This window comes from Cibotium barometz, chromosome 40 (genome assembly GCF_041138505.1).
Source record: "Cibotium barometz isolate CiBa-2024 chromosome 40, ASM4113850v1, whole genome shotgun sequence".
NCBI classification, from domain to species: domain Eukaryota; kingdom Viridiplantae; phylum Streptophyta; class Polypodiopsida; order Cyatheales; family Cibotiaceae; genus Cibotium; species Cibotium barometz.
Window position 1 is genome coordinate 24,756,935 of NC_141085.1, and position 121,896 is coordinate 24,878,830.

Here is a 121,896-nt window from a genome sequence, read left to right on the forward strand (position 1 = left end):
CACCACATTAGGGGACTTAAGTGTTTGATGGCATCCAAACACCATTCATCACCAAAATGTGCTACACACTTCTTTGAAGCTAGCCCATGACCTCACTGTTGCTAGACTGCTCATGCATTTGAAAGGCTGGATCTAACGCAAAGGCCGCACCATGAAGTGGAGTATGCATCATAGTCCATCTCTCTGTAGCACAAAAATAAATCTCCTTTCGCTCTCTTGTTATAAGTTTTTCATGAGATTCAATAGTTTTGATAGCTTAAGACATCAGCCAGTACACCTTGCCCATGACAAATTTATCGGTGTCAACAATGCGTAGCAACTCCATAAATGGTTTAGCCACACTTTGAATTTTTTGTACCTTACTCCAAAAAGAAGTCGAGGTCACTAAGTTGACACATCTTGTGGGGCAGCCACAGTATGGGTGGCATGCTTGCTTGTCCACGCCTCAAAACGTCGATCTACCAGTTTCATGCAGAGCAGCTCGAACCAACAGAAGCCTTTATAACACATAATAGCTTGTCGTGGCACAGAATATTTGCAAGCATTTATCACTCTTAGTATGAAAGAGTGCATAAGTAAACTGATGTTCGCGAATGAATTTCACAACATGGATGGCACCCATGTAATCTTAGGATATTTCTCCTGAATCAAATGGCCGGCATTTTTGAAGTTTGACGCATTATCTGTGCATATTGCAATTACATATTTTGGACCACCAACATGGGCAATATCCCTTTCATACAGTTTAGCAAGATAAGAACTTGCCTTCTCTTTAAGTGAAGTATCAATTACGTCTAGGAAAACTATGCCCCTTGGACATATACACATAATGTTAATTAATGGTTTTATTTTACAACTTGTCCATCCATCTAGCGCAATAGTACATCCAAAGCCTGGCACAAAATCAAGCACTGTATGTGTGCACGGCTTTGCTCCATTGTATGCTTTACTTTATCCAAGTACTATGTGCGCATTTTATTGTAAGGTGGACCTCAGGATCCACCCATCATAATCTTGAGCTGTTTAAAGCACAAAATGACTCATGAGCAACTTTACATCAATAAATGATCATTGATGCCATAAAATAACCTACACATCTACCATTATGCATTCTACACTTTAAAATTTCTATTTCTAATTCTGAATTCATATTGAAAAATAATTGTATACACAAACAAAGAAGCAAATACAAATAAAAACAAATATCCACGCTTATTGAATCCTACTACCCCAATGCCATTTATGAAGCTAGCTTCTAACACGGTCTATCAACAATGTCCCACCCCTTAGACCGAGTGTGAACTATGTTTGAACACAAGGGATTCTAGCTTTTGCAATTTAATAACCTATACCCCAGTGTGAACTATGTTCCAACACAGGGGATTCTAGCTCCTTTAAGTAACCTAAACCCTAGTGTAAAAACGATGTTCCAACACAGGGGATTCTAGCTCCTTTAATTAACCTAAACCCTAGTGTGAACCATGTTCCAACACAAGGGATTCTAGCTACTTTAATTGACCTAAGCCCTAGTGTGAACAATGTTCCAACACAAGGGATTCTAACTACTTTAATTGACCTAAGCCCTAGTGTGAACAATGTTCCAACACAAGGGATTCTAGCTACTTTAATTGATCTAAACCCGAGTGCCAACAATGTTCAAACACAAGGGATTCTAACTACTTGACTCACTAACCCTAGTGTGAACTATGTTGAAACACAAGGGTCTCAACCTACCTAAATTGCCTAATTTAATAGTTCTAACTAAATTAGATTTTTTTTTCTTACCACGTGGTAAGAGGCAGATTCCTTTTGTAGGAACCCGGGGAATTGTACAATGACAATGCGGTCCATAAGCAAGCTTATATAGCTAATATTCATTGTTCGAATGAAAGACATACGATAGAATACCTTTCGATCATATGATATTCGATCGTATGACATTCGATCAAATACCATATGATCGATTTGCTGGGACTAAAACATTAAGTCGACTAATGTCCGACGTGGCCTGGAATAATACGACTCTATTTTAAGTGTATTTAACTAAATACGCCCTTATTCATGTATAATGTATAACTCGTATAACGTATAATGCAACTTAGATTAGTATTGGTTAATTGCATTAGACTATTACACATTGTCTTTTATACTTGGACCCTTGTTCACACTCATTAACTAATGGCCTTCACACTTGACCATGCCCATGGGCCCCGATTCAACTATTTTCACTTGTTTGGCCTTTCATTTAGCCCCATAGGCTCATGGCCGTCTTCCTCATGCCCGTGGCCCATTCTTTACACCTTTGTTACATACCACTATAATGGCTAGTCATTGCCTAACACCTTGACGGCTTTTGACTGCCCCTCCTCTCCTCTTGTCGCTCGCTATTTACTACTTTGTCCTCCTTACCACTAGCCAACACACATACTGCATGGTGCACTCTCACATCTTGAGGCGCCCTTTATGGTGATGCAAGAGGGCACAATATGGTGCGCAACAAGATCTCTTAGACCTTAGTGATTCCAAATTTTGGATTTGAGGGCATTTCGGGGTCTATTTTGGCTTTGCAAGTTTTCCACAACAGACACTCTGTGAAAGTGTTGATTTTAACTGTCTATGCCTAATTTTTGGTCCATTGCAAAGTCTCATGAGAATAAATTTGGTTGCAAGACCATCTGTGAAGAGAATCTAAGATTTGGAGGTTAGTGTGGTGGATGCATGTTTGCATGACTATATAGTTGCAATATAATAGGTTTACAGTACCGCATGAGATGACTGTGTTGGAGATTTTAAGTTTAGTGTAAGTCCTGAAGTTTTTGCAAGCACTATTTGCTAAGTTGCCACAGATAATCATGTCTACTAACAATCTATCCCAAATTGTGAGCGGGCAAGAAGTTGGACAAGAACAACTTCCAAGCATGAAAGTTCAGGATGAGAAACTTTCTCGTGGGGGAAAAGATACTAGGAGTTTATTTCAAGTGACGAGAAAGATTCGAAGCTTTTCCAACAGAAGAAAATGTCACTCCTCAACAACAGGCATAATCTTTTAAGTCATGGCATGAGAGAGTAATATATTAGTTGTCTATTAGTGTGTCAAATATTATGATTGGGTATATACAAGATGTAGCGACACCCAAGAATGTGCGGGATACCTTGGTAAAGCTGTATAGCACAAGTACCAAGGCAAGGAAGATGTAGTTAAGGCAAGAGTTGCATAATGTACAAAGAAATAAGATAAGTATTAGTAATGAAAGTTACAGGGCTTGTAGATGCCCTCGACTTATTGGAGCTCCTATGGATGATGATGACTTAGTGTCAGTCACATTGAATGGCTTAGCAAAAAGAGTTTGATCAATTTTGGATATCTATCTTAACTTTGGAAAAACTTCCCAAACTTTGAGGATCTTATAGCCCTTCTTATCACCAAGGAGGTGAATGTCATAAGTAAATCATCTTTCGGAAATATGCAAGAGCATGCCTTTTATGCAGACACAGGTAGAGGTACAAAGACAGATCATCATCTAGAGGCCAAGGCACACAGGTACAAAGACAGATCATCATCTAGAGGCCAAGGCACAAGCCAGTTTGGAAACTAAAATCATGCGCATCAAATGTACTTCATGTTCTAAATATTACAAAGAACCTAGTTTTGGTTAGATAAATGGTTGATTAGGATCTACAGTGAGGTTTAACCCTTATGAGTATTATGTAGAAGACTTCAATAAACCAGTGCCGCATCGTTGCAAAGGGCAACAAATTGGTAGAATGTTTATATTGGATGTGAACATGCTTGAAGTGAAGGCTGCAACGTTTGCACATGACGTTTGCACATGGTATAAGTGTGATTGCGGACATTGACATTTAGCATGAACGTATTAGCCATGTCAAAATTCAAGCGGCTAAAAAATATGCAGGCCCAAAGCATTGTTATAGGTTTGCCAAAGTTTAAAGTTGATAGATTGCACGAGGTATAGTGTATTATGATGTTTGGGGTTCAACGAAAATGGCATTATTCAAAGGATGCCACTATTACTCATCATTTATTAATGTCCACATTACGAAGGTGGGTTTACCTCATGAAAGAGAAAAGCGAAATGTTTACACACTTTCAGAGCTTCAAGGCTATTGTTGAGAAATACAAAGGCACATAAAATACCTAGCATTAGATGATGGGGGAGAATATTTATCCAATGAGTTCAGTGATTCTCTAAGAGAGCATAATATAAAGAGGCATATGCATGAGAGGCACACCCCCCGACAAATTGGGGTTACATATTGGAAGAAGAGAGGTGCGTTGTTGAATGAATAAGGAATACCCCATTACTTTTGGGTTGAAGCAGTCGCAATTGCAATTTACTTTATGTTCAAGATCCCCAATTCAAAGGATGCCACTATTACGTATCATTTATTGATGCCCACATTACGAAGGTGGGTTTACCTCATGAAAGAGAAAAGCGAAATGTTTACACACTTTCAAAGCTTCAAGGCTATTGTTGAGAAAGACAAAGGCATGCACATAAAATACCTAACATCAGATGATGGGGGAGAATATTTATCCAATGAGTTCAGTGATTATCTAAGAGAGCATAGGATAAAGAGGCATATGCATGATAGGTACACCCCCTGACAAATTGGGGTTACATACTGGAAGAAGAGGTGTGCGTTGTTGAATGAGAAAGGAATACCCCATTACTTTTGGACTGAAGCAGTAGCAATTGTAGTTTACTTTATGATCAAGACCCCCAATGCAGCAGTTTATGGCATGACACAAAGAGAAGTTTATTTGAAGAAAACCAGATTTGGCATACTTCAAAGTGTTTGGCTGCATTGCTTATATACGTGTCAAATAAAGTGAGAAGCAAATTAGATCCCAAGGCATAAAAATGTATCTTTATTGGATACTCCCTCGAGCATAAAGATTATAGATGCTATAACCCCACTACCCGTGTGAGATACTTGAGCATGGATGTTTTTTTTTAATAAGATGAGTAGATGGTATACTCCAATGAACAAGAGTATATAAGAATCCTTTAATTACATATAGAGCATGAGAACCGATGTCAACATACAATTACACATCGTTGCTTACATTATTAGTGTGAATACTATCAGGTGATTAAACTAACTATGCCACATTAGGACAATCTTGGGAGAGCTCATCTTCATTTTTGGTATGAGAGTTTTGGTAGGGTGAGTGGTTTTTCACAAGGTGGGAAGAAGACAGCAAAATGAAGCTTAGTCAATGCTTATACTTTTCTCTAGGTAATGTAGAGCAAGAGGAGAGTAGCATAACTCTCTAGCTAATGCGCTCTAGTGTCGAGAGCCTTTGCCGTAGCCCTCAAAAGCTTCAAGTGCCTCACACACAATTGCTTGTTTGCAGTCGTTGTTTTGAAAAGAGCATTGACATTCAGATATTCAAGAGCCTAGCCTAAAAAAAATATTGAAACCAGAAGCTGCACTCCAAGATCTTAAACCACCCAAAATCACCCTAGAAACCTTAGGTACCCATAGTGCATATGTGGTGGATTAGTGGCTCTCCAAATGGTAGAAATGCTTACTCTATGTGGTATCATGGATGAGCACATTAGGATCCAACATGCCGCATATAACTTTAATCTATAACATCATTGCCATGAAATGCTTATCTTGCTCACTTACCAAGGTGGCTTGGCTTGCATGACATACATCCAATGCCCCAATCACTTTGAATTTAGGCAACCATTTAACCAACCCTTGTTTTCACATGTCTTGAAACCTTTGCATGGCATGACTAGTCCTTATGTGACACATTTCAAGATACAAATATTTTCCATATACTTGGACACACATCACCGCATTCACCTTAGGCATGCTTAAATCTAGTTGAAATGTTCTATCATCCCTAGTTCTCTTGGCAATGACCTGGGCCTGTATAAAACAATTATCTTGTGAGAGTTCACTTGTAATCCTTGTCCATCTATCCAACTTAGAATAAATTCTTAATGATGCCATGCACATACAGCACATCCCCAAGGGTTTTGGCCATGTAATTTAATGGGGACCTTCCCATAGTGAGTAATCTGAATATAACCATAGATGGGTTTTGGAGTCTCTTGCAATGTAGAAAACCATTCAACATGTCCATTCATATCATTGAATGCACCAGAGTATGAATAACAAGGCCTTCTATCATAGAAAACAAACGCATCCCTATGTAATGTAGATACATAACTTCATTAAGGAGTTTTGACAATTCTAATGCCATGTTTCCTGCACTCCTTTGCCCGTTGTCCAGGGATACCACAATAATTGCAAGTTACACAAGCTTTTGTTACTACCTCTGAAACCTACCACTAGCACCTCTACCTGTTAAGCTTTGCTTGCCATATTACTACCTTCGTTAGTTTAGCCAGCCTTGGTTTTGTTGACCAAATCCACCACCACCTCCACCCTTGAACTTTTGCAACCTCTTGAATTTCCTCTCCTTGCTGTGTCATCGCCAACCAGTGTGTTCGCAAGTCAGCAGCACTTTGGAATCAGCGCAAGGCATAGAACTGTCGCCACAAAGGTCATCACCAGCTGTGCATGGAGTGGAAAATTTGCTTCCATGTTAATAACATCAAACGTGCATAGAAACACTTCATTGAAGTAATCTTGCAATTAGTAACAGCCATGATCTGATTTTATATTCTCGGCATACTGTATAGTTATACAAATAATGGCACCACCACGAACCACAAGTTTAGACATTTCCAAGAAGTAGCAATGTTTTCAATCGAAGCACATGCAACAGCTTGACAAACGACTGCAACAGGTCTTATAACCAACATAAAATAGAATTATGAACATAATTTAGAGATTAGCTCCAGACAATATCACAAGATATCATCATAAGTGATTCGAAAAGCAGAAGTGTCATGTCACAGTAGTAAAGAGCACGCCAATGAAGGGCCCTCAAATTTCTGACGTCACTGCCTCACTATAGTGAAATAAGATGGCCTTCTGCTACATCGAATTGGGAATGAACAAAAATGCACATGTTTTGAAGAAGAATTAACCATCGGCGATAGAGCACATTTTTTTTAGTATTAAGTGAGTTTTTGAGGCTCGAAATTTCCAAGCTATGATGCTGAAAAGAGGGTCTCTTGCATGGCAATGCAGGCACCACTCTCCTTTAGAAGACCTCACCATTTCGTACGACCCTCCTTAACCCCCAAAATTTAGCAGTATGAAGGAATAAGTGGTGCCATGAGCAATTGCCTCTTTCACATCAGTCCCTTCAAGCACGCATCGTCCACAGCACTTCTACTAGCTGTCCTCCATGATAGTAGAGAGCACCAACTGTTGAACAAAGCTGGCGCGCAATGTTGCTTGCTTTAACTTCTGCTCCCGCTCTTCTGCTGATAGTGATACTTCCAACCTGGAACTGCCAAAGAAAATAAATAAAATAAGTCCAAGTTGCAGGAAACTCTGCCCCAAACCCCGGAAACCTCGTTTCTATGTTTCCCAAAAATCCCACCCAAATGGGAAAAGAGCAAGCGTATATTCATTCACCCTTGAGGCTTGTAAAGATGGGAAACCCAAACAACAGATCCGGCCCATCACATAAAGTATTCAAGAGAGGGATGATGATAGACTGGAGTCTTTTATAATTTTGCACCTTGGGCCATTTGAAACAGGATGGAGTAGGCAAGCTCTTGTAAGGATAGTCTGTAAGTGATTAAAAAATTCCACGCTTGATCTGGAAGATGCAATATATTCAATGCCTAAAAGTCCTTTAAAATTATACTCATTTTGGTTGTTCTCTTGCTAGCTAGACCAACTCAATCTACTCCTACCGTTTGCTAGTACACGAGTTGGCATTTCTGAAACATTTCCCCTTTACAGCGTGCTGGGAAACATTTCCTGCAATCTCTCTCTCTCTCTCTCTCTCTCTCTCTCTCTCTCTCACACACACACACACACACACACACACAAATTACACATTTGGAAAATTTTGACCTATCTATCTATCTCAACCCATATTGCAGCTCTCATCCACCCCCCACCCCTGACCCCACACAAAAAAAAAGGGATAGCTCGAAGCATCATGCATGCCCATGCCCCAACGAAGGGATAAGCAGTTAGACATTAAATGCCCGAAGAGCATAGTTGCAGGAAGCCATCACTGCAGACTCTAGCAATGGTAAAATGGCATTCCACCAATAATTTGGTCAAAATGGCACAGAAACGGCGGTGAACCAGCTAACATCGCGAGCAGTACTGCACAGTGGAAAGGGTATAACTAAGAAACAGCCGTTACAGTGGCACATTTATGTCATTTGAAACAAGATCCACCCATGGCACTAGTGGGAAATGGGTCACCCACCCTTTGCCCACCATAAATGCTAAGGATCAAAGCCATTGCTAGAGAGAGAGAGAGAGAGAGAGAGAGAGAGAGAGAGAGAATATAGCACACTCAACACACAATCTCTATTGCATATGTTGTACCCAGTTAGTCAATTGACTTCTAAGGCTAAAGGATTAAAACACCAACTTTATTTAAAGCCTATTTAAAATGCCCAGTCCTCGTATATTCTTTTTTCCTCCCCAAGTATTGATTTTCTCCCTTGGATTTCCTCCCCCAATTTCCTCTCCCAGACACTACTCCCAAAACCAGCTGCCCAGCACTCGTTTAGACAGACAGTTCCCTAAGAACAGCTCACAGACCTCACTCCAGTGGTATCAGTCTGTGCTAGCCACATCCACCTGTTTATACAGCAGGTAGAACACACAGCAAATAATTTGTCAAGGAAAATAACTCCTAAGAACCGTGTTCTGTTCTTCAACATATAATCCACATCCATGGGTTGATGACCCTCTGTCACCACATGCAGCATGGGACCTGCATGTCCTCAGAGCAGTGAATCATCAAAATTTATGTGAATCCTTGATGTAAGCTGTGTCAAACAATCTTGTATCTTTACTTGATAAACTGTATGGCAAGAATCACCTCCACTAATATTATGGCACTACTCACTACCCAACATGATTATATTCATCTCAAAAGGTATGAACATAGCAGCATACCATTAAAACTTAACTATATGTAAATGCAAAATCCTCACCAATGAAATGTCCAGCACGATCAAAGCATTGCTTCTGACAGCAGAATGAAAGGACTGGTATTTAAACATCCAGACAAGCATCACCACTACACACTTGTCATGCCTAGAAGGCCTTTCGGACTGCATTGAAATGCTATTTCACTTCCCATCTAAACCTAATTTATGTTGAAAACTCAATGTTCTTTAATGTAACAAGGTCACGAACAAAACACTACCTTGGCTTGTTAAGTTTTGTTGATGACAATGGAGACTTAGGCAGGTTCTCATCAGCGTACTGGTTTTGCTTCGGCACATCTTCCAATTCTATCATAGGAAAGCTATATGCAAGAGCCGACAGAAGGGAGTCGGTTGTGTTGTTTACCGAGCTGCCGCTGCCTCGAAAAGCACCACTGCCAAAGATGGCCTGCAAATGCGCTTCCCTGTATTCCTTGCCTAACAGAGAAAGGGTAGCACCAGGGGGCACTCCACCCCTCCTAAACCTGCGCCTACGCTGTATGTGAGGCCCTTGTCAAGGAGCCATGCTCATGTAAAGATACGTGCAAACGCGTAGATAAACATGATGGTCATGCATATATAGATGTGTGTGTTTGTGTGACTTCAAACCTTGTGCATGCAAAAAGTGAAGAATATGTTGCCAAACACAGAAAGAGCCAGAATCAAGGTAGGATATCTTAAACAAATGGCCATGCTCGAGTGTCATGTGTCCTACCATGTCCTTTGGTATTTTTGCTGCACAAACAGGGCATACCTGCAAAATCAGGAAGGTCAGAAATGCTGTATACTAGAAAATTGGAAAGATAAAAAGTAAAAATGAAGACAATGTGATCATCACAAACACCATGGATCAAACGTAAAAAGAAAGGGAAAATAACTTTTGATAAAGAAGCAGTGCTACTGTTTGTATTGAATACCAAGCACGGACTCTTACGTGGAGCATTGCCCAAGCATGCAAGCACTCTATGATTTCATCAATGTCCAAGAATTCACCTTTTGCAAGGATAGGTTAAAGTTTAATAATATACATAAGGTGAAGATAAAGGAATTATGTTTACCATGGTATCTAAGCTTTAAACCATCCATAAGCATGAATGTTCTATGCTCTCAATAAAGCCCTTTGAAAAGGGATTCTTATGTTTGCCAAAATGTAACGATGTGGAATATATATATATGTATCAAAGCCCAAGCATGGTATCTATACTTTAAACCATGCACATGCATAGCATAAATGTGAGCCATTATGAGGGAGAGAGCTGGGATAGAGGGTGTGTGTGTGTGTGTGTGTGTGTGTGTGTGTGTGTAGAGGCACTCATCAATGCCTGAAAATCTGGTAGTAACAGAATGAACGTATTACTTCTCAATTAAGGTATTAGCCTAAGCTAAAAGGCATCACTTATAAACAAAATGTTACTTTTCAATTCAAATTAGAATCAGTTGCAAGACTCAAAAACAAAGGTATTAAATATAAGATGGAGTCTATTTGGGGGCATATGAAAGGGACATGCTTTGGCATGTGAAAATGGGCTGTTGTAACTCACCACCCCTTTGGACTCAAACAAGTGTTCATCCTCCAAGTGGGTGCAGAGGGATGAGATGTCAAAATCCTCATAGCAGTAAGGGCAAGAAAATTCTGGTCGGACCTCCTCATCCACTTCAAAATCATCTACGCTGAGGCGATCTGCAGCCCCAAAAACAATTTTACAAACAAGCTCACAAATTCTGTAAAAAAACAGAGCATAATTTTCCCCAAAAGAGGAAGTCGGCTTCACTAAGCTATCTTACCCCATTGATGCTGCAGGGCGTGATGACGCTTGGCTGCCGAGAGGCGGGCGGCCCATAGATCTGCATCCATTTCGAGTCTTGTACACTGATTTACAGAGAAATGGGCTCTTAGAAGAAGCTCAAAACAGGCCGAAAGTGGGCAAAAGAGAGGAAAAAGGGCTTCAATTTGCAGTTGGGCGGCTGCAGATATGGAGCTTTCTAAAGTGGGCGGCTACGGAGACGATGGTTTCTGAGGTGGGAGGCTGGTTTTCAGAGGTCGGCGGCTATGGTGGTCCTCAGCTCATATCCCTTAGAATAGCCCCCGACTCGGATTTATTGCCTTGTTCTCTGCTCCATAAGTAAAGAGGGAAGGGCAAAGGAAGGTGACCTCCACGAGCCACCTAGCTTTGGATACCGAGCCTGGCACCCTCACCTCCCTCAAAGGTTGCAAGAATATCAACGACAATTAATGATTCATACCTTACAGCTTTAGTCTTCTATGAGGAGCCCTTTTCTCCTTTAAAGCCACGAAGTCTAACATTGCTATTTACCATTAAATAAAGACCATTGTATGGCTCTAGAGCTCTTTTCTCTTTTAAGGTCACTTTGGAAAGAGAGTGTGTAGGACTTTGCACACCATAAATCTCATCATAGTACAACACATGTCCTCGTGGCTGTAGTCCGGTTGGTGAAAGTGTTTGACACTGTCGAGATGCTTGTTGCTGCTCTCAATGGACACTATAATATATAATAATTAGTCTCTTTTTAAAAAAGCTCAACATAATATTGAGGCCTTTCTATAAGAGAAACCATCATGACCATGTGTAGCATTATAACATGCAGATATGTTGACAAATTACCTAGTCTAAACTTTGAAGAATGTAGATATGTCATTATGTTAGGAGCAAGAATCATCATAGACATAGTGTGGAAGCTTGATCTCTCCAAAGATTACAAGATCAGCATGGACACAGCATGGAAGCTTGATCTATGTAAAGATTGTTGTTAATGATGCAAAATGCATGAAAACTGCAAAAGAGGTGTATAATGATCATGAAGTCAATGTTAAATGTGAATGATGCATGGGTAAAAGAGATTGGCTATTAGTACAAGGAGTTTTGAAGTGAATGTGTAGAAGCTTGCGTAAAATGTGAACATTATTTTCAATGATTTCTTTACATGAAGTGGTATCATTATTCTAAAAATACTTAAAGTAATTTTAATGAAAATTCACACCATGTTCAAGTAGTGATTATGATTGAGACAAAAGGTGTGTCATGTATGGAAGCTTATTGAAAAACACAATTATGTAATTTTAATAAGAGGAGTTTAGTTATTACCTAGCTTAAGCAAAGTAGTACTTCACAACATAAAATAATTACAAATGGATGTTCTTCGTTGACTGAGTGCAAAAACATGTGTGTGACAAATGTCTGATCGTGCAAGAGATAGGCCTACAAAAAGTAATGGTAGAGCTTACAAAGGATACAAGCAAAGGTGTGTTTCATGTAGAGCTCTCATAGGGCATTGTAATATCCTTAAAAGAGAACGCATATTACTACTTATATGTGCTCCTCAACTTTATAATATGCTATAAAAGTGTAATCTTATTTGTAAAAGGACATTAAGGGGGAAATTGGACGTGCCCCATTATTGATTTGTGTGCCCTTTTGTGGTGAGATAAAAAACCATTTACATTTCAAAAGGCATGAGAGTAGGGACATAAAATAGAAAAGGGGCACAAGTTTTATATCACAAGATTCACCACCATAAACATGCGGTGCCTCCAATGTATATACCTTTTTGAAACATTAAATGCCCCTTCTTCACTTTAAAAATAAGTTATTTAATTAGGACACATAGAAAAAAAAAAGAAATAGAAAAACTAGGACGAGAGGAAAATATGTATGTCTAGATAATACAAAATGTGTCCACCTTTATGCTTAACATAATACTTTCCTCTATCGTGAAAAGCAAGTTCCATGCATATTCATTCTCATTCTCATTCTCAAAAACCACTCATGTGTCATAACATCCAGCCCAGTTTGAGTTTATAAATGCATGTAGCTGTGATTTACCCCCTAGGGATAAATAACCCTAAGTGCTTAGTTCCCTTTAGGTAACAGAACACCCATTTGATAGACTACCTTGTGCCTAGGCTATGTATAAATCTGCTCAATATTGAGACCACATACTGAATGTCAAGCCTGGTATTACACAAAAAGATCCAATAGCTTCTTGATATAAACCAGCATCAAAAGGGTCACCTATATCTTCAAGACTTAGTCGTAAACCTGGCTCCATAGGTGTAGTCGCACAGGTTTACAGTCTTATGCATCTATGTATTTCCACTGCAGCAAAATAATGCCATCATTACGTTGCTAAAACTCAATGCCCAAATAGTAGTGCAATGGTCCAAGATCCGACATCTCAAAAGACTTCTCTAAATTAACCATAAAAGCTGAAATATGATCATCATTAGGGCCTTTGAGCAGCATGTCATCAACGTATAACACGATGACTAATAAAACATCCTTACTCCTCTTAATGTAGAGGGTACTGTCATGAAGTATGCAAGTATCTTTTCGTACCGTGCTCTAGGAGCCTTCTTAAGACCATATAAAGGTTTCTTTAATCTGCATACTTTTGATTTATGTCTTTTTTGAATAAAACCACGAGTCTAAGATACGCATACCTCCTCATGAAAATCTCCGTTCAAGAAGGCAATTTTGAGTCCCTAAACATTAGACTACACTACATGCATATCATGTGGAAATGTATGTTAGCATGCTTATCCAATTGGTACACTTTACATACTCTGTGCATTTCATCCACTTTGAACTTTGGCAAACTTGTAACAATACTTTGGGCCTGCATGTCCGATGCGTTTATACCAAGTATCAATGTTTGTAATCACACATGTACCATGTGTAAACATTACAGCCTTCACTTCAAGCCGCATACTTACATCTAATGTTAACATTCTACCAACTCGATTACCCTTTGCAAGCGAGCGGCATTGGTTATTGAAATCTTCCACATTTAACTTTGAGAACTAAGAAAGTCTCCTTAGTGGGCTTGCCATTTTTACTAACCCACCATGGTTAACCCATGTTTACCATCATATATTGCCTTTATACCTTAGTTACAGTATAAATTAATATAATAGAAGAATACAATTATGTATTGTTTCTTTATCTCTATATTTGTATTTATAATATATGTCATCTATTAATTCTATTTGTGTATTAAGTACCATTTGATTAATATGTTACTCACTCCATGTTTATCAACACTTTTAGCAATCCTATTTGATTGATTTTCCATCATTATTTGATCTTTGTTTTTTTAAATAATGTTAAGTCTTTGCAATGGATTTGTCATTAGTTGAGGATTTTCCTCTTCTAGACAAACTTGCAATTATCCAAGGACTTGTCGCATTGGACGATGTCACATTATACCCACGCATATCAACCCACCCAATGTGGCCCCTGTGTACATCTGGATTCTGTTTATATTTTTTATTATCATCTCCATCTTTCTGTGATATAACTAGCTAGTAATAAGGGTATTATAGATCGTATTGAATTTAAAACCATTTAGTTTTCCAATGGTTCAGGTTATCAACAGTTCCATCTTGGAGAGATTTCCAGTCCTATATGGTTTGATGATTTATGTATTGTCTTTGAGTGGGATTCATATGTGTGAGCATAATTGGAAGATTTTAAATCCCTTTGGAATGAGTGTAGATATGACCAATAAATGACCTCTGCTGGTCCACATCGCTCTTTTTTATGATATTTTCTTTATTGAGTGGGATGCCTATGTCTAACAATTGGAAGATTTTGAAACCCTCTAGAATGAGTGTAGATATGACCAATACATGACCTCTGCTTGTCCACATCGCTGCTTTTTATGATGGTAGATCAAGGTGATTGGATATCGGATGCTGGTGGGGAATGGGCTACTCACCTAGAAGGGCCTATTCAACGTTAGGAGATAGTTTCCCAAGACAATTTACTTACCTTTCATATGGGTGCTATGTTTGGGGGACTTCTCGAAGGTAAATAAAAAATTGGCCGAATGGAAGGAGCAGAGTAGGCCCAAGAGCATATGAACAATTTGCTTACCTTTCATATGGGCACTATGTTTAGGGGACTTCCCAAAGGTAAATGAAAAATTGGGCGAATGGAAGGAGAAGAGTAGGTCCAAGAGCATACAAACAATTTGCTTATCTTTCATACGGGCACTATGTTTGGGGGACTTCCCAAAGGTAAATGAAAAATTGGCTGGATGGACGGAACAGAGTAGGTCTGGATGGAAGGAACAGAGTAGGTCTGGATGGAAGGAACAGAGTAGGTCTGGGAGCACCACTATTCAGAAAACCCAGGGTAAATGAAAAAGTTTAATAGACCTAAACACACTCAAGTTGAGAAGCTACCCAAACAAGCTGACAAGCTTGCTACTGACTCGGTCCATGCACAAGAAATGGGCTTGGGCTTGGTGAAGCCAAATTGTCTTGACTCTTTATCTTTGGGTTGTCCCTCAAACAAATCCCCTAACTTAGGTAATCAATAAGTTGCCACTAGTTTGCTGGTTAGCAATGATGCTAATCTCGATACTATCCTAAACCAAGAATTCGTGCTAGATGGCAAAACCAAGGAAATAGTAGATAAATTTTCAAGAGCTAGATGCAAGCTTTCTGATGAGCACTAGAATGCATTCATTCGACTCACAGTGTTTGGGATCCTGTGGAGGTCCATGATGGATAGGTGGCTCCATCTTTTTTAGATAAGAAAATTGAAAAAATCAAAATAGAACCCTCACCAAGAAAAAAGATGACTCCAGATCTAGTGGAGCCCATGAGTAGGCAAGAAATTCCAAAGCAAGTGTGGTAGCAGAGAGACCAAAGGATCTAGTAAAGGAGGTGGCTTAGGGACATGCATTAGTGCTAGAAGGAGAATAACTAGCTAAGAAGATAAAGTACAAAGTAACCATGACATCAAAGCAAAGGAAAGCTATCAATAGGAAGATGTCAAAAAATGAAGCTGAACATAACATTGGATCATACCACTTTCAAGGTACAGTTGGGATGCATGCGGTTCCTCCAGAAGTCATCATATAGCTATAAGGAAAGACTAGGGAGTGGTCTTGGATGGTGGATCTAGAGTGAACGTTCTTTTTTATGCCACCTTCAACTAGGTATCATGGATATAGAGTAGGTCCCATTTTCAATTAGAATGGTGAACTAGTGAATCCCCTCAGAGGTATGGACATCTAGATAGCGGGGTGTGATGGTTTAGGGAACCTATAAAGTGGCCTCTATATCTTCCAGATCCATTGGCTGAAATGTCCCTCACCATTAGGGACAACTCTTGCTCAACCTTGAAATGCTCCACAATGTCCAAGGCTACCTACTCCATGTCAAAACCCCCCTCAAAAATATCCTTAGGGTCGCCTACCCACCATCAATAGAATGTCATGCCACATTTGATTTACCTAAAGAGACCCTTACCTTGATAAGGTCGGCCTCACCCCCTTCCTCAGCCAATCCCCATGGGACAACCTAGATCTCCCTCTTACCCTATAGTACATTGAGTCCTACCATAATACAAATAATTCAAGGGAGGTTGAGATTCCAAATGGGTCACTATTAGATACCACTCATCGAGGATCTTGTGTGCCTACATATTTCGGCCCATAAATATAAATTCCACGGTGGGAAGGGAGCCATGATCAAGGTTCATCACCTAATCACCAATGACAGCCTCAATTCTAATGATGTTAAGTTTGATGACATAGTCATCCCAGACTGGGTGCCATTGATTTGTGTGCTTACCTTCCTCACTCACCAAAAGGCTTGAGGCTGCGAAAACATGATGTCCCTCACCATCCTCACCAAGCATCTTTTTGACCAACTAACAAATTGGGCTAAATCCTTCATTGCCCACACCCCTGAGCTACAAAGCTTGCAAAACTTGGCAGGCAAGGTAAATTATGTACATATATTCAACCAAGATCATATTCCATGCGGGTTGACAAAGAGCTTCCACATATTGTGGCTCACCTAGCCCATTTCCAATCCTTGATGGGCCCACATTTGATACAAAACCCTTGTCCAAGTGTACTACTACCTATAAGACACATGAAAAAAGAGACGAAGAAAGTAGAATGAAAAGTGTTGAAGGCATTGTATTGGAGATTTTGTTGTGGAAGAAGCTTCTACATGGGTCCACCTTTCGCTTAATACCCATGTACAACACTTGTAATATATATATAGACTTTGTATATAATAGATGCATAGGCACTGTTCTTTTATAAACCTATATTGACACATACACACTATTCTTTCACAAACCTACATGTAATAAACATATATGCATTGTTCTTTCACAAACCTACATGTAATAAACATATATGCACTGTTCTTTTATAAACCTACATGTAATAGACATATATGCACTGTTCTTTCACAAATCTGCACATGTAGTAGACACATAGGCACTATTCTTTCATAAACCCACATTCAGTCTCATCATCAGAAACTCTCTAGGTACATCTCTAGATGGGAGGACCATGGTAGGTGCAAGCTTGGCCCACGAAATGACGACCCATTGCTTGGACCTTCCTCAAATCAACCGAAACCTTCCGTGGCCTCATCTTTGACCACACTACCTAGTGATCCACACTAACTCATCCCAAATACTTGCCAATGATAAATCCATCAAGCCCACAGAGGCCACCTATCTACATTGCACTTGTGGGCATAGTCATGCACAAAGTTTGCTGCCATGCCTTAAACAATGTAATAAACTTGAGTCCCCAAGAAAATGGATGTCAATGTCAAAGAAAAAAGTATAAAGAGAGTCAAAGAAAAGTAGTTGAGTTCGAGAAGTCTTCGTGTTAGAGAAGTGCACATACATGGACACACCTTCTGCCTATTTCCCATGCACATCACTTACATACTTCACTCTACAGGTATCAATGTTTTTTTTCACTTCTCACATCTCATGGCATACATAAACGCATGCACTACAACTACCCTTATCAATATAAACCCTCTAGGTACATTTCTAGATAGGGGGACCATGGTAGGCGCAAGCCTAGCTATGAATCATCACCTAGAGGACCCTCAACCTTGTAGGTACCTCCAAAGAACTTCAATGCATGTAACCTCTTCTTTTACCCCACTTCTACACCAACACAACCTTGCCTAGGCTAACGTATTTACCATGAAGATGCCTCATCTCTTAGCATCATGGTGTGAGATCGAGATCTACTGTTCTCTTGTACCATAAAGATCTAGACTATTATCTCCCCATGATGATGCCAATCATTCCATGGTTGTCCTGGCACTTATTCTCATAGGGTGTAGGCTGTTTCTACTAACTACCTAATGTTGAAGGGTTCACTGCACTTGTATGAAGAACCTATACCCCTCACCTATCACTTCCCATGCTATCTCAACGAGATTCCTACTACCATCAAGACTACCTAAACCTTCTCACCACTTTGCCCTATATCGAGTACTACTTCATCTTGACTGCAACCTTTATGGTGTATCCTGAACCATCCACACATTTCCACCCCAATATCAACTTCACCAGCAACTTGGGTAACACGAGGATGCAGCCATTAGGAAGGGGATATGGTAACCACTCTATAGATTAACATGGTTTCATCCACTTTGCCCTATATCCAGTACCACTTCATCTTGACTGCCAACTTTATGGTGTATCCTGAACCATCCACACATTTCCACCCCAATATCAACTGGGTAACACGAGGATGCAGTCGCCATTAGGAAGGGGATATGGTAACCACTCTATAGATTAACATGGTTTCACCCACTAACCTACCATAAGGCACTTTGCCATCTTGCCCTCTTTAGCAAGACATTGCTACAATATATAAAACAACCTTATCTTGTGCTTAATGTCCAATAGGGAAAGTCTACAGACTTCATACATACTTAATGTCAAATAGAGAAATTCTATGGACTCCATGTACATATCTTTAGTTAGATTGTGTGAAAGATGGGAGGAAGGAGATGACTCTTTAATGTGTGGAGTTGGGAACATGGGACATTGTTTACATGGAGGGTGAAGGTCACCATGGAAGCTTGCATGAGTAAGACTTGAATTGATATTGAGTTAAGATGATAAAAGTGATTATTTACAACTTGGCCTTATAATTGTCTTATATACCCTTGGCTCCTTTTCATACGTAGTAATACCTTGGCCCCCACATTGGGCCATGCCCTTGGCTTATATACCCTTGGCTCCTTTTCATACGTAGTAATACCTTGGCCCCCACATTGGGCCATGCCCAAAATCGCAGTCCTTTAGCACTTTATTACAAACTATCCCCACCCATAGGTTTTGTCCTTGAAACCTTATAACATTTAGGCTTCCAAATGGTTTGGGCATCCACATGAAAGTGCTCAAGTCCATGTCCACCAAGTATATAGAAAAGAATGACTTATGTCAGAACATTCCTGAATGATCCATGGCTGTAAATTGCTTCCAATGGCCAAAAAATGCATCTTAGACATGCAAAACAACCCCAAAATTGCTCTCTATGATGTACCTCCTTTGCCAACATTTCCAAATACAAGTTCCATGGTCTCCAAGTAGTGTGAACCTCTCTAACAATGATTTGCAGGAAATTCCAGCAAGAAAAACCAGTGTTATGCCTCTTCATTTGATTCACCAAATGCACCCATAATGCCTTTATAACCTTCCAAGCTTGAGGCCGGTTTACCCCATGAAGCTTCATCATTGGGTAAACCTCTCCATTTGACAAGGTACTCTCTCTCATGCCCAATACCTTTTTCGGTATATATTCAATCATACCTCCATGAAGCTTCTGTTGCCATATACATAGGCAGTGATGTGTGTGAACACACTTAGGACCGCCGGGGCACTTTTTCCCTCTTTAGGAGGTTTTTTCCCCCGGCTTGTATATACGCCCATCCTTCTAGGGCTAACGTATCTTTTGTACATTGACACAATCTAATACATTGTGTGTTGTGTGCATTCTTGCTTCTTCTTCTCCAAGCTTTGTGTGCTTTCCTGCAACCCTAATTCCAACAATTGGTATCAGAGCAGGCATCGGCTCCCAGGGCTACGCCGCCAGCACCCTCCGACTTACGTTCTCCGATTGAGGTGAGTTTTCACGAGCGCTTGCAGGTCCCTATACTCTGCAAATATGCCCGTAAGGCTTCGCGTTCTCAGAATTTGCATCTGAGGTCGTTTCGGGCTCCGTTTTTGCATTTCAAGTTCTGCACAGGTGTTTTCGTCATTTTCTGCAGAAATTTCGACAGTGCAGTTTTCTGCAAAATAGGCATACTTGTTCTATTGTGGACCGTGCTACATAGCACAAGTTGTCTTCTGTTTAGTCTTTGCTTCATTACAGGTAGCTTTTGCATCAGTTTCAGTCAGTGGCCATGGCTGATAACAGTAATGATGTATTTCGCATGTTGTCTGCTGAAGACAAACTGGATGGAGACAGCAACTACCCACTTTGGGCATACATGATGCAGCATGTTTTGGTTGCAAAAGGAGTGTGGAACATTGTGCAGGGTACGGATGTACGTCCAGGTTCTGTGGATGTAGGATCTGTTGAGGATGTTGCAGGTTCTAGCAGCTCTACTGTTGCTGCTGTTTTACCCATCGCTGAACAAGCTCGTTGGGATGGTAAAGATGCGCAGGCTCATGCCTTGATTGCACTTTCTGTCAAACGTAACATCACCCCACATATTCGTTCAGCTAAAACAGCAAAACAGGCTTGGGATATTCTAGCTGGTTTGTATGCAGGTCATAACGAGGCAAAAATCGCTTACCTGCGTAAAAAGCTAGAATTGAAGATTATGCAAGAAGATGATGACATGAATGTTTTTCTTGCTGAGATTAAAGATCTCAAAGAACAGTTGATTTCTGCAGGTGAGATTATTCCTGATCATTCTCTTGTGCAGACTGTTCTTGATGCTTTACCTGAGACATATCAGACTTTTGCTTCCACGTGGAGACTTCTTAATGAGGACAGACCTGATGCTGTCAAGTATGATACTTTAGTCAACAAGCTCTTGCAAGAAGCGCAGTCCAGGCAAAACAGGGCCAGGAAGCGTGCAATTGATCAAGCATTTATTGCTGCCCAACAGCAGAGAAGAAGTGATAAGGCAGCCCCTTCCACTGTTTCTTCTCCTATTAGTAGGACTGCAACTTCTTCTCCTTCCATAGGTAGCAACAATAAGTCTGAGAAGGCTCTTGATAAAGGCAAGAAAAAGACCAGGTGCAACTATTGTAAGGCAAATGATTATGTCATTAAGAATTGCCCTAAGCTAAAGGCTAAAGAGGCAAAGAAGAAAGAGTCAAATGCAGCTACAATAGCGGATGCTTCTACAAATGCAGATTCTGCAAATGTTGTGCAGGATACAGAATGGGCGTTTAGCGTGTATTGCCAGTATGACCCATCTGTACATGATGCATGTTTGGCAGTTTTTGTTGACTCTCATGTATGGTATTTTGACAGTGGTGCTACAAAGCACATTACCTCGCATCGTGATATGTTCACTTCTCTTGAGGCTATCCCTAATGGGAATACTGTCACATGTGCCAATAATGCTTCTTACCCAGTGAAGGGCATTGGTAAAATTATGCTTACTGCTGCAAATGGCAGCGCTTTCACACTTTCAGATGCTTTATATGTGCCAGGAATAAAGAAGAATCTATTGTCTGTCTCTGCGCTTGCTAGACTTGGACTTGTAGTCAAATTTGTGGATGACAGATGTACTGTTCATGATTTGACTTCTGGTGATACGATTATTGTATCTGGCACCTTGTTTCGTGGGCTATATAGGCTCAATTCTTATGACAAGTGTGTGGAAGATTCAGCAAATGCAGTTTCTGATGAAAAGGCAGTTTTAGATGCAAAACTATGGCATGCTCGTTTTGGTCATCTGAACTTTGCTAGTTTGCTGCGTTTGCAGAAATTTGATATGGTTGCTTCATTGCCCCCTCTTGAGGCACCATTGAAACATGTTTGTGAAGGCTGTATTTTGGGCAAAATGCAGCGTTCTGCGTTTCCAAAGGATGGTTCTGTGCGGGCCACTCGCAAATTACAGCTTGTACATAGTGATGTATGTGGGCCTATGCAAACTCCGTCATTTGGTAAACACTTGTACTTCGTGACTTTCATTGATGATTACTCAAGGCATGCATGGGTATATCCACTGAAGGCAAAGTCCGAAGTGTTTTTGTGCTTCAAACAGTTTTTTCTTATGGTTGAAAATATATCCAATTGTACTATGGGCACCCTCCGTACTGATCGAGGGGGGAGTACATGTCTAAAGAGTTTGATGCATTTCTGGCTAGTCGTGGGATAAAACACCAATGTACAGTGCCGTATACCCCTCAGCAAAATGGTGTTGCTGAGAGGAAGAATAGGTCACTTATAGAGATGGCACGATGTATGGTCAAGAGCCAAGCTTTGCCACATGCGTTTTGGCTTGAGGCTGTCATGTGTGCTGCATATGTACTCAACAGGTGTCCCACTAAGGCCTTGCAGTCTATTACTCCATACGAAGCTTGGCATGGCAGGAAGCCTTCTATTGGTCACTTGGGTGTCTTTGGTTGCTTGGCCTATGCTTTAGTGCCTATGCAACAACGCAGAAAATTGGATAATAAGGCTGTCAAGTGCATTTTTGTTGGTTACAGTGCTGAGAGCAAGGGTTACAGATTGTATCATCCACAGTCAAAGCGTATCTTGATTAGTCGAGATGTTGTTTTTGTGGAAGATGCTGTGCAGCTTTGTTATCATGTACCAAAGAGACAGGTGTGAGCTCACGGGATGTATTTGATACGCTCTTACCTCTCTTTACAGGTGGGAATTCAAATGTAAGTCCTAATGAGGCAAATATTTAGCCTATGCAGATTTCAAACGATATCATAGATCAGCCTATTTCTGATGCAGATTTACAGGATGTAATTCATGAGGATAGGGCTGAAAATGAGCAGGCTAGAGGTATGCCTAAATGGCTGGTGCAAACCTTGCGTGATAGTAAAATTGATGCACCTATGTCTAGTCGTACTCGTTCAGGTTTTCAGCATGCCTCTTATGCATCCGATTGTTATGCTTTGGTTGTGTCTAGTATGTGTGAAAAGGAAGAACCTCTTTCATTTCATGAGGCACAAAATTCAGAAAATTGGTTGGCTGCAATGCAAAGTGAATATGATGCTATAATGAAGAATGGTACATGGTCTTTGTGTGATTTGCCTATTGGTAAAAAGGCCATCGGATGTAAGTGGATTTTCAAATTGAAACGAAAGCCAGATGGCAGTGTTGATCGCTATAAGGCTAGACTTGTTGCAAAGGGTTATGCTCAAGAAAAGGGCATTGATTTTGATGAGACCTTTGCTCCCACTTGTCGTATGACTACCATTCGTAGCATTTGTGCATTGGCAGCTCATAATGGTTGGAATGTACATCAGCTGGACATCAAGACTGCGTTCTTGAATGGAGATTTGCATGAGGAGGTGTATGTATCGCAGCCTCGTGGTTTTGTTCAAAGAGGGCAGGAAAACAAAGTGTGCAGGTTGAAAAAGGCTTTATATGGTTTAAAGCAAGCTCCACGAGCTTGGTATGAAAAGATACATGCATATTTGACTGCACATGGGTTTCAGAATAGTCCAACAGAAAGCACTTTGTACGTTAAACGTGTGGATGGTGTACATCTAATCATTGCTCTCTATGTCGATGACATGCTGCTCACAGGACCAAATGAGAGTCATATTGCTGATTTTAAGGCTGATTTGAATGCCTCTTTTGAGATGTCAGATTTGGGGCATTTGCATCATTATTTGGGGATACAATTTAAGCAGTGTGATGGAGGTATTGCTTTGTGTCAGACAAAGTATATTGAGACATTGTTGCGGAGATTTGGCCTTGAAGACTGCAAGCCTATTGCTACTCCAATGGAGACAGGTTTGAAGTTGAGTCTTCATGATGCTGGAGATCACTTTGATGTCACACTCTATCAGACAGCTGTTGGTTGCCTCATTTATGTATGCATTACGAGGCCGGACATTCAGTTTGCAGTCTCACAGGTGAGCAGGTTTATGCATAGCCCAGGGTCTCAGCATTGGAAGGCAGTTAAACGCATCTTTCGCTACTTGAGTGGCACCATACATCTTGGGTTGTTTTATCCCAAGGGGGGATCGTTGCCGCCAGATTTACATGCTTTTTCGGACTCAGATTGGGCTGGTTGCTATGACACAAGAGTGTCCACAAGTGGTTTTTGTTTCATGCTTGGTAGCTCATGCATATCTTGTTTGAGCAAGAAGCAACCTACTGTGGCCACTTCTAGTTGTGAAGCTGAGTACAGGGCAACTTTCACAGCTACGGTTGAGTGTGTGTGGCTCAGACGGCTTATGGCTGATTTGGGTTGGAGTCTGCCACCTCTATCTACACTGATAGTCAGAGCGCATTGGCAGTTGCGAGAAACCCAGTTTTTCATGCTCGCACAAAGCACATTGAAGTGCATTATCACTATGTCAAGGAGAGACTCTCAGCAGGAGAGATCAGCTTGGCCTATGTGCCAACACAGGACAACCTCGCCGATCTTTTCACAAAGGTGCTTCCTCGTGAGAAGTTCGAAGCTTTCCGCAAAGCTTTGGGCTTGCTCCCCTTTGTGGATTGATCTACTTCGGGCATGGCACTCCCCTATACATGAGTGCCAGCTCTCGTTCACACCATCACTCCCAGGGGGGATTTGTTGCCATATACATAGGCAGTGATGTGTGTGAACACACTTAGGACCGCTGGGGCACTTTTTCCCTCTTTAGGAGGTTTTTTCCCCCGGCTTATATATACGCCCATCCTTCTAGGGCTAACGTATCTTTTGTACATTGACAGAATCTAATACATTGTGTGTTGTGTGTATTCTTGCTTCTTCTTCTCCAAGCTTTGTGTGCTTTCCTGCAACCCTAATTCCAACAGCTTCATCGTTGGGTAAACCTCTCCATTTGATAAGGTACTCTCTCTAGTGCCCAATACCTTTTCCGGTATATACGTCCTCATTCATAGGAGGTAGCTCATCTTGTACTTCTACTATTGGCCGCACATAAGCCTTCGATTGAGAGACATAAAACACATCATGTATACATGTGGTTGCCAATAGCAATAGCTTATAAGCTACTTGCCCAACTCTTCTCTCAATCTTGTATGGACCATAGTATCTATGAGCCAATTTGGTGTTTGTATTACCCTTGAGAGATGCATATCTAGATTTTGGTATGGGTAAAATCACCCACTCTCCTACATTGAATTTCACAAATATCCTATGAGCCAATTTGGTGTTTGTATTACCCTTGAGAGATGCATATCTAGATTTTGGTATGGGTAAAATCACCCACTCTCCTACATTGAATTTCACAAATATCCTATGGGCATTGGCATATTGCTTCATACTCCTTTGAGCATTCTTTAAATTATCCTTGCATTGTTGTATAAGGGTTTACATTCTTTCCACCTCATCCTTTACATTTTGATTTGCAATATCCTCCTTTTTGATCACCATTGGCACATTCACTTTGTACCCACATAAGTAGCCTCAAAAGGTAACATGCTAATGCTTACATCACTTGTGCAATTGTAAGCAAATTTTGCCAAAGGAAACCACTCATCCCAAGCATGTTGAGTATCATGGCAAAAGTGTCTCAAATACATCTCCACCCACTTATTGACCCTCTCTGTTTTCCCATTTGTTTCACATTCACTTTGTACCCACATAAGTAGCCTCAAAAGGTAACATGCTAATGCTTACATCACTTGTGCAATTGTAAGCAAATTCTGCCAAAGGAAACCACTCATCCCAAGCATGTTGAGTATCATGGCAAAAGTGTCTCAAATACATCTCCACCCACTTATTGACCCTCTCTGTTTTCCCATTTGTCTCTAGGTGATAGGCGGTGCTAGGAGTCAACTTAGTACCCATGAGCTCAAATAGCATTCTCCAAAATGAACCCATAAACTTGGCATCTCTATCACTCACAATTTGTTAAGGCATTCCATGCAACTTGAACACAAACTCCACAAATTTCCTTGCAACCATAGATGCCGAATGGGTGACCTTGGTAGGAAAAACAAACAAGTTAATCGATGCACCACTACAAACAAGTTGTCCCAACCCTTCCTTGTGCGAGGAAGTCCCGTGATGAAATCCATGGATATATGCGTCCACTTTCCCTCGGGAATAGGTAAGGGCTGAATCAAACCTCTCGGCTTATGTATTGGATCCTTGTTTAATTGGCATGGCAAACACCTTATGACATATGCATGCACATCTCTCCACATCCCTTTCTAAAAGAAACTCTTCTTTATCTTGTTGAAGATTTTGTAGAGACCCAAATGACCCACCATAGGGGTTGCATGCATTTCCTCCATCACATTGCTCTTATATGATGAACTAAGCACAAGATAAATCTTGTCCTTATAGTACAAGAGACCATTCTTGAGCTCATAATAGAGCAAATCTTTATGGGTGCCTTGTTCTAAATTCTGCAACACCTGTGACACTTCTTCATCCCAAGAGATATTCCTCTTGAGTATCCACGATCCAATCTTTATGTAGCTCCGAGATTACATTCAATGAACAAGCCCATATCCGTGGCATCAGCCACTACATTATCTTTTTCTTTTGTATAAGTGATCTTAAAATCATAGTTTTGCAAAACAACCAACCATCTTCTTTGCTTTGGAGATAGAGTCGGTTGTGATAGAAAGTATTTGAGCACCCTATGATCATTTCTCACATAGAAACGAATTCCATATAGATAGTGGTGACATCTCTTGATTGCATGTAAGATGGAATCATCTCTTGATTCATAAACATGTAATTCCATCTCCTTATCATCCAATTTGCAGCTCTCATGTGCAATTACCCCATTATCTTTATACAATGTTGCCCCAATGCCTCTTCCACATGCATCCGCCCTTATTATGAATGACTTTGAAAAGTTGGGACACACCAAAATAGGGGTTGATGTAAGCATTATTTTGAGCTCTTCAAAACCCTTATTTGCAAACAACATCCCAAAAGAATGTCTCCTTCTTGAGCTTGCCCGTCAATGGTGCGGCTATGTGTGCATATTTCTCAATGAATCTCCTATAAAATGAAGAGTGTCACAAGAAACCGCTCAATTGTTTTATTGGTTGGAATAGGCCACTTTTGCACACACTCCACCTTCTTGGGATCTACTCTTATGCCATCTTTACCAACAGTATGACCAAGGTACTCCACTTGCTTTCCTTGGTATATAATTGATTGTCACACGCAAAGCATTAAAAACCATGCACACATGCTTCAAATTCTCTTCTTCACCCCCTTGATACACACCAAAATGTCGTCAAAAAAGACCAATAAAAACTTGTATAGAAAGAGTTGAAGAATTTGATTCATCAATGCTTGAAAAGTGGTAGGGGCATAACCCAAACGGCACAACCAAGTAATGATAGAGACCCCTCTCGGTCCTAAATACCGTATGTTCACTCTTCATCCTTACTTGGTGGTAGCCGGACCTCAAGTCAATCTTTGTGACGAAATCGGTACCCCTCAACTCATGCAAAAAGATCATCAATATGGGGTATAGGGTACCTATTCTTAATGGAAGCCTTGTTCACATCACGGTAGTCTACACACATTCTAAAGGTTTCATCCTTCTTCTTCACAAGAAGCACCGAAAGATGCAAAAGGAGATTCCAGCCATCCCATGTCCATCAATTCTTGCACTTGTTTGACAACCTCATCTCTCTCCACTTTGGATAATTTATATGGCGGCTTGTTGGTGGACCTAGCAATAGGCTCAAGCTCTATCCCATGATTAATGTCCCCTTCAGTGGGATCAAATATTTAGGCATGTTGAATACATCCTTGTATTCATCCAACAACTTTTGCATGTCCTTTTGCACTTTCTTCTTGATGGCATCATTACTCTCATCTTTGCAAAGCTATAATATATACACATAACCCATCTTCTTGAGCTCTCTCTTAAGTTGAGTGTCATTCATCAAAGTAAGCTTTGATACATTCACTCCCATTAATGTAATTCTCCTTTCACCATGCAAAAACTACATGAAACCTTGCTTCAAGTTCATAGTGAAAGAACCAAGTCTTGAGAGCCAATCACACCCAAGAACCATATCGATGGGACCCATATCAAGAACAGTAATTCAGCTATGCATGTATACTCCTTTAAGAGCTCCAAGATTACATCTTGACACATCATTGTGCAGTCCATTTTAGCCCCATGGAAAGTTGCCAAAGGTACGGGCTGTAATTTGAGACCACACAATGATTTCTTATTTACAAAGCTATGTGTACTTTCCACCATCCACCACCAAAACATAAGCCGCTCTTCCATTGACTTTGGCCTTAAACCTCAAAGTTCTTACACCCTTGCATCCTGCATAAAGTGTCATGCAACAAGGTACACAAAGTTGGCTTCATGCTTGTATCCCCAAAAGTACACATAGGCATTCCATCATCATAATCTTGCCAAGCCTCTTCCAAAGTGCCATCAGGATCAAAAGGAAATTCCCCCTCAAGCACATGATCATCATCCCTTTCCAAGCATTCATTGCAATCACCAAAAGCTTCATTGTCATCTTCTTCATGATCATCTTTAACAGCCTTAGCCAAGACCATGTTGATGGTGACATTTTTGGCTTTGCAAGTTTTGAAATGCTCCCTATTCCCCTTTTCACCACATTTGTAGCAAAGACCTTTATTCCTCAACTCATTAATATGGTCCTCCTTCATAAACTTGCTTTTATTGGCACCACCATTGGGTGGCTTTTCATCCCTGCTTGAAGCTTTAGAAGGATTTGACCCAAATCTGAAATTCAGCTTTGGCAACACCACCATAGACGGTTGGGTATCTAGGAATGGTGGGAGTTGAAGATGCATCTCTTGCAAACTTCCCAAGAGTTGGAGCATTCAAATCATCCCTACCTTTACTTCTGCCGGCCCTTCATATGCATATTTATCTTCATAGATCTTGGCATACATGATAGCTTCTTGGAGATTATTAGGCCTTTGTGCTCTTACATCTGCCCCAATAGTCGGTTTGAGACCCTTGATGTATTTGATAATCTTGAACTTCTCACTAAAGCCATCCACATGAAGAATAAGCTTTAAGAACTTTTGTGTGTAGTCGTCGACTTTGCAAAACCCTTGCTCCAAGTCATCCCATTCACCAATCAACTTGTCATTCCTCAACTTGGAAGAAGTAAAGGCATTTTGCATGGCATCCTTAAAAGCACCCCATGAGGTAATCTTATAACCATTGTCAAGTGTCGCCACCAAGTATGTGTACCCTTCCATGTGGAGTCAAGAAAAGTACACCTTAGCGCAATCACTTCTTGGGTTCATTTCACAATACATATCCAAATTATTAACCCATTCATCATATTCTTCATTGATTTATCCTTCTTCTTTGAATTTTGCAAAGACCACCTTATCCTTGATGCCTTTGAATCCTCTCGAGAATTACGCATGTGTGACCATGGGTGAATCACCATGATCCCAAGACTCATCCACATGTGTAAAGTCAAAAGCCACATGCTTCCCTTTTGCATCACCGTGTGAGGTGGATGGAATGTGTGAAGGCAAACTCCCAAAAGATAATGATTTTGGTGGCAAATTCTCTTTAATGCCCAATTGCACACTCATTGCCACCCAAGTTCTTGCATTGATTGAAGAAGTCTACTAATTGTTATGAAGGACTCAAGCCTTTTTCTTGATCCATCACATTTGCATTGCCTTGTGTAGGTAGTTCTTCTACCGGAGCTCTTTGCTTGTGGGTGGAATTCCCTAGAAAGCTTCAAGCAATGACATGTGATTCCGATTCATACTTTCAATCAAAATGGCTTGGTTCTTGTTCATATTGTCAACCAAACTCCCAAATACATTGGCTTGTTGGGCGTGATTTTGGTTCATTAATTGAAGCATCATACGCATCACTTCTAAAATTTGTTGGCCAGTGTCACTTGCACACTTCGGCTAGCATGTTGACTTGCATTCACATGAGCATTGGTGACCGGCTCATCATAGCCATGATCCAATCCTTCATCAATGTCCATGCCTTCCTCATGTGCAAGTACATTCCCCATATTTTCTATCTCTTCAAGTGACACCTCTTTTGCCTTTTGAGGTCTACCCCTTTGGTGCCATGGCTGAAAATGTAAAAATGGGTGTAGGAGGCTCAAAACTTATCAAAAATTGGAGATATTTAGCTCTATGGATAGCCCTAGATGCGTACTACCCTACTATGCCAAAACAGTAGAATTCCTATATGCCCTAATATTCTGTGTTTTAGGGTTTCTAATACACTGCTCAAAATGAAGAATTGACCCTAAAACCTTAAATAGGTCAGAATCTTGATTGGATTGGCTTGATGCATTGCTAATGGCTAGTACTACCCACTTCCCACAAAGCATTTTACTTTAGTCAAAGGCTAGGTATTCTCTGTTTTGACTTTTAGGTCAAACTCAATGCCGGTTGACCTAGTAAATGACTTCAGAATCAAATGGTTTTTGGTTTGTCGAGAAGCTTATGACATATACTAACCACTCACATGCTCAAATCTCAAATTTAATTTGTTGTTTTTAATTGGGCCCAACTTTTGCTTTGCGCGGTGAGACTTGTCGGTTGGAGATGCAAACGGTGTTGGAACGGAGCCCTTTCCAATTGTAGCCCTTGGGAAGTAGAATAAGGCTATGTAAACCACTTGAAAACAGCCCTAACCTTTTCAAACTGAATTAGGGTTTTATGCTGCAGTAGAAAATTGAAAAATTTATCTTCACTTGCTATCAACTCCTTCTCTTTGCATTGGTGCCTCAAAACCATTCAAAAGCATGCACCACATCAATTTGCATCCTTGAGCATCCAAAACTAACCCCAAGTGATATGCATATGTTCTTTTTGCAAAAATTTTGGTAGCATTTTCTTTGTATTTGCAATGAAATCTCAATTGAATTTCAATTGCAATGCTATGCCCATTCTTTGCCAAAAATTTTGGTAGCATTTTCTTTGTATTTGCAATGAAATCTCAATTGAATTTCAATTGCAATGCTATGCCCATTCTTTGCCAAAACTTTATTGCATCAAAATACATCAATTGTCACACTTGGAAGTCGGTGAAGCAAGCACGTCGAAGCTTGCGGATCTCCGGGTTAAGCTCTTCCAACCCCCTTACTCAAATTTGAAATCCAAGAGCAAGGGTTTGGGTCATGGCTTTCCCACCAAGTACCTAATCCCTCACCATACTGCTTTACCACGGCACTCATGGCATGGTGAGTTCAAGCCATGCTCCCCCCCGGTCTCTTCCCCACATACCGGGGTACCCTCACACATCACTAGTGACTAGAAATGAAAAGTGTAGTGCAATGTGATGTGGAGAGTGATTGAATCTCAAATAGATGGTTAAGATCACTTACAAATTGATTTTAACCACCATGACTCATAATCTTACAAATGTTCATACATTCAAGCATGTACTCATGCTCATTTATGAATCTCCCAGTGATCTCAACATATCTAAAATAACATCTAAAAGAAATTAGAGTCAATTGTTCAACACCTTTGCCTTGTTTAGCACCAATAATGCCCTTCAATGCTTTTCATAGTGTGTGGCTTTGCAAATATTTAGCACATATGACATGCTAATTGTATGAAATTAAGCATATGAAGCATCCATTGACAAGTGACAAGGCAAATAGAGTTTCCAAATGCATGAAGTCAATCACAATATTCTTCAAGAAAGTAGAAATGATTGATTCTTGGTAAAATTTTCCACATCTTGAGAGCTAAGATTGATTCAATGGCCAATGTGATGAAATGGTTTGCATAATGACATCATTAATTGATGCTTATGCAAGGACAATAGCATGTATTAGTGACCAATGGTAAGAAATTAGGGTTTCTTGTTGAAAACCCCTAATTCATGAACCATGGAATCAAGAAACAGCTAAATTCTTGCAACATTGTGATGCTAATCAATGTGTGAAACTTGACCTTCCAACACCATGAAGAATGGCGAAAAGGGTGGCATCCACACGACGGGTAAAAAACACATAGAAAATAGTCAATAAGAGAGATTATTGTGAAGCTTACATGTGAGGAAATCACTTGCTAATTGTTGGAGTAAGACTTGAGCTCATAGAGTGGCCAATGTTGTAAATCTTGAGCTCCAAAATGTCATGAAACATGTGCAGTAGTCCGACGGCCTCACAATAAATTCATGCAGAGCAAATAGGTCAATTTTGGATCTTAAAATGAGGCTTAAGCTTTCCTCTCTCATAGCCCTAGGTTATGGCAACCTTTTAGTTCAAGATTGGGCCACCATAGCTCTCACAAGATCAAGAAAAGAGAGGAGAAAGGGGGAAAAATGTGAGCACAAAGAATTTTCCAAAATTTTTTTCCCTAATTTTGGTCTTGAGTATCCTAGATTTGTTTGAATTTGGTCCCAAATTGATGTAGAATGCAATTTTTGGCTAAGATATACCAAAATTTGATTAAATCTACCAAGATAGACTCAATCCAAGGCCTCCATCATTCTCCCATGCCAAGAAATTTTTTCTAGCCACCATGAAATACTAAAAAATAAAAGAAATTCAAGAAAATGCTACAAATGGATCAAAGGCATGGGCTCTGATACCAATGAAAGAAGCGAGGAAGGAGATGACTCATTAATGTGGAGTCAAGAACACGTGCCATCGTTTACATGGAGTCCAATACATGGGTGAAGGTCACCATGGAGGCTTGCATGAGAAAGACTTGAATTGATATTGAGTTAAGATGATAAAAGTGATTATTTACAACTTGGCCTTATGATTTCTTATATACCCTTGGCCCCTTTTCACACTTAGTAATACCTTGGCTCTCCCACATTGGGCCATGCCCAAGACCATAGTCCTTTATTACTTTATTACATGGTGCTTAATGCCGAATAGGGTAAGTCTACGGACTCCATGTGCATACTTACTTAATACTAGTAATAGAGGCTAGACCATTTTTAAGTTTAGGTGGCCTAGTGTGAAAACTAGTCACTTTTGTATGTAAGTCATTTTTGACAATAAGCAAGACATAATCATTCCCTTGCAATAATTTACAATAGTTTTCTTGTGAGCTCTCCTCTTCCCTTTGCTAACATGCTATTAAATCTTACTTCTTGATGGATACATGCTAGATAGATGGTTGTCTCCTTGCATTAGCTTCCTTGTCATTCCCTACCTTTTATGAGAGAGAAAGACCTTGCACTTCGATTTCCTATATCCTCTATAGCCATAACTGATTCTATTTGACAATTGACATGAGAAGAAGAAGATAACTTTGTTTTTTTTAGGCCTACTTTCATGCTCTTTAATAAATTTTAAAAAATAATATGTTAACATTATGTGGTGGATTCTAACATTTATCCATATTTACCCCAATACCATATAGATGCTCTTTTATATGAGCTACACCACTAGTAAGCTTATGACTACAAGATTTACAATATAACTTAGAAGTAGTAGCATTCTTTTGTAATTTAATTTGATAACGTATTTTCATTCAACTCCATGACCTATGGTTACTACATAAAACACACATTTATTATTGATAAATAATGAGCATACTAAACATCAACAAAATTATTTGTGTTTAATATTACCCATGGTTAATACATAAAACACACATTTATTCTATTGATAATGAGCATACTAAACACAAGTTTATTTTTGTTTAATATTTTTTGATCTTATAAAATATATATATATATATATATAACATATCTTAAATTTTAAAATTATAATATCTTAATAAAATATATTAAAATCTTTATTATATTTCATATCTTTTTTCTTATTAAATTTTCTTTGAACTAGTCAAGTAAATAAATATTTTAATTTAAAAATATGATAAATATATATTTATAAATCATCACATTTTTTTAATTTAATAATACTAAGTAGTATTTAAAAAATTACTTCTTAAAGAATGTAAAAAACATTCAATATTTGATAAATATTATTTTTCTAGTATTAATGAGTTAAGAAAATATTTATTTGATTTCTTTGATCATTTTTAAAAAGTATTTTTTTAAATATCACATAATAAATTTCTTCAATATGTGCGATATCCACAAGTCACTTATACATGTAAAATTTATTCAACACATGTAAGCAAATTGGCATCCATTTTAAACTTATCTTTTGAATCACAAACAAATAAAAGGATTTCACAGGGATAAAAAGATATAGTTCTTATATATATCTTGTATCTTATGATAAAAAGAATCTATCGCACAATATGCTAAGCTTGAAGTGAAATTTAGCTAGAATTTTATGTTGTGTGGTGGCTGGAAGATGGCCTCTACTACACCACCAGCAGGCACACAAGAAGAAAATGTATAAGGATTATAACTTGGGGACATTAGGATCCCGGCTCTCAAAAGACACCAATAAACTATGAACCAATCCTCTGACCCCTAGGTGACCCAAATGGACACCTCTACACCCTTCAATCCAGCTTGTTTGATACTTCTAACTACTCTCCCAGGCCAGATCTAACTCCCGAGACCTCTGATCTTCAGCCTAAATGCCTCAGCTGACCTTCTCTGACAAGCAGCGGACCTAAACTCCTACCACACACAGCTGATCAAATTCTAACTGTAGTCTAAAACGGATGCCTACAATATGGATCCCAATCAAAAGCATGTGCGCCTAACTCCCAAAATGTCTTCCAACATCAACAAACCTCAAATACTTGCCTTTGATCTTCTCTGAACATGTTAGCACTCCTTAGATGATTCCTTGTTGCTCTGCTGACACTAGTCTAACCTAGCACTAGAAACTGATTCAGAAGACTGACACAGAATCTGATCCGAAATGGGTCCTCCTAGCTCTCTTATATCATCCTCCAGGTTCTAGTCTAATCTAGCACTAGAAATTGATTCAGAAGACTGACACAGAATCTGATCCGAAATGGGTCCTCCTAGCTCTCTTATATCATCCTCCAGGTTCAGCTAACCTTAATCCTTTAACCCCATAACCACGTTGAACACCTTCCTTATGCTCCGCGAACCTTCTACTAATATTCTGCTAATAGCAATATGACTAGAACTAAGGGATATTGATTCAGCTAACTGAGACAGACCTAGCCGACTCTGCTACCTTAACCGAAACAAGAATTTTCTCTTACTTTTTTGCCGACTATCCCTAACCCTTAGGCTGCTCTAATTTCATAGAGATATGACATCAAAGACTCTTTGTTGTCCTCAGCTAACATACAGCTAACTAGTTTGACTGAACTGATTGTTACTGACGACCGGACCTGACTAGTAGCTCAGCTAGATCAGTCTTCCTTTGCTCTGAGTCATCTAACACCTCTAAACCCTCTGAACACTCAAACCTCACAAGAATTCATCCCTAAAGACATTCAGTTGATTGCATTGAACTCACAACAGACTGACTCAGAATGACCAATCAAACCACAGACCTGTCTATCTAACTGCTAACTTTTGTCAGTCTCCTGACTATCAGACCCAACTCAAAACTACTTCTCTTGAATCCAAAAGGATTATAACAACCTTTCTACCTCACCAATTGATCCTCTAGATGCATAGCTGATTGTATAGCTGACACTCTTCTAACCATATCTGACTATATTCTCTCAACAGAAGTGGATTGTTTCAGCTATGAGTCAGCTCTGACTCTCAGAACATCATACATAACTCATACATACACTCATAATCGTTCTATCTCAACAAAGTTAATCAAAATAACTCAAACCAAGCTCCATATCACAAATTCTCATCAGACTTAACATAGATTCAAGTGTTGAACTCCTAGCCTTCTTCACGAAAACAAAGCCAGAACTTGTCTTAACACCATTGAGACATGGGTTCAAACATATCAGAAGAACGCACTAAAAACTTGGGGATCTTCCACTGATAGACCCTAGCAGCTATTCAAACTACAATAAATCTACAACCACAAACTATAGGCCTTCTTTAAATAGACACAATTCAGCACTCAGTTGACTATGACAGCACTAGCAATTGAGCAAGAATTGGACTAAATCATATACCAGCCCAATCAGCATATGTGTACCCATGTAGCTATATCTCTATACAAGCCTCATAGAAAAGTCCATAATCAACTGTGGACTTTATGTACTTGAGAATCCGTCTAGCCGCATCCAAGTGTGGCTTCCTAGGGGTCTGCATAAATTGACTCACAAGTCTAATAGCATAGCTCAAGTCTGGCCTAGTAATGGTCATGTAGATCAACCTACCCACTATGCGCACGTATGTAGTGGGGTCCTCCAAAAGCTCACCTATATTTGCGGAAAGCTTTGCGGGAAAGCTTTGCGCTCTTCTCCAATGGCACTAAAATAGGCTTACAACCTATCATACTATACTTGGACAACATGTCCAAGCCATATTGCCTCTGCAATAACAAAATGCCAAGAGGTGATCTCACCACCTCTATGTCCAAAAAAATATCACAGCTCACCCAAATCCTTCATCTCAAACTTTTCCTTCAAAAGCTTCCTGACATCATGTATGTCAACATCACTATCACTAGTGATAATCAAGTCAACCACATAGATGACTAATAGCATGATCCCTCTATCTGTCTTTTTCACATAAAGTGAAAATTTTACATTGGATATCTGAATCCAATGGTAACAAGATACTCCCCAACTGGTTTGACCATGCTCTAGGTGACTGCTTCAAACCATACAAGTCTTTGCATAACCTGCACACATAATCTGGGTGCATCACTCTCATACCCTGGTGGCTAAACTTCTTCTTGCAAATCACTATGCAAGAAGGCATTCTTTACATCCATCTGATGTAAAGACCAACCCTTTGCTACAGCCATAGCAATGACAGCTCTCACGGTTGCCATTCTTGCAACTAGACTGAATGTCTCTTCATAGTCAATGCCATAAGTCTGCGCATAGCCTTTGGCCACCAATCTTTCCTTATACCTGCTCACTGAACCATTAGTGTTATGCTTGACTTTATACACCCACTTATATCCAATTGTCTTCTTTTCCTTAGGCAAAGGCACTAACTCCCATGTTGCATTTGAATCCAATGTTGCCATCTCCTCATTCATGGCATCTTTCCATTTCTTATTTCCAAGTGCCTACTCAAAACAAGTGGGCTCCAATTCTTGTATTACTTTAACCATGTAAGCATAATGATGGGCTATATATCCGTCATATCTCAACTTGTAGACGTGCGTACACCTGGATCACTGCTAGGTGTCTTCAAAATAGCCCTCGTTCTCATTACACCAAGAGTAACCATAGATGGAATCCCAAGCTCCTCATCAAGGCTCTCCTCAGAGCCACTAGAGTCACCATCCACATATAAATGACCCGCTAACAGATCAGGCACAAAAGGTTGATCTACCTTTTCCTTCCCTCTGCGTGATACATGTGTACCTGCATCTGTCTCCTCAACCTATGTGACCATGGGCTAACATTGGATCCACTATTGAGGACTCTTCAGGTCCACTAAGCACCCTTGATTGCTGCTCTACATGTGGTGCAGCATTAGCACTTCTTACATCTGAATCTTCTGTTGCCTTCACTATTGGTGCATACCAGCTACTCATCTCATCAAAGACAACATCTCTATTTACTCGCATCTCATGAGTGGAAGGGTTATAACATCTATAACCTTTCTGCTTCATAGCTTAACCAATAAAGATGCATTTCTCTACCTTTGGATCCAACTTCATTCTCACTTCATCAGAAGCATGCACAGAAGCATGCACATATGCAATACACCCCAACACTTTCAAGTGAGACACATTCGGTCTTATGCTTGTAAACTTCTATTCAGGTGTCATACCATGAACAGTTGCAATAGGTGTCCTATTCATAATGTACATAGTAGTTGCTAGTGCTTCAGCCCAAAAATAATGTGGCATACCATGAACAGTTGCAATAGGTGTCCTGTTCATAATGTACATAGTAGTTGCTAGTGCTTCATAATGTACATAGTAGTTGCTAGTGCTTCAGCCCAAAAATAATGTGGCATATTCTTTTAGCCATCAAGGCAGCATTTGCCACTTTTGCAATATGCCTGTTTTTTCTTTCTACAACACCATTCTATTACGGAGTGTACCTGCATGTAAACTGTGTCTCTTGATCCCTTGATTCCTCAAGAAATCACTGAACTCATTGGAGAATATTCTCCCCCCCATCTAATCTCAAGCATTTTATTTTCATGCCTTTTTCCTTCTTGACCAAGGCTTTAAATCTCTGAAAGTGAGCGAACACCTCACTTTTCTCCTTCATGAAGTAAACCCACACTTTTCTAGTGTGGTCATCAATGAATGTAACATAATACCTACAACCTGCAATTTTTTAATGCAATAATGTGGACACCAAATTCGAGGCCTTCTCTCAAAATGTACACGATGTCGACCACGTTGATGCTTCTTTTAGAATGCCAGTTTGATGTGTTGGCTTATTGGGTTTGCAAGTGAAACCTTGTGCACCCATCTCTATTGGTGATACGAGATTTAGTTGTGCTTCCCCATGCCCAAGTCGAGTGTTGGTTACATTTGCTTGGAGACACCAATGATGCAAGTCGAGTGGTGTGGGTTACATTTGCTTGGATTTGCCACACATTCCCTCGAGTTGGCATATTGATTTGGCTTGGAGACACCAATGATGCAAGAGTATCTTTAGACAGCTTCAATTGATGCAAGACAAATTCCATTTCTTTGGCACCTCTCTTAGGTATTCCTTGCTGGATTAATGAACAGGGAGTCTTTAATTTCTTGTATACATTGAAATATCTCCTCTTCGGGACTTGTCTTATCATAGATGTCATTCATTGGAGGAGACACCATCTCATGTGCATTGTCCATTATTGGAAGAATAGCATGCAAATGAGAAAAATGCCACATAACTATTAATCGGATGCCATAAAGGTGCTTGCATTCACTAATCCAGTCTGGACAATCACAATAGTTACTTTGCATATTGACATGGTACCATTGACTTGGTGTTGAGCTACTTTGTACCTTGAATAATAATGTCATTTCATTCACAATCTCCAAAGAAGATGGGTCAACTTCATATCGGCGTAGAATCTTCTCTCCTTCAAGCAATTTTAAAGTGTGCTTTTTTTATGATCCTTTGATGCTGAATCGGCCAGAATCAGCTAATCACACGAGAATAAAAGAGCAAGATTATAAATTTAAACAATTAGCAAGCTACACAAAAAAACAAGTCAAAAACATATACCTATTTCTTGCTTCTACTTAAAGAAACCAAGTAAGGTTCCACCCATGTGATTGCCAGTCTTTGAATCGCCCACAAGTGCATGAATTAAATCCAAAATGGATCGATTTATACGAGCTTCCAAGAGTGTGTATTTGATATATTGCCAGAGCCGATGCTCCACCAAATTTGTTGTGTCAACATTTCCATAGTTGAAAAGGCATCCAAAACTTTGGCCATCGTTTTCTCCACATACAATTATGTCCACACCAACTGTTTGTAACATAACGGATGACATTGTTTTGGATTGAATACTTCTGTAGAAGTAGTTGATACCTTCCCTCAAAATCATCCTCCGTTAACTAAATGCATAAGGTTTGACATTGAAGTATATATGTCATCTCTCATCTCGTTTGGAACCTGAATTTACAAACAACGTTTGCATATACCACAAATATATAAATATAAATAAGCTTGACTATAAAATGGATTAGTTCTACCTATGGAAGAAGATTCTCAACCCAAGCCTTCTTGGTATGGAACCAACATAGCAAGAAGTGACATGCAATCTAAATCATTGTTCCATTCTCTTGAAATTCCCAACAATATGGATCTTCATTCACCACCTTGAGTATAGCCTCTAATTCTTGTTGTGACTTGTCAATAACAAGTGCGGTAGGACGAACATGACCCATTCTATAGAAAACACCTTCATTCACCACCTTGAGTATAGCCCCTAATTCTTGTTGTGACTTGTCAATAACAAGTGCGGTAGGACGAACATGACCCATTCTATAGAAAACAATCGGAAGTGTCAACTCCAAGGCAATGACTTCATGGTGGGCTCCCACATCACATGTGCACAACATGAACCAAATTGGTATGCCAATACCAAGTTGATTTGGTAGCACTGCAGCATATAAGGGTAACCCAAATACGTTTGTCTCTTGAAAGTGCTATCTATGGCCCATGAGTTGTTTTTAGAGAAACGTAAAGCCATTTCCAACATCCAGTCATCTTGCAAAACCAAGATGAATGGCCTATCTTTGGCATCCTTTGCACTTGGATTATAAGGTTGGCAATATAACACCTACATAACAACAATGTGTGATATACCAAGATGTAACACATATGGTAGAGATCTCCAAAAAGTACTATGAAGTTTAGAATACACTACCTTTTGTTGTTGTTTCACAATGCTAAAGCCTCCATGTACATTGACTCCCAATCATCTTTTGAAACCTTACCTGCATCATGTTGGTGCACTCAAATAATTACTCTTTGTGATCTAACAATATTTACTCATAAATAAAGGATCATTCTTAATTATCTTATCATATTTAATCATGAACAAAGATCAAGAAAAGTACCTTCAGTGCGAATTCGATATGACAATGAAGAAACCTCTTTGGGAATCATGAAGAACCTATAGATAGCACAGTCAAGAGTAGATGCTCTCTCCATATGATATCGTTCTTTAGATAAGGACATTTTTACAACATGGTGAGAGCTTCCCACATCAAACAAATCTTCCATGTAGCATTCAATAACAGATGGGTGAACTGGCAAGTAATACAAGTCACTTCTTGTGCTTGGTTCATGTCCTGTATGGATTGGATTAATGAAAATACACACTTCATCCTTGCCGTCAATGTATTCCACTTGCACTTTGAAAGTGCATCCACATTTCTTGGATGTACGTAACCTCTTAATTTTTCCACTTCGTTTAGGTCCACCTCCTCTATGACACATGTAGTCCACCATAGCCTTGGAAGGGTGGTGTCTCTTTGATGACCGCACCATGACTAGTCTCACCATATGCTCTATCATTATATTCTTTAATTGCATGTCCACATTAGCCCTATTTGTATGTATAGCATATGATGGCTCCTTGTTTAGATCCCATTTGTGATGCCTAATTAAAGGGAGTTGTTGACTCTTGCTATGATTACATGTACATGTATTAATAAACTCCTTGATGTAAGATGAGGGTATTCCATGCCTTCTGATGTCAGTGCACCATGTTGACTTGATCGTTCAAGCATGGCATTTGCACTTTTATGTTCTCTTGAGCCTTTGACACAGTGTGCACCTTTCATAATGCTTTCCCACTCCTCAATACATGTAATCTTTAACTTAAATGGCCCCTTCAAACAAATACAAAGAGAACCATCCTCTCTCTCTCTCCCAAGCAAAGCTCATCTTTCATTTTTTGCCACTTTTTCAAATCAAGCATGCCTCTATCATCATGACTTTTTAGCATTTCCAAGCTTATGGACACATCATCTTGTAGTACTCTTATCATTAAGTTATATAGCTCCTCACTAAAAGAGAAATATATATGGGATAAATGCTCATTTGGATTTCATACAACCTTGCAATTTTCTGAGACTTCCGTTGTAGTATCATGGTTGTTACCACTTTGACATTGGTCTTCAATGTTTAGATCATCAGTACTTGCATCATCACTATCCTCATCTCCAACTAGCGAATCTATCGTTGTGGACATTTAAGACTACATTATCAATACATACACAATCAAATTGATTAATATGCTAAGCTATAAATTGTTTAAAGATAATGCACATCACATTGGAGATAAAATCATGTCAAAACAAAGAATTTCATTATCAAATTGATCAATATGCTAAACTATAAATTGTTTAAAGATAATGCACATCACATTGGAGATCAAATCATGCCAAAACAAGGTGTTTTTTGGCAATGCTTATAACCAAAAGTATAGCTCAATGTATTAGAAAGATTAAGCTAAGAGAAATACCTTCTTGACACATTAATGCAAGTGGTAGTTTGATCTTTAGATCCAATAAGATAATAGAATGTTCTTCTCCTCCCCACTTTCTGCAATGTGTTGGCTATAGAGCGAGAGAGAGAGAGAGAGAGAGAGAGAGAGAGAGAGAGAGAGAGAGAGAGACTATAATGTCAATGAAGTCCTCCCAAAATTACGATGGGCCGAGATTATTATTATCCTGAGATTACTATTGTCCCAAGATTACTTAGTGGCGGCTAGCATTATGTCCATGTAATGATGTTTAATAAATATCATTTAAAGAAATACAGACTCTTTTCAAAATTTTCAAAATTATACCATGCATTCAATTCTCTTTATTTTTCGAAAAGATTTGCCACCCCTCGCCTGTCCCAGCCCGAGATTACTTTGGGCCCGAGATTACTCAACTGGCGCCCGCCGCCAAGATCAACGCCCCTTGCATCAAGATGCGACCCCCAAACCTTCTCCATCGTTGATCCCCCTTGGCCATGCCCGTGCCAAATAGAGCTGAGGGTGTGCGAGTGAGAAAGAGGGGGCAGTGTGTGGTCGGTGTGGGAAGAGATGAGAGAGGGGTGGGGTGTGTGGTTGGTGGGAAGAGATGAGAGAGGGGTGTGTGGTCGGTGTGGGGAGAAGAGAGGGGTGGGATGTGTGGTTGGTGGGAAGAGATGAGAGAGGGGTGTGTGGTCGGGGTGGGGTGTGTGGTCGGTGTGGGGAGAAGAGAGGGGTGGGATGGCGAGAGGGAGAGAGGGGGTGGTGGGGCACGTAGGTGAGAGGTGGTTGTGGAAGAGAGTGGGGGGTGGTTGGTGGAAGGGAAGAGGGAGAGAGGGGTTGGTCAGCGAGGGGGCTGGAGAGGAAGCGAAAGAGACGTTCTTTTGTTTTTTTTTTGTTTCTTGTTTTTTTTGGGGGTTTTTTGTGGAAAAAATACTATGAGGGGTTTTTTTGTAATTAAAAAAAGACAAAAAGGGGAATATTTGTATTTGGAAAAAATAAAAATAAAATAAATATTAAAGGAGGGATTTTAAAAAAAAATTCTCTTGTTTTTGGAAAAAATATGGGGGGAGGGTTGTTTTTTTTTGGTTGATCAGTGAGAATGGGGGTTGTCGATGACAGGAGGATCAGTGGAGTGAGAGTGAGAGAGAGAGAGAGAGAGAGAGGGACTAGGGGGTGGGGTTTGCGAGTGAGAGAGGGGGGCGTAGGTGAGTGCGCAAGAGAGCGAGAGGGGGAGGTCTGTGTGTGTGTGTGTGTGTGTGTGTGTGTGTGTGAGAGAGAGAGAGAGAGAGAGAGAGAGAGAGAGAGAGAGAGAAGGGGGGTGTTGGTGAGGTGTGAGAGAAACATTTTTTTAATAAAGAGATGAAGACCTGATACTTGGCACTTCACAAACACTAGAGGGAGTTGAGGCAGGTGTTCCTCTCTTGGCATGCCCTTTTTCCCACCACAACTGAAGTTAGAGAAGTCATCCAAAAGATGCGTAAAAAATCATTTAAATACTCCTAGAAAATCTTGGTGGTGGTCCTCTGGAAGGAGGCTAGGGCATTGCAAACACTAAAGGGAATCATCCTGTAGGCATATGTTCCCCACTGTGTGACAAATGTTGTCTTGAGTTGATCCTTCTCACCTATGACTACCAGGTTGTAGCCGCTCAACCCATCCATGAAGGAATAGAGCATATGGCTGGCCACATCTTTCAAAACCTGCTCTATGAAGGACAAGGAAAACCCATCTTTGATTGTGCACTGATTGGGGGGTCGGAAGCCTACACATATCTTGATCTTGTTGGTCTTCTTTTTGGGGTTGTAGAGTTGCTGAACCCATCCATGAAGGAATAGAGCACAGGGCTGGCCACATCTTCCAAAACCCGCTCTATGAAGGGCAAGGGAAACCCATCTTTGATTGAGGGGTCGGAATTCTACACATATCCTGATCTTGTTGGTCTTCTTTTTGGGGATCACCACTATAGGTGACAACCACTTGAAGTGCTCAATGGGAACAATCATACCGGCCTCTTCCATCTTGTCCAGCTCTTTCTTCACCACTTTTGAATATTTTGGATTCATGCATGGTAAATGCCCTTCTTGACTAGCCGACTGCCTTCTTTTAGTGGAATTCCATGAGTGCAAATGATTGGGTCTATCCTTGGGAGATCCTTGTAGGTCCATGCAAACACATCTTGGTGTTCTTTGAAAAATTTGGTGATTCTCTAAAGAGTGAAAGGGCTCTCCTAGACCCAAGCTGCCACTAAGATGGGGTGTGGCTCCTGTGCCCAGGTTCAGCTCTCTCACCTCCTTGTGGTAAGTGGTGGGTGGAAGAGGAGCGGTGCCTAGTGCTGTGCTTGATGGAGAGATAAGGGGTCATGGGCTGGGGTGATATCCAGAGGGAAGTCACCAATACATTCCTCCGTCCAGCTAGCGAGTATCTCTTCTACTGGCAAGGCTTCCTCCCTAGTCTTAAGGTGCTCTGCCCGCCTCTTCTTGCAAGTGCGTCTAGGCAAGGTTATAGGTACCTCTGATGCGGGTATCTCTTCTACTGGCAAGGCTTCCTCTCTAGTCTTAAGGTGCTCTTCCCGCCTGTCCTTACGAGTGTGTCCAAGCGCAGAGTTATAGGTACCTCTGATGACTCCTCTTCTAGAGAGACCTTCTTTCTAGGTTGTCTAGAAAACTCTAGTTACCCTAGACCTATGATCTCTATCGCTTCTTGTTGAGACACTTGTGTAGAGGAGGAGGCTAGAGTGAGCAAGAATTCTGTCCAATCCGTACTACTATGTCTTTTGAGAGCTCTTCTTCTTGGAACACCTCTTGAATGAGGTCTAGCTCCAACTCCACTATGTCCACCATATTGCACTAGAATCCCTCATAGGAATTTAACCAATTCCATAGAGGTTCTATTGCCTCTCCTTCTGAGCCGAATGGATCCCAGACCTCATTCAATGGTAATCCTTGCCATTCCTACTGCTCTTCCTCATCATTGGTTCTTCTATCCCAAATGGGAATCATGTCATGTAGGGCAGTGCCCCTTGCACTCTCATCAAGGCCTTTTTCCAAGGGCAAGGTCACCGTCCCCTCCAGGTTAGGGATATGCAAGTTGTCCAGGCCCCAATCATGGATCACCCAAGCTGCCCTCAACCAAGGCCTTCCAATGAGGTGAGCAAGCTGTAAGCCCCTCTAGCTTGTAGGAGATCTAACACCACAAAATTCATTTCAAATACTAATCCCTCAAAAGTGATCGGAACTTGCCTGACTAGTCCCAAGGGCATCACTTCCCTCTGGTCTGCCATTCTGGTGAAGGGAGCTGGCTCGATGATTCGAAGACCCAAGGCTTTCCTGGTAGCTTCCAGTACGATGTTAACACCAGAACCACCATCCACAATGGCCCCCGTAATTTGAGTTCCTCCCACAGATACTGTCACCCTTGGGCTTCGGCGATCAGCCACTCTTGGGGTGGTGAGGCATACCCTTGCTTGCTGCATGGGCTGTTGTCCACTACTACTAGATATGGCTTCACCCCCCATTGCCTTCGAATCCACCCAATGCTGGACAAAGCTTAGTAGTGTCTCTCCTATTTCCTGGCTCAAACCACATAATTGAGGAAGGGTGATTTCCACCTTTGCCCCTCTGCCAACACTACCTCCCAACGTAAATTACTAACCTTGGGTTGGGTGGACTCCTCATCTGCCTTTCAAGGTGTGATGGTTGGGGGAATGACCAAGGTAGGCGCTGCTTCCTTCTCCTTGGGTGGTGTTTGAGTGAATTCCTCCATGGCCTCCTTATAAGCTTGTTCCACAATGGATGGGTAGATTGCACCATCAAGAGGAGGAGTTGGTGTTTTTGGGGCTCCTTGGGACCGGGTGATGGCTGCCACTATTGGAGTATTAGCCTTGGGAGATGGCACCACTACTTCCACTTTGTTAACCAGTGGGATTCTAGGAAAATCCCAGGTGTAGTGGTCTCAGCTCTCCGGACAGTGTAGGCATTGGGTTGGGGGCGAGCCCTTTGGTACCATGCATTGAGCTTGCATGTGGCCGCCCCCCCCACAACGATAGCATATAAGGGGTCGAGTGGGGTTGTTGGGAGGACAAAAATTGGGGAACCTTTGGTTAGGCCGGGCCCCATATGTGTTGTTAGTGGTGGCCGGAGGTACTAGAGGAGCTGCCACATAGACCACTGGGGGTGGGTTTTAATAGGCTTGGGGTGTTTGTGGGATTGGCACAGGTGGGAGGTTTGGTTGATAGGTTAGGAGAGTGCCTACTTGATATGGGATTTGCATAGGCAGGGGATTGTATGTTAGGGTTACTTCAAGATAAAGGATATCGGTGTATGCTACCGTGGCTACTTGAGCTCCATGTTGAGGTGATGTGGCATGGGGCAGTTGAGGGGTTGGTACATAAGTAGCCATGGGGGAGGGAATGGTATGTGGGGAAGCTAAGTAGGAGAGGCCAGTGGTGACAAGGTTAATATAAGCTTGGGATTGGAGGGTAGCTATTCATGTTGATTGATGGTTCAAGAAGGGTGTTGGGTTTGGTTTGTGGTTAGGGACATGGGCGGAAAATGAAGAATGCTAGTTGGGGTCACCATGTAGTCTTCGGCAAAGGGATTAAGTGGGGTGGCACCTTGCTTAAGTTGTTGTTACATAAGTCAAAGTCCCTTGAGGTAGTAACACTCCTTGTCCTCATGGCCCGCCTTTGAGAAAAATGAGCAATATTTCTTAGTGGGACAATCACTTGGAAGATGACCTTGGGTACTGCATACCGGGCACCATGGACTCATCTTGGGATCTTTGGCCTTGAGCTGTTCGATCTCCTTCCTCAGCGCTACTACGGTCGCATCTTCCTATTGTGACCTTTTGAAATCTGCAAGCTCCTTCTTGAGGTTGGCGAGCTCCTCCATGGAAGCTAATGTAGAAGCTACTGATGGGGTTAGAGAAACCATTGGAGGAGCCGAAGACATGCCAGGGATATGTGGGGACCAAGAGGTACTGCACTCCGCCATGAGGCGAGCATTCTCCAATTGTGTAGCTCTGTCTTGGAAGACTTGAAGGGTACCTTGGGGTGGAAAGGTCTCTCTCATCTTCATCACCGTTTGAGTAGGGATTGCGTGAAGCACCCACTATTGTAGCATGTAGTTTCCAGGATCTTGGGGTAGCCGAGTGACCAAAACTTTAGCTCTTGTGAGTGACAACTTGGGCCATTGACTCCCCCACTTTCATGGAGAGTTGGTTTAGCTCTTGAGTAATGAGGTCGAAGTAGTTCCTAAGCCGAAAGGTAGCCAAGCACTATAGCCTAAGGGTGGCCCAATCTAGGAAGTGGTTGGTAGGGAATTGACTATACTATTGGTCTACACTTTCTTCCAGCGTTGTTGGGAATAAGACCAAGTGTGCATCATCTCGATTCAACCCTCTTGAGTCACACATAGTGAGGAGACACCGCACATGGTCTTTTGCATCTTCAGTGATGGCACCTTTGAAGGTTGGTAGTTTAACTTGCACGCGGGTTAAGGAGTCAGTAACCAATGGCTTCGACGCTGGTGGAGTTGCCATAGGGTTAGAGAGGAAGATGTTAAGGCAATGAGGAAGAACCCTATAATGACTAGTTTGAAGAGAGAAGAACGAAGGGGTGAATTACCTCCAAAAGCTCCAAAAAAGAAAAAGAATTTTTTTTGAAACTATCCTTGACCTCTAGGAGAGTCCCACATGATCGCCAAATTTTATCTTAGTTGTGGATGACTCTGCCAGTCCTCGCTAGGGATCCTTGCTAGGGAGCTCGTGGACTACCAACACAAACACTAGGGTTAGGGGGGAAAGGGAGCATGGATCCTCTCAAGGAAGTATACCCGCCAAGGATGAGTCGACCTCACTGGCTAGACATGCAAGACCTATTCTCTACACTGTCTACCGTACTCTCCGACCACCACCTAGCACCGCAGTATCCCTACAGGTCTCTCACTCACACCACACCCACCACTGACCACTCACTCAATCACCTCACTCACATAGAGAGATAGACAAAACACCACAAGAGCATAACACTGTGTATCAAAAAGCCGAAAAGAATGTTACAAGAGAGACTGTGCTCCAATAAAGAATGTGCTACGCCAACGAATGTGTTACCAGCCAGAACGTGCGACCAGAGACTGTCCTCTCTGAGAGAGTGTAGTACATGGAGAAGAGCATTAGGAGACCTTTGGACATCTTTTGGGCCTTGTAATTCCTAATTTTTAGGGATTAAGGCTAATTTTGTGCTTTCTTAAGGAGACAAGGTCAATCAAGAGGGCTACTTGGAGCCTATAATTTGAGCTTTCTAGCCCATAACTCCCTTACAAAAATAGGGTCTAATGTTGTCATTCTCTCTCCTCTTCTCTTTCTAGAAAACTGGTAACTAAGGAGGGGGCCAAAATGGATAAATTTTTTTTCCCATTTTGTAAGTTTGCTGTATACTTTGAAACTAACCCCAGACCCATATATATGTAAAACATTCAATTTTTAACCTTGATTTTCCCCTGAAACACCCACTCTATCTTATCATTGAATGCCTTCACCTTTTTCTCCTTCATTTAATTCCTCCACTTCCCCACCAAATCAAAGATCTCTTGTCACTTTTTTTTTTCATTTTTGAACTTTTTTGCTTTAAAAGTTATCCCAAACCCATATATATGTCAAAAAAACAAATTTCAATCTCTTTTTCATCCCAAAATTGAACCAACTCTCTCTCTCTCTCTCTCTCTCTCTCTCTCTCTCTCTCTCTCTCTCTCTCTCTCTCTCTACTGTGAGCTTGGCCTACATAGCCTCACTCTATCCCTCTCTCTAAAATCCTCTCATCTACTCTCAACTCTCCCTTTCTCTCTCTACTACTATGAGCTAATGGCTTGCAAACACACGCACACTCTCTCTCTCTCTCTCTCTCTCTCTCTCTCTCTCTCTCTCTCTCTCTCTCTCTCCCCTCCTATGATTGCATCCTCCCTCTCTCTAATCTCAACTCCTTGGAAGGTTATGGCATGCACTCACTCCCTCTAATCTCAACTCCTATCCCTCTCTCTCTCTCTCTCTCTCTCTCTCTCTCTCTCTCTCTCTCTCTCTCTCTCTCTCTACTGTGATCTTAGGGCCTCCCTCTTCTTTTCCACTATCAACTCCTTCTAAGCATGGCATTGCATGAAATCACTAACACTAATCTGCCATTGAATTGACGCAAGGTGGATTTGCATGTGCAGGTATTGGAAGAGTATGCAACTTCAGGCAAGGTTCATCTCACACAGAACAGGAGAGGAATGTACATAGACAAGGGGGTCACACTCTTGTGGATCTATGGGTTGATTGACATCTATACCCAGTAGACCCAAGAGCGCATTACCCACCCACTTTCAAAGACTTACCATCAGTATGTGGGAGATGGTGAGAATGGGATGCTCGGCTACTACGAAAGATTAGCAATAACTGACGCTGGTAGAGTCTTCTACTTGTCATCACAGTTGCATATGCTCCAAGTTAACCTTGCTAGTGTGTACACTAAGGCCTACTTCAGGCTCAAGCGAAAATCAAGGAGCTTGAGGGTGTAAATCAAGAGAGAGCAACGTGTGTGGAAAAGCTTACACAGGCCATCTCCCACATGAAAAGCACTCCTATTGAAGCCAGGAAGTGTAAGAGGCCACTCAACCACATCAAAACACTTGCCGTTGGGGGGGGGAGGGGGTAGGGGGGGCACTCGTAAGTGGAGAATTCAAGCAGCGTGGTATGGCTCCTCTTTCTTATTCTCTAGCACTTCCAATTCAAAATGCCAATATAAATCATGTGTGCACTTGTGTAATGTTAATGTAATTTTGTTGGTTTTTAGAGTATTCTTTCAAGATGCCATAGGTTATGATCAAATCGGGGATTGTAATGAGATCTTGCGTTCTTTCACAATGAGGGAGCACTGCTTAAAATGATTAGGGATCCCCATTGCAAAAAGATATGTATGGCTATTTCCAATGAAATCATACAAGAGGTTTCCCAAAGTATCAGCAGTGTTGATGTTGTAAATGCATGCGATGAGGTAGGCATTAGCACGAAAAGTTACAAAGATCTTCATCAATTGCTAGGAGACACCCTTCGTAAAGAAAGGTATCACGCACAACCTTTTCCCACCACCAAAGAGGGTTCGTCTAGCAAAGGGAGTGAGCAATGAAGATGTAAAATGTAGGATTGGGGATTACTACCCCATTAATGATACACTTACCATTGCAGAGCATGGGGAAAGAAGAAGACTGTGAATGGTAATGTTTCATTCAAATTCAATGAGTTGAACAAAATTTTTGTTGAAATGTGAAAGCTACAAAAGGCAATGATATTGTTCTATAGGTTGCCTTATGGATGTAAGTAACACGAGTAACCTTGTACGCATTAGGTGTGTGCTTATTTACATGGAACGACTTAACATTTTGTTTGATTTCCATGTTTTATAGGTTCCAAGGTCTCCTTCGTGTTGAAGTTGGCCGTGTTGAAGTTGGACAAGTGCCATATTGTAAAGGGAAGATCCCCTTGGAGGTGTAGGAGTGGAGGGTAATGTGTGGGAACTGGCAATGGCGATCTGTGAATAGTTTGTGGCTAGGAGATTGGTGGAATGGTTCATTTAAATGAAGAGAAGTGAGTCATGAGTTGCAGGAGGGGGCTGGCCTGGACGATCTCTTGACGGGACGCTTTGGTTTGAGGAGTGGTCTGGAGCGGTTTCACCTGGGGTAACAAGCCACTATGAGATCGCTGGCATGGGCAAGACCCTGTGAGGTGCCCCGCTGTCTATGAGTGTCACACTCATGAAACACGCTATGGCGGCAGCCTTTAAGTCTCCATCTGCTACCACTGTTGCAGAAGGGCCCGATATAATGAGGGAGAGAGCACAGTTGATTTTCAAGAGCAGGGGAATGACAATATTTCACACACTAAACCATCAGTGTTCAATCAGAGAAAGATATATGGTGGTTAGGAGCATTTGAGGTTCCCAAGGAGACACACAAGGTGATATCATGGGTCTTTGAGAGGTTACCTTGGGTTAGTGATGTATAAGGGGTGAGAAGCTGGATGGCGATGGTTTAGGGAGTCAGTGTTCAATCATAGAAATATATATGGTGGTTAGGAGCATTTGACGTTCCCAATGAGACATATGAGGTGCTATCATGGGTCTTTGAGAGGTTGCCTTGGGTTAGTGATGTGATAAAGTCACAAATAGGGGGTGAGAAGCTAGATGTTGATGGTTTAGGGAGCTTTGATGTTGATTGGTATCTTGGTGGGGATCTAAAGACATTAAAGCGCATGTTGGGTTGCACTCAAGGTGCAAATACAACTCACCCATGCCCTTGGTGAATGCATGGCTTGAAAAAGAAAACCAAGAAGAAACGCAGGGGGTCCGCCAATGGTGAAGAGGAATGTGAGGAAACAAGAAATTGCAAGGGAGAGTGGGACAGTGGTGTCCTTTCATCACCTATGTTGGCTCCTCCAAATAGGGACTTAAGGGATAATCGCTGGAACCCCATCATTCCTTTCCCTCTTAGGAATGTTCATTTTTGTACTTGCATGCTTTCATACATATCTTTGACTTCCTCTTAAAGTGTCACATACACTATGCGTTCACTATGCTCGGTAAAACTCGACAGGATGAGGCGATTGCTAGAGTGGAGAAGATTTTAAATGACATTGGCTGTCATGGGGGCAACGTGGAGATACGAGTTAACCAAAAGACATCTGGAGTTTCACATATGGTTGCTCAAAAGGTTTCAATGAGTGGAGGCAAGGCGAGAAGGTTTCTCCAAAAGCCTTTCAATAAACGGGACAAGGTTCAGAGAAATGCAGACAGGCAACATGTTGAAAATGTTCCTACAAAGAGATGGGAGCTGTGGAAAGACCTTTGTGCTTGTACTACTTCGGACTGCTTGGATGCAAACATTGTTGTTTTGTGGGCAAATTTCAATAAGGTAGTGCAGTTGATGAGTCAAAGCAGCACAACAAACAAAAATCACAAACAATTTCAAGCAGAGTTGAAAAGCTTCATTGAAGCCCTGGTTCGCACATGGGGTGAATTGAATATTGTGCATTACATGGTAATATAATGCTTTTAAAGGTTTTGCAAAATAGATTTATTCTTCTAATGCACTTTTCCTGAATGGTGGTTTTGTTTGGTATCTACAGCACATCTTGTATGCTCATGGTGCATATTTCATGAACGCCTACGGCTCGCTTAACATGTGGAGCACCCAAGGAATGGAGAAAAGTCATTACCATGCAAGGGGAGTTTATTTCAAGAACACAAGACATGGAGGTGGCAGGACTATCTCAAAGAAATGTTTGATTGCTTCGTCCATTATACCTTTGGAAGAAACCTTTCAAGGGAGAGGGCTCAAATGTCCAAATTGGCCCAAATTGCCAAAATGCAAAGTAAGGGTCAAAAAAACAGCAAGGTGTAGGGCAGGGACAGGACCTGCATGTCATGCGGCATGGAGGGTACATGTAGGAGAGTTGGTAAAGCATGGGTCCCTATAGACTTGAATGAGGCCTAGGGTTGATGTGTAGCTAATCTATTGGGATATTATCTATTGAATGTAATCAGGTGTTATAATTGAGAATGTAAATGGTTCTTTTTTGCCTCATATGCAACCATGTTATCTTCTGTGTTTAAAAACCCATTTTTTTGGTGCATGACATTTCTCTGAAAACTAGGGTTTCATGTAATGATTACGTTGGCCACTATAAATGAGCACCCTCTCTCTTTTTGTCCATTTTATACAAGCACTTTGAGAGCACACAAGCACTGAACTCCTCATGGGCACAATCACTGATTCCAAACTCACACGGTACTTATACTCTCTCGAGGTCCCCATCCAACCTGATGAGGATTTCCTCTCAGCCCAATAGCTAGAAGTCAGGGATTTGCACAACCTTGCTGTGTCCAAATCAACAATTTTGTTTTTGCATGTAGCATCTGTAGGGCTCAATTTTCCATGCTGATGAGTGAGAGGCCACATAATGACCCCTCCATACCACAAGCAAACCGCACGAGGGCATTGCGGTTTGCTAGGAACATAGCAAAGAGCACCAGCAATCTGTGGTGCAAATTTTGTTGCGGTTTTTGGAGTCCCCCTTGGTTTCGAGGACCGTGAAGTCATGCATCATTACCAATTTCGTTAGATTGATATACTTCCCTTGCTTGGTTTGACTGGTAGCAAGGAAGCTTTGTAATATCTTCAAATATAGTTTTTTTGATGACTTGAATTGTATCCCAAAGATTTACGTTGCTTTGTAATACTTGAAGAAGTCTCAGATGTTGATTTTTGAAATATGGCATGCTTTGTATTCCACATATTTGTGTGTTTTGATGCTTTGTGATAAGTGTCCAGAAGGGTGTGAAAATTCACAGTGCAATTTGGTCGAAAAGGCTAATTTCGCACCCTTCCAGACCAATAAAATATTTCCTTGATTTTATCAATAGTCTCCTGTGAACGCTTATTCGAATGATGCCCCATGCATTTAGCATGCGTACGATTTGTTTGCACGCGTGAGTTAATGTTTTTTTAGGGTTATTGCAATGATGGCATTTTCTTGTATAAATAAAGGTCGACCTCTATTTTGGCCCATTCTTTAGCATTCCCATCCTTACCCTCAGCTCTCCTCACCATGGCGTGGACAAAGCAAATAGTGAAGAAAATGAGCGAAGAATGACACGCCCGATTTGCAGACAATGCAAACAAGAATTTGGAGCGTTACAATCGCAAACTCAAGAAAAAATTGACAGAGCAAGCTAGCTCACTCATCCCGGCCAAGAAAACAGGTAAAGTTAGTGGATTACATCATGGAAGATAGCAGCGCAATAGAAACCGACACCGACACCGACTGCTCTGTGGGGAGCCTACATGGGCACACATGAAGATTCCCAACCACCCAGCCGTAGGGGAAAAGACCTTGCCACGCGTCAACACGCAACATCAAGAGCAATAAGGGGAGCAAGAGGAGTAACAGGAGTAATAGAAACAGCAAAACAGCAATAGCCAATAGCAAGAGCAGCAAGGGGAGCAAGAGGAAGAAGCATCGGCCCCAAAAAGAAACATAAGGAAGTCGACCTATTACAAGCTTTGCCCCCTACAACCACCACCCGCCGCCGATCGTCTTCCTCGTGGCCCCATCCGTAGTAGGAGACGCTTAGGGTATAGGGCTTTCCAAGAGATACGGCACTACCAAAAGTCCGTAGAGCTTCTCATCCAGAGGGCACCTTTCTCACGAATGTGCAAAGAAATTTTATGGGAATACAAGATGGAATGCTGGATGCAGTCAGTTGCCCTTGAGGCCTTGTAGGCAGCCGTTGGAATATCTTGTTAATCTATTTGAGGACACCAACTTGTGTGCCATCCATGCAAAGTGGGTCACCATAATAGTAAAGGATATGCAATTGGCCCGTCGTATTCGCGGCGGAGAAAAGGGGAACGAAAAATGATGTATCTCAACTTTTGATATTAATGAATTTTTTATCTGTATTATATCTTCCTTTTGTGTATATTTGATTGTCTATTTGATTTAATCGTGTAATATATCTTCCATCACATTTCAATAATAAAGCACTAGAAGGGTGCAAAAAGGCGCCTTCGGGCCGTGTGCAATGGCCATTTTCGCACCCTTCTAGCCCACATGGTTTTTAATTGTAAGATGTATCAATCCATGATAAACTATCATCGCGAAGGGTATGGGGTGGGAAAATGCTGTGTACAGGGGCCTCGTACAGGCCATTTTTGTGATGGCCAGAGGGGAGCGAAAATGCTGTGTAAGTACGGGAGCCTCGTACAGGCCATTTCGCACCCCTCTGGCCCTCCTAAAATTTTTTGTAGTTTTTTTCCTAAAATTTGAAGGTTTTTATCAATATTAAAACTCAAATCCATTAAAATCGGACGTAGATCAAAATTGCCATTAGGATGGAAATACCATGGAATTAAGATTCTCTATAGGCAACCCAATACATCATGAAGTTGGTCTCCTTAAACGGTCTTTTACCAAAGTGAAGAATGCAAGGGAAGGAAGATGATGTAAATACAAGACATGATTAATTTTAAATACAAGATGATGTAAATACAAGACATGATTAATTTTAAACCTTCAAAATCAGAATGCATGTAATTTTTTATTTCCTTTGTAAAATTAAGGTAAATTAGAGATCAAAAGGGATGGCCTTGCTCTTGTAGATTGCACTACATCTTCATGTGGTTCTCAATATCTTTTTGCATGCTCACTGATTAAGAAACTAAAGGTGGCCTTGGCCACTTTTTCCAAAATAAAGAAAATATATATTGTTCAATGTATTTTTTAAATTTCCACCATTTTCTATCATTAATTAGGGGCTAAATAAGTTATTCTCATTCTAGTGGAGGGTGTAAAGCTATCAAAATCATGATGGCCAGAGGGGTGCAAAAATGCTATGTACAAGGGCCTCGTACAGGCCATTTTCGGACCCCTTTGGCCCTTCTAAATTTTTTTGTAGTTTTTCCCTAAAATTTGAAGACACACCATTTTATATGATTAATTAGGGGCTAAAGAAGTTATTCTCATTTTAGTGGAGAGAATAAAGCTATCAAAATTGTGATGGCCAGAGGGGTGTGAAAAAGCTATATACGAGGGCCTCATGGAGGCCAATTTCGCACCCCTCTCACCCTTCTAAAAAATTTTGTAGTTTTTTTCCTAAAATTTGAACGTTTATTTCCAACCATGTCGTCAAGGGAAAACACATTTATTTCACTTGAAAACGAACTAAAATTAAATGGCAAATATTTTCACATTACAAATCAAACCCATGTACTAAAAAGCATCTTTTTGCATTGTATTGATACAAAAAATTACATATAATACTTTTTACAAGTGAGGTTCGTCACTTCTTAGCTACGGGGAGCTCGCCGGTTAGAATGGCAGTGGCAATTTCTCGAGGTGAGTCATGGCCAAAGCGACTTGGCAATTCCTAATTGGGCAAGCACCTTGCCTCTGTATCTGCTCCCAAAAGTGGTCATGACTAACAACTTTTTAACTAGGATTACAAAACTGACCGACCAGCCAATAGTTGCCACACAGAGTTGCTTTGAGAAGGTCTTCAATGCAAAAAGGGGGAAGGTGGCATCCGTGTGAATTCTTTGTGAATAATCACAAAGTCATTGGGTGGGAGGTGTCCGATGTAGTGGGCAAGAGTCGGATATGGACCTGCTCTACAGTAGATCGCGTTCCCCTGCCTCACATAGTAAAACTGTCCATCTCTAGTACCCTCTTGTTAAAACCCTAAGATCTCTCTAGATAATTGTTATGCATAAACATGCATCAGCATAAACTCATCCACCCAACCACCCCCGAGCCCAAGGGATACACACATGAATTATAAATGAAATACATCATACCTCTACCTTAATGTCCCATACCATCAAGAGGTATAACTCCAATCCAATAGCATGTAGCTATAGTGTGAAATGGTAGGTGAGTAGTTATGATCCTCTACACAAGAGAGCATAACATAACCAAGCCTCAATCCCTCAAGCCTCCAAGCCCCCTTGAGTGTGCCCCATGCCCCTATTATATAGGAGGGCCCTCAAGTGACTCTTGACTCTCCATTTCCCATGTGTGACCCTTGGATGCCTGACCCTAACCTTAACTCTTAAGATTAGTCCTAACCCATGCTCCACTAGAGCTTGTTCCCATGCTCCCATGCTCACAAGCCTAATGTGGGTTAGCCTCCTAGTATATGCACACATAATGTGCATATAACATAGCACACATAATGTACATATAACACCTCTCTTGCTTATCATCTTCATCTGCATCGTGCTTTCTTTCCAAGTCAATGTTGGACTTGGATTCGTTCAATATTATGTGTTGGAGTTGGTGTCCAAGGCACAATTGCGCAGGATACACTTTGTTGCGCTGCTTGGAACTCCTCCTCGATGATGTTTTCCTGCTCTGCATTCCTGGCTACCTCCAGAGCAATCACCACTGTCTCCTCCAGAGCAATCACCGAGTCTATGAGTGGGAGGAGGTTCTCCTCCATGTTACATGTGTTGGAGTCGTTGAATGGGAACCCTGCCTTCACCTTGAGCATGCTCAAGCACTCATCCATGCGGAGGCCACATGACTTTTCAATGTCATGCAAAAAAATGAAAAGATCCCCCCCTACCACAATCGGACATAGAGCGTAAATCTCTATCTCAGGAAGGGAGGCAGAGTCATCTTCATCTTCAATTGCGGTGCCGCTTCCACTGGCCTCAAAGTGGCATGGATTTTTTGTGCGAGTGCCAGCGCACCTCTTGGAAATTATTTTGCAACGATTAAGCTTTCATTGACACCTGTGTGTGCTGCACTGTGAGGCTCTTCCTTGTCGTGGATGAATCCGCCAAGGCACAGTTGTGGCATTTCAACCTCCTCTTCCTCCTCTCCTTTTGAAAGGAAGAAAACAAAGCAAGCCAGTCATGATAGAAGCGATGGCCAATGGCACCTCTGTTGAGCTTGTGTACTTGCTTCTTGTCAAGCTCTAGGACGTGTCCAGATTTCATAGCCATTGCTTCAAATCTTCTGAGCCACTTTTGGAAGGGCCTTTTGTTGTGTGGTTGATGTACTCTAGGAGGTTGGAGGGCACCCACAATCTATCATCAGTGGCTAAAGAGACAGAGTGCGGCTTGATGTGGGTATCCATGTAAGATAACGTGTCCACAAATAATTCTTCATAGAGATGGAGTGTGGAGATCCAATCGATCTAACGAGCGAACATTACATGCAAGTGTGTGGCCTCTGGAAACTCGCTCTCACGGAGGAAGTCCATGAAGCATTCGTAGGCAGCCATGTGCTCTGAAGCTCGAGAGTGGAGGTGGCTTGTGCTATTGAGAATGAGTGAAAAATGACACATAAGGCCTTCAAAGTACTATTTATACAAGATAGTGGCCATTTCACACTGGACCAAAAAAAATTTATTGATTTTTAAAAAGACGAAACCACCTCTTCAAGAAACCAGACAACATATTTTAAATACCGAAGTATCTCAAAAAATATTTTTTTATACAAAACTCCGGTGGAGGAAAATTACAAAATTGTTCCAGTGAATACTCATAGCTTAGATTCTTTGAACCAAGGTGACATCATCTGGCCCCCAATCCGAGGACACCTTGGTGTTTGCTTGCATCCTCCTTCCAACCTATCCAAACACCCAACACAGTAAGTGACTCCAGAAAGGGGTGAGCAAATACAGAGGTTTAAATGTCAAACAATCCTTACCTTCCTACCCTGCACATTAAAGCAAGCATTATTGATTCCCTCAAATCCCAAAATGCGTAGGTAATCAAGGACGTTCAAAAGGCTCCAATGCTTACTTTCTTGGACAATCTCTACCCCCACATTAGGTAGGCCTATAGAGAGATATATAGGCTCTACAACCTCCTCTTGAGCTTGTACATGTACATTATTGGCGTTCGTGTGCAAGTAATGGCCCGAAACATGTGGGCAAACACATGCACAGGGCATGCCCAACTAAGACCATATGATCTTGAGGCCTTTGTGTACTTCAAAGAAGAATGTATATCATTGGCCATCTTTTCTTTAAGAGCAACAATAGTCCAAACATTGGCCATTCAACACTAGAGAGGGAAGGAGAGGGGACCTCTTCAAGCTTACCAAACCTGTTGACCTATGTCAGGGACTACTTATTTGTGGGTGTAGAAGAAAATCTTTCAACTAGAAAGGTCAGAAGGGGCACTGTTAGAGAATACACCATCCCCAATGTGCATGTGTACGGCATAGAATATTCTTGTTAGGCTTCTTATGGGCTGCTCCTCAATGATATTGGAAGGGAAAATATCTAGAAATGAGGAAATTGTCAAATAAAGTTGAAAAGAACAGTTCAAATACCATGTACACTAACATACTAAAGTGAAAGCATGCAGTTGCAAGGGAAACGAGGAAATTGTCAAATAAAGTTGAAAAGAACAGTTCAAATACCATGTACACTAACATACTAAAGTGAAAGCATGCAGTTGCAAGGGAAACGAGGACCCTCTCTTCCTATTGGTCCATTGCTAATGAAGGTCATTAGCAAAGGGCCCAAAAGATGTCCAAAGGTTTCCTAACCGAGTGCTCCCCTTAACTCCTCCTTGGGTGCACTCCTCCTCGAAGTCCCAACCCTCATCATGTTGTGTAGAGGGAAGATCTTCCGTCGAGAAAAGGGAGATGGTGCTCCAAGAGAATCTTGAAGAGGATCTCGCCCTGTCTTGGGAAAGGGAGGGGTGTTTCTTCCATGAGTACCATTGCAGTTGGCCATGCACGTCGTAAATGCCACTAGTAGTCGTCGCAGGACCCGATGGGTTGAAGATGTCGAAGGGGATGCTCAGCGGTGATGGCAGTTGGAGATGTCAGCGGAGGACACCAGTAGTGATGGCGATCAGAGCGGTCGAAGGGCACCACAGCGGTGACAGAAATCGAAGCAGTCAAAGAGAACTGGCGATGACGGTGGATCGGAGGTGTCGGAGGGCACCGGTGGTGACGGGGCGGTCGGAGAGCACCGGCGGTGATGGTAGGGTTCAGAGCAGTCGGAGGTGACGGTGGGAGGCTCTTGGTGGAGTGTGGAGGGCCTGGCTTCCTGCCCACAAAAGGCATCAATTTCCATGTCTTATTTACATCCAATGTAGCCATTTCTTCATCCATGGCTTTCTCGCAATGTACATGCCCAACAACATCCTCAAAACATGTGGGTTCAACCTCCTGCACAACCATTGCCATGTATGCATAATGGTGACCTACATAACCATCATACATCAATCTCTGAACAGGGTTTTGACTCTATTCAACTTGCGTGGTCCTGGATTTGTCCTTGGTGTCCTTGCGGCTTCCTTTAACTAGATGTCCTAATAGTTAGAATCCCAAACTCCTCATTAAGACTCTACTCTGAGCCACGAGACTCTCCATCAACATATGAATGCCTCACTGAAATTTCAGGCATACCAAGAGACTCCACCTTTTCTTTACCTTTATGTGATGGATTTGTTGAACCTGCAAGAGTGATTTTTTGATGTAACCTTCCACTCCATGGTCTATCAGCAGACCCACTGCGAGAACTCTCTTGATCCACTCAATAACTGTGATTACTGACTTGTATTCTGTGCAACCACTTGCTCCTGTGCATCAACCACCCCAACAATCAAGTCTTTTACAGCATCATACCAACTGCTCATCTCATCAAAGATAATATCCCTACTCACCCTCATCTCATCAAAGATAATATCCCTACTCACCCTCATCTCATGTGTGACAAGGTTATAACATCTGTACCCCGTTTTATCAAGGGAGTAACCAATGAACACACATTTTTTAGCCTTTAAATCCAACTTATTGTGTAGCTAATTAGGAATGTGTACATATGCAATGCGTCCACACACTTTCAAGTGTGATAAATATGGTTTTCTTCTAGTATACTTCTCCTTTGGAGTCACACCATGCCTTGCCGTTGTGGGAGTCCTGTTCATAATGTAAATTGTAGTCTCTCTATTTTAGCACAATAATGGTGAGGCATGCTCTTCTTAGGCACCATCAATGCACGAGCCACCTCTACAATGTGCCTATTCTTCCTCTCGATAACACCATTTTGTTGCGGAGTGTACATGCATGTGAATTACCTCTAAATTTCATGCTTTCTCAAGTACTCAATTGAACAAATTGGAGAAGTATTCTCCCCCTCTATCTGAACTTAGATACTTAACCTACAAACCTGTTTGCTTTATAGCCAATACTCTTAAATTCTAAAAGTGAGTAAATACTTCACTTTTTTCTTTCATGAAAAAGACCCAAACCTTCCTTGTGTGGTCATAAATGAAAGATACATAGTAAACGACATCCTCCAATTGATGCCACCTTTTTTGGCCCCCACATCTAAGTGCACCACATCAAGTGCTCTCTTACTTACATTCCTGTCATGTGGAAATACATTCTTTGTTTGCTTTCCAAACTGACATGCTTCACATACTTTATGCATTCCATCCACCTTAAACTTTGGCAAACCTAGAATAATTTTTAAATTTTGCATAGACTTCAATCATTGTGGTCATTCACTTGACCAATTTTTGAATTCGTTGCTCATTCATATGACCAATACGTTTGTGCCAGATATCTATATCGACCACAACACCTGCACCTTGTGTAAACATAGTAGCTTTCACCTCACGCATGCTTACATCCAAAGTAAACATTTTGCCCACTCTTTTACCTTTTGTAACCAAATTACATTTGTTGTTGAATTCCTCAACATAGCATCCCTAAGGGTTAAAGTGTACTTGCAAACCCTGCTCAACTATCTATCTAATAGAAGCCAATTCTTTGTTATGTTAGGCACATGAAGTACATAAGCTAGGTACCTCATCTTGTCATCCTACATCATAGCCAATGGCACATTCCCAATGTGAGCAATAGGATGAGCGCCGTGTCATTCGCCGTCTCTACATAACCTCGTTTTAAAAAAAATTTGACATCTCTAAACAAGTCACCATGATAAGTTATGTGGTTAGAGTCTCTTGAATCCACATACTATACATCATCACCGTTTGTGGATACATCTAATGTCACATTGAATTCAACATGTGCTACATAAACAACTGCTCATATATATCTTCAACCTGCTTGCTTGAAGATACATAATTGTTTTACTATAACTTGCCACTTTGCTTCTTATGACATTCTGTTGTAATGTGACCTAGTTTGCCACACTAAAAGCAATCATTTGAACCTGATCCCAATTGCTATCTTTGCCAATTGCCTCGGCCTCTCTGGCTCCCCCTACCTTGAGAGACTGACCTCTTCCACCAATGTATGTTTGTTGCTACTGTGAATCTCAATTGGACTATTTGATGTCTATAATTTGATTTCTGAAACGGCGGCCGACCTCTACCTCTACCTTTATCTGATTTTGAGTAGAAGGCTAGTTCTGACGTGTTCTTATTTTGCAGTAAAGAGTCTTTACCCAAAGACTCCTCTTCTATGATTAACATATACATAAAATCCCAAAAGTTGAAAACATTCTCTCTTACAATAATAGAGGTCTTGAATGGCTTATATTCTTTACTAAGCCCATTCAACAAACAACAGATGCTCACCAAGTCATCGTCCTCCACTGAGACATTAATAGATCTAAAGAATTAAACAATATCATTAATATTCAAAGAATACTCATTTATGGACATGTTCTTCTTCATCATTGTATGTAGCCTGTTTTAGCTGCAACTTCCTTGCCTTTGTGTTTGTCTGGAACATCTTTACTAGATTTTGCAATACAACTGCTGGAGTGTTGGCATCCTATATATGCCTTATCATAGTTTCTATTATACTAACTAAAAGCCAATACATGGCTTTCCTTGCACCATAATTCTAGTCTTCGAACACCTTTATCTCTGCTGGAGTTGCGTTCTCTAGAGGCTCCTCATTGTCTCCTTCAACATAATCCCGAGATCCTTTTTCCATCAAGAAATTAGTTTTCTATACTTCCACGCATGAAATTGTTCTTGTCAAGCTTCTCACTAACAATTTGGTTGATATTATCAAACATCTTTGCTTGAAACAACTAGAAATCTGTAAATAGGTAATTTCTATATATAACCTGTAACACAGCAGTATCTATTGTAACTCGTATAGCAATACTTCTGCAAATCTATATGTCACAGTATGTGACCAGAGTACATGTACATACACCCACACAATCAACAATACATGTGCAATCACTATCTAGACACCCAAAATGCACTGCTGGAGTGTAATAACTAGTGTTCGGTTCCAAATTGGAATTTCCCAGGAGTTCCCAAAAACACCTAGTTGTGGCCGAATGGAGGTCGAAACGCACTTGAAATGCAAATTTGGCCATAAAACCACAGTACAAAGTACTACACACCACACAAGCACCTCCACGCCTACAAAGAAAGCTGCTCAATCGGAGATGTATAGCTCCCAAAGCTACCGAGGGGAGGGGGGGTCATACCTAAAAGAGAAGGAAAAGAGATGATGATGCTCTTACCCGTGTACCGCTTCCTTTTCTTTCGTAGCTTCCTTTGCTTGCCACTCAGCTCCTTAGCTTAAACTAGGCTCTGATACCATGAAAAGATTAGGAGAGGAGAGAGAGCTTGAGCTTTTGCAAGTACACACACACACTCACATAAAAATGGATAAGACACACGCAAAGATGGCAAATTGAAATCTTCTTACTCTCAAAATAAGGCTACAAAAGATAATTGAAAATCCAACATAAGTACTAGAGTACAAAATATTAGGAGAGGAGAGAGAGCTTGAGCTTTTGCAAGTACACACACACACTCACACAACAATGGATAAGACACACGCAAAGATGGCAAATTGAAATCTTCTTACTCTCAAAATAAGGCTACAAAAGATAATTGAAAATCCAACATAAGTACTAGAGTACTATGTACAAGCAATTCACAATGTGAACACGCTAAATAGGTGAGATAGCAAGATAAGTATATCATAAGTCAGTTGGACTAGGTAGGTGTAGTCCAGTTGTAGAATCATTGGCAAAGATTCGTCGTGTCACAGCTACCAAACACACTACTGGTGCAAATGTGGAACGGTCACCTAGGCACATCATGAGTGTCAACAGCTTGTGCTAAGGTTGACATCCTAACGTAAGGATGCATGGGATACCTTGGTTAAGATGTACAATATAAGGACCAACAAAGGTAAGAAAGATGCAGTTTTCAAGCAAGAGCTATATAATGTGCAGAGTAATAATATGCATATCAGTGATTTCCCATTGAAAGTTAAAGGGTTTGTATATATCCTCGGATCCATTAGAGCTCTTATTGTTGATGACAATGACTTGGTGTTGGTCACATTGAATGCACTTAGCAAAGAGTATGACCAATTTTGGACGTCTATCCAAACTCGAGAAAACTTCCCAAACTTTGAGAATCTTATAGCCCTTCTTATCACTAAGGAGATGAGTGTTGGGAGTAAATCATCTCTTGAAAATAATAGAAGCAAGCCCTCTACATGGACACAATTAGAGATAGAGGTAGATCATCAACTAGAGGCCGAGATGAAGGCTATTTTGGAAATAGAAGGAAGAGGACACGTTCTAGAGGCAGGAGGAGCAACAACGTGAATCTAATGTACAAATAGGAGGAAGAGGACACTTTCTAGAGGCAAGAGGAGCCAGAGAGGGTAAGGTGGATGACAAAAAGCAGAGTGAAAATAGCATGGAGTGCTATTATCATGGCAAACTAAGTCATATAACAAAGGAATGTATTATTGTGGCAAACTAGGTCATATAACAAAGAACTGCTATAAAATTTAAAATGACATTAAAAGTGGCAAGCTACAACAAGGGAACTATGCATCTTTAAGAAAGCAAGCTGAAGATAGAAGTGAGCAACTTTTTATGATGCAACATAATGCAAGAAACCCTAGAGACGTATGCAACATCATATGTTTAGTTCCATGATTGTATATGCAAGGAACACTAGAGATGTATGATATGTTGATTCAATTGCTTCACCAGATGACCGGTCAACAAAGAGTGGTTTATAGATATGTAAAAAATAAAAAAATAAGGGTATATGAAAAACAGGTACGATATTGTGTATGCTATCGCACCATTGTCTATGCAGGATGACAAACTAAAGTCCCTGATTAATGTACTTCATGTTTCAAAAATTACAAAGGACCTAGGTTTAGGTGGACAAATGGTTGAGCAGGGTGGGTAACACTAAGGTTTAATCCTCATAGATGTTATGTAGAAGATTTCAATAACAAGTGATGCATAGTTATAAAGAGCAAAATATTTGAAAGAATGTTTACATTGGATGTAAACATGCTTGACGTGAAGGCTACAATGTTTTCACATGATGGTACATGTGTGATTGGAGACATTAATATTTAGCATAAGTGTATTAGTCATGTTAATATTCAGTTGGCTAAAAATGCGGACTCAAAGCGTTATTATAGATTTATCAAAGTTCAAAGCAGATGGAATGCACAGAGTATATGAAGCATGCTAATAATTAGGAAAATAGTCTAAGCATGCATTTCCACATGATAAGAATGGAAGTCAAAGACCATTAGATGTGTACATTCTAATGTATGGGGACCAACAAAGATGACATCAATTAAAGGATGCCACTATTATGTATCTATTAGTCATCACACAAGGAAAGTGTGGGTATACTTCATGAAAGAGAAAAGTGAACTTTCTAAGCTTCAAGGCGATGGTTAAGAAGTCCCATACATGGATGCGAGTTTTGTATCTAGCCCTTTGTGGTGGCTGGTATCTTTGGTAACTAATAAACGGATCTTTTTTCCATTAAAAAAAGGCTATGGTTAAGAAAGATACAGGCATGCACATAAAATCCATAAAGATCGGATAGTGGGGGAGAATATTTCTCTAATGTATTAGCGATTATCTAAGAGAGCATGGGATAAAGGAGCAATTCACATGCAGGTACAACTCGCAACAAAATAAGATTGCAAAAAGAAAGAACATGCAATTGTAGAAGTTACCCATGCATTGATGAATGAGAAAGGAATGCTAACACTTGTGCATAATGCATGAGGCTAATGCTTGCATAAGCCTCATTCATTAACCTAAGCCTTATGCATTAGCCATAGGGCCATGGGATGGTTCTTGATTGCAGACATGGACAAACAGGTGTCATGGGCTACCTTATTATGCAACCAACTCTTTGTAGAGATGAAGCATTTGAATCTACAGTCAAGGAAGACAAAAATTGCTCCTTATCTCAGTCTGTTATAACCAATGGCTTGACTACCACAAGCCAAGGGAATGTCCAGAAACCGCTGCTCTTTAGGACTAACCCCTAATTGTAAAGAAGAAAAAGATTGGGACTGGACACATTGATGAAAATGAGGCAAGATAAATGTTTGGCAAGGTGGACTGCTTTTAATTAAGTACAGCTTTATACTATATTTAAGTATCTTTAATAATACATATCAAGTCTTGAAATAATGTAAAGCAGTTTAGTTTTGGTCTTGTGATGCATGGATCTGTCTTTTGACAGATCCAGAAGTCCCAGTGGAGCTAGTAGAAAGTCTGAAGAGAACACAAAGAATACGAGTGGAACTCAGAGAGCCACAGCCACAACAACATCATCTTCTTAACCCTCTTCATCACATAAAGGTAAAGGGCTTGCAGAAAAGATAAAGCATTTAAAGGATTTACAGATTGTCCACGAGTAGGCTCTGGTTTATGCAAACAGAGTTAGTAGTTAGCTCTTGAAGTGCTAATCAGGAGCAGAAAATGATTAAGAAGCAGAAAAAGAATGGAGATCTTATTCAACAACTTCAAAAGAGGATTAAATCTTCAAAAAGGGGTTCAAGATGCAACCAAAAAGCTAGATGAATATGACGAAAGAATGAAACAGATGGAAACATATTTTTCAGCAAGATTAAATAATTGGCAAAGAATAAATATTGTGCTAAAAGATCAGTCTGATTTGAATGCAAAGACAGTTCAAGCACTTGTAAAATGTTAAACATATGTTCAGCATGCAAATGAACTTCTCAGATCGCACAAGATACAAGGTCCTGAAGAATATACAGTTGCTTGTTCATATGGCAGAGGAGAGGCACTGGAAGTTCCTCTGTGTTGAATTCACCACTTCATCGGTCAGTTCCAGCACTAGAGAATCCGTCCAGATCCTACAAAAAATCCAACCCGGAGCCAGACACAACAACGAAGAGTCTCTTGACTCTTTGGCCAAGGCAATCAGACATTCCAGAGAGGTGAAGAACAAGATGCAGATGCAGAACCGGTTGCTATTACTGGAGGCCAACAATTTTAACAATTTTCAATTTTACCGTCTAAACCGTGTCTAATCTCTCTCTCTCTCTCTCTCTGGCATGTCCCTTGCTATGTCTACTACTTACCAGCTACCTAGTGCTAGTTAGCAAAAGGCCCCTTCTAGACAAAGGGCAGCACCTATATAGCATAACAGCAACTGACAGATAGTTACAGCTATATAGCATACTGAACTCAACAAAGGAACAAAAATTATCCCTATATAGAAGCCCCCTTTATATGTAACAAATGCTTACTGCTAGCTAGCTATAACATGTTGCTGGGTAGCATCTGCCTCTAGCTAGTTATAACAGGACCCCTTCTAGCGCATTTGAGTACTTGAAGCCTCTCTTTTTGTAGAAGTTGAAGAACACACACAAATGTTGTTGCATTCAACACGCAAATTTGTCATTTCGAGGATTCATGGAGTCATATGCAGCATGCAAGTGTCAAGCTCCATGGTGTTTCTTGTCATTGCACTTATGACATGTAGCAGCCAACGTGGAGAGAGGGTGCAATGCTTGCATTCATACGTACAAGAGTGTAACTAGTTTGTGGACGATGGCTCTGTTTCAAACTTGCAGTAGAGCTACATAACAGTCTAAAATGTGTGCCTAATAGTAAAGTGCAACAAATGTGGTCCATAAGGATTCAGATTGCCCCCACGGATGGTCTAATCCTCAAGATCTCCTATTTCTTTTCACTCCCCACAGTTCATTGAGGTTCTGCAAGATCTCTTATTTCCTTGGGCTCACATCTCATAAAGGCTTTGCAGTAGGGGCATGACTTGCTGTCTTCATAGGTGGAACTGTTGGGTTGTCATCGTCAATGAGGTGCCTCATAAAAACCCTAGTGGCAGTGTCTATTGGATTGTCCCCTGGAACAAGTTGGGGTGAGGATCTTACACTTCTTCTTTTAGGACCAACAAAGGATGATTATCACTGCACCTGATGTAACCTGCACATGTAGCCTCCCTCCCAGAGGACCCCTTCTGAATTGTTGAATATTTATTACGCTTGCAAGAATCTCATGCTCTTTTGAATGAGATTACAAAGAGTATACTTCCAAAATATTGAAGGTTAGCATATTAATTTTATGTTTATGGGAGCTTGATCAATAATCAACATATAGGAGCAAATCAATTTGATAATGCTGCCATAAAATATGATCTATTCTTTTCTCTAAATTTGTGTCTCGGAGTCGTGGCCAGTCCCACAAGATGCTTCTCTAGTGTCATTTAAGTGCTCATCATTCAACTGCCAGTAGGCTGCTGCCTTCAAATCATCCTCCTGCATTTGTCTGCTGTTCTCTTCATGATTGTACGACGCCATTTTTTTGCCTCCAAACGCCATGTACAATTGATCTACATCGAAGAGCTCTTCCATTAACTTAAGACTTTCAGGGTTGTTGGAGTACACAAACTTCACTTTTTTATAGGTTTTTGGGTCAAGAAAATGCCTCACAACCTGTCATCAAACCTTCCATTAATGTTAACACACTGATAAAAATAAATAAGCTTCAATATAAGTACCACAGGCATTGAATCGCTACCTTCCAGAAAGCTTCGAAGATTCTAGGTGGGTTGTACAGAATCGCATATGCGAGCCTCTCTGGATAGTGGTTTTGTAGAATATTGGCAGTTTCACGGGTAGTTCTAACAGGTACAGCCGTGGCAAAGGACCATCCCGTGAAATCTATCAGCCAGACCATTTGCTCTTGATCGGGTGGCAAATTCAGAAGGGCATTCTCCATTAAGTATACCAAGTGCCGCATCTGACCCTCACGAGATGAAGTATTCTGTGGGCACAGATGATCAAATACACATTACAGGGCCATTGAAAACACGCAACCATTCAGTGTCTAATTTTATCACCTGATTTGCTGGTACCAGCACCAAAACAGTCCTCCCTTTCTTATCAAAGAAATCAGCTCGGTACACTTTCCCCGTTTCACCTTCTTCTGCTACATCTGTCTGACACACATACACATGTACATACCGGCATATTATTCATGCAATGCTGAGGATTGCATTGAAGTACTATTTTCTAAACTCACCCATCGAAGCTCTTCTGGTTTGAAAGCTGCCCTCCAACTGAGAGTCTCTTCAAGCATTTTCTTAGACTTCTGCACATCCCAAGTCCTAGCCCGGAGGTACCGCCTCAAACACGCATCAGAACAGAACTTTCGGGCACGTCCCAGCAACGTACCCAGGGATGCATTCAGCTCATCAACCTGTAACATGGAAGACGTTTAGAGTCACATGTTTACACACATTTTTGCATGAAGAATCCATATTGTAGCTCCCTAACATTACCTTTGCTTGCTCCTCTTCCAAACTATGGGTTTTGACCAAGCCATTAACTTCATGGTTTTTATGCTGCAGCATCCTGATGATGTCCTACTGAATGCCAACTTGCCAACTTGAAGTCAATAATTGACGAGTATGTGAATAGCTCCTTGACACCATCACAAGCCATGAAACAACAAACAATGCCATAGTCCTTTCTTTTATTCAAGTGGTCTGTAGATTATATCATAGATGTCAAGGTTCTAACTCACGCCTGTTATGTACCTGGACACTAATCTATGGATTAGGGAACTAATCCAATGGGGTTAGGGGGGGCCGGGATTAGGAATTAGCAGGCTGATACTTTGCTAGGGTTCCTGGATTGATAAAACAAGCTTAATGGCCTTTTATAGCAAGTTAGCTATCTATGGCGTAGTTATCACTATATAAGTGAGAGCTTGGATTATTATGAGACATAACCACTAACCGTTTGGCTTAGACTAGGAGAGCAACATGCTCATGCCACACATGGTGAGTACGTAGGTTGGCGTGTGGAAGGCCTACAGGTAGGCTTCGGTGGTATGGGAAGCTAGAGTTAGACACGGGCCTATGGGATTGTGCAAGAAGCACTAGCCTTGGCTCGGGAGAGATCAGTGGATGCCGGTCGCAGTTGAGAGGTCAGCTAGCCTATTACCTCATGATTTGGTTTAGGATTAACCTTGGTTTTCAGCTGTGTTTAGGGAGATTCAGGGAGAGATCAGTGGATGCCGGTCGCAGTTGAGAGGTCAGCTAGCCTATTACCTCATGATTTGGTTTAGGATTAACCTTGGTTTTCAGCTGTGTTTAGGGAGATTCAAGGAAGGACTTTCCAGTTGGTATCACAACAACCCTAATGTAGAGGCTGAAGAGGTATGCGTTTCTAGGCGTTGTAGATGTCGCATTTCCCAATATTCCTCGCAACGTTTCTCTTTCTATCAAATTGATGTCAATAGAAGTTGTACAAGGTTTTTGTTGGCGTAAAGGATTGCATGTGTAGGCATGCGTCAGAGGGGATGCAAGAAGTGGATCGCTGCTATTTTTTATGTATGTGTATAACTGTAGCAAGTACCCAACAGAGGGCTGTAGGCAACTAGGGTTTGGTAGGCAAAGTGGCCAAGAGAGAAGAGCCAAGACTGGCTACTGTAACTATTTGGCCCTCCGACCTCTATTTCACATGATGGAACCCTTGCCCGGACACCATACAAGTGGAAGAAGGTATGGGGACAGGAACTGTAAGGTTTGCTCAAGAAAAAGCACCATTCTTGGTCAAAAAGCAAGAAAAAGCAAAAAGTCAAACAGGGTTGACCGCGAGCCAAGGGCACCATTGGAAAGAGGAGACTAAGCCGGACCAAAAAGCTAAAAGCCGCTTTTCCAAAAAGCAACTCCACAGCCAAAGAGGAAGGCTTTGAAGCTACAAAAGCATAAATCAAGAACTTTGGTCCCATATTTGACTATTAATAAAATATTTAAAAGAGGAAAAGCAAAAAGGCAAAAGCAAGGCATGGCAAAAAGCCGGGACCCCTTTCAAGTATATAAGAAGCTTGTATTCCTTTTGATGATAGAGAATAACTCTTTTAAGATCAACTTTGTGGACCAACCTCATTGAGAGAAATTTTGAGGAGAGCAAGAGTAACTCTGGGAAGAACATCTTCATTATCTTCTCCACCACCTTGTGCCTCTACACGACCATCATCTCCTCCTCCTTACGCATGTGCCACACAGCATCGTCTCAGAAACTGCCGCCGCCGCCCAGCTCTGCCTGTGCAACAGCGCCGGCGCCGCCGCCGCCATCGCCGTTGTGCAGCGCCGTCGCCCCCTCTATGCAGCGCCGTCGCCATCGCCACCTCTGTCCGCCAACTGCCCATATCATCCAACATTGGTACCTTGGGTTCAAGAAGCTTCATGAGGGTTTACTTGAAGATTAGGTATTGAGTTCACTTGCATTTTGGACTTGGATTTGCATTGGAACTTGGGCTTGGATTTGGATTGGAACTAGAACTTGGATTGGAACTTGGACTTGGATTTAGATTGGAACTTGAACTTGGATTTGGATTCATTGGACTTGGATTCATTGGATTTGGATATTGGATTTGGTACGAGCCCGGTGAGAGATACTTGTGGGTCATCCCAATGGTGTGCTCGGCATGAGAGATCTTGTGCCTCGACATCCACATCGACTTGGATATCCTACATCGGCATATCTATTTGTTTTGTATTCATTCGTTGATCCTCGCCAGCGTGCCCGTGGATTGTTCTTGAATAAATTCTTGAAAGGGGCCGGGGCCTGTTCCCCGCTCAATGTGGTGTATTGTGCAAGATCCCTATTCCCTTCTCTCTCTCCCTCTCTCTATATATATCTTTATCTCTTGGACATGTGGTTGAGTCTGTCACTGCACGCCCCGCTGGGCTTACAGCTACCCTAGGCGACTGTTGTGCGCAGCTAGCCGGCCAAGTTAGTGCAAGACGCCGGTCAGCCTGGGCAGCCGCTCTGTGCAGCGGATAGACATTAGGGACTCTTGTGTCAGCAGTCATCTCCTGTCTGTATATTACACCAGGGCCTCTGTTGTGGGTGTGCCTGCCCGTTTTTTGGTGTGGAGGGCTGTCGGCTGTCTTCTGATGCTGGCCGACTCTTGTTCTGCTACCCGACCTGTTCTGGTGTCTGGCCGACTAGCTCTTTTTCTGGTCGTGTGCACACATGGTGCTAGTCGTGAGCAGTGGCTGCTGTCGGCCTGTTTTAGATATTCTACTCCCTCCCAATATGCTCGGTGGAGTCACAATAGAAGCATAGCTTTCTTGGCACAATGCTCTTCAAGGTGAGGCGAGTCACCAAGGCTCCCCCACTTGCCATGTCCTTCTATTGCCCTTGTTGTTGAGTCCCAGCTTTGGAACTCTCCCATGTCTCAAGGGTAGTAGCCATACGTACCAAGTCTGCGAGATCTTGGGACGGACTACATGAACCGTTTCAAACCATCCACAAAGAGCTCAACCTGCTCCAACCGTCAGGCGGGTCCCACAGGGCATGAGAGAAGCTTTTGAAACTGAGTTAGAAAGTCGGATATCAATTTTCCCTATTTCTGTGAAAAGCACTCCCATTGCTTCTTCAAGTCTCGCTGGTAATCTACAAGAAAAAACTCCTTCAAGATTGCCTTGCAACAATCGTCCTAGTGCCAAGGGTCAACCAAATGAAGAACCACCAAGACATGGTCGGAGAAAGTGGTGCAAGCGAAGAAGCCCACCAAGTGGGGCAAGGTAGGTGTCACGTGCAACCCGCACTTGGATGCCACGTAGACATATCTGTACAGAAGGTGCAGGACCTGGGAGGGTAAACTGGTCCCATGTGAGCCCACTCCGGGACGAGTCAGCCACGGTTCCATCCCGGTCGTCCAAGGTCAGGTGTGCATTGTCCTGCACATGAAACAGTACCAGTCCGCGCTGTGAATCTCCCTCTGGAATGATGTCAATGAACTCTGTGTATCTGGTATGATACTGGATGCCAAAGCACTGTGTAGACAGTTAGGGTTTGCATTTAGAAAAAGGGGCCAGCCCATAGGGCTACCCCAGGGACTCTTGTGGGCATGGGGAAGTATAAGACAATCCCCATATAAGGGCCAGGAAGGCCCTCGCTGTACCCACCAGCCATGGGTAGGTCATGGGAGGGCTACAGACAGCCCTAGGGGCTTGGCATGGGTAGCCAACTGGTTATCCAGCCATGGGATGGCTGTAGGGCAAGTGTGGGGCAGCCCAAACAGGCTGCCCAGCCTCCAGGACAGCAGGCGCACAGTGCCCAGCCTCCTTTGCCCATGCCCCTAAGTGCCCAAGACTATCATGCGCAGCATGACTAATAATAGGCTTTTAGATAGCCGACTGCCTTTTAGCCAGCCGACTGCTGTCCAGAAAGGGTATAAATACCCAGCCCACATATCATTCTATTCATCTCATCATTTGCCAAGTGCTGAAGCTGAAGCAAAGGCCAGGACAGCCTAGATCAAGCTAACGCAGAAGGGGTGAAGGATTGAAGGTCAAGGGCAAAGATTTATCTCAGCCAAGAAGGTTCAATCAGTCTTTTATTTCGGTATTTTACATCATTCTAATAAAAGCAAATACACCATTCGTGGTGGGGACCCTACAGAGGGTATTCGGGACCCAATACTGTGTCCTCTTCTCCCTCTCTCTCTCTCTCTCTCTCTCTATTTTTCTGCACATCTATATTCAGTTTTGTGCGTTAACTTCGTCGCGACGAGTGTGCTGATTTCTAAGCATTTAAGTTACCGATCTCCCCCGAAGCTTCCGCATGTTACAGTGGTATCAGAGCCTAGTGTAAAGATTCAGCAAGAAACCAGAATTTTTTCTCGCTTGTGTGGTTGGTTTTCAGACTCCAGTGGACTACGAGGTGGATTTCTGAATTTCAGCTCTCCATCTTCCCCCTTTTTGATGTCACCTTTGCGGAGGAGGTAGGAAAGTGCCAACTCCCTTGGCTTCTTGCCCACTTCTCATGCCATGGACTCAAAAGTCACGTCTACCATTGCATCAGGCTCTTCTTCTTGCATGACTGTCTTTCCTCGAGACAGTTGTCCCTTTGATCACTATCATTTACCCTTTCAAGGGGCTTGTGCCTTCCTTGTAGAGCATCACAACCACGCGAGGCACTTGATGGGTCCCTCGAATTAGGCACTTCCAAAGGGTTGCCTTGGCTGTCCATTGTGTTAAGTGTGCTAGAAGCGGGGTGTCCAATACACAGGTTCATTTCCCCACTAAGAAGAGGGAAACTACCGTGCTCTGATACCAATGAAACCGATCCCGTCAAGTGGGAATAGACTCCGTTGGACACCGACACGCGTAATAGCACAACTTAATATCACAATTTGAAATGGACAACTTAAAAAACAACTGCAAATTGAAATGAAATAGATGGACACCAGCACTGGGGCCAGAACGGGCCGACCCCCCCCTCAATATATGACATATTATTGGGAGTATTTAACAAATACAATGCTCCATGGGTTCATTGAACCAGATGATGTCCATGTACATATGAATACAGTACCAAACAAAAAGGCTCGAAGTAGATGTTCGAAGTAGAGCAACCACTTGAGTGGTCCAGTCTCTACGGTCCTGTGCCTTCACTAGACTCCGCAGAGAGCGCCCCACTGGTGTTCCAAGACCACGCACAAACAAGCGCTCTTGTACTAACGCCTGGCTCTCCCGATCTCAGCACCTTTGGACCGTGGTTCTCCAAAAGCTTGGACTACCCGGCACCGAACGGGTGTTAGCCATAGAGAGAGAATCCTTTATCAGATTTACAACAAAGTTCTTTACTTAAATCTGAATTCACTTACTTGTAGCTCGCAGATGGAAGACCAATACCCGAGGTGTCTGTGTGCAGCTACTAGTGGTGGACACCAGGGCGCAGCAGCCTGTTGAGGAGAAGAAGGAGGAGCTACCTGTGTTGAAGGTGTAACCACCTAGGAGGTGCAAAGCCACCTGTGACCACCTATGGAAGGGAGATGCAACCACCGATGGGAAATAAGTACAATCGCCTGTCGGAGGAGAATGGAGCAGCCGCTATGTAGGGAAGGCAGCCGCCTGTATGGGAGGAAAAGCATGTGCAGCCGCCAGCTGTAGGAACAACAGCCGTCTGGCTACAGTGCACAGCCGCCTGCTGTGTAGTGGGCAGCCTGCTGGAGGACAGGCGCAGCCTGCTAAACAGAGGGAGCCGCCTTTGCTGCTGAGGTGGTGGAGATGGCACAGTTCACTGGACAGAGGGAGCAGCGCCTACTGGAGATGGAGCATGCACAGCCTGCCGCAGCGCCCGCTGGAGAGGTGGGCACACAGCCGCCTGCAAGAGGAGGCAGCGCAGCCTGCTGGAGATGGACAGCAGCTTATAGAACCGCCTGGGTTCAGTGGAGAAGGGGCAGCCTCACGCAGCCTGTAGAGGAGAGGTGATGGAGGCGCCCAATCGCTTGCAGTGGACAGGTGCAGCTGCCAGCCGTCTGTGGAAGAGGAAAAGGAGCAGCCTACTGGTGAACACGCGCAGCCTGCTGGACAGAGGGAGGTGGCACAGCCTGAAGAGTTGGAGGCGCACGATCGTGAGTATTGGGGTGGTCGTGGTGCTTTCTTTTGTAGAGGTTGGAGAGAAATAAACAACCACAGCTGGCCGGCTCCCCAAGATTGCATGGGGGTGGCCAGCTTCATGGTGGTGTGGGTAGGTGACCATGCACCCACCCCCAGACACACAAGAGGTTAAGTGTGGCTCCCCACCTTGTTTTTTTCATATGTGGGTGCCCACTTTTTAAGTGAATGTGAACATACAACCTTATAAAGCAAAAGGTTAGAAATAAAACTTTTACACCAACAAGTGCAATACACTTACCACCTGTTCACATGCAACAAAACTTGTCAGAAGACAGAGCAAACTTCACGACTCACTGGCAAGCGTCCCCGCTCAGTTAGTAACACGTCAAACAGGCAAACACAAAAATACAAGTCATGCGAAAACAGTTTAAAACATGCAAAACATGAGTGCATGTGCAAATAGTATCATGGACATATCTCCCGTTCATGGAACAAGTACAAAATATTTGTCGGGCACAAAAATGGCACGACATAAAACATAAATCCTGGTCTTCCTATGGAGTGACAGTCCCATAGGTAAAACACGGTTCCAGGCATGAGCCTCCCTATGGAGTGACAGTCCCATAGGCAAGACACGGCACAAATACTAGCTCTTCCATGGTGTGACAATCCCATGGATAGAACACAGTCCAGGTCATACACGGGTGGCACCAGTCTGGCTCACGTCCATACGACACCATCCTGCTAACACACGGGTGGCACCAGTCTGGCTCCCGTCCATGTCAAGCAAAAATACTAGCCTCTTCACATGAGACACCGGCCTGGCCTCAAGTGAACGAGACACAAATCTAGAGATGGACCAAATGGTCGGCCAATTGGTGATAGCCGATGTTGACTTGCAAGACGAGGTGTATGTTGAGCAGCCTCCACACTTTGAGGTTCTGGGTTCAAAGGGGGTGGTTTACAGATTCCGAAAGGCCTTCAATGGTCTTCAGCAGGTTCCCAAGACTTGGCATACCAAAGTTACAGTTGATGATCCTTGTGAGTAGGTTGATGCCTCCTTGTATCGGAAGCAGTTTGGACACTGTTTGGTTCATTGATTTGGTTGCTGAACACCAGATTGGACTTGAGCTTCCCAGTGGGGCTGTTGGGCTCATTCATGCAGACGCCTTTGAAGACTCGTTGGGACGCAGGATTGCAGATCTTGCGGTACCTGCAGGGTACGAAGGATCTTGGACTCTTCTATGACACTAGAGGGAGAACGACGGATGGAGTCCGACTCCAAGGTTGGAGTGACTCAGATTGGGGAAGAGATCCAAACACAAGGAGATCTACATCAGGCTATGGATTTACCCTTGGCTCAGGAGCTATTTCATGGAGCAACAAGAGGCAGCCAACTTTTGCCTTGTCGTCTACGGAGGCAGAGTACTCGGCTGCTTGTGGTACTGCTTGCGAGGTGGTGCGGTTGTAGAGGTTACTTGGCGAGATTGGTTTCTACTGGCGGAACCCACGATCATCCAGAGTCACTTTGTTCATGAGAAGTTTTTTACTGATGACATCTTGCTAGAGTTTTGTTCAATGGAGGACAATGCGGCGGACCTCTTCACGAAGTCTCTACCTCAAGCTATGCTCCGACAGCACTCTAGCTCACTAGAGTTGGTTCCACAACCAAGGGCTGAGAGGGGGTGTTAGCAATCATCTCATGTCTGTACCATAGTGCTCACACAGGGCCTTTGTTGTGGGTGTGCCCGCCCAGGAGCTCTTATCATTTTTCTCATATTTTTTCTTAGTTTTTTGGTCGTGGGGCAAATTTTGTGCTGGCCGACTCTACCTGTCTAGGCCGACTGGATTATGCTAGCCGACTTGCTATGTTTTGCAGTCGTGGACATCCAAGGTGCTGTCGGCTGCTTTTAGGCTGGCTGACTAGCACTGAGGGGTGAAATAAACCCCTAACCCCCCACACCTTTTATTGTACCGGATCTTGTATATAGCAGAGTTTATACAGCTTCTCTCTCTCTCTTCTCCGTTTGCTCTTCTACGCTCAGTTCTGTGTTCAGATTCAGGCTGGTGGTTCTCTCTTGCGTTTGCTTGTCTTCAGCATAGAGTCCTGCTATGTGTGCTCTCAGCTTTTTGTCTCATATCCGTTGCGTATTTCGATAGGCATAACTCTCAAGTTTTCATCATCATTTCATCCACAGACAGATGGGCAATCGGAAGAGGCCAATTCCACAGTGTTAGATCTTCTCAAGTGCTATGTGTCAGAGCAAAAAGAACAATGGAAAAGTATCTTCCTTTAGTGGAGTTCGCTTATAACAACACCGTCCATACCTCGACGGGCAAGGCGCCTTTTGAGATTGTGGAAGGAGGGAGGAAGGTACCACCCATTTTGCACACAAAGAAAAAGATCTTTCAGGCTGACCAGTATGTGGAGAGTATGGACGAAGCTTACAAGAGAGTTAAGTTGGCACTCCAAAAAACTCAACAAAAGCAAAAGGAGGCAGCAAATCATCAAAGGCGTGCATTAGAGTTTGTAGTAGGTGACTGGGTTCTTTTGCGTTTTGAAAAAGTCAGGCTCAAGAAGATGAAGGGTAAAGAGCGCCTATTCCCTAAGTTGAGCATGCGCTACTATGGACCTTTTCAGGTATTGGAAAAGATCGGTGAGGTGGCCTATCGTTTGAAGCTACCAGATCACTGGAGGATTCACAATGCATTTCATGTGAGTCTTCTTAGACCTTTCCGAGCGTATGTGCCTGAGGATGTATCAGAAGAGGATCAACCAGAAGTGGAGGAACTTGATGAGGTTCTTATTCCCAAGCAGATATTGGCACACAAGGAAAGAAAGGTACGAGGTAAAGTTTCCCATCGCTATCTTGTGAAGTTCAAGAACTATTCACCAATGGATGCAAAGTGGATGGAGGAGGGTGACTTGGCATATTCACCTCAAGTATTGCAGCTTTATCTTGATGCCTTCGAGTTAGAGCCAACTCTTGATGCGCCTCATTCAAGTTCAGTAGAGCATAGGTCTGGAGCATTGCCTGATGCTCAAGATGGGGGTAGCACCTCTGCTCCCTTGTTACAGACAGGCTCGAATGTCATCTAGAGGTCGCCTCGTGCAGCTTTTGTCTCATCCGAAGGTACTGACAGCTGACAGTACATCTGCTTATGGCACTTCTATGATATATGTGTACTAGTCACATTGGATGTTGTGGTTATGTATGGTTCACAGTGGTATACAACTTGGACTATTATTACACCATTGGTTTGCAGTGAATGTTGTGCAACATATGTATGGCTGAGAGAGATTGGGACGCTGATGTTGCCATATTGTACTTTTCACTTTCTTTTGGATCACATGGCTGATATTTTGCTGTATGGGCAATCTTCGTTATCAATGTGATTCCGCTTTGATGTTTTGTTGTATCACCAGGATGCAATCGAGGATGCTTGCCATTTTTCAAGAGGGGGGTATGTCACGGCCCTGTGTATTTTTGGCAGTTCGTCACGTACAGTGTATCCCTGGCTGGAGGGTGTGGGAAGAGCCAGTGAACAAGTGAACATTGGGCATGGTGGTCAGTTTGCAGGACATTTGTTAAATGTTCACACTTGGGGTCCAAGGTGACACTAGGAATTATTAAGGGTCCTTTTCATAACCCCATGGGCGGGGACAAAGGTTTAAAACCATTAAAAGAAAAGAACACCTTTTTTTTTGGGTGGATCGTGGCCCCTCTGCTATTATTGGAGTAAACGCTTCTTTTGGAGGAGGCTGCAGCACGCTGGCTCTCCCTTGGCAAAAAGCTGGCGGGCTGGACTGTGTTGGCCTCTTTTTCTCTCTCTTGTGAAAAGCGGCGCAGGTCTACAGGGAACAACCGGACTGCAGGTTGTGCTGGACGGTGAGCAGGTTTCTCGTGCTTCTCTCTCTCTCTCTCTCATGGAAGCAAGCGATGGGCTGCAGGCAGCTGCAGGAAGTGCACAACTAGGACTGAACAGGGCATGAGAGGCTCTCTTGGAAAGAGGGGACTGCAGGAGAAACAGGGGCGTACACGTGGGGACAGCTCTCTCTCTCTCTCTCTCTCTCTCTCTCTCTCGTTGCGTGCTCACGATCGAACAGGTGGTGTTTGAGTCTCTCTTTTCACTGGCTCCTAACTGTCTCGGAGGTGCTCCTCTGGCCCTTTGTGAGAGGAAGGGTTTGGCAGTTCGGAGGGTGGAAACAAGGCAACCTGAGGAACAGTTTTGGATGAGTTTGTGGGCTGATGTGTGGCTGTGTTTTTCACTGCAAGTAAGGGCAATTTGGCTACATTGTTCGAGGCCTCATGAATGTATTTTCTTGGCATAAAGGGATGCAGGTTTGTGTATTGGAATTAGCACAAGACTGTGCGGGACTTCTATGCTGAGAAGATCAGAGGTGTGAACATCTTGGGCATTCTATTACTTTCAGCCATGCTGGGCCAAGTTGTACTCAGTTGGACTCTTCCTTGAATGTAAATAAAGAAGTACCAAAAGGGGCGCCAAGCTTTGGGGCCGTCGTCGTTTTCTTGTAGGAGCGCTCTAGCTCCCTTTTGTCTGTTTTCTTTGCTGATTTACAGCTGTGTTAGGGTGACAGTTAGCCTACCGCACTTTGGCTTCTACTGAAGGCCGGTTCCATACACAGTGTGTGGGAGAATTAGGGTTAGAGTTATTGTTCATGTGTGGGAGACATACACAGAGAGAACAAGGGAGAGAGAGAGAGAGAGTTGTGGGGACAAGTCAACTCATCGGAATGAGTGTGTGACTCCCCTATCACACATGTATATTGCACTAGTACACATAGTGCACTTAGTACATTAAAAGTACTAAGTGTACTATGTACTATAACTTATGGGCTTGTACACACTATAAGGGTGGGCATTATGCCTTTACCCCAACAACCTCCCACTTAAAGGCAAAGTGCCCTTAAATGAAGGAAAAGAAAAAAAATCAGCATGTACATGATAATATACAAGGCCATAACAAGGCTGAAACTGGCCTCATCCAATGCCCATCAAGTGTCTGCAATGAGCAAACCGCTCCGGAGGCAAACTCTTTGTCAACAGATCAACCGGGTTGTCATCCATATGAATCTTAACAAGCTGAATTTGCTTGTTCTCTATCACCTCTCTGATGAAGTGATACTTCACATCCACATGCTTCGTCTTTGCATGAAAGACAGGGTTCTTTGCCAACTGGATGGCACTCTGACTGTCACAATGCAACAATGGAACATCCCCTGTATAACCCAAATCAACCACTAACCGAAATAGCCATAATGCCTCCTTGCAAGCCTCTGTGGCTGCAATATACTCGGCCTCTGTAGTAGATAAGGCTGTGCACTTCTGCATCCTGGATATCCATGACACAGCACCTCCTGTGAATGTAAACACATAACCGGTAGTAGACTTCCGGTTATCTGGATGACCGGCATAATCCGAATCCGTGTAACCATGCACTAATGCATCCTGTTTGCCAAAACAAATGCACATATCCTGTGTGCCCTTCAGGTATCTCATGACACCTTTCACTGCTTCCCAATGCTTCTTGCCAAGGTTGGCCATGTATCTAGAAACCACTCCCACTGCAAATGCAATGTCCGGCCTAGTAGCAACCATGGCATACATGAGACTGCCACAAGCTGAAGCATACAGAATCTTGGCCATATCAGCCCTGTCACTATCCGACTGTGGGCTGTCCATAGCACTGAGTTTCACATATGGAGGCAAAGGAGTACTAGTCTTCTTCCCCCCGTCCATATTGAACCTCTGCAAAACTTTGCCAATGTATTCCTTCTGAGACAAATACAACACATGCTGATTTCTGTCCCGAAGTATCCGCATACCCAAAATGTGATTTGCATCACCCAAATCCTTCATATCAAAGGTTTGATGCAGTCTCTGCTTCAAGGTATCCATCTCCTTACGAGATTTCCCGGCAATCAACATATCATCAACATACAAGATGAGGATCAATAGACTGCCATCCAAAGCTTTCTTGGTGTATAAGCAGTGATCTATGTCACTTCTCCTGAATTTCTGGGATTTCATGAATGTATCAAATTTATGATACCATTCCCTTGGTGCCTGTTTGAGCCCATAAAGACTCTTTTTCAGCTTGCATACAAGCTTCTCCTTTCCACTCACTGCATAACCCTCTGGCTGCTGCTGCATATATATCTCCTCATGGAGATCACCGTGAAGAAAAGCAGTCTTCACATCCATCTGAATCAAGTCCAGATCATCATGTGCAACCAAAGCTAACACAGCTCTAAGTGTGGTCATTTTGACCACTAGAGAGAAGATCTCATCAAAGTCCACACCATATTCCTGCTTGAAGCCCTTAGCCACTAGCCTGGCTTTGTATCTTGGCTTTGCATCTGGTGCAACTTTGAGCCTGTATACCCACTTGCATGGCAAAACCTTCTTGCCTGCAGGCAAATGCACCAACTTCCATGTTCCATTTTTGTGCAGAGAATCCATCTCTGACTTCATGGCACGCTCCCAAAGAGCCTTGTTTGCCCTCTGTAAGGCCTCCTTGTAACATGAGGGCTCCCCACAGTCTGTAAGCATCAAGTAGTCAACCCCTGGAACAAACCTGTCAGGGGCTCTGGAGGGTCTAGTGGACCTCCGTACCCAATGACCATCATTTGCAGGTTGCTGTCCAGCCTGCATATCACCCATTGGTGGCTCCTGTTCCATGCCATAAGGCTGAAAAATCATGCCCGGTATTTCCTCTAACTGTGGTATATCCAAAGGGATATCTTCTGCCATCTCTGGCTGTCCATTTGGACCATTTTCAGCACCATTTAAGGGCTGGTTTTCCTGCTGTAATGGCTGATTTACAGCCCTTGGTTGTTGTCCATGATGTCCATCATCATCAAAGATGACTCTGCCAGGCTCCTATTGCCTTGCAGGCTCCTTATACATGCATGTTTCATCAAAAATGACATCATTGCTGCGTATAATCTTTCTATTCACGGGATCCCAAAGTCTATACCCCATTTCACCTCTGTCACCATATCCTAGGAATATGCCTTTGTGAGACTTAGGATCAAGTTTGGTGCGCATTTCCCTGCGTATGTGCACGTACGCAACGCAACCAAACACTCTTAAGTGCTTGTATGACGGAGGCTTCCCTGTCCATACTTCCTCTGGCACTTTCCCACCAAGCCTCGTGTTAGGTGACCTGTTTATAAGGTGAACGGCTGTCATAACAGCTTCAACCCAAAAACCATGAGGTAATGCAGCATGTGACAACATAGAACGGACCTTCTCCTGAATGGTCCTGTTCATCCTCTCTGCTGTCCCGTTTTGTGGAGGATTGTTGGGTTTTATGCTGTGTATGCACCCAGAGGAGTGCTAGTGATCATCAGTAGATTACTGGGGCACTTTTTACTTCAGTTAGTGGAGGTTTTTTCCCCAGTTTAGTTCAGTTTCACTTATATGCAGTTTATAAGTGTTTTGGTCCACCCGGCACATTTTATGGCCGGACATGTGAACACTTATCTTTAGGGTCACTATTATGTGGCTATTGTACTTCACTTTTATCAATCAAGCATATACTGAAGTCGTGTTCTCTCTCTCTTGGTTTTCCACGCCTGCTTGAAGCTCCTGTAAACCCTAACCCTAACACCCATTGCCTTCAATTGGTATCAGAGCATTGAAGCTCTGCCCTACTCTGCCCGTTACCTTTCATACTGCACTGCTCCGTACATGTTATCGCCTGTTTCCATCAACTGAAGGTACAGTCGCACAGCTCCGTACAGTGTACCTGCACCAGTCCGTACACACCTGCGCAGGGCAGTACTGCTCCGTACATCTGTGCTTCCGTACAAGACAGCGCCGCCTTCAGTACCCGTACTGTACCTGCAGCGCATGTGTATACTGTACCTGCTTCGAATGACTGCGCCTGTCAGCGCCTGTACCTGATACGTACATCTGAACCTGCAGCGCACGTGTACCAGTTCGAACTGCAGTGGTCGACTGTATTAAGTCGACTGTAACTGTACCCGTGGTACCTGCCTATAGTGTACCTGCATAACCCGACTGTACCTGTCTGCAGTGTACCTTCACAGTACCTGCAAAGAATATCCCAACAGTCGCCTTCAGCACTGAAAAGTACAACTCGACTGTACCTGCACAGTACAGTCAAATGTACTTGCTCTTTTGGTGGACTGTACCTGCAGGAATACCACAAGCTAATCAGTCATTCAGTGGTAAGCATTAAAATTCAGTTTTTGGGCATTTTTATTTTCTCTGTGAAAATATACAGGCACAACAGGCAGATTTTCTAGCAAGGAACTATACAGGTTTTTTGCACAGTTTGGGTGCAGCAAATTTGGGCATTTTTGGGGCATTTTGGCATTGTGTACGCCATTTGCTGCTCTACTCAGTCATAGGTGCATTGAGCTGCACATTCAGAGGATTGATAGTGCAGGCATATTTGTGTGAACTGTATTCAGTGGAGTACAGTTATTATCAGGGTTTCTGCTATTGGGTTTTTTGATAAACAGGTACAACATTGTGCGTAAGCATAATGGCAAATCAACAGCAAAGTGATGTATTCACATATTTGTCTAAGGAAGACAAATTGGATGGCACGAACTACTCCTTGTGGAGTTTTATGCTGAAAAATGTGCTTGTGGCAAAAGGTCTTTGGGATTTTGTTAGTGGTGACGAACCACGTCCAGGTCCATTGGCTCCAGAGACTCCTCCCCAAGGGGGTGCTCGTGGACGAGGACAACAGGTACAGGCTCCAGAACAGCCATTGCCTGTTCAAAGAACAAATGCTCAAAAGACATGGGATGCCAGGGATGCACAAGCTTTGTCACTCATTGCATTGTCAGTACAGAGGTCCATTATACCTCATATTCGTTCAGCTGGCTCTTCACAGAATGCATGGGTGACTTTGGAGCAGATGTATGCTGCTCGTAATGAGGCTAGGATCTCATTTTTGAAAAGAGATCTGGAAAATCAGAAAATGAATGAAGGAGATGATATGTCTAGCCACTTAAACAAGCTGCAGGATTTGAGAGAACAACTCATCAATGTGGATGAGATTATTCCTGAGACACAGCTTGTGTCCACCATCTTGCACTCTTTGCCAAGATCTTACTTGGCTTTTCATACCTCTTTGAACCTCAGCATGAGGAATGCTGTTGAACCCCTCAAGTATCAGGAACTTGTTGCTCTCTTACTACAAGAGGAGCAAATGAGGAAGAATATGAATATGAACACAAATGCTGAACAAGCATTTACTACAGGTCAAAAGGGGAAAGGAAAAACTTAGCCAAAGAGTGCAAATCAAAATTCAGGTGATGGTGGTTCTTCACAGGATACCAAGAAAAGTGATGGACAGCCCAAAAAGAAGGGCAAATGTCATTACTGTAAGAAGCCAGGTCACTACATCACGGAATGTAGAAAGAGGATTGCCAAAGAGAAGGCAAAGGAAGCTGGGATGTCTGTTAATGATGCTTCTAAAGCTCCTCCAGAGACTGCTTCTTTTGTTGAAGACGGGGATTACTGTTTTTATACATGCAGCTATGATGCCTCTTGGTCTTCACAGGCACTCAGTTTGACAGAGCATGCATGTACTTGGTATTTTGATAGTGGTGCCTCAAAGCATATCACATCTCGCAGGGATTTGTTTAGTCATGTTGGCCCTGCCCCTGTTGGCAAAACTGTTCAGTGTGCCAACAATGCTTCATATCCAGTTCGTGGCATTGGGGAGATTCAGCTCACAGCCATTGATGGCTCCATTCTCCGCCTTACAGATGCCTTATATGTACCAGGGATAAAGAAGAATTTGTTGTCCATTTCTTCTTTAGCACATTGTGGAATGCAAGTCCACTTTGATGATGATAAATGCATGGTCAGAGACAAAGCTAATGCCTTGACCTTGATGCTTACTGGTACATTATGTCATGGACTTTATCAGTTGGATGCATTTCAGCCAGTAGATCAGTCTGCTTATAATGCATTCACTCTTACTCCAGCTATGGTTGATGTGGAGTTATGGCATGCTCGCATGGGGCATGTAAATTTTGGTAGTCTTATGCTTATGCAGCGACATAACATGTTTACAGATCTACCTCTCATGGAGAAGCCTCCAGATCACATTTGTGAAGGATGTATTTTGGGAAAAATGCACAGGTTTTCCTTCCCACGTGATCAGGCTCTAAGAGCAACTGCAAAGTTGCAACTTATACACAGTGATCTTTGTGGTCCCATGCAGACGAAGTCATTAGGTGGTTGCTTCTATTTTGCAACATTTATTGATGACTTCTCTCGTATATGCTGGGTCTATCCTTTAACACAGAAATCACAGGTATATGATGCATTTTTGGCCTTTGTAGCACTTGCTGAAACAGAGTTAGGATGCAAGGTGAAGACTCTCCGTTCTGACCGAGGGGGGGAATATATGTCACATATGCTGAATTCCTTTCTTGGGAGTAGAGGTATAAAACATCAGTATACTACTCCTTACACTCCACAGCAGAATGGGGTTGCAGAAAGGAAGAATCGGTCACTCATGGAGATGGCCAGATGTATGCTAAAGGCAAAAAGGCTACCACATATCTTTTGGGTGGAACCTTGTCATATTTTGAATCGATGTCCCACAAAGGCATTGGTTTCTATTACTCCTTTTGAGGCTTGGCATGGCCGCAAGCCTTCTGTATCGCATTTTCGCATCTTTGGGTGTCTTGCATATGCACACATACCCAAAGAGTTGAGGAGGAAGCTGGATGATAAAGCCACAAAATGCATTTTTGTTGGGTATAGCCGTGAGAGCAAGGGCTACAGGTTATATGACCCACTATCCAGGAAGATATTCACTAGTCGGGATGTGATTTTTGATGAAAAATCAGAAATATCCATGGCTGGTTATGAGGCAAATCAGGCTGAAAATGATGTGTTTGAAGGCCTACTACCCATGGAGTTTCATTCCACAGTTGGTGATCCAACTCATGAGGGTACAGGACAGCCAGCAAATGATGTAGGTGGTGCAGAAATTCAGCAGCCAAATGAGCCAGAAGCTGAACCAAATATGGGGCAGCAGGCACCACAGGTCAGACATATACCTAGATGGTATTTGAGGACATTACAGGACAGCCATTTAGAGGGTCCTCTTGCTGGTCGTACTCGTAGGGAGACAAGGACCAATGAGCATGCACACATCATGGATTTGAATCTGGTTATGGCAGCCAGTTTACAGGATGATGATGAGCCTGATTCATTTGTGGATGCACGAGATAATGTGCATTGGAACAAAGCCATGCAGGATGAGCTTGATTCTATTAAAAGGAATCAAACATGGGATTTGGTTGATCTGCCCAAAGGCAAGAAAGCCATTGGTACTAAATGGGTCTATAAGTTGAAAAGACATGCAGATGGATCCATTGACAGGTACAAAGCCCGTCTAGTTGCAAAGGGCTATGCACAGAAGAAGGGCATTGATTATGAGGAGACATTTGCTCCTACATCCCGTATGTCGACACTTAGGTGTGTCATTGCATTGGCTGCACATCGTGGTTGGGTTGTTCACCAGTTGGACATAAAGACTGCATTCCTACATGGGGACCTCGAGGAGGAAGTTTATGTATTTCAGCCCATGGGTTTTGCAGAACATGGTCATGAGGGGAAAGTTTGCAGGCTGAAAAAGGCCTTGTATGGTTTGAAACAAGCTCCACGAGCTTGGTATGCAAAAATAGATGCTTTTCTACTCACTCAGGGATTTGTGAACAGTCCATCAGAGGCCACTCTGTATGTAAAGAAAGAAGAGACAGATCTGCTGGTCATCAGTCTTTATGTAGATGATCTCTTGCTCATGGGATCAAATGATGACAAAATTGCAGCTTTTAAAGAGATACTGCAACAGACATGTAATAAAGTAGGAACTTTATTCAATAGGGTTAATAATGGGACAAGTCCATGTATAAAAGAGGGGACTTGGACCATGGTTGTAACTTTTGATGATCATTTTTAGAAATGGAAATTTATGTTTCTTGGAGCTCATGGCTTCTCTCTTGGCTTGTGGAAGGCTATTTCCATTCTCTTGGTGAGAGACTAAACACACTTAGGCATCATGTTTACATGGTGATTACTCATATTTTTCATGCATTACATCCCTTCATTCCAATTGGTATCAGAGCTCTTGATTTTGATCATGGGCATGCATGGGTTGTCGGGAAAATTTGCTTGAAAATTTGAGTTTCTTTCATTTTTTTTTCTCATTTTCTTGTAATCCTTGAGTGATTCTTGACAAATCTTCTCTAATCTTGCTTAATCTCATGGAGATGGTGAGCATTTCATGGAAATTGCTTGAATTTTGAGTGATTTTGGCCAATTTTGCCATTTTTTGGACCAAATTTTGGGCCTCTGGACCAAAAATTTGGGACAGTCAGGCCAAAACTTAGGGCAAGTGACTAATTGCAATTAACTTTTCTGCTAATCACGTTTAGTAATCATCTTCTTCTTCCTCAAGCTTTCCATAGCCATGGGATGCTCTTCCTTTACCCGTTTTGATGCCAAACCTTAGGGTTTTTGTAGAGCTTCTTGAGATCTTTCATTTGAGCCTCTTTCTTGCAAATTTTTTCTCAAGATTTGGGAGCTTGTGAACCTTTCTCCATGGCTGAAAGTTGAGCTTTCATTGCCAAGTTCTACTCAACATAGATGGCTGCAAGCATCATATTATGGTGATTTCTTCTCTCAATGAGCATGGAGACTAGCAATGGGGCTGAATTTTCACTTCCACGTTGAATTTTGGGACTGATTTTCGTTGATTTTCATCGCCTCTTCCATGCCTCCTCCAAGCTATGAAGCTTAGCCACAAGCTTCATGAAGGATTGCTAAGTGTTTTAGCCCTTTTTGGTGAGATTTTGGGGAGCATTTCATGGCCAATGGAGAGGGAGAAATGGTGTTCTTTGGCTGCAAATTTGAGAGCAAAGAGAGGCCACGTTTTTCTCCTACAAGAGGCTTCTTCAACAATTTTTTCCATTGAAGCTTTCCGGATGACATTGGTGAGTGGTTTGATCAATCCCTTGCAAGTTTGAAGCATTTGGTGGAGCTTGGGAATGGATTAGGGTTGGACACATTCAAACTCCCCTAATTTTCAGAAATTAACCATTAAAGCTTGACCATTCACATGCCAATATTGCTTCCCCATGCATTATTGATGGCAATGGTGAAAGGAATTGATTCCACATGAGCTTGGCCAATTCATAGATCACATTTTGGGGGATTTTCTTCATTATGTCTCATTTGGCATGCCATTGATGGAATAGCAAGCTTATGCAATGTTTTTGGAGTCCCTCATGCTCATCTTGATGCCATATGGACACTATGGATGCTATACATAGCCATGCCAATGCTATGTTTTACACATGGGCATAAGAGAGCATAAGTTTTGGAAGCATGCATTTGTCAATATGATGTGAAAGGGATTGTTGGAATGCAATTGCAAATGCCTTGATTGTGGTTAACAAATGCTTATGCAAATGCCATGGTGAGGGCATTGTGAATTGTTGGTTTGTGTTGGAGCTTTTGGATGATGGATTGAGGCATGAGTTCATGCTTTATTGATGAGTTCTAAATTGTAAAAGGGCATGAGTCATGCTCAAGACTTGTAAGCCAACAAACTTGTTCTATCATTTGATATTATCCACATCATTTTGTACCTACACTCACCATTGCTACCACTTCAAGTTTCTATAGAATCTAGCAATGTGTGAGGGTACCTTGGCATTGGTTGGAGAGGCCAAGGGGAGAACGGCTTGAACTCTTTGTGCCGTGATTGCTTGGTAAAGCGGTACAAAGGGGGATTAGGTACACCGGTGTGAAGAAATGGCCTCAACCTTCACCTTGGAGGAAAACTCGGTGAAGGGGTGAGAAGAGCTTGGCCGGGAGATCGGCAAGCTTCAACGCGCGTCCTCAACAATCCTCACCATCGACTTTGTGGATGCATTTGGGCAATGGGGCCCCTTTTCCGTCATATTGTGTGGATATTGCAAATGCTTTGATGGACAAAGAGTGCATATGATCTTTCATGACATTGTGGGATACAAAGAGTATTGCATTGTGATTTGAGAAGTTGCATTTTCATTTGAGATTTGGTTCCAATTACAAAGGAGACTCTGGCGGAATTTTTCCAAGAAGGGAGCCAAACAAGCTTATTGATTGGAGATTTACCCCATGGATACACTTGAAGAGTTATTCATAACTACCAAGGGGAGAAACACCAATCATTTGTAGCCGGATTGAGCTTTGGGACCGAATTTTGGGAATTTCTGGGATTTTACAAAACCCTAATTCAGTCCTAGGGTTTTTGGGATTAGGTCCGAGTGATTACACGACTCTATTCTACTCCTTGAGAGTTTTCAAATGAGCCATAGAACCCCTTAATCGGATATCACAATCTCGGTCAAAGTAGTCATGTTGACTTTCTGGTCAAAGTCAAACAGAATATACTTCCACTTTGACTGAATCAAAATGCTTTTAGGGGTAGGTTCTATCTTCCGTTAGCTTTCTATAGAGCCGTCAAAATCCTAATTCCGACATATATTTTGCGTTTTAGAGCCAAATTACTACTTTCAGCTGTCCCGCACAAACCCTAAAACAGAGAGTACTTGCCCACACCTAATTCTTACTGTGTTCATTTGGGAGGATAGTAGACACCATTACCTACCCATAGAACCTTCTTTTGTCCAATTCCGACATCATTTGGGCATTCTACCAACATCTTGCATTTCTTCACTATGCCGAAGGGAAGACCACGCAAGGGTGGGGATGTTGTGCAAGAAATGATCATTGGTGATGAGGACATAGAAGGTAATATGGATGCAAGGGATGCATTCATCAATGAAGACAATGGGGGCAATGTACATAATCAAATTTCTCAAGGGACACAAGCGGCGGTTAACCATGACACCCTCATGCAAATGCTTGTACAACGGTTGGAGACCTTAGACTCCAAGCTTGATTTTGCCCAAAGACAAAGGGATGCTCACGAGAAGTGGATGGAATTGTCGAATATCATCAAGAGGGATTACAAAGACTTTGCACAATTTATGGAGTCATACTCGAAGATGCAAAGATTCAAGCCCTCTACCCAACATGATAACCCATCCCACATATCTTCCAAGGATGTCAAAGACAAAATCTCACTATCAAAGTTCAAAGGTGACGGGTCATCTCCGCAAGAGTTGGAGGAGTGGGCTACCAAGCTTGACACCTATTTCCAACTTTACCCAAAAAGTGAGCGTGATATGGTACAATTTTCCTCCTTACATCTTGAAGATTATGCTCATCAATGGTGGAGGCACTTGGTCAAACAAGGGAACACGCCATCAACTTGGGAAGGATTGAAGCGGGAGATGAACTTGGCCTTCATTTCACCCTTAGTGCTCGACCGATACCATGAAGAATGGTATGAGCTTTCTCAAAAGGGGATGATGGTGAGAGATTACATCAAGAGATTTTTGAAGCTTTCAATGTACGTGGAAGGCTTGAGTGAAGACATGAAGATGAAAAAGTTTGTGCATCGGCTTGAACACTTCATCAAGGCGGATGTGTCGGCTCAAAGGCCTAGCTCTCTCAAAGAAGCTATGAGGTTAGCCGAACTCTATGAGCCAAAGTACAAGAGGTCTCAGCCCATCCAACCACTACTTCTTACAATTTTGGGAAAGGTCCTACCTCTACATTACCATCCTCTAATCCAAGAACTCCTACATCATTTGGGGGTGGACAGCCAAAGAATGGGATACATCAATTTGATGCCAAAAAGAGTAGTGACTTCATGAAGAAGAAGCCCTTTCAACCCTTCAAGAAGACTCAAAGAATGGATGATCCATTGAGGAGTTGAGAAGCAAAGGGCTATGTTTCAAGTGCAAAGAGAGGTGGTCACCCGGGCATGTGTGCAAATCAAAGAAGATTGTGGCCACTATGATCCTCATGGATGAGGAAGAGAACAAGGATGACTCTCATGACATTGAGGAATGGGAGGATTGCAATGAAGAAGCACATGAGGAGTCACTTGAAGACCATTCTTTCATCACGGAGGATGGTGAGTTTCCGTTTGATCCGGGAGGTGGAGTTAAGGAAAGCCTTGTGGACGGAGACATGCCTACCAATGCAGAAATTTCAGCTTGCATATGCTCTATCTCACAAGAGTTGTTGGCGGGTTGCAAGAACCCAAGCACACTAAGGTTGGTGGGGACCATCAATGGGAGGGTTGCACATATTCTTGTGGATTCCGGGAGCACTCATAGCTTCATCAACTCTAAATCCATCAACTCTCTCAAACTCAACACAAAGAAGACACCTACAACGTTCCAAGTGCAAGTGGCAAATGGGGAAAGTGAGAAGACTAGCTTGGTTTGCCCTTCTACAAAAGTGGTTTTATCCTCTTCATACACTTGGGAAGGTGATTTGGTGGTTTTGGATATGGGTCCCATCGACATTATCATGGGGTGTGATTGGTTGGCTTCACTTGGTGACATTCACATGAACCTTCAACAAGGTTTCATGAGCTTTCTACATCATGGGCAACAAGTGGTACTTGCTGCAAATGCACCTAATGTGATATGCAGCGGAAGTCTTTGTATTGGTTGATCCTGTCACACAATATGCTCACACCGTCTTCTGTATCCTGAGTTTCGTGAGTTTAGCAATCCATTTCATTTACTTCAAACTTTAAAGAGATGAGAGAGAGATATGAACACTGTACACCAGATTGGGTCCCGAATTACCCACTGAAGGGCCCCCTATCCCGATAACGAGATAGTATTTGCTTTATTACTTTAGAGAGAATGACTTTGGACTGTAGATAAGCCAAACGCAAGATCTCGGAGGATCGGAGAGCGGCTGATCTGTACACTGCTGTAGAAACACCTCAATGACTTGATCTTGAGCCTATGCACTCCTCCCAAGGGCATGAGGAAGGGCTGCACACCTGAGGCTCAAAGAAGAAGAAGGTGGACTGTTCTACACACTGTTAGAATGCTGAAAACACATATGAATGCTGAGTTACCTTCACCAGATGACTGCTGAATGTGTTGATGATGCAGAGAATGCTGGACACTGATGCAAACAACTGTTTCAGGGCTGGAAACTGTTGTAAACTGTTGCTTCAAAGCTGGATTCTGCTGTGGACAGAAACGCTGAGGGCTGGAGAGGACTGTGGACTGAAACGCAGCAGCAACAGATGATTTCAGGGCTGGAAACTGTACGGCTGGAGCAAACGCAGCACTGCTGCTGTGCTGGACCAGAAAACGCAGGTATGTAGGCTGAATGCTGCTGGTTTTCAGGCGTGGAACTGAGCTGAGTCTGGGGCTGAACTATGGGCATGAACTGATGCTGAATTCAGGCTGATTAGAGGCTAAGGACAAACACCTAGGGCTGGACTGAAGCTATGGTTCTCAAGGGCTGGAGAAGAAAGCTTATGGGCACTAGGGTTGGATTAGTCTTGGGCTGAAAGCAAGAGAGAGGAGAGCTCTTAGCACAATGAAGACTGAATGAGCAAAAAAGGCTCTAGGCAAGCCTATTTATACTAACTGGGGGTTGGTCATTTAATAAAGTTAATATTTATAAATGCCCAATAATGCAAATAATGATAAATAAATACTAATAAATATGGGAAAAATACCAGATAAATCCCAGTAAATTCCCTAAGGCTTTGGGGATGTTCTAAATGATGCACAGGCATATGTATGCATATTATGCAAGATGCAGAGTGCTTTCTGATGCAAACCCTAAGGCTTCTACTGACTCTACATGCATGAATGATTCTCTCCAAGTGGGTTAAGGGTCTTGACTGACTGATTGACCCACTAAGGCTGAGGAATGACCTACGTAGCTCGTGCCTGACTTATCCTGGACTGAGGATGTACAATGGGGTCACGACGTACGACAATTATCATCCTATTGGGTTCTAAAACTGTACAAATGCTGCACTTCTGATGATGAGCCATCTTGTCACCATGCACTTAGTGCAGAGTGCATGTGACATTCCCTCCTGATTAGCTTGGCGGCAGGTTCATGGCTTCCAAGTAGTCCGCCAATAACTGGGGGTACTCCTGGAAGAACTCCTCGTCGAGCCATACGGCTTCGTGGGTGCCTCGATCTGGGAACTTCGTATAGAACTGACGAATCCGTCGACCGGAACCATGCTTCCATCGATGAAGAAGGATCTGCTCAGGCTCAATAACTTCTGCCTCGTCTACCACGTCTGGCTGCTGTTCATCTGAAACATCAAACACTTCTGGACCAACATATGGTTTTAGCCAAGAAACATGGAAAACATCATGCATTGTCCAACTGGCAGGCAACTTTAACTTCATTGAGACATCACTTATCTTCTTAACTATTGGAAAAGGGCCAAAACTACGGAATGAAAGCTTGGGACAATGTTTGCCCACTTGTTTCAATCTCTGCTTCATGATACGCAAATAGACCCAATCCCCTTCCTTGAAGTGGACATCTCGTCTAGATTTATTTGCCTGTCTGCTATATGCTTCCTGAGCTTTGGTCAAGCGGTCTTTGACTGACTCAATAATCTCGGAAAATGCTTCCGTGGTTTTATTAGCCTCTAAAGATGGAGACACCATTCTCGTCAAAAGAGAAGAAAAACGGCGACCAAAGGCTGCTTCGTATGGAGTCCGTCCGACACCGGATGAATGAGTGTCGTTCAAGATAGCTTGGACCAATGGAAGATAGTGCTCCCATTTGGACTGCTGGTCATGACAGTATGACTTGAGGACATCAAAGGCCAATTGATTATAAATTTCTGTCTGGCCATCTGTCTGGGGATGGAATGCACTAGACAATTGCAACTTAGTTCCAAAGTTTTCAAATAATGCCCTCCAGAAATGCGAGGTAAACTTGGAATCTCTGTCTGATGTTATGGTGCTAGGCAAACCACAAATTGGATACCAATGCTTGAGAAACAGACGGGCTACGTCCTCGGCTGTGGCCGTATGCTTGCATGGGATGAGCATGCAGAACTTACTAAAGCGATCCACAATGGTAAAACACTGAGTGTTACGGGATCCAGTGGATGCTGGTAGAGGCCCTACAAAGTCCATAGATATGTCGATGAAAGGTCCGTTGGGGATAGGCAAAGGTTGAAGTAAACCTGCCTTCTTTGTATGGGGAACCTTGACTTTTTGACAAATCTTACAGGCTTGTACATGTGCATAGACATCACGCCTCATCTTTGGCCAATAAAAGGACCGTTCTAATTTCTCGAGGGTACTGTTGATATCCCTATGTCCTCCAACTAAGGAGTCATGGGCATCGTGGAGAAGAGCAGAACGCTTTTCTCGAGTAACACAGAGACGGTTCTTGTAGAACAACCAACCGTTCTGTACTGAATAGTGGCCAGGCTCAGAAGTGAGGGCCAAACTATACTGAGTACCAAACTCAGGGGAGTCGACATATTGGTCTTTCATACTATCCAAGTCCTTCCCCGTGATTTCGAGAATGGTAGCTTCTTGGACTGCCTGGATGCTGGACTTTCGACTGAGAGCATCTGCTACTGGGTTATGCTTACCAGGGATGTATTCAATCATACCTCCAAACTGTTGGAAGATTTGACTCCACCTGGCCTGTCGATCACTCCACTGGGCACTTGGCATAGTCTGAAGCCACTTAAGTGCTTGGTGGTCTGTTTTCACTGTGAAAGCCTGTCCATAAAGAAAAGGCTTCCAATGTTTGAGCGCTGTGATCACACCCAAAAGCTCTTTGTCATATACCGAATAATTCTTTTCGGCGACATCCAACTTTCTGCTGTAATAAGCCACGGGTCTATTGTCCTGCTGGAGGACTGCACCTATGGCTACATTGCTAGCATCGGTGATGACCTCGAAAGGTTCGTCCCATGATGCTAACTTTAATACAGGTGCTTCTGAGGCAGCTTTCTGGAGTGCACGGAATGCATCAAGTGCCTTACCTGTAACTGAGACTTTCTGCTTGCGAGTCTTCACCCCCTTGAGCAAGTCGGTAAGAGGTGCTGCAAGGTTGGAAAACTGATGGACATGGGTGCTATAGGCCTGACAAAGACCTACGAATGAACGGATTTCTTGGGCGGTCTTAGGAATATCCCAATCTAAGATCTCTTGAACCTAGGGGTCCAGTCTAATCCCATCTGAACCGATGATGTAGCCCAAATACTGAACTTCCTTAACACCAAAGATAGACTTTTTGGCATTTATGTAGAGCTGGTTATCTCGCAAAAGTTGCAAGACTTTCTCCACATCTTTCTCATGCTGCTCCGCAGTGGCTGAGAAGACTAGTATGTCATCAAGGAATATGAAGACACACTTCCCAATGTGGACTGCGAAAATCCTAGACATCATCTTATTGAACGTTGCGGGTGCATTTATAAGCCCAAAAGGCATGACTACGAACTCGTAGTGACCACGCTCTGTCCTGAAAGCTGTTTTTGGAATGTCAGCTTCAAAAATGCGGACCTGATGGTAACCACTCTTGAGGTCGATCTTAGTAAAAAACTTAGCACCGTCTAAACGCTCCAAAATGTACTCTATCCTGGGCATAGGAAACTTGTTCTTGATAGTGAGTTTGTTTAATGCCCTGTAGTCTACACAAAGGCGTGCCGACTTGTCCTTCTTTTGGACAAATAGGATAGGTGCAGCAAATGGGGAGGAAGAAGGCCGAATGAATCCGGCTCGGAGAAGCTCAGATAACTGCTTTTCCAACTCGCCCTCTAAAGTCTTGGAAAGACGATAGGGAAACCTGCTAGGAGGGTCTGATCCAGGGACCAAATCAATGTGATGGTCCTCAAGGCGAGAGGGTGGGAGACTGGGTGGGAGATCGTCCCTAAGCATAATGTCCTGGTGTCTGGATAGGAGGTCTGCTAACTGAGGGACTGACGATGTAAGGGATGCTACTAATGAGGGAGGGGCTGTTTGAGCACGAACATAAAGGAGTGCTCCTTCTGCTCCCTTGCGGATAGCTCGTCTGGCCTGGAGATGTGAAATCAATGGGATGCCAAGAATGCTTCTATCCCCACGAATCATGACAGGCTCAGGAAAACCTTTACAAATAGTAAAAGTGTCCTGCCCCCAATCGGGAAAAGGCTCATACTGACGGAACCACTGAATTCCTAAAATCATGTCACACCCTAACAGAGGGGAGACGATGAAATCTCGTTGAAATGAGGCCTTCTGAACTTCAAAGGCAAACTGCTGTGCCTTCTGGGAAATGTGGGTGCGAAGACCAGGTGTAAACCCGTCCACATCCAGATGATATGGGACTAAAGTGCAGTTCAATTTATTAGCCAACTGGGGAGAGATGGCGTCTTCAGAACTGCCCATATCGAAAAGGACTACAAACTGTCGGCCCTGGGCAGAGCCATAAGCTCGGATAAGGCTCTTCTGAGCAGCATCGCTCTCACCCTCCTGCTTAGCATCAAATACCACGGATGGTATAGGATGCATGGAAGGTAAAAGTTGAACTGCATTTGAGGTAGTAGGCGGGGCTGGAGGAGCTGGGGAGGCTGTGGCAACTGTGGCAGAAGGAGCTTTAGCAGCTTGTGCCGCTTGCCATTTGTGGCAATCCTTCTTACCATGCCCTATAATATGACAGAAAAAACATCTATTTTCTGACTGATACTTCTTTTGCTCCTCTGGAGGAAGATAACCTCCAGTAATGCCTGCTTTAGCCTTTTCATCAGGGGTTTTCTTAGGTTCTTTATCCTTCTTCCCCCCTGAACTGGAGCTATTACTGCTGTCCTTCTTAGCATCTTTAGAAGATGCATTACCTTTCCCTGACTGTGCAGCTGATTGTTGCTGCTGGGGTTTGGTACTGGACTGAGATGTCTGCATGGGCTTGCCCCCGTTGAGCTTCATTTCTTCGTTCTGAGCGAGAGTCAGAGCCCGGTCATATGTACTTGGTTCAAAGTTACGAACTGTGAACCGAATGTTGGAGTCCAATCCACGAATGAATTGCTCCATCTTGGCCTGCTCAGATAACCCTAACTGCTGTGCTAAAGTAATAACCTTACCGGAAAACTGAAGCACTGGGGAACCGTTCTGTCTGAGTCCATAGAACTCGTCTTTCAAACCGGTCATGTACTGGGGCGGGAGAAATCTGGTCTTCAGGTCATGGACAAAGATGTCCCAGTCAAAGGCTGTGACACCTGTGGCCTGGTCAGTATGAATACTAGACCAATGCTGCCACCAAGTGACTGCCTCACCAGTGAGATGGGGAGCCGCTAAGTGGACTTTGTCTTGTGGGTCTGTGATCCTAGCTAATGGAAAATGAGCATTAAATTGATGAACAAATTGATTAACTGAAGAATGATCACACTTACCATCATACTTGCTGAAATTCGGTTGACTGCGAATGATGGTGGTTGCTGCTGCGGGATGCTGGCTGGTGACACCTATGACTGGGGAGACTGAGGAGAGCTGCTGATACCTCAAGTGTATGGCCTCCTTTTCCCGTTGGTGTTCGAGTAGCATACGTTCTCGATCAAGCTCACGTTGGTGTTCCCGAGCGGCGAGTTCAGCCTAACGCCGGTCTTCGTCGATCCTGCGTTGGGCTTCCTCATAGTCCCGTCTTTCTTCTTTTTCTCTTCTCCTTCGGGCCTCGTCCTCTCTCCTTTGTTGTTCCATCTGAAAGAAGAGGGAGATGTAGTCGGGTGCTGCTGGAGGTGTAGAAGGACGTGCTGCTGCTGCCTCCAAGAGTTGGAGACGCTCCATGAGTAGCTGGTTCTGAGCTCTAAGAAGAGCTATGGTGTCTGCTGTAGGCGGAAGAGCAAGGTCTCCTTCGGGGGAGACGTCTTCCGGCTGATGAGTACTCTCTCCTGTAGACATGATGCTGAAGTCGGTGGTCGTGCCGGAACGCAATCTAACCATCCGAGGATGCCCCACGCTAGGATACGGTGTGTGTGGACTATCTGAATCTGATACCAATGTGATATGCAGCGGAAGTCTTTGTATTGGTTGATCCTGTCACACAATATGCTCACACCGTCTTCTGTATCCTGAGTTTCGTGAGTTTAGCAATCCATTTCATTTACTTCAAACTTTAAAGAGATGAGAGAGAGATATGAACACTATACACCAGATTGGGTCCCGAATTACCCACTGAAGGGTCCCCTATCCCGATAACGAGATAGTATTTGCTTTATTACTTTAGAGAGAATGACTTTGGACTGTAGATAAGCCAAACGCAAGATCTCGGAGGATCGGAGAGCGGCTGATCTGTACACTGCTGTAGAAACACCTCAATGACTTGATCTTGAGCCTATGCACTCCTCCCAAGGGCATGAGGAAGGGCTGCACACCTGAGGCTCAAAGAAGAAGAAGGTGGACTGTTCTACACACTGTTAGAATGCTGAAAACACATATGAATGCTGAGTTACCTTCACCAGATGACTGCTGAATGTGTTGATGATGCAGAGAATGCTGGACACTGATGCAAACAACTGTTTCAGGGCTGGAAACTGTTGTAAACTGTTGCTTCAAAGCTGGATTCTGCTGTGGACAGAAACGCTGAGGGCTGGAGAGGACTGTGGACTGAAACGCAGCAGCAACAGATGATTTCAGGGCTGGAAACTGTACGGCTGGAGCAAACGCAGCACTGCTGCTGTGCTGGACCAGAAAACGCAGGTATGTAGGCTGAATGCTGCTGGTTTTCAGGCGTGGAACTGAGCTGAGTCTGGGGCTGAACTATGGGCATGAACTGATGCTGAATTCAGGCTGATTAGAGGCTAAGGACAAACACCTAGGGCTGGACTGAAGCTATGGTTCTCAAGGGCTGGAGAAGAAAGCTTATGGGCACTAGGGTTGGATTAGTCTTGGGCTGAAAGCAAGAGAGAGGAGAGCTCTTAGCACAATGAAGACTGAATGAGCAAAAGAGGCTCTAGGCAAGCCTATTTATACTAACTGGGGGTTGGTCATTTAATAAAGTTAATATTTATAAATGCCCAATAATGCAAATAATGATAAATAAATACTAATAAATATGGGAAAAATACCAGATAAATCCCAGTAAATTCCCTAAGGCTTTGGGGATGTTCTAAATGATGCACAGGCATATGTATGCATATTATGCAAGATGCAGAGTGCTTTCTGATGCAAACCCTAAGGCTTCTACTGACTCTACATGCATGAATGATTCTCTCCAAGTGGGTTAAGGGTCTTGACTGACTGATTGACCCACTAAGGCTGAGGAATGACCTACGTAGCTCGTGCCTGACTTATCCTGGACTGAGGATGTACAATGGGGTCACGGCGTACGACAATTATCATCCTATTGGGTTCTAAAACTGTACAAATGCTGCACTTCTGATGATGAGCCATCTTGTCACCATGCACTTAGTGCAGAGTGCATGTGACACCTAAGAAGCTCTCTTTGATCACTCCAAGGCGACTCAAGAAAGAGATTAAGGCTTTTGGCACTATCTATGTGTTACATGTTACCCAAGAGGGGATGGAAGGCAGTGGACAGCACATAGATGAGGAAATGGCAACTCTTCTTAAGGAGTATGAAGATATTTTGCAAGTGCCAAAGAGTCTACCACCTAAGAGGGAGATTGACCATGCCATAGTACTTGAACCGAATGCAAAGGTTGTCAACAAGCCTCCTTACCGTTTGTCTAAGGTAGAAAGAGAGGAAGTGGCTAAGCAAGTGCAAGATTTGCTTGCTATGGGTCTTATTCAACCTTCACAATCTCCATTTGCATCTCCCGTTCTCTTGGTGAAGAAGAAGGATGGATCCTTTCGCATGTGCATTGATTATCGTGACTTGAACAAGGTCACAATCAAGAATAGGTATCCCATACCTCGCATTGATGATCTTCTTGATGAGCTCAAAGGGGCAAAGTTCTTCACCAAGATTGATTTGAGATCGGGATATCATCAAATAAGGATGAAGGAAGGTGATGAAGAGAAGACAGCATTTAGGACGGAAAGGGGATTGTTTCACTTCATGGTGATGCCCTTTGGTCTTACAAATGCTCCGGCCACTTTTCAAGCATTGATGAATCGGATATTGGCTCCCCTTCTTTTCAAGTTTGTGCTAGTGTTCTTCGATGACATCTTGATCTATAGCAAGAGCAAAGGGGAACATCTATGTCATGTGAAGCAAGTGTTTGAAGTGTTGAGGAAGCACAAGCTTTATGCAAAGGAGAGCAAATGCACATTCATGGTCAATGAAGTGGAATATCTTGGACACTTGGTGGGTGAGAATGGCATAAGGGCTGATCCTAAGAAAGTGGCATGTGTCAAAGAGTGGCCAACACCAAGCAATACAACTCAATTGAGAGGATTTTTGGGATTATCTTCTTTCTATAGAAGATTCATGCAACATTATGCATCCATTGCGGCACCTCTTACCGACTTGCTCAAGAGGGAGGCTTTCTTTTGGGATTCCATTGCCAACAAGAGCTTTAATGAGCTCAAGGAGTTGCTCACTTCAGCCCCTATACTTGTATGTCCGGATTTTGCAAAGACATTTTATGTGAGGGCGGATGCAAGTGGTAGAGGAATTGGGGCAGTTTTGTATCAAGAGCATGGAGTCATTGCATTTGAAAGCAGAAAGCTTACCGAAAAGGAGATGGGGCTTCATGTTTATGAGCAAGAGATGCTAGCCATACTTCATGCCATCAAGAAGTGGCATCACTATCTTTATGGTGCTCATTTCAAGGTGAGAAGTGATCATAGGGTGCTGAAATTTTTCCTCTCCCAACCAAATCTTTCTCCAAAGCAAAAGAGATGGCTGGCCACACTTCAAGGATATGATTTTGAGATATCCTACACACCCGGGAAGGACAATGTAGTGGCGGATGCATTGTCTAGAATGTGGGCATGCGCTACAACTTCAATCATGGAGGTATATAGTGAATGGATCAAGGGGATTCAAGAGGAATACCTCATCAATGAAGGTGCTGCCCATATTTATACCAAATTACAGCAAGGTGATGGTGGAGAGTTTCCTCATTACAAGCTTCACAATGGTCTCTTGTGGTACAAGGATAAGGTGTATTTGGTTCCTACCTCATTCTACATACCAAAGGTGCTTCATGAGATGCATTCTTCACCACTTTCGGGCCATCTTGGTGTACTCAAAACCTATGATAAAGTGAGCAAGAGTTTTTATTGGAAAGGTATATGGGGAGATGTGAAGAAGTTTGTGATGGAATGTGCTTCTTGTCAAAAGAATAAGGATAGCCATCAACTCCCAAGTGGTTTACTTCATCCATTACCTATTCCGGATGGTAAATGGACTCACATTTCTATGGACTTCATCACGGGTCTACCAAAGACAAAGCATGGATGGGATCAAATATTTGTGGTGATTGATAGGCTTACAAAATCAGCCCATTTCATTGCTTCAAAGACCACTTATGGAGCATCTCATATTGCCAAGCAATTTTTGGAACATGTATTCAAGATACATGGCTTGCCACTCAACATAGTTTGTGATCGAGATACCAAGTTCATGGGGACTTTTTGGAGGTCATTATATGAGAGCTTGGGTACTCAAATCACTCCATCTACGGCCTATCACCCTCAAACGGATGGGCAAACAGAGTGCACAAACAAATGGCTTGAGGTGTACTTGAGGCACTATTGTCATGACATGCAAACATCTTGGGATGAGTGGCTTTATCTTGCTGAATTTTGCCATAATTCAAGCAAGCATTTGAGTATTGGCATGTCACCATTTGAGGCTCTCTATGGATATCAAGTACATGTGCCATCGATAGCCTTCCATGAAGACAAAGTGGTCAATCCATTGGCAAAAGAAGAGTTGGAAAGAATGAGACAACTTCTTCAACTTTGCAAGGACAATATGAAGAAGGCTCAAGATGTCATGAAGGCTAATGCGGATGTTCATAGAAGGAATGTGGAGTTTCAAGAGGATGATTATGTGCTATTGAAGCTTCCCAAGAGTCGGCATAACACTCTCAAAGGTGTAACCAACTCAAAATTGGCTCATAGGTATTATGGACCATACTTGATTATCAAGAGGGTTGGTGATTTGGCCTACAAGTTGGATTTGCCTTCTTCGACAAGGATCCATACTATGTTTCATGTATCTAACCTTAAGAGGTTTATGGGATCTTTGCCTCAAGAGATGGAAGAGCTTCCACCCATGAATGAAGAAGGTGAGATCGTTTATGAGCCGGAGAGGGTTATTGGCAAGAGGACAAGAGAGTTGAGGAATCGGAATATTGATGAATACCTTGTCAAATGGAAGCAATTACCCATGGATGAGGCTACTTGGCAATCATTGGAGTATGTCCAACAACATGGCTTACTTGTGGATGACTTTCCGTGACCAAGTGGTATGGTTTACTTGAGCAAATTGGGTAATATGAGGAGAAGTGTACATGCTGTAATTTCTGGACAGCTTTGGGAAGGTCTACTATTGGGCCTATTTTTCTACTCCAACAAGCTTCATGGCGTATCCTAATGAAAGATTATGATGTGGGCTACATATGGCTGAGTGTACATATCATTTTCAGCCCAATATATGGAGTCTAAATGAAGGATTTTCAAGGGTCTTCATCGACTAGAAGGGCTGTCATAACAGTCCCACTCATACACTTTGGGCTTGAAGCTTTGTGGACTTGTATACATCCGGATTTTCATTGTATATGTGCTTTGGATGTACTTGAGAACTCTTAACCACTTCCCATTGATTACATTAGAGTCTCATACTTTGAGATTGTACATGTTATTGATTTTGAGGACAAAATCTTTGGGAAGGGATGGTTTGTAATAAAGTAGGAACTTTATTCAATAGGGTTAATAATGGGACAAGTCCATGTATAAAAGAGGGGACTTGGACCATGGTTGTAACTTTTGATGATCATTTTTAGAAATGGAAATTTATGTTTCTTGGAGCTCATGGCTTCTCTCTTGGCTTGTGGAAGGCTATTTCCATTCTCTTGGTGAGAGACTAAACACACTTAGGCATCATGTTTACATGGTGATTACTCATATTTTTCATGCATTACATCCCTTCATTCCAAGACATTTGACATGTCTGACTTGGGGCTTGTACATTACTATTTGGGCATACAGTTTGTGCAGGATAACAGAGGCATTGGGTTGTTGCAATCACGCTATGTTGCTAAACTTCTGGAGAAGTTTAAATTTCAGGATTGCAAGCCTATTAGTACTCCTATGGAGCCTGGGATGAAACTGTCACTACAAGATGACAGTGTTTCCTTTGATGCCACTACATATGCTCAGGGTGTTGGGTGCCTCATTTACTTGTGTAATACAAGGCCAGATATTCAGTATGCAGTCTCTCAGTTGAGCAGATTCATGCACAGCCCGCGGTTGTCACATTGGCAAGCTGTGAAGCGTGTATTCCGTTATTTGCAGGGTACCTTGTCTCTTGGATTGCTTTATCCTGAGGGGGGTGACATGCAGTTATACGCTTACAGTGATTCAGATTGGGCTGGTGATTTTGATACCAGACATTCCACTAGTGGAAATTGTTTCTTTCTTGGCTCTTCATGCATTTCTTGGATAAGCAAGAAACAGACCACAGTGGCCACTTCGTCTTGTGAGGCAGAGTACCGAGCAGCCTACACTACTACCGTTGAGTGTGTTTGGCTGCGTCGTCTCATGACTGATATGGATATTTCAGTGGAGGAGCCTACACCTATCTATACTGATAGTCAGAGTGCCATTGCTGTGGCCAGGAATCCTGTGTTTCATGCTCGCACGAAACACATTGAGATTCACTATCATTTTGTTCGGGAGAGACTCCAGGCAGGAGATATCAGTCTGATCTACTGTCCTACAGATCAGAATGTGGCAGACATCTTCACCAAGGCATTACCACGTCCGAAATTTGAAGCATTCCGCAATGCTTTGAATTTGTTTCCTTTTGGTGGATGATGTACAGTGATCACATATCACTCCAGGGGGGTTTGTTGGGTTTTATGCTGTGTATGCACCCAGAGGAGTGCTAGTGATCATCAGTAGATTACTGGGGCACTTTTTACTTCAGTTAGTGGAGGTTTTTTCCCCCAGTTTAGTTCAGTTTCACTTATATGCAGTTTATAAGTGTTTTGGTCCACCCGGCACATTTTATGGCCGGACATGTGAACACTTATCTTTAGGGTCACTATTATGTGGCTATTGTACTTCACTTTTATCAATCAAGCATATACTAAAGTCGTGTTCTCTCTCTCTTGGTTTTCCACGCCTGCTTGAAGCTCCTGTAAACCCTAACCCTAACACCCATTGCCTTCAAGGATCATAAGGAGTAGAGAGCTCCCTCTTGATGCCTTTAGCATCACAAAAGTCCTGAAACTGTTTGGACATATACTCTCCACCATTGTCGGAACGCAAAGCCTTCAGTGTTTTGCCAGTTTGATTCTCAACATGAGCAACAAACTTCTGAAACACTGAGAATGTATCACTCTTCAAACGAAGAGGATAAACCCACACCTTACGTGTGGCATCATCAATAAAAGACACAAAGTATTTTGCCCCTCCCAAAGAAAGCTGAGGTATCTCACATACATCTGTATGCACAAGCTCTAACTGAGCATCTTTCTGTCCAAGAGCTTTCTTGTGGGGCACTGGAGTTGCCTGCCATATATACAATGCTCACAAAACTGAAAACTTGAAAACTTTAGAGAAGGCAAGTAACCCAAACGAGACAATTGCTCCATTCCTTTGACACTCATGTGTCCCAACCGGCTATGCCACATAGAAATTTCCGGCAGCTCGGTTGCATTTACATTAGCATGGTGACAAACACCTGCATGCATGAAGTAAAGAGTGTCCACCTTAGAGCCTCTAGCAACAACCAGTGAGCCCTTACTAATTTTCCACTTTCCACGACCAAATGTGGTAACATAATCAGCATCATCAAGCTGTCCAGTAGAAAGCAGGTTCTTCTTGATCTCAGGCACATGCCTGACATCATGGAGCATAAGCTGTGAGCCATCTGAAAACACAAGCCTCACATCACCTCTGCCAAGAATCTTGCATGCATGGTTATCACCCAAATAAACCACTCCTTCATTGCCAGCAGTATACCTGACAAACAAGTCTCTGCAACCTGTGACATGAAAGGAGGCACCTGAATCAATGATCCATGAGTGCATACCATGACCACCTGTAAGAAGTGAATGGGCATCAAGTGAAGACGTAAATAGGACCTCATCCTCACTGCCACCTGATCCATGAGTGCATACCATGACCACCTGTAAGAAGTGAATGGGCATCAAGTGAAGACGTAAATAGGACCTCATCCTCACTGCCACCTGCATGTGACACATTGATTTCTTCAATCTTGACTCCACTTTTGCCCTTTGTCTTTACATCTTTGGCTTCATCTTTGTCTTTGTCTTTGCCTTTTCCCTTTTCTTTTTGATCATTTTTCCATTTGTAGCATTGCTTTTTAATGTGTCCCTTCTTGCCACAATAATGGCATTCCAAATCCTTTTTGGAGCGAGACTTGCTCCTTCCCCTTTCTTGGCTTTTTCCCCTTTGCTGGGATCTCCCACGTGCATTCATTGCATTGGACTTTCCAACAGAGTTGTTTTTCCTGTTCATCTCTTCTTGAAGAAGAGCATCCTCAACATCTGCATATGACAGCATAGCATGCGAATTGCTAGTGGCTGTCCTGAATGTGTCCCAACTCTCTGGCAAAGTGCATAACAGAAAAGTGGCTTTGAACTCATCGTCCATTGCCAACTTTTGATTAATGACCTGGCTGACAATACCATTAAACTCATTTAGATGGGCTGTCATAGACGCCCCTTCCTTCATCTGAAGACCTATGAGTTTCTTCAACCAATACACTTTGCTTGAGGCACTTTGTTGGGCATACAAGTCCTGCAATCTCTGCCACATTCCCCAAGCTGTCTTCTCTTCACGAATGCTGAAAAGTAATGAGTCTGACACAGACAACATGATAGTAGATCTTGCCAGCTCATCCATATCTTCCCACTCTTCAGCAGTAAGAGAAGCGGGCATTACACCCCTTTCTTTGATAGGCTTGTGCTGCTTTTTCTGGAGCAACACATTATAGCACTGGGTTTGCCAAATATCATAGTTATGTGAGCCTTCAAGCTTCTTGATGTGAAGCAATGAAGAGCTCTCACCTGTGGTTGCCATAACAATATGCAACCTGTCAATGCCTGACTCCCTGCAAGTGTGCAAACACTGCACCAAAAGCACACAAAGTGCTCACAATTGTTCTCCCAAGCTTTATCTCCCACTGCGGAAGCACGAATGCAACTTTACTCCCACTTTATGTGATGAAATCACCAAAATCTGGTTGCTGCAGATTTAGGACAGCACCTTAAATGTGCTCTATTGCCCTTCCAAAGTATTGTACAATAGTACTAAGTGCTCACCTGTGATGTACCAAACCTGTACCGGCAAGTACAGCAGCTGAAATTGAACCTTTTCCTCACTCAAATCAGTGTACAGCCATGCCAAAACTTGCACAAAGCTGTGCCAAATCTGTACCAACAGGTACAATAGCAATAAATGCTCTCCTGGCTGTCCAAATGAGTGAAAATCAGACTTTTACAGTCCCGTACACTGCATATAACAGTCCCGAACAGAAATTGGGCAAAAGCCCCTTGACTGCAAGCTGATTTCTGAGGATTCAAGGCATAAATGTCTTGCCTGCTGCTTTGCCGAGCTCAACAAGCATAAAATCTTGAAAAGCCCCTTGATTTAAGATCAATTGCTGATCATACATGGTACATTGACGCACATGAAGGCATCCAGAGTGTTCACGATGCTTCCCCCTAGCCACATATACATCCAAATAATGAAAGCCCCTTGATTTACAGGCACATTGAGTGCTTGTAAGGCATCAACACATTATCCACAGCATCAACTGCGAGTGCCTGCATGCAAATCAACCCAATCGGCACAAAAGCCCCTTGATTTGCACTGCAATTTGCTGCAATTTTGCCCAAATGTGCGATTTCTCACATCATACAGCATGTATGAGTGCTTAATTGCACAATTACATCAAAAGCCCCAAATTTCGACATCCAATTTCCTGCAAATTAATCCTGATTGTGACCAATGTCACCAATTTTGCCAATTTTGCTCAAAAATTGAGCAATTCGGCACCTGTACCTGCTCAATTGATTGAATTGATAAGAAATTCCCAAAATTGAAGGCAAATACCTCTTAATTTTTGAATTTCTCTGATCTGCAGGCTGAATTTCAGTTGTTGCAGGAGAAAGGGGGGGGCACGTCTGATGCTGCTGATGTGCAGGTGGGCAATTGAAGGAGAAAGGGGGGGGCACGTCTGATGCTGCTGATGTGCAGGTGGGCAATTGAAGGAGCTGCTTCAGTCTCCTTGTTACGGTGACTTAGCGTACGATGCTGGCTGCCTGTAGCAAGAGTCGGCCGCTTCACTCGTGGGAGATCCAGAAGGTGATGGCGGGCGAGACCAGGAGGAGGTGATCGGGGGCCGAGAGGTGGGCGAAGAAGAACTCGATAAGGCGTCGTTCAGACAACAGCAGCGCAGCGCCTCCACATCCGAGCTCCACAACACCACGTCGACCAATTGAATGCGCTGGCCTCCTCGCTAGCGCACGTGACGTTTGTTGACGCAACCTCCGACCGGTAGCCAGCCGACACGTCGCCAATGCTCGTTGCTGTGTTTTCGCCGCCTTCGCCCAACGCTCGTGTATTCGCCTGGTGGCCAGCGGTCGACTAACGCCTTGCCTAGTGGCCAGCGCTCATACGCTTCCCCACGGAGTCCACTTGCCGTGCGCCTTGTGGACCAACGGCTGCTGCCTTCGCCACCTCCGCCTAGTAGCGAGTTGAACGCCCAACGCCACCTACTGTCAACGCTACAGCCTCCTTGTATTCAACGCTTCAGTCTCCTACCTGCTGCCCTCAGTTTTTGCCATGTTCTGCACAGGGCAGCTTCACGTGTGCTTTAGCACCTACGAGAGATTCTGCCCACGCAGCACACACAGGCGACCAGTCCTGATGCAGCACGCAGGTCCGTACAGTACATGCAAGCTCTGATACCAGTTGTGTGGGAGAATTAGGGTTAGAGTTATTGTTCATGTGTGGGAGACATACACAGAGAGAACAAGGGAGAGAGAGAGAGAGAGAGTTGTGGGGATAAGTCAACTCATTGGAATGAGTGTGTGACTCCCCTATCACACATGTATATTGCACTAGTACACATAGTGCACTTAGTACATTAAAAGTACTAAGTGTACTATGTACTATAACTTATGGGCTTGTACACACTATAAGGGTGGGCATTATGCCTTTACCCCAACACACAGCTAAGGTGTTTTAACACCCTGAGCGAGGCTGAAAAAGTCCACATCTTGTAGCATAGACTGGCAATGGCTAAGGTGTTCAACACCCTGTGTGAGGCCAAAGAGCCCACATCTTGTAGCTTTTTGCACATACTTAAGTTTTGTGCTCATAGGTCTCATCCAGCCCACTAATAACACACAATCAGCGGCTCTAACACCAACTGACACTGCCACTTGATCTCTCGAGCATCCCTTGCACACAAACACACAAGAACAAGACCCAAAGATTGGCTGCTGACAGATCACCACCCAACCATAGCTCCTACGGAGCACCCCCAAGCCATGAGGCTAGGCCAACCCCGCGACCATGTCCTACAACAAAACTATGGTGTCCCACAGCACCACAGCCCACTCCTCCAAGGTGTTGGCTAGAGCCAAGGTCTAGGCCTTGCTTGGGTCATGATCCTCCAAGGGATAGACTTATGAGCCCTCAACGCACTTGTATAGGCATGGGGATCCAATAAATATGCGCCAGCAGTTATGATCCATGGGTCCATAACAAATGAGGACACTTGTACAGTGCAACTAGGGTTAGTATTAATGTTAAATCAGTAGCAAATCAACATTGTGTAGAAATGTGCAGATTTGGGGAAGTTTTGACCAGTTTTTGGCAGCATAAGCATGCATAATCTAGACTGGCCATAGATTGGGTTGAGAAACTAAGTCTTCCGCTGTTACCCACCTTTGCTTTGTGTACATATGCATGTTAGTAGTTTGAAATTGCAGGCTTTCGTTAGTCTACACCTGACACCTACACTCTTTGGACTCTAAATGGATGAACCTGTTGATCTTATTCTTTAATGTACTTCTATCACACTGTCTAGAAAGGCTGTGGCATCGTTTGGATGCCTTACATGAGTTTTTTTTCTTCTACAATTAGATCCTTCTGTAGTCAGACATGTAGACCGGCCCAAGGGCGGACAGATCTAGGTGCTGCCTGGGGGCGCTAGGCGGAGTTCGAACACGGGAGCTCCCTTCACTGAGTGAACCCCTCAACCACTAGGCCACGCTGCAATTGGCGACTTACATGAGTTTTGCCTAGACAGAGACCTTAAAAATGAGTCAGCACAAAAACCACTTATGATGACCCAGACAATCCTTACTTCCTTCTTTGTGGGAGACATATGATACCGATCACAAGACCAACCAAATAGAGCTCTCATTGAGGCCCAACCACAGAGGACTTCTCTCAGGACATCTAAAAGACTACCAGCATCCTGCAGACCCCAGATTTGAGTAGCCACATCCATGGACCATAACCAAAAGGAGATCACAAAGAGCTCAGAGTAGGCACCAACGGCACTGCTCAAAAAGAGGGCAAACACTGAAAGACACGAGGGTCTACATGTATGAAGACCTCACACCAATGCAAATCAAACATAGAAGGGATGTCTAAAACAAGTGCAAGCAGCTAGGGATCAGACATCATAAGTGTGTGTGTATATATATATGTCATGCCTCAAAATCCAGCAAAGACCACTCTACAGAAAATGGGTTATCAAACATGATTAAAAGCGATTAGAAGGATAAGCCTTTACAGTGAAATGTATGGATTAACCTGATTGAAGAGCAAGTACGGGAGCTTACCGTGCTCGGTATGTGGAGATTCAACTGGCTTGTGCCGTCATGTAAAGACTGCGAGAGATTAAAAAACAACCCATTAACCCATTGTCTAAACTCGCATTAGATTGATTAAAGTATGTTGTCATCTCAAAGCATAGCTCTAAGCTGAAGTGCCGTGTCCGAGTGTAGTCCTGTGATCGTGAAGTGCGTGGAAAGTAGAGCCATTAAGTCAAAGGAAAACGGGGGGAGCGTAAAAACGTCAAAACGTGCGTGAGGCCGGACGGACAAGGGCCCACGCGTCAACGTGTGTAGCCCACCCTACCTCTTAAATGAGCATTCGTGTGAAACCGTCAACACCCCACCTCACAAATGAGCATTCGTGTGAAACCGCCAAGGATGGTCCTTCTTCACACACATGGGCCCAAGCGTCAACGTGTGTAGCCCACCCACCTCACAAATGAGCATTCGTGTGAAACCGCCAACGATGGTCCTCCCCAAACCCTTCCCCACTCCCCGCCGTGACGTCAGTTGAGTCCAACATTGGACTCAATTGTGCACTCACGTGTCAAAGCTGCATTAGATGAGTGAATCTCCATTGTGATGAAGTGGCACAACACATGGGAGAAATTTAAACACCTTGAACCATAACATCCCTTTAGGAAGTGCATCCCTCTGGTTATAGTCACTTGGGTTGTTTAGTTCTTATGGGTAGACTCTCTCTCTCTCTCTCTCTCCCTCTCTCACCATTAGCTTTTTGGCTCATTCAAAACTTTCATGGCCACTCCTCTTCCATGCTATTGATTCCCTTGTCTCATTTCACAACCATATTGTATGGGGTATCTTTAAAGTTACATCGACATGAACAATAATATTTTTACTCCATGGTCTATTCTCAAATGTAGCTTCTTCTTCCTTTTTGGCTCATTCAAAACTTTCATGGCCACTCCTCTTCCATGCTATTGATTCCCTTGTCTCATTTCACAACCATATTGTATGGGGTATCTTTAAAGTTACATCGACATGAACAATAATATTTTTACTCCATGGTCTATTCTCAAATGTAGCTTCATCTTCTTTAAAATGTTATGACCTTTTGTTTCTACTTCATTAAAACCCTTTTTTCATACCCAACTAATCTATATATGATTTTCTCTACATCACTATCAATGTCATCCACGCACTACATTGCTCAGTATGCCATTCTTAAATTAACTTTATTTTTTAAATTTTAACCCTTTTTCACAATCATGAAATACGAACATCCCTTGAACCTTAAAATTCCTTTTCGCATTTCACTTTCAAAGCTTTAAAGTTACATTTAAAAATGTTGTGAAAGGCCACCTTTCAAAGCTTCACAAGTTACGTTTCACTTTCAAAGCTTTAAAGTTACATTTCGAGATGTTGTGAAAAGCCACCTTTCAAAAAGAATTATCTTATTAATCAGATTACTTACAAGAGTAGCCTATGTTATTGCTACAAATATTAAGAGGGATAAGAGAAAAAAGATACCAAGATTGGCACTAAAAACATGCTAACACATTTTACATTCCATATTTTATTGCAATACAACACATTGGCATCCCCCTTTCTCATTAGTGCATAAATGTCCCTAGTTTTTCCCTCCTTTAGTTTGACACCATTGATCCAAGACCAATCCTTGATCCAGACTGAAGTGTCAGTTGCTGTGGAACATAATTCACTATGCAGCACCTCCAACACCTGAGCCATCAAGTCTCTCTCCCTCCTATTTAGTTGAAATTCCAAAGATAACAAGTTCACCTCTTTCCACCCAACCAGATCCATATCTGTGTCCCAGTCTGGTCAAAGCGATGGGGAATGCTGGAAAAACAGTCCCCCCGTGGTTGCACTACAGATGCCATGATGGAGGCTTGCCTACTACTAGGGTATCATATCCCTTGGGAACAATCTTGCTTCTTGTGTGAGGATGAAAGATCGGAGTTTTTATGTAAAATCTTGAATGAGGTGAAAAAAGAGAGTGGTATTCTGGCTCTGGTTGTATAATAGCTTTGGTACAGTTAATATAAATAAATATTATTGGTCCCAAAAAAAAACATTGTATAACACAAGGGATGAGAAAATTAGTTTTTAATCAAGATGTTGGCTCATGCCAACCAATGATCCAATGTATAAACCTATAGCTTGTAAAATTCTTCGCACTGTGTTTGATGTTATTTTGGAGGAGGTAAAGCAAACATGCTCTCACCTTTTCTTACAACAAGAAACTATAAGCATAGTCAATGTTTGAACAAATGCTCTAAATGTTTTGCACATTTTATTGAAACATTTTATGCGTAGTCAATGCTTGAACAAATTCTCTAAATGTTATTGAAAGATGCACTAGTAACTGTACAAACTATTAACTTTTGTATAGGATGGGTTAATCAAAGCTATATTATGTGATTGATCCTTTCAAAACTATTAACCTATAATATCCATCCTTACCCACTCTACTAAATAATGGGTAAGTCAAATCTATACTATTGTGCTCCTTAGATGAGTGAATTTTGATAAATTCCTCCCCACATATCTTTGTCCATATTTTCAAAGCACATTTAAAGTAAGTTTTTAAACAATATCAAAAATAGAACTAATTAATTCATTGATCTTTAAAAATTGCATTCACACCATATTCCTCTTTAATCAAATCAGTTGTTCCGAAAGAGAGGGTAGTTAAGCTAAACCTATGATGTAAGGCAAACTAAGATGAATACACTTCAAAATGTGACTTCAAGCATGTGATTGATGCTTACATCTACACATGTCCACAACTTCTTTTTAGAGCCTCACATTGATGCTTACAACTACACATGTATAGCTAAACAATTAAAAAGAACCGCACATGGGTAGAAAACATGGACTTTTTGTTTCACATGCCCTGCACATTTTCCAAAGCAAAGGTAGGTGATTTTAGTGCATGCAAACCCCCAAGTGCTAAAATATAAGTGTCTAATAGGCATAATATAATATAGTTCTTAGATGGTGTAATTAGGGCGCGCGGGGGGGGGGGGGGGGGGGGGGGGGGGGAGGAGGAGTAAACATAGTTAAAGTGCTTCAAGAAAGGAGGGCATGACACGCTTTTCAAATTTTGAATAAACATAATAAGAGGTGTGAGACTATTTGTCAAGCTATGATTGCTGCATATAGATCAATAAAAGGCTAAAGCCCTTATTGCAATATTAGGATAATCACTCCACAAGCCCACGTGCATGTGTGTGTGTGTTTGTGTGTGTGTGTGTGTGTGTGTGAGAGAGAGAGAGAGAGAGAGAGGCAAGGTCCCTTCTTGTCTAAACAAACATATTAAGAAATTTATTGAATTTCTTGACATACTATCAAGGAATTCACAACAAGGTTGAGTATCAAGGATATATAAATAAAATTTTAATGAAGCAATCAAATAAATATATCACATGTTTAACCTAGTAAATATGGGTAATCATGGGATGAATATAAGGTCAACAAATAGAAATGATTTGTTGATCTTAGAAAATTTCAATGAAGCTAATCAAATAAATATGTCACACGTTTAACCTAGTAAATATGGGTAATCATGGATTGATATAAGATCAACTAATAGAATTGTAATATAGCAAACAAGTTGATTACAATGTATCTAGTATTAGATCAACAATGGCGGTTGATCATCCTCTATCTTTTCCTTATTGTTGGTTGTGAATATTTCTTAGTGCAAGGCTTCTAGGAATCATTTGACATTGATGTGTATATGTATAGGTTTGGAGGGAGATTATGGAGAAAAAACCATGGTCACTCTTTAGTGTAACCCTCGGGGGAAATCAATATAGCTATGAATACCATTAACTACATTCAAAAGAGGATATTCTTATAGGAAATTCATGTGGCAACCTCCTCTTTGGAAGCATCTAATAGGTAGTTAGAATTATACATATGGAATTTTGAGATAGGTTCTGGGAGGAGAGAGGCACTCTACATTCTTTAGCTAGCCATTGACACTTGGTGGGCATACTTTTTTGGTACTTGTGTATGTGGGCTTTTTGTGTATTTATAGCTCTATATGGTCACATATCTATTAAGCATCTTTTAGTCAATAATTGTACATAAAGTCTATAAATATTAGTGATACTGAGGACCTTGTTAGTTGGTGTTCTTGACTATTAATGAGACTATATGATACATTTTATGTGAGGTCAAAGGTCTCGTTTAGTTATATTTTTACATATATAAATATTAAATTCTTCTTTTAAAAAAATAAAAGTATCTTGTATGATGGATAAGCATAAACTCTATCATGCATTGATAAATTAAGAAGAATTAGTACTAAATAAGAAGACAAAAATATTCTTCACATAAGCAGTAAGGAAAACATAAACCCAATGACATTCATAAGAGAATTCATGCTATTCAGTTGAAATTGGAGTCAAAATTTGAGTTCAAAAGAAACAAGAAGAGAATATCAGTAATTTGAGAAAATCCATTTGTGTATGTGTGTGTGTGTGTGGGGGGGGGGGGGGCATGAGGGAGAGAGAGAGAGAGAGAGAGAGAGAGAGAGAGAGAGAGAGAGAGAGAGAGAGAGAGAGAGAGAGAATGAGCCCAAAACTTGCAAAGTAGACATAAGAAAACTTTTATATGTTTTAGAACATATGCATAGACATATTATAATGCAATAGGGAGATGAAGTGAGGGAGATATTGTGCGTGCCTTGGTGAAAGAGGAAGTGTGTGAAGAGAAGAAACAAAAGGGGAGAGAGTGGATGATATTTTTTACCACTCTCGTTTGAAATTTGAAATTATTGATAATGGGTGGTAAATTTTTTATTTTTTATTTTTTTTCTATTGTAGTTTTTGTTAGCGTCGCTATTAACATTGTTAAAGCATCATTAAAAAACAAGGCTTTTTTACAACAAAATAAAGATGCCATAACTTTACATTTATTGAGTCCTATATTGGACTAGAATTGAATCAAATTGAGCAATATATGAGCCCATAATTTTGGAGCAATTGAGTATCTTTAGACCTTAATTAAGCCCAAGTGCATAATAATCAAGTCGAATTAAATTAGACCATAATTTTAGTCCAATCAAGAAATACTTGATTCCAACAAATCTTGGCTCACAAGGGCCTCTATAATGGCCTACTCTTTTTTATATCAAACTATTAGATTCTAAAATTTGGGCTCTACAATGAGCCACTCCTTTTGTTCCAATCCTCTAATTAAGGGTTCCCCAAGAAGAAGAGTATAATGATCCATTTTAAAAATATGTATATAATCCTCTTAAAATAAGCTCCCCTTTATCTGTTATGGCCCACTCTTTTTTATTGTAATCCTCGTAAAGAAGAGTTAATAGCAATCATTTTTCAATCTAGGCTTTGGTCCATATATTTAGTTCCATGAAGAAGAGTCGTATAGTAATGTGGACAAAGGATCAAGTGTAGCTTTGGTACACAAATATGGGTTCTAAGAAGAAGAGGAGCACACTAAAGTGGATAAAGGATCAAGTGTAGCTTTGGTACAAAAATATGGGTTAATAAGTATGATCTTATGGGCGAGAGGCAAAGTAGGCCTTATGGTTAATCATCAGCCCAAGAATCTTTAAATTGATCAAGTGACAATTTGTGCTCAACTACTGCAAATTTATTCACATAACTCAAGTAACCCTTCTCACTTTTTCTTAGTGCTCATTTTGCTTGTGTATATGATAATAATGGATGCAATTCATGTGTAAGATCACTTTTAAGTGTTAAAGTTTCATCATTATGTGTAATCCACATTGTATGAGTGTCATAATCAATTTATAAGTTAAACTAATGATAAAAAGCATGCCTAAGATGATATCACAGTGTGCACATTGACTATCATAATCGATTTATAAGTTAAACTAATTCTAAAAAAGCAATGATAAGATGATATCACTAGTGTGCAAAGGTGTAATTAATAAATTTCTTTTCTCTTTATAAGGACCAATCATGATTTCTAATTGATGAACATCTTTAGTGCTATTATATAACGTGTACCTTGAAATGCACACTTGACCTCATAAAGAGATGGAGCCATTGCAACTTCTTAACAGCACATTCGAAAATAAAATCGTGGGTACTCTCATCATCATACAACACTATGACATTATGACCATTGATTTTTAGCCTTCATTTTAATCAATGAATAAGCCAAATCAGGGTTACTTGGCATATCGCTTTGGTCTCCATTACCATCTGTTATAGAGTGGAGACAAAGGTAGTATGCAAACACATATACATCAAGCAAGGAGAGATAGAGAAAGCACAGCACTCAAAGTAGTAAAAGTGAGAGAAGTAAAAGTGAAGTGACATGATAAGGTCACGTACAAATACTCATAACAATGTATACACACACTCGGAGGAAAAAACCTCCTAATGAGGAAAAAAGCTTCCCATCCCATTATTAACCTACATCCAAACAGCACTACCATAACAAATCCCCCATGTAGTAGTGATGATACAAACATGTACAGGGATCATGTGGTTGATAAATCCCCAAATGGAAATAAGCCTACAGCTTTGCAAAAAACTTCAAACTTCTCTCGCAAGTGAGCCTTCGCGTGAACATATCTATTGCCACATTATTATGTTTGTGTAGAGACATAAGCCAAGCTAATCTCTCCTGTAATGAGCCTCTCCCTGACATAATGATAATGCACCAAAAGGCTTTTGAGCCATACACACTCCATAGTCATAGCTATAAAGGACGCCGTGTACTCAACTTCATAACTTAAAGTCACCACACTGTTGGGTACTTCTTGTTGAGCCATGATATACATGAATCACCAAGATAAAAGAAAAAGTCAGTAGTGGTGCCATAACATTCATGTAATCGGAGTCACTTAAAGCATACAACTATCACCCCCCTTAGCATAGAATAGGCTAAAGGATTGAGTGTCCTGTAAGTAACAGATTATTGGCTTTCCAGCCTACTAATACTTACTTGGATTATGCATAAACTTGCTTAGCTCTACTGGGAGACCCCAAAAACTGAATGTATGGCCTTGCATTACATAGATAGATGAGGCACCCAACAACTTACTAATAAAACGATGCATCAAATGGTTCACTTATATCCTAGAGACTGAGCCTAGAACCTATCTCTATTGGTATAGAAATAGGCTTATAGTCTTCAAGACCAAACTGTGTAAGCAGTATGTGTATATACTTTGAGTGCAACATCACAATACCATCATCATGCTCCATTAAACCATATGCCCAAATAACAATGCCACGAGTCCAAATCTATTATCTCAAGTGATACATAATTCAGCCTTGAGAATGCTGAAATCTTCTCCTCATTTTAGGGCGTGTGAGTAGTATGTCATCAACGTATAAAAAACAATGACCAAAAAAGAATTCTTGCTCCTTTTTACATAGAGGATACTCTCAGTTGAACTATTGTAAAAACTATTTGCAATCAAAGTATGCATTTATCTTCTCATACTATGCTCTAGGAGCTTACTTTATAAATATTTTATTAACTTGCATACTTTAGACTCATGTCCCTTGTCAAGAGAACCATGAAGATGAGATTCATAAACATCCTCATGTCCCTTCTCAACAAAATCACAAAGCTGAGATACATAAACCTCCTCATACAAATCACCATTCAAGAAGACACTCTTGATTGATGTATATTCTGACCATTAAGATTTGGAAACTCCGATATAATCTTTGCCTTTTAAGGTGCAACAAAGTGCAAAAATTCAAGTGAACAAAGCGGGCATGCCATAGCTCTAAGCCACTCATAGCACATGTGCTGGCAGTAAACTGAACAAGCATTATGTGCTAATCTGTCATATATATCAAACTTATAAAGCCCATGGCTTAGAGTATCGCATATATCATGACCATCACTCCAGTCATGAATTGTGCACCTGCCACCATCAATAATATTGACCACCACTAGGCATGTCCTAGAAATTGTAGAAGATTGACATTAACAAGAATTTTGAGAGAGTGATTGTCCCACCATTTATAGTGTGAGCACAATCTTACCAACTCCTTTCATTGGATATAAGGAGTTGTTTGTACATGTGACTATTCCTCCTTGAGGAGCAGACTCAAGGGAGAAAAACAAATCACACATGCTTGCTAACACCACTATCAAAATACCAAGCATGCATACATCATGGACAGAAGGGTCATAATTGTAGTGCATAATGAATGCCCAGTCATCCTATGCATAGTTCATTGACTCTTTCTTTTCGGTGCTTGGTGTCGATACATTAGCCACATCCATGCCTCACTCTTTCTTCTTCTCCTTCACTATCCTTTTTTTACATTCATAGATATAATGGCTTAGTTTTTTAATAATATTTGCTTTTTTCCTTTCTTCTTGAGCTTATCACCCCCCTTATTGACATCCTTACTACTAGAAGACTGGCTGACTTTACCTTTGGCAATCTTTAAAAAAACTTTGCCTTTACCTTTTTTAGTGGCAGTGAATGCTTGATCTCCCACATGTATACTAGTTTGGGTTTGCCGAGATTGATCTAGGCCTCATCAATATATGCAAGCTGCTCTAAAATCTTTGATCCTTGTGAAAAACGTATCCATTAATTATCCCTCATTCATATGCTCGGACTCTAACTACTTCCATAAGAAGGAGGCCACTTGGGCCCTCGTTATGCTAGTAAAGCGCAATAAGCATATCCCAAGCCTCCTTGGTAGTTTTATATGAGTGAATATAAGGAATAATTATCCTTTTGTGGAAAGTACCACCGGTGTATGTGCCTTTGCATGTCTACTACCCCACCTTCCTTGTTCTTTTATGGGAGGTACAGAGGTGGATGCAACAGTTACATCTAAACTAGAATCACCATCCAAAGTACTTATACAGTCTTGTGTTGGCAAGACAGGGTGTGCCTTAATGTTAGTAACAAGATTCCAAAGCCCTTTAGCAACCAATACATGATGTATCATATAGAACCACAATGGATGCGAGTGTTCCTCAATGCTAATAATAACATTCTAAAGCCCTTTGGCAAACCAATACATGACACATCATATAGGACCACAATGGGTGTACCTCAATGCCAATAACAATATTCCAAAGCCCTTTGACAACCAATACATGAAACATCATATAGGACCACACTGGCCCTTAACGCTTAATCTCAGTGGAAGGCATCCCATCTACATCATTGCTTGCCATTTTAGATTACAGACTACAAATATCCCAATAACTTGTATGTACTATCACAATGCCTCATTGAATGCAACCAAGATAGCTACCAGTAGATCATTGATGATAAAGAAACCTACAAAGTGTATGAAAAATGACAAGGTGTAGAGTGTAGAAATGTTACTAGTAGGGATGAAAAAATCGATGACAATGATGAGACGATGTTGATGAAGCTGTTGATAATAAGCTCAAAGATGCTATAATGATGGAGAAGATGACCATATCTATACACCAAATGTATGTAAACTTATAATTGAACCAAGACATTTTGAATTGACACTCCTTGAGGATGTCTATAAAAACCTTATAGTAGCATACACGAACAAGCCGTGAATAACGCCCAAAATGGCCCAAAAAGGTACAAAAGTCCTGATACCTTCTCCACCACCAAAGAGGATAGCTTAATCCAAGACAATCATAAAATAATCATAACTCCTGCTAACATAGTTAACAACACACTATAGGGTATACCTTCTCCACCTAAGAGGATAGCTCAATCTACGACAATCATAAGAGCAAATCAAGGAGGTGATGAAGGAGGTGATGAGGGGGTGAGGATCAAGAGAACCTCCTTAATATGATACAATTAGAAGAGTAGCTCGAGGAGGTGATGACAAGGGCCAAGAGAACCTCCTATGATACCGATTGTTGGAGTTAAGACAAAGATAGCAACACACACTCAATTGTATTATAGCAGGTTCTCTTGGCCCTCACTCCCTCATTCACATCACCTCCTTTGTTTATCTCAGATTGCGCTATCCTCTTAGGTAAAGAAGGTATACCCTATAGTGTGTTGTTAGCTATGTTAACACCATCGTTGTGCACAACATATCCTCAAACCAATCTAGATCATAGCCACTATCATCGTTGAATTCTTCTTTAATGTTGTGAAGTTGAGCGACTAATGACAACTAGCGGTTTAGAATTCTTCCAACATTGAGCAACAAAGTGGCTCATGGTTGATTGCACTCATAACGTGTAGGGTGAGGCTTTTTGGCAACATTAGTGTTGTGATTATAGTCTTGGGATGAATTACATTGCTTTGATCATTAGAGTTCTTTACATTCTGAATGCAAGGAATGCATACATTGCTATTTCCTACCTGAAGCTTTCTATTTACATTAAAACTTAAAATAATGAGATCCACTAGGAGCATTGATGAAGGGATGAGAAAAAGGTTACTCGATTATTGATGAAGCTTGAGAATTGGTATTTATTTGGGTAACAAGCATTGGATTATCGAACGTTCTTATTTAAGCCTTTCTTTCTTTCTGCATCATCACGAGCTAAAGCAATAGCATCAGCAAAAGTGATGTAGGATTAAACACATTTACCTTGGCTTGTATGGTTTCTTAAGACTAGATTTGTATTGACATTGAAGATTATCTCCAAGCACCACTTCACAAGCATGTGAAGTTATATAGTAGAGTTTGCCAAACTTTTCGTTGTACTGAGGTATAGTCGAACATAGACCAAGTGTCCCATGCACGATGAGATTTGAGTACGATGGTATAGTCTCTTAGTCGAACATAGACCAAGTGTCCCATGCACGATGAGATTTGAGTACGATGGTAAAAAGCGTACTTTCACCTTGTGTTAGAACTCTTCCCCAGTAGTAGGCTTGTTAAGAATGTTCCAGGAACGTTTCACCAAAGTGAAGCACGTTCAACCATGTGGTTGGAAGCACACAATCTTATCTTTAATTGAAAAAGTCTCCTCAAACAAGTTTTCATCCAAATGACTCAACCATGAGAGCATAAGACGAGCATCTTTCTTGATATCAAATTTAATGAAAGAAAAAGTATAATGGCTAATGTTATTGCCATTTTTAGTTTCTTGAGTGTCGAAGGCAGCCTTGATGATCTTGGCAATACATGCAGTAGTAGGAACTTCATTAATATCAACAAGTCATTGCTTAAGGTCATGACACTTTTGTTCATATTGAAGTAATTGCTTAAGGAGTTAAATTCACTCAGTAAATGTCAGTTGGCAGAAGTGGGAAATTGGAAAATCCACCAGCTTGAACTTGATCATCTTGATTGTTGGTGTTGATGTTGGCAGTTCCAATACAATCGGCCAATAGAATCCATGGTGCGGGTTTAAGAAAAGTGTCAATAATTGTTAGAGAAGCTAGTTCTAGGTGGCAAGTTGGTCTTGCAACATGGCACACACACGTGTTGTGGTAATCTTTTTGAAGCTTCGCATTGCTCGTGGTCAAAGGAAGCATGTGCATAACCTCTTTGGGGTTTGGTACCATCGGTAACTCTTCTTTGATGGGAACATGAATGGGTAAGGCCACTGCAAATGGGCAAGGTACTACCTCTTACTGCTTGGCATCCAATGGCCTAATGAGGTCCACGTCTCCTAAGATAAAATGTTATAGCTAGCCTCACCATCAAACCAAGGTGAGCCACATAACTAAGTGATCTTTCTGGGGGAACTCTAACCCAAGGCGAGCTAGTTCCACTACTAGTTCTATTTCAGATACATTAAGCATAAATATGAATGTGATTTTGGCATAGTTATCATTTGAAAGTATTTAATTGCATTGCTTACATGCATATCCCAGATGAAAAGAGAAGGAAATTAGATACAAAGTTTGAAATATGTATATCCATTAGATATGGCTCACATTTCAAAGGTTATAGGGTGTATAATCCTAATTCCAAATTAGCTATATGTGTCAAG

At 42.1% G+C, this 121,896-nt stretch overlaps 2 protein-coding genes across 7 annotated transcripts; both read right to left on the reverse strand.

Moving 5' to 3' along the window:
* Positions 1-6,104: 6,104 nt before the first annotated feature.
* Positions 6,105-11,360, reverse strand: LOC147615342 (protein DEHYDRATION-INDUCED 19-like). Of its 3 annotated transcripts, none has more exons than XM_086779424.1 (5): positions 10,866-11,360; positions 10,622-10,761; positions 9,754-9,834; positions 9,302-9,579; positions 6,105-6,558 (listed from the first exon to the last, which is right to left on the reverse strand). In XM_086779424.1, the coding sequence occupies exons 1-5, from the start codon at positions 10,933-10,935 to the stop codon at positions 6,552-6,554; spliced, it is 576 nt and encodes a 191-aa protein (XP_086635550.1). In that variant the 5' UTR covers positions 10,936-11,360; the 3' UTR covers positions 6,105-6,551. The 3 variants fall into 3 exon arrangements, with proteins under 3 accessions (XP_086635550.1, XP_086635549.1, XP_086635548.1); XM_086779423.1 differs by lacking the exon at positions 6,105-6,558 and adding an exon at positions 6,800-7,399; XM_086779422.1 differs by lacking the exon at positions 6,105-6,558 and adding an exon at positions 6,800-7,405.
* A 56,357-nt stretch (positions 11,361-67,717) lies between these two features.
* LOC147615343 (uncharacterized) lies at positions 67,718-110,180 on the reverse strand. 4 transcript variants are annotated; one of them, XM_086779428.1, is made up of 6 exons: positions 110,032-110,180; positions 69,043-69,129; positions 68,784-68,960; positions 68,602-68,700; positions 68,280-68,525; positions 67,718-68,091 (listed from the first exon to the last, which is right to left on the reverse strand). In XM_086779428.1, exons 2-6 carry the CDS (start codon positions 69,112-69,114, stop codon positions 68,005-68,007), a joined length of 681 nt encoding a protein of 226 aa, XP_086635554.1. In that variant the 5' UTR covers positions 69,115-69,129; positions 110,032-110,180; the 3' UTR covers positions 67,718-68,004. The 4 variants fall into 4 exon arrangements, with proteins under 4 accessions (XP_086635554.1, XP_086635551.1, XP_086635553.1 ...); XM_086779425.1 differs by having other exon boundaries at positions 67,718-68,194; positions 110,032-110,178; XM_086779427.1 differs by having other exon boundaries at positions 67,718-68,194; positions 69,043-69,126; positions 110,032-110,136.
* Positions 110,181-121,896: the final 11,716 nt, after the last annotated feature.

Excerpts from the sequence above, each read along its gene's own strand:
- LOC147615343 (XM_086779425.1), bottom strand. The coding sequence starts at position 69,114 with ATGCTGCAGCATAAAAACCATGAAGTTAATGGCTTGGTCAAAACCCAT. Across the intron at positions 68,701-68,783 it reads AACCAGAAGAGCTTCGATGG|ACAGATGTAGCAGAAGAAGG; the intron begins GTGAGTTTAGAA and ends TATGTGTGTCAG. Across the intron at positions 68,195-68,279 it reads TCTTCGAAGCTTTCTGGAAG|GTTGTGAGGCATTTTCTTGA; the intron begins GTAGCGATTCAA and ends GTTTGATGACAG.
- LOC147615342 (XM_086779422.1), bottom strand. The coding sequence starts at position 10,935 with ATGGATGCAGATCTATGGGCCGCCCGCCTCTCGGCAGCCAAGCGTCAT. Across the intron at positions 10,762-10,865 it reads CGCCCTGCAGCATCAATGGG|ATCGCCTCAGCGTAGATGAT; the intron begins GTAAGATAGCTT and ends TTGGGGCTGCAG. Across the intron at positions 9,835-10,621 it reads TGTTTGAGTCCAAAGGGGTG|GTATGCCCTGTTTGTGCAGC; the intron begins GTGAGTTACAAC and ends CTGATTTTGCAG.